Here is a 121,896-nt window from a genome sequence, read left to right as displayed (position 1 = left end):
CCCTTCCATCTGGGCAACTGGCCCTTGCCCTGGACCTTGCTCTGGGGCTATGTTGGCCCCGCTCCAGCCTCATCACTCCCCATATCCAAGGAGTCTGCAGGGCGAAAGGGACATGCCCATCTGTAACCCACTACCTTCTTTCTAGACCAGGAACCTGGGAACCCGGTATCCTCTGCCTTAGTTTGAGTTCGTGGAATGACAAAGCCTGAGGCAAAGATGTGCTGGTACAGGCATACTTCGTTTTATCATGCTTCACTTTACTGCACTTAGCAGCTATGGCATGTTGTACGAACTGAAGATTTGGGTCGAGCAAGTCAATCAGTGCCATTTTTCCAACAGAATTTGCTCATTTTGTGTCTCTGTGTCACATTCTGGTAATTCTTACAATATTTCAAACTTTTTCATCATTATTATATCTGTTATGGGGATCTGCGATCAGTAATCTTCGATGTTACTATTGCAATTGTTTGGGGGCACCATGAACCATGCCCATGTAAGACAGAAAAGTGAATTGATACGTGTTGTGTGTGTTCTGACTGCTCCACCGACCATCCGGCCATTTCCCTGTCTCTCTACCTCCCCTTGGGGCTCCCTATTCCCTCAGACAAAACAATGTTGACGCTAGGCCAGTTAATAACCCTACAATGGCTTCTAAGTGTTCAAGTGAAAGGAAGAGTCACACATCTCTCACTTTAAATCAAAAGCTAGAAATGATTAAGCTTAGTGAGGAAGGCATGTCGAGAGCAGAGACGGGGTGAAAGCTAAGCTCTTTCACTGAACAGCCAAGTTGTAAATGCAAAGGAAAGTTCTTGAAGGACATTAAAAGTGCTATTCCAGTGAACACATGAATGATAAGAAAGCAAAACAGCCTTATTGCTGATATGGAGGAAGTCTGAGTGGTCTGGATAGAAGATCAAAGCACCCATAACATTCCCCGAAGCCAAAGCCTAATCCAGAGAAGGCCCTCACTCTCTTCAATTCTGTGAAGGCTGAGAGAGGTGAGGAAGCTGCAGAAGAAAAGTTTGAAGCCAGCAGAGGTTGGTTCATGAGGTTTCAGGAAAGAAGTTGTCTCCATAAAAGTGCAAGGTGAAGCAGCAAGTGCTGATGTAGAAGTTTCAGCAAGTTATCCAGAAGGTCTAACTAAGATAATTAATGAAGGTGGTTTCACTAAACAAATAGATATTTAATGTAGACAAAACAGCCTTCTATTGGAAGATGCCATCTAGGACTTACATAGCTAGAGAGAAGTCCATGCCTGGCTTCAAAACGTCAAAGGACAGGCTGACTCTCTTATTGGGGCTAATGCAGCTGGTGACTTTAAGTCGAAGCCAACACTCATTTAACATTCTGAAAATCCTAGGGCCCTTTAAAATTATGCTCAATCTACTGTGACTCTGCTGTATAAACGGAACAACAAAGCCTGGATAACAGCACATCTGTTTGCTACATGGTTTACTGAATATTTTAAAGCCACTGTTGAGACCTACTCTCTCCCGCTGCGGAGCACAGGCTCCGGACGCGCAGGCTCAGCGACCATGGCTCACGGGCCCAGCTGCTCCGCGGCATGTTGGATCTTCCTGGACCGGGGCATGAACCCATGTCCCCTGCATCGGCAGGCGGACTCTCAACCACTGTGCCACCAGGGAAGCCTAGAAAATAGATTCTTTTCAAGATATTACTGCTCATTGATAATGCACCTGGTCACCCAAGAACTCTGATGGAGATGTAAAATGAGATTAATGTTTTTATGCCTGCTAACACAACATCCATTCTGCAGCCCATGGATCACGAAGTAATTTCTACTTTCAAGTCTTATTAAGAAATGTATTTTGTAAGGCTCTAGTTGCCATAGGTAGTGATTTCTCTGATGTATCTGGGCAAAGTCAATTGAAAACCTTCTGGAAAGGATTTGTCATTCTAGATGCCACTAAGAGCATTTGTGGTTTATGGGAAGAGGTCAAAATATCAACATTAACAGGAGTTTGAGAGAGGTTGATTCCAACTCTCTTGTATGACTTTGAGGGGTTCAAGACTTCAACAGAGGAAGTAACTACAGATGTGGTGGAAATAGCAAGAGAACTAGAGTTTGATGTGGAACCTGAAGATGTGACCAAATTGCTGCAATCTCATGATAAAACTTGAACAAATGAGTAGTTCCTTCTTATGGATGAGCAAAGAAAGTGGTTTCTTGAGATGGAGTCTACTCCTGGTGAAGATGCTGTGAAGACTGTTCAAATGACAACAAAGGATTTGGAATATTACATAAACTCAGTTGATAAAGCAGCAGCAGGGTGTGAGAGGACTGACTCCAATTTTGAAAGAAGTTATATGTGCGTAAAATGCTATCAAACAGCACCACATGCTGCAGAGAAATCGTCCATGAAAGAAAGAGTCAATCGATGCGGCGGACTTCGCTCTTATTTTAAGAACTGGCCACAGCAGCCCCAGCCTTCAGTGACCACCACCCTGATCAGTCAGCAGCCACCAACATGGAGGCAAGACCCTCTGCCTTGCAACAAGATTACAACTTGCTGAAGGCTCAGATGACGGTTAGCATTTTTTAGCAATAAAGTACTTTTAAATTATGTACATTTTTTAGACATAATTCTATTGTACACTTAATAGGCTACAGTATAGGGTAAACATAACTTTTATAGGCACTGGGAAACCAAAAAATTCGTGTGACTTTATTGCAATATCATACTTTATTGCAATATCTCTGATGAGTGCCTATAGTTTATGTGGGAGTGAGGAAACAACAAGGATGAGACAGGAGGGAGGAAAAGCCACTAAAGATGTGTGCCCTTCTCTGTTTGGGCATTTCGACATCTTTACAAACCCATCTTTTTTTGCCCAAGAGAATGGAAGTTTGTGGAAATCTCGAGAGAACACAGGAGAGACAAGACCTGATGACAGAACTTCACTGGAGAGGATGTTCTGAAGCTCCAGGTGCCTCCCAGGCCCTTGGCTGCTTTCTGAGTTTCTAAACCCCCAGAATTCTTTCTGCTTAGATCTGTGGTTCTTGCCACATCCATCCAATGAACTCTCTGCCAGCTGGGCCATGCCTGTCTAGACCAGGGCTAGGTGATCAAGCCAAAGGCTACATGTGTAGGATGAACATAAGGCAGGCCATTTGCCTCTGAGGTGTCCAAAATGGCGCTGGTCAGTGATACATTGACCCCACTGGATCTTCTCTTGGGAATGATGGGTACTAACCGCACATAGAGAGGGTTGGTCAGTGCGGTTGCAACTGTATCCCAAATGTCACTGAGCCAATTTTACCATTCTCTGAGATTTCTGGTGTGCACCCCAGTCTTGGAATATCAAACTCAGAATGACCACCAGAAAGGAAAAGAGACATGCTCTACGGCCTGTGTTTCCCATGAATTTTCAGGAATGCACCCCTAACTGAAGACAATCTTCTCATGCCCCTTCCTTGAAATTCTGAAAAGCAGGACCTATAGGAGAACCTTCTTTATTAAGGAAGTAGGAAAAGAAAGTAACATCATTTGAAAGAGACAGAGAAAAGTCTACAGGGTAGAAAAAAGTAGGAGAATGAAAAAACAAGAGGAGAAAATTTCAAGGAAGAAATAGTAAACATTATTGACCTCTCAGTCACATCTCCTAAGTTAGAAATGACACTACTACTACATCATTGTGCAGAGCATCAGTCTCAAAGGGGGTAATATCAAAACTGGTTCCTGGGGGATGAAAAAATCTTGGATGGTTTGTGGTACAATGGTTTATGGGCCTCCAAAGGGCTGTAGCACATAAACAGATATAAAGTATACCTCCGGCATTAAAGCGTCATGGGCTGGGGGCAAGGGGCAAGGGGTGATTAGGGAAAAGATGTCTAAAAAGCTCCTTAGGGGGATGATAATGGGGAAAAAGGCTGAGAAACACCGGTGTAGCGTGAGAATATAATTTCTCATCCAAACTGGGACGCTCCTGAGAAAGAAAGAAAGACTGCTCTTTACAATTATGCTGGAACGATACGCATAAAGCAGGTTGTCCCCATCAATTATGTGATAACTTGGATTTTCCATCATGCTTTATTGACACTTCTTCTATGGCTCTTCTCTTAAATTGCTCTGTATTATAGGTACTGATGCTTTTTAAATCTTTCCATCTGGGATGTAAACTCCTTGAGAACAGGCACAGTAATAACTCTTCTGTGTAACCCTGCCTCATCTCTCATCATTTCTTCTTGAGTGTCGTCTGGCCTCGCGATATTGAACTATTTGTTCTTTCCTGGACGACTCATGCTCTCTTGCCCTCTTTTAGCAAGCCTTGGCGATCCCCCTTAACACCACCTCTTTGCCTTCTCCCAGGGTGAGTTAACAGCTGCCAGAATCCCTGGTGCCACTCAGCAACCCTTTCCACCCTCCACTCCTGGTGGGAGGCTGGGCACAGGCATGGGGCAAGTCTGAGTCATGGTGCGGGGCCTCAGGTATATGTGAGGGTCTGCACTCACCGGTCAAACATCCCTATGCCCAAGGGACTGTGACATTAAGTAGCAAATAAACACCATCACAGGTTGAGAGAGAGACCACAGAAGGAAGGAAAAAGCCTTTTTCATTCTTTTTATCACGAATTATGTAGCCAGCCCTGTATATATTCATTTAAGTCTCATCCCACTAGAATAAAGCTTCATGAGAACAGGGACTTTTTTGGGGGGGAGGAGGGTGTTTACTGCTATTCCCTAGTAGCTAGAGCAGGACGCTAGATTCAGTAAATATTTGCAAATGAAGGTATATAAAAGCAGCTCATGGTGTAATCACCTGGTCCGGTTCATCAACCATACTGTAAGCTCTTAGAGGTTACAGGCTTTATTATTCGTTCTAACAGCCCTTACACATAGCCCAAAGCCTGGTATATACCACAGGTGCTCAGATATTTGTTCAAAGACTATGGCAGCAAAAAAAAGAGGCAGCAAGGTGGGGCTGAGGATAGAATGTCACCTGCCCTTCCTGCCTCTTAACATAGGCAATAACAAACTGCAGCTTTAATTAAACCCTTTGTCTGCTCTGGAAAGGGGTGCCTTCGGCTTTACATGAACCGAGCTCCTAAAAACAATCTGAGATATGCTATAACCTGGCACAAGTGCCTCCCTCTCAATCTGACTCTAAAAACCTCCAAAGAGCCCACGATGGCAATGGTGCCTGCTTGGTTAAAAGAAAAAAATAAGTGAGGAATGGAATCAGGTGTCAATACTACTAATGTTCGCATTAACTAGTCAGCAGTGTCATGTTTGGTCTTTTTCTCATTTTTGTTTCAACTCTCCTTCCCAGACTTTCACCTCTTTCAGACTTTCAATCTGTTATAGAATTTTAATCCTCCAAAAAACAAAACAAAGAAATTTCTGTAGTGCCCCTCCACTTTTAACAAAGGCTATTCTAATTATGATAACTTTTAGTGTTCATTTCATCACACAAAATATAGATCACAGACTTAATGAAAAACCCAAAAGTGTTATAAATACATCAGGAAAAATGTTGTATGCCTATGTGTAAGCCAATGACTTGTTTACAATCAACTAAGGAGGACAAGAGTCCTTTACAAGAAAACAAACAAATAATCATCAAGTCCATACACCACTCAAGACTGAGAGCTTACTTATCCTCAAGACCTGTGGGGTACCATCAGATGGGAGAGCGTTCCCAACGAGGAGTAGAAAGACCCTGAGTTCACCTCTTCTCAAGGGCACACCCAAATCATAACTCTGTAAGTATTAATCACTATCGATGAAAAGACTGAAACCTACTAGAAAAGCTCTTCTACAACTAAAGATATAAAGAACGAACTGTGAGACAGGTAGAAGGGCCAGAGTTGCGATACAGTCAAGACCCTTACCCTTGGGTGGGTGACCTACACACGAGAGAATAGGTACAGTTGCAGAGGTTCTCCCAAAGGAGTGAGAGGTTCAAGCCCCAGGTTGGGCTTACCAGCCCAGAGGTCCTGCAAAAACCCCCAGAGTATTTGGTCTTGAAGGCCAGCAGGCTTTACTTCTGAGGGACCCAGAGGGCTGAGGGAAATAGAAACTCCACTCTCAAAGGGGGCACACAAAATCTCACACACTCCAGGACCCATGGAAGAAGCAGTAATTTGAAAGGAGCCTGGGTCAGATCCACCTGCTGATCTTGGAGAGCCTCCTGGAGAGGCAGGAGGCAGCTGGAGCTCAGCCTGGAGACACAGACACTGGGGTCAGCCATTTTGGGGAACCTGTTCTACCAAAAAGACAATGGTGCTGGCAAGTGCCATTTTGGAATCCTCCCTCTAGCTTATTAGTCTCAACACCCAGCCCCGCCACCACCCACCAGCCACCCAGCCCCGCCATCACCCACCAGCCACCCAGCCCCGCCACCAGCCACCAGCCACCCAGCCCCGCCACCACCCACCAGCTTGGAGGCACCAGTACTGGGACAACAAAGGCCAAGCAACTAACTGGCAGGGACACAGCCCCACAGACCAGCAGATAGGCAATCTTAAGAATCCCTGAGTGGGACTTCCCTGGTGGCACAGTGGTTAAGAATCCACCGGCCAACACAGGGGACATGTGTTCGAGCCCTGGTCCAGGAAGATCCCACATGCCACGGAGCAACTAAGCCCGTGTGCCACAACTACTGAGCCTGCGCTCTAGAGCCCGTGCGCCACAAATACTGAGCCACGTGCCACAACTACTGAAGCCCGCATGCCTAGAGCCCATGCTCCACAAGAGAAGCCACCGCAATGAGAAGCCTGTGCACCACAAGAAAGAGTAGCCCCCCGCTAGGCGCAACTAGAGAAAGCCAGCACACAGCAACAAAGACCCAACACAGCCAAAAATAAATAAATAAATAAATAAATAAATAAATAAATAAAATAACATTAAAAAAAATAAGTCAATGTATTTCCCAAAGGCAATAGTAAATACTGAGTATCTTAAAAAAAGAATCTCTGAGCCATCCCTGGCCATGGCCTTGCCCACCAGAAGGCCCAGGACCCAGCACCACACACCAGTATACAGGCATTAGACCTGGGATCCCCAGGGCCCTGCAGCCAGAGAACCCTAGGACCAAGCCTGCCCACCCGTAGGCAGACACCAGCCTCAGAATCTGCTGGGCTCTGGGTCCACCCACCAGTAAGCCTCCTCTAGCCTTCAGACCAGCAACACACACCAGAGGAGGGACACCAGCCCTAGGACAACTACAGCCACGCAGCCTGCCATGACAGAACCCAGCCCTGACCACCAGCAGGCCAACACAAGCTTTGGAATACCCCAGACCCCACAGCCAGTTGTGTCAAGAACTGGTCCCACCCACCAGTGGTCCAACACCAGCTCCAGGACCCCTGGATCCTACAGCCAGACCCCAGGACCTGGCTCACCCACCAGTGCTCAGGCACCAGCCCCAGAGTCTTTTGGGTCACAACTCTGTCCAACAGTGAGCCAGTGCTATCCCCAGGGCCCCCCAAGATTCCAAAGCCAGCCACCTCATGACCCAGCCCCATCAACCAGTGGCTGGCAGCCTCCACACAAGGCAGGGCCTGGCAACCAACTGACCCAGGGCCAGCTACACCTACCAGACCACCCACAATAGTCAGCCCACCACAACAGAAGGACCCACGCAGCCCATGTAGGGGGCACCCCTAGAGCTTATAGCTCTGGTGACCAGAGGGGAGTGCGCTGCTGGGATGCATAGGACTTCTTGAAAAGGCCACTTCTCCAAGGTGTGGAAACATAACCAACCTACCAGATAGATAGAAATAAAAAAGGAAGTGAGGCAAAATGAGGCAACAGAAGATCATGTTCCAAATGAAGGAACAAGATAAAACCCTGGAAATAGGCAATCTACCCTAGAAAGAGTTCAAGCTAATGATAGCTAATGATCAAAGAACTGGAGGGAAGAATGGATGCACAGAATGAGAAGTTAGAAGTGTTTAACAAAGAGTTAGAAAATATACAGAACAACCAAACAGAGATGAAGAATACAATAACTGAAATTTTAAAATGCATTAGAAGGAATTAACAATAGACCAAATGATACAGAAGAATGGATCAGTGAGATGGAAGACAGAGTAGTGGATATCAATAAAGATGAATAGAAAAAAAGAATGGAAAGAAATGAGGACAGTTTAAGAGACTTCTGGGACAACATCAAGGTACTAACATTCACATTACAGGAGTCCCAGAAGAAGAGAGGAAGGGGCAGAGAACATATTTGAAGACATAATAGCTGAAAAATGCCCTAACTTGGGACAAGAAACAGACATCCAAGTCCAGGAAGCACAGAAAGTCCCAAAGAGGATCACACTAAGACACTTTGTAATTAAAATGAAAAGATAAAGAGAGAATATTAAAAGCAACAAGGGAAAAGCAACAAGCTACACACAAGGGAACTCCCATAAGGCTATCAGCTGACTTTTCAGCAGAAACTCTGCAGGCCAGGAGCGGCACAATATATTTAAAGTGATGAAATGGAAAAACCTACTACCAAGAGTAACTGCCAAGGTTCTCAATTCAGATTTGATGGAGAAATCAAAAGTTTTACCCACAAGCAAAAGCTAAAAGAGTTCAGCACCAGCAAACGAGCTTTACAAGAAATGTGAAAGAGACTTCTCTAAGCAAAAAAGGCCACAACTAGAAATATGACGATTATGAAAGGAAAAAGCTCATTGGTAAAGACAAACATACAGTAAAGGTAGTAAATCAACCATGTACAAAGCTGGCAGGGTTCAAAGACAAAAGCAGTAAAATCATCTATATCCAAATTACGCAGTTAAGGGATACACGAAACAAACAGATGTAAAATATGATGTCAAAAACAGTAATCATGAGGGGAGGAGAGTAAAAGCGTAGAGTTGTAAAATGTGTTTGAAATTAAGAGAGCAGCAACTTAAAATAATCATCTATCTATTTGTAGATTGCTATATATAAACCTCATGGTAACCACAAACCAAAAATCTATTACACATACACACACAAAAGAGAAAGAAATCCAAACTCTAAGTATAGTCATCAAATCTTAAGGGAAGAGAACAAAAGAAGAAGAAAGGAACAAAAAAGAACTACAAAAACATCCCCAAACCAATTAAGGAAATGGCAATAAGGATTTACATACATGTCAACAATTACTTAAAGTGTAAATGGACTAAATGCTCTAATCAAAAGACATAGAGTGGGGACTTCCCTGGTGGCACAGTGGTTAAGAATCTGCCTTCCAATGCAGGGGTCACGGGTTCAATCCCTGGTCAGAGAACTAGATCCCACATTCGTGCCGCAACTAAGAGTTCATATGCCACAACTAAGGAGCCCGTGAGCCGCAACTAAGGAGCACGTGTGCCGCAACTAAGGAGCCTGCGAGCCACAACTAAGACCCGGTGCAACCAAAATAAATAAATTTTTTAAAAAAGATATAGAGTGGTTGAATGGATACAAAAACAAGACCTGTATATATGCTGCACACAAGAGACTCACTTCAAATCTAAAGACACACACAGATTGAAAGTGAGGGCATGGAAAAAGGTATTCCATGCAAATGTAGATCAAAAGCAAGCCAGAGTTGCCTTACTAGTACCAGATAAAATAGACTTTAAAACAAAGACTGTTACAAGAGACAAAGAAGGATTACATAATGATCAAAAGATCAATCCAAGAAGAAGATATAACAATTGTAAATATATATGCACCCAACATAGGACCACCTAAATACATAAAGCATACAGACATTAGGGAGAAACCGACAGTAAATAATAGTAGGGGACTTTTCATATCTCACTTACATCAATGGGCAGATCATCCAGACAGAAAATAAATAAGGAAATACTGGCCTTAAATAACACATTAGACCAGATGGACTTACTAGATAAACATAGAACATTCCATCCAAAAGCAACAGAATACATCTCCTTTTCAAATACACATGGAATATTCTCCAGGACCGATGACATTCTGGCCAAAAAACAAGCCTCTGTAAATTGAAGAACACTGATATCATATCAAGCATCTTTTCTGACCACAATGCTATGAGACTAGAAACTGCAAGAAAAAAACTGCAAAAACACAAAAGGTGGAGGCTAAATATGCTACTAAATGACCAACGGATCACTGAAGAAATCAAAGAAGAAATTTAAAAATACCTAGAGACAAATGAAAATGAAAACACAACAATCCAAAATCTATGGGATGCAACAAAAGCAGTTCTAAGAGGGAAGTTTATAGCATTACAAGCCCAGGACCAGATGGCTTCACAGGAGACTTCCACCAGACATTTAGAGAAGAGTTAACATCTATTCTTCTTAAACTATTCCAAAAAATTGCAGAGGGAGGAACACTTCTGAACTCATTTTACAAGGCCAGCAGCACCCTGATACCAAAAGCAGACAAAGGTATCACAAAAAAAGAAAATTACAGGCCAATATCACTGATGAACATAGATGCAAAAAACCTCAACAAAATATTCAATTCAAACTGAATTGAACAGTACATTAAGGGGATCATATACCATGATCAAGTGGGATTTATCCCAGGGATGCAAGGATGCTTCAATGACAAAATTCAGCGTCCACTTATGATAAAAACTCCCAACAAAGTGGGTATAGGGGGATATACCTCAACATATTAAAGACTCTATATAATAAGCCCACAGCTAACAGTATACTCAACATACTCCACGATGAAAAGCTGAAAGCGTTTCTTCTAAGATCAGGAATAAGACAAGGATGCCCAGGCTGATCACTTTTATTCAACATAGTATTGGAAGCCCTAGCCACAGCAATCAGAGGAGAAAAAGGAATAAAAGGAACCCAAATTGGAAAGAAGTAATTAAAACTGTCCCTGTTTGCAGATGACATGATACTATACATAGAAAATCCTCAAGATGCCACCAAAATCTATTAGAACTAATTAATATTAGAATAAATTAACTCAGTAAATTTGCAGGGTACAAAATTAATATATAGAAATCTGTTGCATTTCTGTATATCAACAACAAATTATCAGAAAGAGAAATTATGAGAACAATCCCATTAACTAAACTTTTTCTCCCTAGTATAAACAGTTTGGTTGAGGTATTGATATCTTCCACATATTCTAGAACATACCTTCATTTATTCCTTCACTAAGAAAGAGGACAATAAATAGCTTAAATGTTTAAATAAATAAACATTCACCCTGGAAATGGAGAAAACAAACTTTATTATGATGATTTGAGATTTTGTGCATGGTAAAGGTATACACATGAATCTTGTTTCTCCTATGTTTCAAGACAGAATTAATTTAAAGATTTATTGTAGACTAAAGCATCCAAAATACTGTGGTACATAGGTAGCTATGAACGTACAAACACTTTGATGCACAGCATTCATTCTTTTCTTCAAATAGGCAGTCAGCATTTTGATTCATAAAGGAACAAATGATGAGAATATATCAGTATCAATGTCAGAGAGCGCAAGACTTAAGTGTTCTATACACAAAACATATGAAACAGACCTATAAAGGTGGAATGTACAAAATTTAAAAAGAAAACAAAGCAAGTGAAAGCCCCTCATACTCATACCTAGGATTGAAAGGCTATAGAATTGAGAATAATATAAAGAATTCTAAGAATACACTCTGTTCATGACAGAACATTCCCATGTCATAAAGCAAAAACATTGAGTTTAAGGCTGTGTTGCTTTCAAAAGTTACTGGAAGTGCTGTACATTCACTGGAACAACATAGCCAATTTATTCATGTTTTAGAATATTAATAGTTTTCATACATTCTCCACAAACAGACCACACAATCACTGCCACACAATTCATCTTCAGAAAGTTTAAGATTAACATCATGATTTGTGGCTTACTGTCATTTAAAACAAAAAAAATTATTTATTTATACCAAATTTTTGATGGGCACTTCGTTTCCTTTATGGCAATGCTAGATTCCTAGTTATCAAAAATATTAAAATAATTTTAAAGTTTAAAACCCTGCAACATTTACAGAATGCAACAGTATTACGACTTTTGATTTTAAGCAAAATTAGACAATGTTTGCAGCAAATAACTTCAATTTTATCCTACCTTGAAATGTCTTGTTTTTAAATTATACTAAAAATATTCCTCCTTTTTCAGAAGCTGGTGAATAGGGAGGATAAGATAGAGTCCAAATGTACATAAAGATTTTTCCCATCTGAAGTAATCTGCAGATTACCTGATGCTTATTTGCTATTTTCTCCAATTAACTCAATAGGTATTACCAAAGCATTTATGTGAACCCTTCAGTGTTAAGGATCCATAGACACTTGCTAGCGTACTGCTTTCCCAGTTAACTCTGTTAGGACATACCTTGTATATTTAGTAGTAGAATCAAGTGTGCTCTAGTTGCATGGATCTCTTAGTATTTATTTGCTTCAAATCTAGTCAAAGAGTAAATTAAAAGAAGGAAACTTGGGGACTTTAGTTACTAGAGATTAAAATTTGATCAAGATACTAAGAACCATTTTTTTAAAAATGGCTAACAGTCATAAAGGCTTTTTATTCATGCGTTTCTAGGTGGTGAAGTGACTCTCCACTCACCTCCCTGTGTCCAGCAGGGGAGGTCTGTGTCAGAGATACAGTTACTAATATCTATAAGCGGGGAGGGAAGGCATTGTCACCTACCTTTACATTCTAACTGGCAACATTTTGCCATAAGTGCCCAGGGGAAATCTGAATGGGTAATTTTTCAGCGCTACTTATCGTGAATGTATGACAGGTTCTGTACACTTGACAAAGAGAAATCAAACAATAATGGTAGCCCAGAAAAAAAGTCACTTCTTTTACTATCCTTCTCAGTTTACTAGAAACCATTTTTCAAAGAATGTGACAAAGTTTCACTTAAATCTTGTCTATTCGTATCTTATCAGCAGCACTTTTCCCCCTAAAATATGCTTACTAATACAGTAAATGCACATATGTATCCAAATTTGAAATGTTATCTATCCTTTAACATATATGATTACACATATTTGGGGGATATATAGTGTTTCCTGGAGTGCCCATAGCATGTGTTTTAGTAACAGACCGTGGAACAGGTCTGAATCAAAGTATCTCTTCTTTCATTCCAGTTTCATTCCAATATTGACATGTAAAAAAATTAGCTTTGTATTCAATCTACTATCGAGATATCCAGTCTCATATGGTATGATGGTTGGTTAATTTCTAAATTCACAAGTATAATTTAAATGTGCAAAAAAACCTCTTTAAGTAAACTAGTCTTAAGATCAATGGCCTATGACAGAATCTACATAGAAAGCCATTTTTACTTGTGAAAAGAAACTGAAATTCATTTAACCAATTTAAAAAGTTTCCTTTTAAACATTCCAGAAGTTATCAAGGGTCTAGCTTATCTTTTATGCAGAATGTTAATAAACGGTAAAATGAAATTCCCTCACTAGAGTGTAAGCTCCAAGGGGGCAGGGATTTTTGTCTGTTTTATCCATTACTTTATCCCCAGTGCCCAGAATAGCCTCTGGCACCCAGTAAGCGCTCATTAAATATGAATGTTTAAATTCAAAGACTTATTTCACTGACATTAGGAAACAGTGTCTTAGTTTAACATTCTAAAAATGTCATTGATTTATTTAACTTTATCATGGAGAGTCTCAAATATTTTGAAAATTCTACCTAACTAAAAAAATACTAAACCTAAATGTAAATCTTCCTGAAAAAAATTTTTTTCAGAGGTTGATTTGGGCATAATAAATTTGATAGATAATTGGAAGATTTCCCTTCTAAATTTAAAAAAGTCCTATATAAGAGAATGGCTGAATTATAAATTAATAAGCAAGAAACATCACATTCATATAGTTATATGTGTGGGAAATGTTTTCTTATAGTACAGTTCTAAGGTGCTTTCAGTGAAAAAGGTCCCAAAGTCCTTACTGGAAATGCCAAACATGACATCCTGTTTGGTAGAACTGAGTAGAAAATTAAACAGTGGAAATAGACCACATCTTATTTTACAGTATTAGATTGACTAAATTATTCTTAACATTTTTCAAAATGCATTTATACTTAAAGTCAAATGTAACTCAAGTTGAACTTTTTTTTCTTTTGACCTGTTTTTTGTTTTGTTTTTGAAAGCACAGAAGGCCATTTTCTGACTAAAAGTCAGCCAATACAAGCATTCCTGGAAAATGGCAAAAATTACATCTGCTTTAGGGCTTGCTCTACTAGGACGGCTTTAAACTGCACAGTTAAGGAATGTGCTGAAGATGCTTCTGTCTTTCAGAGTGCTGCCTATTTCAATACACCAAAGATTCAGCTATATATATCTATATATGATACATTCTACCCTACCCTAATCATGTATATATAGTCCTTTAATGCCTCTACTAGTCATTAGACAATGATAAATAACCATAACATGCCCTTACCTGTAATGCTTTTGAGATAACACAACTTTGGTAACACTTGTTTCTAAAAGGAAACCATTGATCAATCACATGCCTTTGGTTGACACCATCAGTCCTCCAAAGGGCTGCTTATGGCTCTCTGTCCTAGGATACTGGTGTCCTACTACATGTGCTGACATTTTGCAGGAGGTAAAGCTTTCGCATTCGTGAAGTGGAAAAGGAGAGACACATGTGAGAACGTGGCACAGAAAATGTGACTGACTTTTTCTTGATTACATTCCAGTGCATTAATCTGGAGTTAATGGGGCTGGTGTAATATGCTTTTCAAAGTATTAGGAATTTCAGGATTCCCTGAAAATGAACTTTGTTTTTTGATACAGGGTGAGCAGGAGAGATGAAAAGAACACATGAAGAAGATCTTTGCTCTAACTCAGAAAGGATAGGAAATTTGCATTGATTTTTTTAAGTGCTAAACTCAAGACGCTCGCTAATCCCAGCTGGGAGGATTTTGCAAGACAGTTTCCATTTTTCCCGAAGTAATTTATATGTAGCTACTAATAACCAAACAAATGTCACAAGGGTAATACCTACTGTAAAAGTGAGGTTAGAAGATCCCCTGGGTCTTGTGACCGAGGTTAAATAAAGTATATAACTATAACAGATTTCGTTTTTGTTTTGTTTTTGGAAGCTCTGCGCAAAAGCTACCACTCACAGGATTAACAAATACCTTTACATATTCTAGTTGCTTTTTAATGCTTATTTGATTTGCAAAATTAGTTTAGCTACATAAATCCCTGTCCTATAAGCCATAGTTCACAGGTGTAAAACTCTGCAGTTTTTATAGATTCAGTAGAAGAGATTTTTTTTTCAACCCTAAATGTGGATTATGGAAATCAGATATGCAGTTTTTAAGGAAATCGTTACATTCAGAAATAACCTTGGAAAGTTCACCGATGATTCCTTCTAGCATGAAAAGTCTAGTATAATCTGGTCCTGCGTTGAGAAATCCATTCCAGTTTATGTGTAAGATCTTTGTAAGGGGTTGTCCAGTTGCCCACTGTTACTGTAAGTACCGATACACCTTGAAACAGTGGTTTCCAGAGTCTGCAACCACCACGTGGCCGTTTGAAGTTAGGGCCAGGCCTTGGGGGCCATAGAGTGGGTCAGCAGATGTGTTAATGTAGGACAAAAACGATCCACTTCCATCAAAAACCTGTAAATATAAAGTCAGAGTGTAACAGGAAAAGTTACAGTAATACGATGAAATAGGGGTTAGAAAACCCTTAATGCTAATGTTTTCAGTATAGAAGCATGTGTGCAACCCCCCAGGTTTGTTCAGGTCACTATCACAGAAAACCCCTCCCTCCACTTACCTTGCTCTCCCTCCCCTCACTCTCTATGCCCCACAGTCACTGACAAGGAATGTGCCACTGGCCATAGGGTCTCACGTATACTCTTACAGTGGTCACATGTGAGGGGAATGGCCCTGGATGCTGCCTGAAAAATAAAAGATCCTTATTTCTCACTCTAAGCTTATTCCCAATCATAAGAGAGAAAAATCAGCAACTAGGCCACAGAAGAATGTCCTGAGTCACAATGTGCAACGAGAAAACAGAAATTACTTTTTTCCTTTTCAGAAAAGAGTAAGTTATACGAAGTCAATGGTTCGACAAGTACATTTAGATAGAAAGTGGTCTTTTTTGGTCTGTAAGCTTCTGCTATGAGGAAATAAGAGGAACACTCCTCCTTCCCAGGCCCAGGCTGGTTTCTTTCAACCATTCTGGTTGGCCCGTAGGGTGTTTCAAAAGGCAGGTGTGATGAGGGCCACAATATAAACAGCTTAGCATCTGTGGTCCGATACAGAACTGCTTTGTGAACTTCGTTTCCTGTCTGCTTCTGGCTTCCCATCAGATATAGACGCCTCTTCCAAATGTAGAGGTCCACTGGGATAATTAAGCGAGATAAATATACTAGAGAAATTAAAGCATACAGTGTTACATTTAAAGTCTCAACCCTTTTCCTGAGAAGTGGATACATATATCAGATTCAACTGCTCAGCTGCTGTCCTCACAGTAACATCAGAATGCTCCTAGATTTACCCAGAGCACCCTGTGGTCTCAGGTGCACTGCACAGACCCACACAGGTGAGGATGAATTGCCCTGTCTGTAAATGCATGTTTAGATACATGCAGGTGACTACACAAGAGTCATGGGAGAAAAGAAAAGTCTTTCTTCAGTGAGGACTGAAAAGCTTTGCTCTTAATTTAGAGGAAAATCAAAATTTTGTGTCACAGTCCCCTCTGGTAGTTTGACAAAGACTATAGAGCCCATCTCAAAATAGTGTTTTAATAGTTTTTTTTTCCAGAATGTAGCCACTTTTATTATTATTTATATCCAATCAAAATGCCAAATGCCATTCAAGATACATTATTCCTAAACCATGGAAACATATTTGAATTAATTATTGTTACTCTCTTTTTTGGTTCACTTTTTATTTTGAAATAGTTATAGATTCATAAGAAAGTTGCAAAGATAGTACAGAGAGATTCTGTGTACTCTCCATCCAGTTTCTCCCAATGGTTACATCTTCTATACCTGTAGTACAATATTAAACCCAGCAAACTGACATTGGAATGTGTGTGTATAGTTGTACCTTTTATCACAAGTATAGATTAACGTAGCCACTGCAACCAACATGCAGAACTATTCCATCATCACGAAGATCTGCCTCATGCTGCCTCTTTATAGTCACACCCACTCCCCTTCTCCCAACATCTCTGACTCTTGCCAGCCACTATCTGTTTTCCTTCTCTATAATTCTGTCATTTTGAGAATGTTACCTAAATGCAATCATACAGCATGTGATCTTTTGAAAGTGGCTTTTTTTCACTCAACATGATGCCCTTGACATGCATCTAAGTTGTTGAGGGTGTCATCACTCTGTTCCTTTTAACTGCTGAGTATTATTCCACAGTGTGGATATACCAGTTTGTTTGGCCATTAACCTACTGAAAGACATCTTGGTTATTTTCAGTTTTTGGCTATAACAAATAAAGTTTCTATGAACAACAATGCAGAGGTTTTTCTGTGGACATAAGTTCTCATTTCTCTGGGATAAATACCCAGGAGTACAATTACTGAGTTGTATGGTAAGTGTACACTTAATTTTTTAAGAACCTGCCAAACTGTTTTCAAGGCTGACTGTCATTTTACATTCACACTAGCAATGTATGAGAAATCTAATTTTTCTGCATGCTCACCAGCATTTGGTATCATCAGTATTTTTAATTTAAGCTATTCTAATAAGTGTGTAGTAGTATCCCATCATGGTCTTAATTTGCACTTCCCTAATGTCTTTTCATGTTTATAACCTCTTCAGTGAAACTTCTCTTCATGTCTTTTGCCCATTTTCTAATTGGACTGTTTGGTTCTTTTATGTCGAATTCTGAAAATCATTATATATTCCAGGTATAAGTCCTCTGTCGGATAGTGTGGTTTATAAATATTTTCTCCCCGTTTGTTGCTTATCTTTTTGTCCTCTTAACAGAGTCTTTCACTGAACAAAAGTTTTTAATTTTGATGAAGTCCAGTTTATTGATTTTGTTTTTTTATGGATCATACTCTCAGTATCATGTCTAAAAATTCTTTAGCAAGCCATATGTCCCAAAGATTTTCTCTTAGAACCTTCTAAAAGTTTTATAGTTTTACACTTTTCATTTAAATCTATATTCTTTTTTGAGTTAACTTTTACATAACATGAGGTTCATTTTCTTTCCTTTATGGAGATCTTAATTGTTCTAGCACCTTTTGTTGAAAAGGTTACCATTCCTCCATTAAATTGCAAAATTTTGTACCTTTGTCAAAAAGTCAGTTGGCTGCACACGTGTGGGTCTATTTCTGGATTCTCTATGCTGTTCCCTTGACCTATGTGCCTATCCCTCCATTAATACCACACAGTCTTGATTACTGCAGCTATAGAATAGCTATATAACAAGTCATGAACTCAGGTAGAGGGATTCCTCTCTCTTCTTTTTCAAAATTGTTTTAGCTATTCTAGTCCCTTTACTTTTCCACATACATTTTAAAATAATCTTGTCTATATCTACAAGAATTCCTGCTGGGATTCTGTGTTAAACCTGTATGTCAGTTTGAGGAGAACAGACTTTTTTCTTGAGCCTTGCAATCCATGAATACAGTATGTCTCTCCACTTATTTAGATCTTCTTTTCTTTTTTACACTAGCATGTAAGCTTTCAGATACACATACTAGACATGCTTTGTTATTATATCTAGATATTTCCATTTTTTCAGCAATTTTAAGTGGTATTGTATTTAAAATTTTGGTGTCCACGTGTTCGTTGCTACTATATAGAAATACAATTGAGTTTTATATGCTGATCTTGTATCCTGTGACCTTGCTGAACTCTCTTATTAGTTCTAAGAACTGTTTTGTAGATTCCTTGATATGTTTTTATGTAAACAGTCATGCTCTCTCCAAATAGGGATAGTTTCTTTCTTTCTTTCTAATTTGTAATCTTCTTATTTCCCTTTCTTTCCTTATTGTATTGGTTGGAACTTCCAGCACTAATGTTGAATAAGAATGGTGAGAGCAAACATCCTTGCCTTGTTTCTGATCTTAGAGGAAAAGTTTTCATTCTTTCACCATTAAGTATGGTCTTAGCAGTAGGTTTTCACAGACATTCTTTATCAAATTGAGAAAGTTCCTGTATATTCCTAGTTTTCTGAGATTTAAAAATCATGAATAGGTATTGAATCTTACCAAATGCTTTTTTCTGCATGAATTGATATGATCATATTATTTTTATTCCTTGGCCTTTTAATGGGGTGGATTACATTGATTTTTTAAAAATTCTCCCTTTATTACATTGATTTTTAAATACTGAATCAGCCTTGCGTTCTTGGGAAAAAACCCACTTGGCCGTGGAAAGATTTTCACATATTGTTGAATTCTATTTCCTAACATTTTAAGGAATATTAAAATATTCCTCATCTATAATCATGAGGAATATGGTCTGTACTTTTCTTTTTTGTACTGTCTTAGTCTGATTTTGGTATCATGGTATCAGAAGCTGAGTTGGAAAGTGAACTGTAAAGTGTTCCCCTGTCTTCTATTTTCTAGAAGAAACTGAACTGGTGCTAACTCTTCTTTAAATATTTGGTAGAATTCTCCAGTGAAACTTTCTGAGTCTGGAGATTTCATTTGGGGGAGTTTTTAAATTATGAACTAAATTTCCTTAATAGCTGTAGAGCTATTCAATTTATTTACTTTATATTGGGTGAGTTGAGGTGTTTGTACTTTTTGAGAAATCGGTCCATTTCATCTAAGTTGCCAAACTGATGCGTGTAGAGTTGTTCGCAGAATTCCTTACTATTCTTTTGATGTCTGCAGGGTCTGTAGTGATACTAGCATTTTCTGTCTTTCTTTCTTTGTCGGTCTTGCTAGAGGTTTGTCAGCTTTACTAATCTTTTCAAAGAATAACTGTTTCATTGATCTCCTCTTGAATGTAAATGATTTCTGATACTATCTTCACTATTTCCTCCCTTCAGCTTGCTTTCAGTTTTTGTTCTTCTCCTAGCTTCTTGAGGTGGGAAATTGGGTTCTTGATTAAAGACATATTCTCTTTTCTAATGTAAGCATTTAGTGTTATTAGTTTCCCTTGCAGGTAGAATGGTGGTTACCAGATGGTAGGGAGTGGGGAGAAATTGGTCAAAGTGTACAAACTTCCAGTTAGAAGATGAATACGTCCCAGGCATCTAATGCGCAGGGTGCTGATTATAGTTATAATACTGTGTTATGTACTGGAAAGTTGCTAAGAGAGTACATGTGTTCTTACCACAAAAAAAGAAATGGTAATTATGTGATGTGATTTTGAAATATATAAGTGTATCAAATCAACATGCTGTATACCTTAAACTTATACAGTGTTCTATGTCAATTACATCTCAATAGAGCTGGGGGAAAAGAATTCCCTCTCGGCAATGTTTTAGCTGCATTCCACAAACTCGGATATGCAATATTTGCATTTTCATTCACTCCAATATATTTTTAAATTTTCCTTGAGACGTCCTCTTTGACTCATGGGTTATTTAGCAAAATAATGTTTTTAAGTGCATAGGACAAAATACATGGGATTATACAGGAAAACAATTATATTAAAATAGAGTCATCAAAGTGCTACAGAACTGTGATATAGTAATATGGGTGCTTTTTAAATTAACACATTAAATAACAAGGAACAACGATAGGTGTAATGATGACTGTAATTTTTAAGTAGTGATCAGTATAAATGATAATTCGAGACGTCTACGATGGTAATACGAAAATTTCTGTAATTTCTCTTGGTGACAAAGTTATAGGTATCACTATAAGTACTGTGATTATTGCCTATATTCATAATTAAAGGAAATTATAATTTTCAGTTAGAAGTTAGTCAAAATAATGATGTAATATTTTTGTTCAGTGGATCTCTTAAATTCTAGCTACAAATGCTTTTGGGGTGTGTGGGATACACGCTAAGAATCCCTGATTTAGAGGGTTTCACTCTGGTAATATGTTGACTTTTTTCTACTCCACCTTCTTTAGCTTGATTATTTACAGTCTAATTACCTAATCAATGAACAAATGGAAAACATTCCAGTCTGGGGTACAGACGATTCTCCACTTTCAACAAACACCAATCATTCTAAACAAATAAATCCGTATTTTAATCTACCTGGATCCTGCTGTTTCCCCAGTCTGCTACAATGATGTTTCCATTTGAATCCACTGCTACACCCGTTGGAGCATTAAACTGCCCATTTCCTTCTCCATTTGAGCCAAACTTCAACATGAATTCTCCTTCCTGATTAAACACCTGTATGAAATATTTTAAGATTATTTTATTTTAAATTAAAATAGTTAAGCAAACATTATGGCTTTTAAAAATATCTGAGCAGGTTATTTAAGACATTCTTTAAAAAGAGGGGGGAAGTCTATAAGCTAGACTTCCATTCACTTGTGGTTCCCCAATTTACTGTCTAAATCTGATTTAGCATTTGTTAACCACTTCTTTTTCTAGCTTATATCTGGTTATATTACTATGTGAAAAGACTTTTGTTATAAATTATAAAATATATAAAAACATAAGCTAATACGAGTAAGTAGAGCTGTAATTTCCAACATTATTCTTTCTGCATTTAAATAAACAGCTAATTTCAAGAACAGGCATTGTATTTCTAACAAGATGGATGATCACTCAAAGTTGAATCAGAAAGTAAGAGCTTTTTGTTAAGCCAGATACTCAGAATTTACTACCATTTTACTAAGTCAACATAACAAGAAAGGGTGGTAGGCTGGACCACACATTTATAATAAGGAAAATTCATCGAATGAGTGAGTGCGTGTGTGCGTGTATGTGTGTGTGATGGCAGCAGGTGAGGAATAAGAAAAGGACTTTTTAAAATAGATTTTCTCAGAATATATTTTAGTTAGAATAGAGAGTTTACACAACCCTAAGGCTTTGATGAATAGAGCCCATGAGAGAGGGAGGCTGACAGAAGTCGGGGCTAAACAGAACTCTTAAGAACTCTCAAATTCTCTAATATCTGATATGGTCAAGCACTGGGCTGTTGTGCTTAATTAAATATTCTTATTAATAGAGTGTTACTGTATATGTATCAACTGCAGATTACTCAGATTACTAATCTTGAGAAAATTAAAATTTTAATATGTGTTTAATGATAACACTATAGTAAGCATGATTTTATCTTGATGATTCTGGTGGTACTTTGAAACGTCTTCGGGAATTATTTTAAGCTTCCATTATCATGCAACACGTGTAGAAGTACTCATTAACGAATCAGAAAGTGTTACACACCAGGCACCCATGAGGGTAAGGTTCCTAAAATATGGACCTGAGAGAGGTCTCTATGTCTGAGCACAGATCTAATCTGAAGATGATCTCAGGACCTTTTAGAGATTCTCCTATTGCCATCTCTGTGGTTATAAAAGATTAAAATGATGCTATTTGTTTTAGTTTCTTTTTTTGTCTTTTTGTTTTTGGTTTTTGGGTTTTTTTCTGCCACACCACACAGCACGCGGGAGCTTAGTTCCCTGACCAGGGATCGAACCCACATGCCCTGCAGCAGAAGCATGGAGTCTTAACCACTGGACCACCAGGGAAGTTCCTCTTTTAGTTTCTTATGATGGGAAAGTGAGACATTTCCATCTTTAAAGCCTAAACATTCTTTAAGGTAAAAAAATGTCATGACCACTTCCTGAATTAATTACATACTTGCCAAGTAAGTAAGCTACCTCTTTGGTTCTTTGGAAAGGACAGAGATAGGAACCAGCTTTTCCTAAAATATCATTTAAAATCTTTCCTGACTCTTTTTATCTCCTTCACATAAACATTCTACTTTTAAAGACCAAAAGGAGTGTTTGTATGCTGGCGAGGACATGACTGATTATTCTCTGATCTTTCCCTTATTAAGTTGTACAGGGGAGCGATAAATTAGGAGTTTGGAATTAATATATACACACTATTATAAATAAAATAGACAATCGGCAAGGACCTACTCAATTGCACAGGGAACTCTACTCAATATTCTGTAATAACCTACGTGGGAAAAGAATCTGAGAAAGAATAGATATAGATATATAGATACATACATGTATAACAAAATCAGTTTGTTGTATACCTGAAAACTAACACAACGTTGTAAATCAAACTGTACTCCAATACAAAAATGAAAAAAGAAGTTGTACAAATAATTTTTTTGTTTGTTTGTGTTTATCTTTCTGAGTTAGTATGTTTTCCTTGGCATAATTCAAACAGCTTACGTGCTTCTGCTCCATTTTGAAATAATGGAGAAAGCCAAATTTAGTCTTAACTGTTTTGCAATGAGAAAAAGGTATAAAGTGAAGGTAGCTGAAGAACTAACTAGCCCACTCCTTAGCCCTGACCTATAGGTCTGGTTTTTACATTTACCAACATAGAAGTAACTTGAATACTAGAAATCTTGTTAACTGCCCTGTGTTATATAGGAAACAAAAGCCCAACTAGTCCATAAGAGCTATATGGCAACAACTGTCAAAGAGAAGAGAAAAAACAAAATGACTGGGTTTTTTTCCCTCTAAATAAGAGGAAAATTGAGTTTAAATAACTAAACTGCCTCTACAGTACTGAAAACTTGAAGTGTTTTTCATAATCTTAATCATGATGTCACATATTTTCTATTTTTCCCATCTAAAAATGGCATTCCATTATTTATAAATTATTCAGATGAAAACATATTAAGAGGCAGAAGTATGAGATGAAATCTTTTTTATAGCTTTGCTTTTTGATAACAAATTTTTATAGCAAGTTTTTATAAGTTGGACGATAATCCTTTTCTGATTTCAAAATTCTGCTCACCTCAATACCACCTCCACTTGGAAGTCTTCCCTGACGATCTTAGCAAGGACATGTACTTTCTTCTGGATACCTATAGAACTTTATATGTACCTATTTTTTAAAAGTCATTCATTGCTCCTGCCTTGCATTCTGGTCACTCACATGTTTTATTTCCTCCTCCAGCACCCGTCAGGGCTGGTAAACAGGAGCCCTCCCACATACCAACACTAGGTGGTTCAGAGAGCTGCCTGGGGCACTGGGACGGGGAAGGCTCTGAGCCCACAGGTGTGCTTAGTAGAAAAGAGCAACCTGATTAACATCACTGTCTTCTGGTGGGGGTAGGCAGCACCTATGCCAGGCTTTGCTGGCCTTTGACACTGTTAAGATCTATATGCATTTTCTTCTCATTGAATGCGCTACAGTTAAACGAAGGATTCCTCTATAAAGAGAGTGAAGGGCAGGAAGCGTAATAATAGCCAAGTTATCCTTCTATAGTTATGTTCATCACACAGGACTGTTACAGCCCCCTGGGAGGACCGTCACAAGCACAGGCCCTGCTGCCTCTTTGCTCTCTGTTTCTCTCCTCCTCCAAAGATTTTCCCACTGTCCTCTTCCTTTTACCAAGGCTGGGCATTGAGAGAGGCGGGGAGATGAGAATGGAGCCCCACCACTATGGTAGCAACTCTGGAGAGACTACATGGCAGGAAGCAGCCTTACAAGTAAGCAGCAGCGGGCACCATTTCCCCTCATCCTGCCCCGTCACCATGGCCCACTGTGCTCTCCTCTTTGCACAGGGACTTGACACCCATCTCAAAAGCTCAAGGCCTTCCCATTTACTCAGGTTAAAAGTACCTTCTTCCAGGAAGAGATGGGGAAATGAAGCAGTGAAGAGAGAGTACCTTAGGGTGTTAAAATCCTATCCCCATCTAGCTATTCTAGCTGTCAACAATGGCAAATTGTTTTTAAAGTTTTGTTGCTCAATGGTTGTCTCTAAGTGCAAACTTCAGTCATTGGCCTACCACCTGTGCTGTTTTCTTATCCTCCCTCACATTTGAAATGCCTCACTTTAAAAAATTTAAATGAATTTCCTTACAAGGAAAACTTTATATCACTTCTATAAGTGCAAACCAGTATGACTTGATGTAAACAGAAGGTAACTCTAAAAATATATACACAACACTTAAAAGAAAAATGTCTGCCAGTGCACTGCCCAGGACCACCTGGCCTCCCCTTCAATGGAACACACATCACACTTTGAGAAGCTTGGTCTAGAATGTCATTAAACATTTTCTCTTTTCGGTAAGTGAGACATTGGTTTTCAATCACTTTAGTATTTCCTGGTTTGCTTATAATAAAGGTCAAATCTCTCTTCTCTCCTCTACCTAGTAAGAAAGATGTACTACACTATTTGGGAGAGGGGGGTGGGCGTTGTTTTCTCAGGAACACCAAGTGTGTGAAAGGATTCTAAGATGTATGAAATACACTACATGAATGCATGCCAGGGCTATTTCCCTCCCCAAATCTGTTGCTGTAGCAGAGTCCTGATATCTAATTTTGTTTGAAAGGTCTTATAATGCAGAAAATTGAAGAAAGTGATCCATTTTAATTTACTGAATAGCCACGAAACGTTAAGCTTCAGAAAGTTCTGCCTCTCTAAGTTCAAGCAATTGCTTTTTTTTTTTTTTTTTTTTGTGGTACGCGGGCCTCTCACTGCTGTGGCCTCTCCCATTGCGGAGCACAAGCTCCGGACGCACAAGTTCAGCGGCCATGGCTCACAGGCCTAGCTGCTCCGCGGCATGTGGGATCTTCCCGGACCGGGGCATGAACACGTGTCCCCTGCATCGGCAGGCGAACTCTCAACCACTGCGCCACCAGGGAAGCCCCCAAGCAACTGCTTTTTTGAATTTCATTTTCAAGTTATCTCCATTTACACCAGTTTCAAATTAAAAAACTTATTGCCACCATATTTTGTTCACTTTTCTGACTCTCCAAAGTCTGTATGTCCAAATTAAAACCCGCATCTTTAAGGAGAAACAAAAATCTTCTCTTTTCGGCTACCTCCCCTAGGTCCTGTGTGTATATATGAGTGTTATGTTTTCTCCCAGACTGAGTCCTCAATAAAAACAGTTAAAAGTTAACAACAATCGATGTGTTTATGGTACCTTGACAGAATGATTATGGAAATCTGTAACAATAATCTCATTATTGCTATTTACAGCTGCGAAATGGGGACCTGAAATAAAGATAGGAAAAAATATGTGATGACCATAATAACTAAAATGATTACAACAACACAGTAGTTACGAAACTTCATATATTAACTTAGTTATTTAAGAAAGAACAAAGAATCGTAAACTCAGTCCTTGAAGGTCATTCAGCCTGACCTCTGGCTCCAGATAACATGAATTCGATAGCATTCTACACTTGTGGCTGTCTACTCTGCCTTCTTCCAGATCAAGCTAAGAGTTCCAGCAGCCCTCATGAAGTGGAATGAGCAATAAGCATCAGGAATCATTCTCCGCACCACCATCTGAAAGTCACATCTGCCAGCTTCCCTGATAGTCATATAGGACCCTCAGCTCTCACCGAGGAGAGACATGGTAACTCTTAGCACCAATATGTAACATTTTTTTCAAGTAGAGCAGAAACCCACACTTTGTAATTTTGGGTGACATTCAGAACCTGGCAGAACTGGAGACAAAGCATAAAGAAAGGTTATGCAAATTAACACGAATTGCCAAAAGCATCCTTTCCAAAAGAAAATTAATCAACTGTTTTCAGCCTCTTCTTGCAGATGTAAAAAACGAAGTGATTGCAAAGTGGCACACCAGAAAAAGAAGGAAAAGAGACCGCCCTTCCTGTGCTTAGCAAATATTCTCAACTCCTGCGCTCGTATAATCACCTAGACAGGTGAAAAGTATTCTCATTCAGAAGCTCTTTAAATAAAGCTACAGCCAGGTGGAACCAGGAGGTTCTCCATGGTTCGTCAAACATTTTTATTTAAAAAACATTTTCTTAAAGCTTATATTTTATTTAATGTTAATATTCGAAGGTTAGACTTCTGAGTTGTAAACTGCCACCAATAAAAGCCACACACGCGCTGCAGTTGAACTTACTGTGGGCGGAGTCATTGAGCAGCATCTAACCATGCTTCCGCTTAGATTCCATCCCCAGTATCTTTCCCAAAGCCAGCAAAAACACTGGGGAGGAGGCGTCTTCAGCATGCTCCAACATCATGCAAATGTGAGCAGAAGAGGCATAAAAAAGGGGGTTTACATATTACCATCGAGTGTACCTGCAAACTGCCTGTCCCCATTTCCTCGGCTACCAAACCTGGTGACTATTTTCCCGTTTGGCTGGAAGATAAATACGCAGCACGCCTTGTTATCCACCACGATGATGTGCCCATTGCGGTCCACAGAAACTCCTTTGGGCCCCATCAGCTTTCCTGATCCGATTTTTGTCTGTTAGAAACAAGTGCAGAAATGAAGTTGAAAGCACTCCAGAACATGAAGACAGACACTGGTGTCAGCAAACATTTACTTGACTGTTCAAACAGAGGTGCACAGGGCCACAATGAGCGTCTGTCTTGGAAAACTGTCTTTGTCACCTCCATTATCTGTTACCGATATTTATAGGAAATCATTTTTTTAAGGAATCACTACCAAAATTGTTCTAGAATCTCCTTAACTAGGGCCACAGTTCCCTTGTAAAGAGGCAGTGTGGTATAGCAAGAGATCACCGAGTGAGGAGTAGGAAGACCGTCCCACACCTGTCACTTGCTTCGGACACACCTGATATAGCACAAATGGATTTAATTTTCTTAAGATTCAGATTCCTTATATATTAAAAACGTCAAAAAATGACATCAGTCACTTCCATTGATATTTCTGGAATATGTATTAAGTAAAATAAAGTAGGTAAAGTGTTTAGTGTAGAGCATAGCACATGTTAGGGAAGCAGTCATTAAAGGGAAGCAGTCACTGTCATTATTATATGTTGTAATTAATATCGAAATTCCGAGGCATCTGCCATTGAACTTTACTACAATTAAGTTCCACATGGGTGGGAATCATGTCTGTTTTATCCAGCACTGTGTACTCAGAGCCTAGCACACTTCTTGGTGCCTAACAGGTACTCAACAAATATTTGTTCAATATATTAACTTCCAAAGTCTAGCATTGTTACAGGTAATAATGATGATTGGTTCCAGTTTTCACAGTATTTTAAAATGACAAAAAAGCATTAGATTTCTATTAAACAATATGCATTTAAAATCTTACTCATTTTTCTGAATAGACTATAGTATGCATATAAATGTCTGTTTGTTGCAAAATACATGTCTTATACCTTTACTTTTCTACCTCCATCTTCTAGAGTATTTATAAAGTAGTACTTTACTCATTCACCCATTTGTTCACTAATTCTACAAACACTGATAGAGCACCCACTACATGGCACCTGGTAGACAAAGATGAGTTAGACACAGCGCCTACCCTCTTTTTTGAAGGACCTTTTTATGAAGGTCCTTTTATGGAGGTCCTTATGAAGGACCTTCAGATATATTACTGAACAAAGCAAGGTACAGAACAGTGAGTAGTCTGAGCCCATCTGTATTAAATATGTGCTTGTATGTATACATGTTCCTGGAAGAGAAAGTAAGAAACCAAATAGTGTTTATATCTTCCGAAGTGATATTAGTGAAGGTAGGAAAAACTCTTATTTTATACTTCTCTGTAGGCTTATTTGAAAAATCTATTTGCATGTGTTACTTTTTAACTTAAAAATTTAAACTTAAAAAAAATTACCTTCTCAAAGGTTCTGTTTTAGTCCCCTTACTTTCCCTCTCTCTGTTAATGCTGTCTGATAGGAATGTAATGTAAGCTACATATGTAACTTAAAGTTTGCTAGTAGCCACATCAAAAAACAGAAGAAGAAACAGGGAAAATTCATTTTAGTTATGTATTTATTTAACCCAATATAACAAAAAGGTACCATTTCAATATGTAGTCAATATAAAAATTATTAATGTACTATTTTACATTCTTTTCAGGGGACTAAGTCTTTGAAATCCAGTGTGTATTTTATACTCACGGCACATCTCAATTCAGACCAGCCCCCTTTCAAGAAATCAGTATCCACATGTGGCTTGTGGCTACCATATTGGACAGCACAACTCTACACACTTCTAAAATCTCATTTATGCTATGGCATCAACTTTCACTTCCATGTGTAAGATTCTCAAATCCATATCTTTAGTCATGGCCTATTTTACAGGTTATCACCTCAAACTCAACCAATGACAAACCAAAAAACCAAAAAAAAGATAAAAAAGAAACCCCAAACTAGCACCTCCTGATTTCCTAATTATTTTTATGACACCACAGTTAGTCCAGTCGACCAGGATCAAACTTTCAAAGCAAAATTCATCCTTTCTTTCACCAGTCTGAACCTCAGTTTCCTCATCTATAAACTGGCAGCTATGTTATTTACCTCCTGGGTCGTGCAGATTCTGAAGGATAAAGGAGACTGTCAAGCACGACCTCCTTCTCTCCCACCCTATCCAGCTGACATTATACTTGACTCGCAGGATTATCTTCTTTCCCCCAAACACAGGAAGATACGTGCAGAGAGAGTATGGAGAGAGGGATGGGGACCTTTCCACAGTGGAGGTTCAGACTTTGTAGGATCTTGTAAGTTTATAAATGACTGAGATTCAGATTTGATCTCTTTAGAATAAAGAGGTACATTTACTTAGGAAGGAAACACTGGCATTCTTGCAAGGGAATCTGTTGGTTAATTTAATTCTGATTTTGCAATCTAGCCCAAAGATCAGAGACTATAACATAATAGCTTGCAAAAAAATATATATACTCTCTTTCATGTCAGAATGGAAGATATGTCCGTAGAAATCAAAAGGAAGAGAGGAAACTCTTGAGTATTAACAAGAATATTATCACTACCTAATATTATGAACAATGTTTGTTACTTAGAATGACTCAGCCATATAATACCAAGTGGATGATAACTATGTAGCATAAAAACAGAAAATAAGGGACAAGTGCCATTCTATTATATAATGAGAACTAGTGCACTTCTAAAAGAAAAAACTTAAATGTTGAACCAAAACCTCTTTTCCTTCCATTTCCTTTCATCACTCTCCGTTTAGCTGCACTAGATTCTACCAAGTGAAATAAGACAATGTGTCCTGACAATGTGTCCGCCATCTTAAACAGAACAATAAGCAAGGATATTTTACACCCTGGCTTTGGAAAAGTTAAATGAAATATTTAACTCAACAAATAGGTCCTTAAATTGAAGAGGGAAGAGATGAGATATTTTAGAATACGTGGTGGCCAGGGGTCTCTGCATCTGTTCTGGGGTCACAAAAGTTTCCTAGATGGAGGGAAGATGGAAAGCAAAAAATTCGAGGCAGAGAGGAATGAAAATCAGGGCTAAGAAATTGGTGAGTAAAAGAAAGAAAAGGAGATAAGAAATTGTATCCCTAGAACTACTAGGAATAAATATAGAGAATCCACATTTGTGTTAAAAGTTTGTCTTTCTGAGCACCTGTTTAATTTTACTGAATTCCACCAAAGAAGAAAATAAGTCTCTCTCTGTTTATGCTCATGGCCATCAGACTTGGAGGAAATCCCATTAAACTACAAAAGTGTTTTCACTTGCTATCCTTTTACCCTTTGGGTTTTGATCAGTATCTATTAAAAAAAGGGAATATGATGAAACTACACCATATCCATTCCCCCAATCCTCTAGGGGGCATGAGTGTTCTTTCGTGTTTATTCCAATTGTTACCAACAGTATTCCAACTATCAGAATCCAGTTCTTCCAAGAAGAAAGGCTATTACATTTAGAACACTGAATCACTGAGTGAAAAATACTTAATTTAGGAAACGCTTCTCTCTTAAATATCAAACCTTTGTTTCAATTTAATATATTAGAGATAAAGTGTTTCAATAAAGTAGATATAAAACTGTTTCAGTAACTATTTTAGTGTTAGTTTCTAAATTTGAAAAAGACAGGTCATTGTTTTGCTAAGGTAGGAAACCAGAACAAATGGGTTGTCTCCAAACTAAAAGGGTATTTTCAAGAGGTCGTTAAACAGTGTTCATTCTATTGATGTTAAAGCTGTCATATTTGGGTATGTCTTACCACAAATACAATTATGAAAACAGAAAAGAAGGGGAGGAAGTTAGAGATGCAGAAAGGCAAAAGAACTTCCTGTGTATATGGCCATCATACAGAGTCATCAAATCTCTAGTGGAACAAAACAAATCAATGACAGTTGAAGATTCTTGTGCAATACGGTGGAATTAGAGATGACAGTTTTTATTCTCCTAGATTGAAAACATGCTGCCCCATGCAAAACAGAGGCTCCAACTTGAGGGTGAATAATTACATAAGTAACTTCTTTTAATGAAAATGATGAGGTGACTGTGGTGATCCAATGACTTTAAAAAGGAAAATATAAATTCCTCCAATAAGAGACTAATGAGTGAACTTCGTGTATCTTCTGAATTCCAGAATCGATTATGAAGAGCATCATCTCTGTAAGTTTGGACAAAGAAGGAGTGACCACCAGGAGGTGGTATGAGGTCATGAAGCCAAAATCACAGCTGATCAAACAGACGTCATGTTTTGGGCAGGGTCATTAGAGGCACTGGAAAGGAACTCTTCTTCGATGCCTATTTCATACAAGGCACATATACAATCCAGAAATAAAATCTCATGTTACCCTTGCCCAAATCTTGTAAGACAGATTTTTTAAATCCAGATTTGAAATATGAGGCTATTGAGGCTCAAGGAAGTCATATAATTTGCCAAAGGCCAAACAGTTAATAAACCGTAGAGCTGGGATTCCAGTGGTTTGATCTGACTTAAAGCTCATGTTGTCAACAGAAAGAGAAGCCTGGACGGGGGAATGTGGAAGGCATAGTGAACACGGCCTTCAAAACACCTGTGACAAAGTGTTTCATAATCTTCTTGTGAACAAATGTAGAAAATGGGCTGGATGACAATATTCTTTGATGACACCTTAGAAGAGAGATTTCTGTTGTCATCAAAGGGCTCTCTACTCTTCAGTGACTGACTGGATGAAGAAACAGAGGATGATGCTGGGAGTAACAGCAAGTGCATCAAATGATGGGATCCCTCCAAGTGTAGCTCACTCACATTTTCTCCATGAAGCTGGCCCCAGTTTTCTTTTCCCTCCAATTCCTGTATCATATGCTATAACACTATGGTTCTAGATTGTACCAAACAATTTATGATTGCTTAAAGGCTGACATGAATTGTTTTCTGTTATCTCTTGTGTATTTGTCTTTTTTCCTCAAAAGGCTTCTACATTTTTAAAAGGTAGGGACCATGTCATATTAATTCTGTTTCTCCCATATCATCTATCACAGAAAGTACTGATAGATAGGAACTGAGAAAGTAGAAGGAACTTCATAAATGACAACTTGTAGGCTAATTTGGGAAATATAAATTGCCTCTTAATAACCTTTTCTAAAGGTTGTTGTTTTTCATTGAATTGAGGTAAACCTGATAGTATTTAAAAAAAAAAAAAGCATTATCCATGACATTTACCACAGAACTAAAACAAATAATCCAAAACTTTATATGGAACCATAAAAGACCCAGAATTGCCAAAGCAATCCTGAGGAAAAAAACAAAGCAGGATGCATAACTCTCCCAGACTTCAGACAATACTACAAAGCTACAGTAATCAAGACAGTGTGGTATTGGTACAAAAGCAGACATACGGATCAATGGAACAGAATAGAGAGCCCAGAAATAAACCCATACACCTACAGTCAATTAATCTTCAACAAAGGAGGCAAGAGTATAAAATGGGAAAAAGTCTCTTCAGCAAGTGGTGCTGGGAAAGTTGGACAGTCACATGTAAGTCAATGAAGTTAGAACACACCCTCACACCATACACAAAAATAAACTCAAAATGGCTTAAAGACTTAAATGTAAGACATGACACCATAAAACTCCTAGAAGAGAGCACAGGCAAAACATTCTCTGACATAAATCGTACCAATGTTTTCTTAGGTCAGTCTCCCAAGGCAATAGAAATAAAAACAGAAATAAACAAATGGGACCTAATCAAACTTAGAAGCTGTTTGCAGAGCAAAGGAAACTATAAAAACAAAAACAAAAAAAAAAAAAACAAAAAAAAACCCCAAAAAGACAACCTACAGAATGGGAGAAAATATCAGTATTTGCAAATGATGTGACTGACAAGGGCTTAATCTCCAAAATATACAAACAACTCACACAACTCAACAACAAAAAAACAAACAACCCAATTGAAAAATGCACAGAAGAACTTAATAGACATTTCTCCAAAGAAGACATACACATGGCCAGTAGGCACATGAAAAGATGCTCAACATCACTAATTATTAGAGAAATGCAAATCAAAACTGCAATGAGGTACCACCTCACACTGGTCAGAACGGCCATCATTTAAAAGTCTACAAATAACAAATGCTGGAGAGGGTGTGGAGAAAATGGAACCCTCCTACACTGTTGGTGGGAATGTAAATTGGTGCAGCCACTATGGAAAACAGTATGGAGGTTCCTCAGAAAACTAAAAATAGAACTACCATATGATCCTGCAATCCCACTCCTGGGCATATACCCGGACAAAACTATAATTCAAAAAGATACATGCACCCCTATGTTCATAGCAGCACTACTCACAATAGCCAAGACATGGAAACAAACTAAGTGTCCATCGACAGATGAATGGATAAAGAAGATGTGGTACATGTATACAATAAAATACTGCTCATCCATTAAAAAGAACAAAATAATGCCATCTGCAGCAACGTGGATGTAACTAGAGATTATCATACCAAGTGAAGTCATTCAGAAAGAGAAAGACAAATACCATATGATATCACTTATATATGGAATCTGAAATATGGCACAAATGAACCTATCTATGAAACAGAAACAGACTCACAGACATAGAGAATAGACTTCCGGTTGCCAAGAAGGAGCAGGGGAGGGAGAGGGATGTACTGGGAGTTTGGAGTTAGCAGATGCAAACAATTACATTTAGAATGGATAAACAACAAGGTCTTACTGTATAGCACAAGGAACTATATCTAATCCCCTGGGATAAACTATAATGGAAAAGAGTATTTTTTAAAATGTATAAAAGAAAGCAACTGAGCAAACTAATTGCTTTATAAAATGAAGCCACATTTAGGTTATACATGAGTAGATTTATGACAATGTCATTGTGACTCTCACTTCATTAATCTTGGATGTAACGAAGTCAAGACGTCTTTACATATGAAAAACTGAATATTTTATTGGATCTAGATCCAAAGAAAAAGACAATTTCATCTTGTATTTCCTGTCCCTTCTCTCGACTGGCCAGTTGTAGTTAATCTTACCTTAAACTTCCCATCTGATGAGAAGATGCTAACCCATTTATTATCATAATCTGCAATGATTATGTCCCCACTGGGATGCACAGCTACTCCTGTGGGCCGCTGCAGCTGCCCGGGAGAGCGTCCTCGTATGCCAAAACGACTTTTGAACTGTCCATCATTGGAAAATATCTGGAAAACAAATTACATTCATTGGAATGTGAACTAGCATAGAAATGAGTGGGAAAGACAGGCAAGAACATCTGTCATAAGTACTACAGGTCAGAACATGCAAACTCTATTTGAAAAATAGCTTATATATACATCATAAGCTTCCCTTTCTTTCCTTGCATCTTAAGTCTTAAGTAGGAAACTATGCAGGTCTATCTGTTTATCAGTGTAAGTGGTTAAAGGTAGACAATTAGGGGCCATACCTGCACGCACTGGTTGTTACTGTCTGCAATTAATATCTTCCCATTTGTAGATGCTGCTACCCCTTGAAGATTTGTAAATTCCCCTTTATTTCTTCCTTTGGTTCCTGAAAATAAATGATAAAAGCACAGAAAATTAAACAATAGAGAGTTAGATTTCTCAGTTTCAGCAAGAGAACATTCAGTCTTCTATAGGTAGCCTGAGAATGCAATGTTTTTTTAAATTACACTTAAAAAAAAAGGGGAACCCCTCCCCTGACTTAATCCATATTCTACTAAACTTCTCTTCCAGACCAATTCTGTAAAGTCTTTGCAAAATCACCTTTCGAGGGGCAAATACCAATCTTCTCTTATTAAACTATAGCTGCATATTAACATGATTAAAATATATTTAGATTTCACAAAGACACAATTATAAAAACTAATGTTACAATTAAGGACACTTTATAGGAGCGGGCCTTATTTGGGAGCTCTGCCAAAATCCCACCCTCTCACTCAGCAGCTCTTAGACACCTGGACACTTGACTTTCAGCACTTTTAACAAACTGTAAGGTCAGAGATGTTATAAAACTAGCGGGCTGATTTTCATACACTGCAGTGATTTATTTTCAAAGACTCGGTATCTCATAAGTTGTGTATCTTTCCTGTAAAAGATATCCTGACCATGTTTTCTAGATTAAATAAATAAGAAAGGCAAAAGAAAATTAATTAATCCAAGTCATACTCTCATCCTTCTAGAGTTTCTTATGGAAGAGATGAAGCAGGTGAAAAAATAAAGCTAAGGTGACTACAGTTAACAGATGTTTGTTTTTGTTTCAAATGAAGTGTTTATAAGTTATTTTAATAAGACCATGCAAATATTAACAGAAGGAACTTTGCTCAGAAATGACCAGGAAGTGGGCTTCCCTGGTGGCGCAGTGGTTGAGAGTCCGCCTGCCGATGCAGGGGACATGGGTTTGTGCCCCTATCCGGGAAGATCCCACATGCCGCAGAGTGGCTGGGCCCGTGAGCCATGGCCGCTGAGCCTGTGCGTCCAGAGCCTGTGCTCCTCAACGGGAGAGGCCACAACAGCGAGAGGCCCGCATACCGCACAATAAAAAAAAAAAAGAAATGATCAGGAAGGAGGTTTAAATTTTCATAGTTGGAGAGAGAGCGCTATGCCTCAGTTTTATCATTTCATTCATATTCAAAATAGCAACTTGATATTTGTTTTTAGACGTCAATGCAGGGCCTCAGGAAAGAGTAGAAAAGATATGCTGCCGATGGCCAATGTCAAGCCCCTGCTTAGCCTGCTTAGGAAACTGGTTTTTGCATTTAGGAAGTAAAACTGAGATATAATTAAACTCAGAACAAAATCAACAACAGAACTGCTGGGTGAACCATCTTATCACCTGGTTCTCACCAGACCCACAGGGTAGTTGCTTTATTGAGATCCTAGACCCTAACAAGATGACTCACCGCCTCTCTATCTCTTCCTAACATGAAACAAAACTCTGAGATCCAGATCCTCAAAAGAATGTCTTCTAGGTTGTAGGACAAACGATTCTACTTTATTTCAGATGTTTCAGCAGAGATGATCTTTGTACCTGATCTGCACAGAATCCCTATAGCATTCAAGTCCATGGGATCAGCTAACACTCTAAAAATGGTGCGTTGGCATCTGTTGGTGGGTGGCAGGGTAAGGGGTGGTTGGCCCCTGAAGGAGGTATGTGCCCACTTTGTATTAGCTTTTGGTCATTCCTTCTGATGTCTGAGTAACACCTGGTTAACAGGTACAGCAAAACCGAAGGACCGGGAAAAGAAACAATTCTTCTAAAATACTCAGTTTATAAATACTTTTTAAAAGGTAGTGGGGGCAAGGCCAGGGTCTCTCAAGAATAAAAACTTAACTCATCAAAAACGATAAAGGGCTTCCCTGGTGGCGCAGTGGTTAAGAATCCACCTGCCAATGCAGGGGACATGGGTTCGAGCCCTGGTCCAGGAAGATCCCACATGTCGCGGAGTAACTAAGCCCGTGTGTCACAGCTGCTGAGCCTGTGCTCTAGAGCACGTGAGCCACAACTACTGAAGCCCGCGTGCCTAGAGCCCGTGCTCAGCAACAAGAGAAGCCACCACAGTGAGAAGCCCACATACCACAACGAAGAGCAGCCCCTGCTCACCGCAAATGGAAAAAGCCTGCACGCAGCAACAAAGACCCAACGCAGCCAAAACAAAACAAAAAAAGGTTGATAAATAGAAGCATGGAAATTATTAGTGGGATGAAGAACTGAGGACCAAATAAAGAAACATAATAAAAAAGAGTCCTACCAGTGAGACTGGAGAAGAATTGACTGTAAAGAAAAACCCAGGCTGTTCTAGATCCTGCTTTTGTAAAATTGGAAGTGCACCCATGGCTCAGAGGACATACAGGCAGGGGAAAGAAATGCTGAAAACGGGGAGGGGAGTAAGAAGCACCTGCACAGAGTACATGAGCATTGGTCTGCTGTCCTTAAACCTGCCTGCTGCCCTCTTCTGTTTAAACTTTGGTCCATCCTGCTAAGGACAAAGCCTATTCTATTCAGAGAAGGCTCTGCAGGCAGCAGCAGTTGAGTTTTGAAATGAAAGGAAAAATGGAGACACGTGCTTTAGTAGAAGTTCAGGGGTGCCTTAGCCAAAAAGATTTAATTGTCCTTTGGAAAAAATAGAGGTGATGCTGAAGGAAAATATATGAGCAAAAAATACTAGCACTTTTTTTTTCTCTGCAGAAATAAACACACATTTTTGAGTGTCAGTATAAATGGGAAAGAATTGTACTTGGGGGTATAATTTTAAAACTTGGGAAGACATTTAGTTGGACTCTATCAGCACCATTTGGACCAAGGAGAAGGAAGATTCTGCCCAGTCTGAAATGAATGTGAGGATGCTCAGTACCTGCCATGAGAGCAACACATCTACATTGCAGAGGACCACACTGCTGGCAGGAGGTTCTCCAACCCCCTCCAAGCTCCAGGCTGATGCGTTGCCCCCCCTGTTATTCTTGGTCTCAAGTTAACTAGAGCTTGAGTCTGCTGCCCCACGTGTAAATAAAAAATCACAGGGTTGGAGGCACATCTGTTAGTCCCAGATTGCTTACATACTTTTGAAAGAGCTAGATGCAACAGGCAGTGCCACTTAAATTTTATATTTGTTTTAAAAAATCTTTCTCTTTTAGCCACAGGGCCCGGTTTCCAAATAGCTGGGGTTGGCATTTTCGTAACAACACTTGATTCTTATGAGCATCTTTTGTCCTGTCAGAGCTATTGATCATCATTTTTCTTTTTTTTTTACAAAAAACTCTATTTGTGTTTTTTTAAGTACAGCAGGAACATAGTGTTACTCCTAAGGATTAAAGGAAATCCACCAGCATACTCTTGAGGGACAATTAATGCTGACTATTTTTACTAGCAATTAAACTAGAAAAATCTTAATGTTGAGTAATGATGCAGAACTACAGCATAGTATCATTACACTGAAATGCCCGAAGTCCAAGTGTTTGTAAAGTGTCTTGGGAGCAAAATAAAAGTGTCTTGCGACCAAAATAAAATAACAGAAATTGCAGAAGTTAGAAATAATTTGGGGTCATGCATCCCTCTTCAAAATATTTAGTAAATACTATTTAGTCTATAGAAAATTTCCCCACCCTCCACAAAGTATTCTAAATAATAAAAACTAGTTCTTTCGTAACAAATATAAGTGTAACATAAAACATATACAGTAGTTATAAAATCTTTTCCTGTCTACTCTGATGTAAAAGATTTCACTTGATGGTTAGATTTTGGCTAGTAAAATGAGTAATGTGAGTTTTAAAAGTAATTATAAACAATTTGACAACAATTCCATAAGATAATTACACTTGTTTTCCCCAGACTTCCCAGATTTTAAACTAGCCTATGAAGCACAGAATGAATTTTCAAACCAACAGCTTCTTATCTGTGCTCCTGCCCTTGCCTCCAGGAAGATGACAGAGGTAAGGTAATAAGTCCCTGGATTGAAATAGGGGAGCAATAACTGTAAATTTCCTCTCACCCCCACTCCAACTTAGTAAGAAAATTAATGCTAAATGAAACTAGATACTTAGAATGGGATAATGCAAGAGGATGAAATTGAGCCAAACATAGGGTCTAACACGGGATCTTTAACCAAGTACGTGTTAACGTATGTTTGCTGAATGAATGGGTCCCTAAATGAATTATTAATGACTGAGTAAATTACAACCCACATTACATCATGGGAAAAGGAAGTGTTCAGTAATATTTACAGCACTTTCATATACATTCTCTTGTGCACTCCCTATAACAATCCCAAGAGTTAGCAGGATAAATATTATCATTCCATTTTATAGATGAGAAATTGCAGCTAGGTATATCACAAAGGTAGGGAAGAGACAGAGCAAAGAATAAAACCTGGTTCTCCCGACCCTTTATATATTTTTTAAATACACACATTGCTTCTAATTGGACCTTAGGATATCAGGCTTCTGAGGTGAGGATAATTACCCTTTGGGTTCACATGGATCATGCTCTCTCCATTAAATCTTTCAGAAAACTCCATTTTAACTGGTTCACTGTCTCCCTCACTAAACTATGAGCTCCCTGGGGGACGAGGCAACATCTGTCCCGTTCTCTGTTGCATCCTACAACACAGCGGAGTGCCTGACACTCATAACAGTGGCATCATTTTACATTTGAAATCCAAGAGGAGTTTCCAAGGATGAGATTCTCAAGGGGTGGGGACAGGGTTCCTATAATGACCTCAGATGCCAAATTAGCATGCTCTCCCTTCCTTTTAGGCAGGGAAGGTGATGGTTTGCAGAGATGAGGCAGGGAAGAGGGGTGTAAAATATCACATCTTCCTGTAAAGCCTCTGAACTCATGCCAAGTGATTTTACACATCCATTTGATATGACAAGAGAGCACACTGATCTAGAGTACAAATGAGCGGTTCATTCAACACATCCCAAGAATTCATTAAGGTACGGTGGATGAATTGCATAATTTGAAACAATTCATCTGTAATTCTTTCACTCCCTCCCACCTCTTCAGGCTTCCCCGTTGTTCAATGATTTTTTTAGTAGCTGACAAAACCAGCTCATGGCTTCTAGTCAGCAAACTCTGACAGTGCAGGGAAAAATAATCCCCGCGTTTCAAGGAATCAACACATGCCCTAAGCCACTTCCCTACACTCCTTCAGGACTGTTTCGCAATTCAATATTAGAGTAAGACAATAGCTCATTCACAGTGGGCATGCATTATGTTTTCAGGTGTGGGAGATGTCATATATCTTAACTTTGGAAAACCACAGTAGTTAAAGGACATTTTAGATGAAGAGGAATCGTCGTGCAATTAAAAAGGCAGGGGCATCAGAGTTACAGGTGGCTTGGGTTCCTTCCTGGGCTCTCCTGAGCCTCCATTCCTTCAAAGCTAAGGATGATTATATGTTGTCCTGGTAATTTGGCTCTTGAGGGGCAGGGGCTGTAGGGCTGGGGGAGGAGTTCTGATTTGTAGCATTGGTCCGTTTCTATTGTGTAAATACTACCATCACAGCTGATTTCAATGAATTCAGTAAAGATGCAGATACAAAATTAACATACAAAGTTCAGTAGCGTTTCTATACACTAACAATGAATTTTCTGAAAAAGAAACAAAGATGTTGATCTTCCTGATAATAGCATCAAAAACAATAAAATACTTAAGAATAAATTTAACCAAGGAGTTTGTGAAAGATCTCTACTCTGAAAACTACAAGATATTGAAAGAAATTGAAAAAGACACAAATAAGTGGAAAGGTATTCTGTGTTCATGGACTGGAAGAATTAATATTGTTAAAATGTTAATACTACCAAAAGCCATCTATAGATTCAATGAAATTCCTATCAAGATTCCAATGGCAATCTTTACAGAAGTAGAAATAACATTCCTAAAATTTATATGGAACTACAAAAGACTCTGAACAGCCAAAGAAATTCTGAGAAAGAACAAAGCAGGGAGGCATCACACTCCCCGATTTCAAGCTATAATATAAGGCTATAGTAATCAAAACAGTATGGTACTGGTATAAAAACAAACAGACCCATGGAACAGAATCAAGAGCCAAGAAAATTACCCAAATATATACAGTCAACTAATATTTTGACAAGGGAGCCAAGAATACTCAAGAGAGAAAAAACTTCGTGCTAGAATAGAATATTCATATAAAAGAACGAAACTGGGGGCTTCCCTGGTGGCGCAGTGGTTGAGAGTCCGCCTGCCAATGCAGGGGACATGGATTCGTGTCCCAGTCCGGGAAGATCCCACATGCCTCAGAGCAGCTAGGCCCGTGAGCCATGGCCGCTGAGCTTGTGTGTCCGGAGCTTGTGCTCTGCAATGGGAGAGGCCACAACAGTGAGAGGCCCACGTACTACAAAAAAAAAAAAAAAAAAAGAACGAAACTGGACCCCTGTCTTACACTATTGACAAAAATTAACTTGAAATGGATTAAATATAAGACCTGAAACCAGGTCTAATTTCTTCCTGGAAGAAAACAGGAATAGAGTTCCCTGACTCAAGCTTTGGTAACGATTTTTTGGATATGACACCTAAAGCACAAGCAAGGAAAGCAAAAATAAACAGGTGAAACTATACCAAACTAAAACATTTCTGTCAATGAGCAAAATAAACTATCAATAATGTGAAAAGGACTTCCCTGGTGGCGCAGTGGTTAAGAATCCGCCTGGCAATGCAGGGGACATGGGTTTGATCCCTGGTCCAGGAAGATCCCACATGCCGTGGAGCAACTAAGCCCGTGCACCACAACTACTGAGCCCGCGCACTACAGCCCACGAGCCACAACCACTGAAGCCCATGCGCCCCAGAGCTCACAAGCCACAGCTACTGAAGCCCATGTGCCTAGATCCCGTGCTCCAAACAAGAGACGCTACCGCAACGAGAAGCCTGCACACCGCAACAAAGAGTAGTCCCAGCTCACCGCAACTAGAGAAAGCCCGCGCGCAGCAACGAAGACCCAATGCAGCCAAAAGTAAAATAAAATAAATTTATAAAAATAATGTGAAAAGACAACCTACAGGATGGGCAAAAATATTTGCACACCATATATCTGATAAGGGGTTAATATCTAAAATACATAAAGAACTCATACAATTCAGTAGCAGAAAACTAAATAACCCAATTAAAAAATGGGAAAAGGACCAGAATAGACATTTTTCCAAAGAAGATTCACCAAAGGCCACATGAAAAGATGCTCAACGTCACTAGTCATTAGGGAAATGCAAATTAAAAACACAACAAGATACCACCTCATGCCTGTGAGAATGGTCATCAACAAAAAGACAAGAGATAAAAAATGCTGGCATGGATGTGGACTGTTGGTCCTTGTGCACTGTTGGTGGGATGGTAAATTGGTACAGCTGCTATGGAAAACAGTATAAAGTACCTTTGAAAATTAAAAATAGAGCTACCATATGATCCAGCTATTCCACTTCTGGGTATTTTTGCATAGGAAACAAAAACCCTAACTCGAGAAGATACATGCACCCACATGTTCACAGAAGCACTATGTACAACAGCCAAGACATGGAAGCAACCTAAGTGTCCATCGATGGATGAATGCATAAAGAAGTTGTGGGCCGTGTGTGTGTGTGCGTGTATGAACATTATTCAACCATAACAGGGAGAAAAATCCTACCGTTTGCAACAACATGGGTGGACCTTGAATGTATTATGCTAAGTGAAATAAGTCAGACAGAAAATGACAAATACTGTATGATCTCACTTATATGTGGAGTCTTAAAAAAAACCAAACTCAGAAAAGAGATCAGACTTGGGGTTCAGAGGTGGAGGGTTGGAGAGGGGCAACTGGAGGTGAAGTAACTTCCCCAACTGCATGGGTAGGAAAGTGGCAGTGCTGGGGCTGGAACCCAAGGCTGCGTAGCCTCCGAGGCCACAGCTTTAACCATTCACGCTTCTACCTCACGCCCCTACATCACTCAAGTCAAACAGCTGGAAGTTCAATTTGGTCCTCAAGTCCTGCGCTCTCCCTCCTAAGCGTGTTATCAATCTGCCACGTCCTCTCTACTCCAGCGCATCACTCTTAGTTCTGGCACTTGTAACAGCTCACACGGACTACTGCAACAGGAAGCAGCTCCCTGCTTCCCGGGGCACACTGTCAGTAGATCCCCTATAATGTCCCCAGCCTCTTTAAAAATCAGTGTCTCAGCAAGTCACTACATTACATTACACTGTTCAGTGCCTCCCCATCACCCACATGGTTCTCAAACCTCAGCGTGCAGAAGCATCGTGGAGCTGGTAGAATGCAGATTCCTGGTCCCTCTCCCAGAGATTCTGATTCTGTAAATGCAGTACGGAATTCAGGAATTCTCATTTTTACCAAGTACCCCAAGGAATTCAAGTGCTTTATGGGAAACACAGGTATACAGAACAAAGTCTCAGCTCCTTTGCAAGGAAACAGAACCTCTTCTCTGCTATCTTACTTCGTTTAACACTCCAGGCGATGGAATCATTTACAGTTCCTCGAAACTACTTAGTTTCTCATCTTCTTTCCCTTCATCTAAACCTCCCTTTTCCTCCTTTCATCTGACAGACTCTTTCTCTTTCAAGGCCAGCTTTGGTTTAGATATCATCTCTAGATCCTTCCTTAACTCCCTGCTGCTTGCCAGCCTCATCCCCCACCCCACCCCAGCCTCTGAAGGTACGCGTACTGAAGGTACCACATTTGTCACACGCCTGTCCCCTTCCAGACTATGGCCTCCTCTAGGTCAGGGTCAGAATCTCACCCCTCCCTTTATACCAGGACCCAGCCACGTATGAGGCACATAGTAGGAGCTCAAACAGCAGGGGCCCATCTAACTACAGGGCTGGATAATCAGGGAGGAAGGTGAAAACGTGAGTCAAAATTACCCCTGGAAATCCTTTATATCGCACAGAAAGTGATGGTTCCCTTTCACAAATACACAAAATTAACACACGTTATTTAAGGTTGTTAAATGAATCCTGATACATATTTTATGAAAACTATGTAGCTTACGACATGAAATCAGGGCCTCAAGAAGCTCAGTATGTGGGACCAGTTGAGGGAACAGCAGAACCCCAGTTGCCAGCTTATGTGTGTAGCTGGATTTGAATGAATTCTGACTTCAGTACATGCAGAGGGGGAACTGTTCTAATCATGAATGTTCCAGTATCATGGAACAATCACCTAACAACCTGACTGTACAGTACAGACAAGCTTAGAGTCCTAAAACAAAGCTATAACTGTAAAAGAAAGTTGAACTCTTCTAATTATTTATATAAACTCTCCCCATATGTAGCCAACAGTATAGATTTTGAAAAGACAGGTTCTTAGAAGGCCAGTACTGTTTGTCTAATACTGCCTAGCACAGTCCTGTGCATGGGAATACATGTGATGATTGCCCTTGAGCTTGGTGCTTTGTTGCCTGGTCTGTGTGTCCCTGGGCTTCAAAACTGGAATCTGACAGTGGTGAGCAGGAAGTTAAATCATGCAGTAAGTCATGACTTGATTCGATTCAAATAGGCAAAGTACTTAGGCAAAGTGCTCTTGTGGGTTGGGGATTATAAATGATTAAAGATGTCATCTTTGACCTCAAGTAATGCGTAATATCATCAGGAAATAAGACGTCAGCAGAAATAATAATCCACCACAGTGGATTCTAAAATACAAGGTGAGACTTGAGGGAAGGATAGAATTGGGGAAAGAATTCATGGATGGAGGTACCCAGGTGTGAAAGCATAGAGGGTGTTCAAGGAGCTGTGGACTCCAACACTCACCTGTCCAGCTCCTCTCCCCAGTGCCCCCGCCACTTTCCACCCCTCCGATCTTTGTTCCCCCTGCATCTTCTCATGAATGTGTCCCCCCTAAAACATTAATCACGTTCACTCCTCTTCCCCTTGCCTTTGTCCTCCACACTGGTAGCTTGCCCAGGATGCCATTTCAACTTGGATAAGTTGTATTGGTCCTTCACGTCTGGTTTAAATTCCTTCTCCTAATCCATGCTATTAGTATTGTGGCTTCTCCCATTGCGGAGCACAGGCTCCGGACGTGCAGGCACAGCGGCCATGGCTCACGGGCCCAGCCGCTCCACGGCATGTGGGATCTTCCCACAATGGGGCACGAACCCGTGTCCCCTGCATCAGCAGGCAGGCTCTCAACCTCTGCGCCACCAGGGAAGCCCTGGAGTTAAGATCTTTAAAGGTGATTGACTTAAAATGAGGCCATTAGGGTGAGGTCCTAACCCAATATGACTGGTGTCTTTCTAAGAAGAGGAAGAAACACCAGGGGTGTGCGTGCACAGAGGGACAACCATGAGAGGACAAAGCAGCCAGGAGGCGGCCGTCTCCTAGCCAAGAAGAGAGGCCTCCCAAGAAACCAACCTTGCCGCCACCTTGAGCTTGGACTTCCAGCCTCCAGAACTGTGAGAAAATAAATTTCTGTTGTTTAAATCAGCCAGTCTGTGGTATTTTGTTATGGCAGCTCCAGCATTAATAAACCTGGACCTAGTGCTGTATGCCAGGTACTGTTCTAAGCATTTTACAAATGCTTCAACATTTAAACACCTTCCCACCAGTGCCAGTGAATCACTACAGCTGCATTTCTCAATGGGTAGGAGGGGAGAAGAGTGTATCCCCTTCCCTGTAGGGTGGGAGCTGGGCATTCAGAATAAATATAGTTGGGGGAAAAACACCCTAAGAGATATATCTCTTTTCTCAGGTGAGAATCACAGGTGGAAGGGTGATGATTGATAATTATAACAATAGTAAAATGATTGCTGCCATTAACTGAGCAGTTACTGTACATAGGCAAGTACCAGCCGTATTATAAGAATTCCTTCTCATTCCACCCCCCCAGCAACCTTAAGAGTTAGGTAATATTTCATTCCCTTTATTTTACAGAGGAAGAAACCAGGTTAAGAAGGGGCAAGCCAGTTGTCAGCCGGCAAGGAGAATCAGAATCAGATCCAGATCTGGGCCTTTGCAGACTGCCTGCACACTGCCTGGGAAGTGGACTGGGGTCCCGTGGCTGGGGGAGAGGAGACTCTAAATGCGAGACAGAATTTGTTCTTAATGGAGATCAATGGGGAGCAGCAAGGTCAATTGTTTTAGAAGAAAAGGCAGCAAGGAACACCTAACAGCCCTAATAGCATGTGCAAAAACAATCATTCTCTTTATTTAGCTCCTCCTACATGCCAGGCATGAAGCTTGGAACTGAGTCCTGAGATGCTGATATTTTTATCTTTTCTTTTTATGGACATGGAAACTGAAGGCCAGGGAAACTGAGAGACCTGGCCAAGGTTGAAATAAGTGGTAGAACCGGAGTGGCAGGCCTGGGAGGCTCCAATCCTGCGCCTGTCCTGGCCCACCCACTCTGCTTTGGCAGGTATCTCAATGGCTTCTGTACCCACACTGCGTAAATAGGCAGTGAATGCACGAGGGCCTCCATGCCCTGAGTGAAGAGTTTCCTTACCATATCATGGTCTTTACCAAGATTCATCCTAAAGAATAATAAATAATATAGAATACTAAATAATAAAGAGAAATGAATAATAATGGAGTAGCTTTTGCCCAAGAATGCTCCAAGGAGCCTTATTTTCCCAAGATGTTCCATGGAAAAAATTCTATGGTCAGACAAGTTTGGAAGTGCTGCCTGTTATCCCTCCACTGCCTTTGAGACTGCCAGTGTGGCAGTAAAAAAACAAACAAAAAACTGTGCACATCAACAGATTCTAAAGGTACTACAGTAAAAAAAAAAAAAATCTGATTCCTTCACTTAAGCTAAGCTTTCCCCAATCTTTCTGAACCACAGAATTGTTTTTCTACATGTGTCAGTGAACATACCTCACAGCCTCCTTTTAGGTATACCGCATTGTAGGACTGAAGAAGCAGAAAGAGAAGCAGGCTGGAGCCACTTTTGGATATGGTAGCTAACATGCAGACTTTTTTCTTAAGAATGATCAAATTGTGGGGACCTCCCTGGCGGTCCAGTGGTTAAGACTCCATGCTTCCACTGCAGGGGGCATGAGTTCGATCCCTGATCAGGGAACTAAGATCCCACATGCCGTGTGGGACAGCCAAAAAATAAATAAGTTTTAAAAAAGAATTATCAAATTGTTGGCTGTTTACGTTTAGTTTGCTTTCTATTGAGAAAATAAACAGCTTCAAAACATCTGACACAATAAATCTGACAAGGGAAGGGCTATTTGCATCCCCAAATCTCGTGGCTCATCCTAAACCTTCTTGCTTCCGTTCCGCCCCAACCCCATTCCATTCTCCAGGTTTCCACCCACCCCTTCCTCTTCGGGGCTGCTCTCCAGCTACAGGCAGGCGACTGGACATGACAACTTGCAATGCACCATGTCCCTCACCCCCCATCCTTACAATGAGGAAGCAGTGACAGGAAGGCATCAGACCCTCTGCCCACAGTTATAGCCCACGCTGGCAGATTCCAGAGACATGCGTGAACTTATGTGGTAGAAGTATCTCTCTGCCTTGGGGTTAGGCAGGAGTACTCTAGACATTCCCACAGGGGGGCGGAGGGGAAGGTTGCCAACAGTTCCTTTAAAATGTCCAGATTATGTACACAGTGCTATATTTAAAATAGCACAGGGAACTCTACTCAGTATTAGGTAACAACCTAAATGGGAAAAGAAATTGAAAAACAATATATACATGTATATGTATAACTTTGCTGTACACTTGAAACTAACACAACATTGTTAATCACCTATGCTCCAATATAAAATAAAAAGTAAAAAAAATAAAACCTGCTACCCAAAAAAAAGTCCAGATTATGAGTGCTGTGATTTTTCTAATTCTCTTTTTGCTTATTTTCAGTTTCTAATTTTCCATAATGAATGTGCAGCACTTGTGTGTTAAGGAGGAGGAGGCAGAGGGGGGAAGAACGGGAGAGAGGCGGGGGTGGGGGGGAGGGAGAAGGAAGGAGGGAGGGATGAGGGAGGAGGAGGGGAAAATAAATCATAAAATCTCCGGAGAAGGAGACTGCATGAGCTCACCTAATAAAATACACGCGTATCTCGTCAGCCTTAGTTGTGACCTGCAAAGCTGCAATTTGCAACACTTTCCCAGTCACCCCTTAACCAAAGCAAAGCTCAGAATTCAGGTGCAGCGCCGCCTCCCCCTTACCCACGCGGAAGATCAGATCGTCTTCGATGGGATTCTCTTTTCGTTTCCCGGTGCTGTACATGCTAGCGGGTCTCTTCACAGCCTTCTGCTTCACATGGCCGCTCCCCGGGGACTTTACGCGCCTCTTCACGCCCTCGGTGGTGGGGGACACGTCCGCCGACCGGATCACCTTCAGCTTAAACGGGCTGCCGCGGATGTGCTGGTCGTAGAGCCGCAGGGACAGGGTGAAGTCGCCCTCTTTCTGTACTGTGTACAGGAACTCGTACGTGCCGTTCTTGTTGTCCAGGATCTCCCCGTCCGCCACGCTGCCGTCGGGCGTGCTCAGCTCCGCCGTGATGTAGGCGTTGCCCGTTTTGCACAGCTCGCCGTCTTTGTCCTTGGTTGTTATGGTAACGGACATGGGCTGCCCGATAATGGTCTGCCGCAGCCCCTCGCCCGTGGCCACCGTCTCGGAGGCGACGGCGTTGGTGGTTAAAATCGTCCCGAGGTTGTGGATGGACTTCTTGAGCCCCTCGGTCTCCACGATGAAGTCCAGCTGGTCGTTTTCTCGCGGGTGCAGCGGAAAATCCTGGTCCGCCAGTTCGTTCAGCTTCTCGCTCATCTGCTTCTTCACAAGCAGCACCTCCGTCTCCGTGCCATGGTTGAGGGCCTGCGCCGTGAAGCTGCTGCAGCTCTTGATACTCTCCTGCCCCTCAAGCAGAGTATCCAGCTGCGACTGGAGGACCTGCGGGGAAACCAAGCCGGGTGAGCTCTTCCCAGGGCGCCCGGGCCCGCACCTGCCCGCGCTCTTGGCCCCCGGCAGGGGGTGTTCGGTTTAACCCAGGGAACCTCGTTCTCACGCTGAATCCTAAATCGCCTTACCAGTCCCTTCGCTTTCCCTTCCTCCTCGCCTGTCTCTCCCACACACATATTTATGGGGTCATGTGTCTTGGATAGGCGCAAGCAGAAACGTCACCGACAGCTTGGCAACCAGATTGCTACGCCTGACATCTGAAATTTTATTCATTATTCAGTATCTTTGTCTAATGTCCAAAGCTTCCCTGTCACCACCTAAAGGAACAGAAACCAGACAAACGAAAACTCCACACCTGAATATCGGAAGCTTTCATCCCTGGTTTTGTGGTGGGATGTGCAGAGTTAAACAAAGGCTGAAAGGATTCACTCTGAAGTTGACTAACAGGTTGGTGTGGGTGAGAGAGCAATTAAGAGACGATTAGACATTATAATTAAGGAAGGAAAACAATCCAGTTTAACCCTAAATCCTGAAAGCATTACTTTATATTCAACTTTGCCTTGTGTCAAGTTATCAAGTGGTACTTAAGGCCACAGAATCATAGTTCTGCTGAAAACAGGAAGGAAGAAATAGCTGGATAAGCCACTAGATAAAAACTACTGTTTACTGAACAACAGTGACACTTAACCCATTTGAGTCCCCTTTACCGCTGGTAGAACACAGTAAGCTAGCGCCAGGGAGGCCCCCGATAGTGCACCTCTCACGGGATGTCTGTAGGAAAGGGTGGAGTCTTACTTTGTGTTTGAGACCATAGTTGACTTCCAGCTCCATAAGCAGCACGCTCTTGCGCACATTTAAAGTCTTCTGGAGTTCATCAAAGGTAGAATGGATGTCATCCACAATGCTGGCCTTTTGGTCTGTTAACTGATGGATGATTTCTGAGATGAACTGAAGAGCAGAATCTATTTCTGGGAGCCTGGAAGACAGTTATCAGAGGTCGTTATTATAATAAGATCCACACGGAAATGGTAAAAAAAAAAAAAAAAAAAACTATCCAAACACTATATTTTGTCAAGAAACATCTTCTGTGCCTTTCATCATCTTTAAAAAGTAATAACTGAAGAACAGAGTGAATAAGACATGACATAATTACTGCCTTTGAGAGAAGAGATTTTGAGGGTCCACATCTATTTCAATCTACCTCAATCATTTAATTTTAAAAATTGATGGTACAAAGCCTCGAAGCTCTCAGAACCCCATGGCTTTTTCTCACACTCTAAATCAGCTGTTCTCTACAATGGATAAACAACAAGGTCCTACTGTAGAGCACAGAGAACTATATTCAATATCCTGTGATAAACCACAATGGAAAGGAATTTTTTTTTAAAATGTATATATATATATGTATGTATAACTGAATCACTTCGCTGTACAGCAGTAATTAACACAATATTGTAAATTAACTATACTTCAATAAAAATATAAGAAGAAAAAGAAAAAACATAAATCAGGCGTTCTCTAACTTGACATATTGATATTTTGGGCCAGATAATTCTTTGTTGCAGGCGGCTGTCCTGTGAATTGTAGGATGTTTAACAGCATCCTTTCCTCTACCCCTCCCCCCCACACAGCTGTGACACCAGATTGTCTCCAGGCATTGCCAAATGTCCCTTGGGGGGTATCATCGCCCTTGGTTGAGGACCACTGGTCTAAATATATAGCTGTATCTTTTTACCCAATCACATGAAAAACTTATCCAAACTCAGAGTTTCCTGGGAATTTCTTGCAAGTTTCCAAGTTCTTTTAATTAGTATAGAATAGCCACACTTTTCTCACTTCAACTTTTGGTAAAGATATTTATTTTCATTTTGCTGTTTATTTCCTCTCTTTGGTCTTTCTCATGCACCACACAGCTACTCTGTTTCTTCATTTCCATGCCAAATAAAGAGCCTGGAAGCAGGGAAGGAGAAGGAAAATTGAGCACTTGCTGCTCAGGACCATTTTGCTGGGCTCAGATAGAGATGAGCCAGTCACAGTCGGCACAGTGGCTTCTAAGTGTGTCAAGAACAGTAGCTAAGAAAGGCTCTTCAGACAGCCTGGTTTCAGGCACAAATTTCAGAGATCTCCTGAGAGTGTATTTTCCTCGAGTATATTTTGTTCATTTAATCATACTAAGGTACTAAAAGGAAAACCACCACTCATAACAAAAGGGGGTTGGAATTTTACCAAGGGGCAGGGGATGGCCCTCATCACTCACTAGTTTATGACTACAGCCCTATGATCAAAGGACAGTTTATTTAGGTGACACGAATCTTCTATCCCCCTGGGACACGAGACCCTGAGGCCACAGGCGGCCCGTCAGGAGCCAGGCAGAGGTATGCACACCTTTTGTTGACAGCGTCCAGCTGGACCTGGAGTGAGGCCTTGTGCTGCTCCACCACGTCCTTGAGGGGGACTGTGGGGTGTTCCGCATGCTCCCCCTCCGTGCACTCCCGACACATGGCAGTCTCGCAGGACTGGCAGTAAAAGTCCATCACCTGCGGGTGACACAAGAGCAATTCCAGGTTTGGTGCCATGACTGAGTGCTGACCACGCACTAAGCCTTCACTTGCACTCTCTCAGTTAATTCTCATAGCCTCCCCAGGATGTGGGCAGTATTATATCCAGTTTCACAGGAGAAAAGGAAAGATAAACGTTTATGTTCCAGGTCTCGAACAGAGGTGGATCGGACTCCAAAGCTGTTGCTATGGCCACAGAACCAGCTTTTCTTGGCCACTCCCCTAAGACAGAACAGTATAGGGCTTTGGTACTCAAACTTTTTGGTCTCAGGACCCCTTTCCACTCTTTATACATGACTGAGGATTCCAAATGCTTTGTGTTTATATGAGTTATATCTATAGCTATTTATTAGGTTAAAAATGGAAACTGAGAAACATTCAAAATATTGATTAATTTATCAAAAGCAAAAATAAATGTTAACATTAATAATATATGAAAAGTATATTTTGCAAAACAAAAATTTTGTGAGGAGAATGGCATTGCTTTTCATATTTGTAAATCTCTTCAGTGTCTGGCTTCATAGAAGACAGCTGGATTCTCATATCTGCTGCTGCATTCAATCTGTTTTGCTAGCACATATAGTAGAGTCTCTGGAAAATGCCACTGAATACTCTTGAGAGGTTGAGAGTGAAAAAGGTAAATAGGGCTTCCCTGGTGGCGCAGTCGTTGAGAGTCCGCCTGCCGATGTAGGGGACGTGGGTTCGTGCCCCGGTCCAGGAAGATCCCACATGCCGCGGAGCGGCTGGGTCCATGAGCCATGGCTACTGAGCCTGTGCGTCCAGAGCCTGTGTGTCCGGAGCCTGTGCTCCACAACGGGAGAGGCCACAACAGTAAGAGGCCCGTGCAAAAAAAAAAAAAAAAAAAGGTAAATAATGTTTTAGTATTATCATAAATATAGTTTTGACCTTGTGGGTCCCCTGAAAGGGTCTGGAGACCCATGAGAGTTCCTGGATTGCACCTTGAGAACGGCTACTCTTTGGATAAGAGATGAGCTGGATGCAACAGTTTGCATCCTGGCTCCACCACTTACGTGACCTCACCGTGTCTCAATTTTCGCTTTGGCAAATGGAGACAGTCATGTAACGTACTAATCTACTTCACAGGGCTGCTATGAGGATTTGGTAGATTAATATGCACAAAGAACTCAGATGATGCCTGGCATTGGCACGTAGTAAGTTCTTAATAAGTAGTAGCAGTGATGATGGCGCTGATGATATCATTTGCTTACCTGAAAATAAAACCACCTTACCCTGACTGTGGTGAACTCTCGGTATCAATATAACATAAAGCCTGAAGGTTAGTTTCCTTGTGAAGGCATTCCCCTTATTCTCTCATCTGGAAATAACTTCTTCCAATATTGAATTCCCAAAGCACTTGGGGCGGGGGGAATCTTTTTCTTGAAGTATAACACACATACAGAAAATGGCATAAATCCTAACACAGATTGATGGATTTTCATAAAGTGAATGCACCCACTAAAGCAATTTTATTCATACCCCTTTTATGAAATATTTATAAGATTTTAAGTTACTGAGTACTGAAACTCTCTCACCCAGAGCCTAGATAATTCCCTGCACATAGTACATCTATAATAACATTGCTGAATGTGTGAACTCTATGCTGTTTATAAGAGACTCACATTAGGTTGAAAGTAAAAAGATGGAAAAAGATATTCCATGCAAAGAGTAACCAAAAGAGAGCTGGAGTAGCTATTCTAATATTAGACAAAACAGGCTTTAAGACAGAAGTTGTTATAACAGACAGACAAGGACATTATCAACTATACTTCAATTAAAAAAAGGACATTATATAATAATAAAATGGTAAAGCCATCATTTATTAATACATATGCAACCAACAACAGAGTCCCACTATATATGAAGCAAAAATTGACAGAATTGAAGGGAGAAATGGAGAGTTCAATAATAATAGTTGGAGATTTCAATATTCCACTTTCAATAATGATATAACGATTAGACAGAAGATCAGTAAAGAAATAGAGAACTTGAACAACATTATAAACCAACCAGGCCTAACACACACATGTGGAACACTCTGTTCAATAACAGAAGACACATTTTTGTCAAGTACACACGCAACATCTTCCAGAAGAAACCATACATTAGGTCACAAAAGTCTCAATAAATTTAAAAAGACTGAAGTCATATAAAGTATCTTCTCTGGCTACAGTAGAATGAAATTAGAAATCAATAACATAAGGAAATCTGGAAAATTAACAAATATGTGGAAATTAAATAACACAAACATAATGAGTCAAAGAAGAAATTACAAGAGAAAGTACAAAATGTTTTGTTTTGTTTTGTTTTGTTTTTGCGTTACGTGGGCCTCTCACTGTTGTGGCCTCTCCCGCTGCGGAGCACAGGCTCCGGACGCAAGGCTCTGCACGCACAGGCTCAGCGGCCATGGCTCACGGGCCCAGCCGCTCTGCGGCATGTGGGATCTTCCCGGACCGGGGCACGAACCCGTGTGCCCTGCATCAGCAGGCAGACTCTCAACCACTGCGCCACCAGGGAATCCCCAAAATATTTTGAGATGAATAGAAACACAACATATCAAAACTTATGACAGTGCTCAGAGCAAAATTTATAGCTGTAAATGTCTACATTAAAAAGAAGATCTCAAATCAATAACCTAGGCTTCCACCTTAGAGAACTAGAAAAAGAGGAACAAATTAAACACAAAGCAAGCGGAAGAAAGGAAATAAAGATTAGTGTGGAGATCAATAAAATGGAGAATAGAAAAACAATAGAGAGAATCAATGAGCCAAAAGTTGGTTCTTTGTAAGAATCAACAAAATTGACAAACAGAATACTATGGACTGTTGTATGTCAATAAATCAAATAACCTAGATAAAATGGATAAATTCCTAGAAACACACAAACTACCAAAACTAACTCAGAGAAGAAATAGAACATATGAATAGACCTACAATAAGTAAAGAGATCAATCAATATTCAAAATACCTCCAACAAAGAAAAGTCCAGGGCGAGATGGCTTCACTGGTGAATTCTACCAAACATTTCAAGAAGAATTAACACCAATCCCCAAACTCTTCAAAATTAGAAGAGAAGGGAACATTTCCTAATTCATTAGGCCAGTAATATACTGACACCAAAGTCAAAGTCATCACACAAGAAAAGAAAATTAAAGACTAATAATCCCTATGAATATAGGTGCAAAAATCCTTAACAAAATACTAGTAAACTGAACCCACCTGCACATTAAAAAGATTAAACACCATGACCACGTGGGATTTGTTCCAGGAATGCAAGGGTAGTCCACATACAATAATCAATATATGTAATACACCACGCTAATAAGATGAAGGGGAAGAATCCCACATGATCAGATCAGTAAATACAGAAATAGGATTTGACAATACCCAACACCCTTTCATGATAAAAAACAAAACAAAAAACACATCAAATTAGAAATAGAAGGAAAATTCCTCTACTTGAAAAACGGCATCTGCAAAAACCCCACAGCTTATTTAATGGTGACTCCCTCCTAAGATCAGGAATATGACAAGGATGTCCACTTTTGCCACTTCTATTCGACAATGTTCTGGAAGTTTTAGCCAGAGCATATAGGCAAGAAAAATAAAATGCATCCAAACTGGAAAAGAAGAAGTAAGAATTTCTCTATTCAGAGATGACTTATATATGGAAAATCCCAAAGAATGTACACATGTGCACGTGCACACACACACACACACACACACTATCAGAACTAACAAATGAATTCAACAAAGCTTTAGGATACAATATCAACAAACAAAAATCAGTTGTATTTCTATACACTAGCAATGAACAATCCAAAAATGAAATTAAGAAAATTCCATTTATAATAGCATCCAAAAGAATATAAAATACTTAAAGAATAAATTTAACAGAGAAGGTACAAGACTCGTACACTGAAAGCTACAAAATATTGTTGAAAGAAATTAAAGAATACCTAAATAATGGAAATACATGGAAAGATATCCCATGCTCATGAACTGGAAGACTTAATATTGTTAAGAGGGCAATATTCCCAAATTGATCTACAGATTCAATGAAATATCTATCAAAACTCCAACTTCTTTTTTCACAGAAGTGAACAAGCTGTTCCTAAAATTTATATAAAATTACACTGGTACCCTGAATAGCCAAAACAACTTTCAAAAGAAGAACAAAATTGGAAGCCTCACACTTCCCTATTTCAAAACTTACTACCAAGCTAGAGTAATAAAAATTGTGCGTTACCAGCATAAGGATAGGCTTATAGATCAATAGAATAGAATTGAGAGTCCAGAAATAAAACCATACATTTATGGTCAACTGATTCTTGAAAAGTGTGCCAGGACCACTCAATGGGGGAAAAGAGTCTTTTCCACAAGGGACGTCAAGACCACTGGATATCTATGTGTAAAAGAATGAAGTTGAAACCTTACCTCACTCCATATACAAATATTAACTGAAAATAGATTAACAACCTAAATGTAAGAGCTAAAACTATAAAAATCCTAGAAAAAAACAAAGGGTTAAATTTTCATGACCTTGGACTTGGCAATAGATTCCTAGATATGATGCCAAAAACACAAGCAAAAAAAGAAAAAGTAGATAAATTGGACTTCATCAAATTAAAAACTTGTCTATCAAAGGGCAGTACCAGGAAAGTAAAAAGAATGGGAAAAATATTTCCTAGTTATATATCCGACAACGATGTAGTATCCAGAACATACAAAGAACCCCTGCAACTCAAGAACCCAATTCAAAAATTGTCAAAGGAATTAAATAGACATTTCTTCAAAAAGGGTAAACAAATGGCCAATTTTCACAGGAAAATAACATCATTAGTCACTAGGAAAATGCAAATCAAAACGGCAGTGAGACACCACTTCACACCAGCTTGGAGGGCTAGACTCAAAAAATCAGATAACAAGTGTTGGTGAGAATGTGAAAAAATCAGAACTCTCATACTTTGCTGGTGGGAATGTAAAATGGTGTAATTCTATGAAAACAGTTGGCGGTTCCTCAAAGGTTAAACATTACCATATGACCCAGCAATTCAACTCTCCTAGGTATCTACCCAAGAGAACTGAAAACGTATGTCCACACAAAAACTGTACATGAATGTTCATAGCAGCATTATTTATAATAGCCCAAAAGTGGAAACAACCCAAATATCCATCAACTCATGAATGGATAAACAAATTATGGTATAATATTTAGCCATACAAGAGGAATGAAGTTCTGATATACACTGCAATATAGATGAACCTTGAAAATATTATGCTACGTGATAGAAGCCAGACTCAAAAGGCCACATATTGTAGAATTCCATTTATATCAAATGTCCACAATGGACAAATCCTCAGAAACAGAAAGCAGGCTGGTGGGTGCCAGGGGTTGGGGTGTCGGGGAGGGGATGAGGAATGGCTGCTTAACAGGTATGGAGTTTCTTTGGGGGATAATGAAAAACTTCTGGAATTAGGTAGTGGTGATGTTTGGACAACCTTTTAAATATGCTAAAAGCCATTGAATTGTACACTTTAAAGGGGTTAAAATGTTGAGTTTTACGTTAAGTGATTTTAACCTCCATTTTAAGAAACTGATTGCATCTTTGAAGAGATAGCAACAGACCTGGGTAGTTGTCCCTGGTTCTGTATCTTGCATGTTTCTTGGGAAGTAAAGGCCCTGAAATCATTTTGAAGCGTCTACAACTAGTCATTCTCTAATGCTTGTGCTCAGGTTCTGACAGCTTTGACTCAAGCTGAGACTTCATTGTGGGAGGTGAGCAACTCAGTTGAATTCATCCATCTTGGGTGAGAGGACACTGGTGCTCCCAAGGGTGGGTGGGCCAGAGCCCAGGATGAGCTTGTTGTTGTTGACAGGTAGTCACCATTTGTGTTCATTAGAAGAGGAGATGGCAGGACCATATGCATAATAACGTGCTGAAAAGGATGGTCAGGGCCTTGCAGCCACCACCACCACCACCCACCCACCCCTGGCCAGGATTCTGGAAGTGGGGGCTGATTAGTGGCAGGGCATTCTTAATGAGGATCTCTCCTTTGCACCTCTTAACATGCTTGTTAGAAAGGCACCTAAGCCAGCAACAACAGGGCTTAAGGATCATTTGTGTTCTGGGACTTTGAGGCATGAGCTCAAATGTCTGCTTAAGTGCAAAGAACCTCTTAAATCACTAACCATTATTCCCATTTTTCTTTGTATTTGAACAATGCATCCATGGCAGTTTAATTAGAAGACAGATAGTGTCACAGCACTTAAAGTAAATGACAGGCGTTCATCCACATGTGCTAATCAGCACCAGGCAGTTTATGAGGGCAACATCCTGCTTCATTGTTAATTACCCGATTTTATTGAATCATTTGAATTGTTTTTAAAGATTTACCCATGGCAATTAACTGCAGCCATTTATCTGTAATATTGCATGCATATGCCTTGAATATGCAGAACTCCTACAATCTATGGTGGAACAATAGAATGATTCAAGACACGCAGTAAATTTCCCAAGGCCTCTTGCTAGTTTATACGTTTTATGATTCCAAAGACTCATAATGACCCAGCATAGAAAAAGTGCTCAAAACACACTTTAAATAGCTTCATTCACCTCCAGGAGGATCCAATTCTTTAGAGTTAACTTTTAATGTGATTTGATGTGATATGTTTGGTAGAGAAACAGGGAACGTTTCAACCTAAAGGCTTCTTTACCTTTGCTGGAATTAGCATCTCTGTGACTGTTTCTCCTTAGCAGCCTATGGCATCCAAGGGTCTCTATTCCTCAGGCATTCTCAGGAAATACATCTTTAGGAATCCTTTGTGAAGCTTAACATTTATTTTCTCCTATGATTATTAACTGTTTATAGATCTCCTGTGAATTTTTCAAGTTCTAGGCTCATTTTCTTTTGTGATATCCAGTATTTTTCTTAGTAAGTAAGTGCTCTTACACGGTAAAATTTTGCTGGGGTATTTTATTTTATTTATTTATTTATTTAAAAAAATATTTATTTATTTTGGCTGCGCCGTGTCTTCCTTGAAGCACGCGGGATCTTCTTTGCGGAATGCAGACTCTTAGTTTCGGTATTCACAGGGGATCTAGTTTCCCGATCAGGGATCGAACCCGGGTCCCCTACATTGGGAGAGCGAAGTCCCACCCACTGGACCACCAAGGAAGTCCCCGCTCAGGTATTTTAAATAAGAATTTTACAGCTACTTTCATAAACTGAATGATTCATAGTTTTCTTCTTGTTCTGTCTTCACTAGATTTTGGTGTCAGAGTTAATGAGTATATCATAGGTGAATTTGGTAGCTTCCTATCTTTTCTTATGATCCAGAAGTATAAATACTATGAATCATATCTGTTTTATACAGGTTTGAAGGCATTCAGTTTTAAATGAACTTTCACCAGTTTTCTTCAAGATTATAGGTCTATTTGGGTTTTCTTGATCATTTGTAGTTTCCTAGATAATCATCCACTTCATTCAAATTTTCACTATATTAGCCTTTAGCACAGAGAATTGATCTACTAATTTTAAAATCTTCTTTTTATCTATACAGATATCTCTTTATTCGTCCCAATTTGATTTATTTATATTTACCCTTTGGTGCTTTATCAGATGTCAGATTATTTCATTAATTAAAAAAAATTAAGCTCTTGGATTTATTCATCAACACAATTGTTTCATTATGTTCAAACTCTCCAAGGTTATCTTTACTATTTTCTTTTTTTCGTGTGCCATATATTTATTTTAATGATCTTTTCCTAACTTCTTGAAATGAACTCTTTTTGAATAAAATACTTAAACATATGAAATTTCCTGAGTATAGATAATGACTTTATGTTATACATTTAATAGATAAAGCTTACACTTTCAACATTTTGTAAATAGTCCAATTTTGCTATTTTTTCTTTGATTAAATAATTATAAACTTTTAAAAAAGATTTGGGGTTTCTTCTGTAACATATGTTACTAGTGTAATTTTATTGCATTGTGGTGCAGGAACTTGGTCTACACAATGGAAAAATACAGTGATTTTTTAAAAATTACCTATTATATGATCAATTTGAATGGCTCAAATTCTCACAATCTTAATAGCTTAGTTGAACTGATTTTAGTATATGCCTTTTTATTAGTGGGAGGCAGATTCTCAAGTGAAAGAATACTCTTTTCTCTGAAATTCATCCTTCCTTCTCCAAGTCCATTGATGCTTTTCTTGTTCTACCCCTTATCATCTCGCATTTGGACAACTCAATACTAAACTCAATTGGTGGTGCAGCCTCCAGTCTCTGCTACGCTATTCCTCCACAATGCCATTAACATACCCACCTCCTGTTTAAAAGGTTTTAATGCTCCTCCACTGCTTATGGAATTTAGGTCAAACCTTTCCTCGATGACATTCTTAGCTCGTCACAATTTCTCCCCTCTATCTTTCTAGACTCATCCTGTATTCTCCAGCCCACCTATGCTCCCATCACCACTGGGGCATCTCCATGCTCTAGCTGTGCTGAGCTGCAAGCTCATTCCTGAATTCCACGACACTCTTGCCTTTACTTATTGATGTAATCTTTTCAGTTGCCATTATTTCTCATTCCACACGATTGTCCTTTACACCCCAAATTTGGACCAGTGTCTATAGTAGATCTCCTAAAGTTTCTAAAACTTTACTCCCCTATCAAGTCAGATGTCCAGAGAGCCCTACCTGGACTACTCTTGAAGGGGACTCAGGTACCTGATGGAAATGCCTTCCCAGACTAGTATTTAGAATGTGAGCCCCAGAGGGAGACAGCCTTAGCATTCACTAAGAGCCAGTGTGAGAAGCGGTCATAAGAGGGCACGCTTTAAAGTTCCTTTTGCAAAACTTACATGGTAACTCTCCCTTGGAGTACAGTGTGCAGAAAATCTACAGTTATCAATAGCCTGGTGTGCTTTCGATTAAATAATTAAGGATATGTAATCCACGATGTCTCTCTTGTTTTGGCTAGCAAAACGCTCAGGATGCTATTTCCTCCTGGTCTAGCTTTCATGATGTGTCAACTAGCTGTGTTACTTAAACCGTTCAAGTCTCAGTTTCTTTATCTATAAAATGAAGGTAACCAGTACCAATTTACACAGAGTGGTGTGTGAGAAGCCTAGCATGGTGTCTGGCCATTTGTTTAAAAATATGTACTACTGACTTCTGAGAGACTGAATATAAAAATGCACACGGACCATACAAAAATAAAACTCTGACCCACAACTTGCCCAAGAAACCAACCCCCTTATCCACAATGAAACAAACCAGGAAGCCGGCCTGCTATAAGTCAGGCTGCAATCTCTGTTAACAATCCAAAAAGCTAAACAATAACTTCTGTACCAATTGACCCCAAATGGCTAGGACTTGATAATTAACAGCTTCTATAATTTTTGTCCCTCTTCCGACTTAGGACCAACCAGAGAAAGCCAAATCTGCACCCCTAAGGAGTCACGTAGGATGTCCCCCTTCTAATTAGTTGGCCCCCAGCTTCCCCATGCCAACCACTCCCAATCAGGGCACAGCTGAAGCCTCCCCTTTTTTCCACTACAGAGCTTTCCCAGCTCCTCTGCCTGACTTTGAGTCTCTGACAAAACACAAGTGATGGTCTGACTCCTTGTTACAGCAAGTGCTGAGTAAATAGCCTTTGCTATTCCTCATTTGGTTGGTCTCTGTTTATATGTACACTTCCATGTGTAAGATGCTGTGCTGAGTGCTAGGGGTATAATGATGGAACATGGTCCCTCCCTCTTGGAGCTCACTTTCTACAAGGAAATCCAGCAGATACACAGCTGGAGGCAGGCAGAACACGGCAAATGTCATGAAGGGAATGAAGACATGGTATGATGGTGGGAAACCGGGTGTCAGAGGCGTTCTGCCCTAGAGAGTGAGCTAGAGAGGACTGCCTGGTGTAGAAATTTGAGCTGAGACATGGAGAATGAGAATGAGCTGGCCACATAAATAGGGAACGAAGAGCGTTCCAGGCATGAGGAACAGACAGCAGCCAGGGCGCAAGGTGGGAAACCACTTGGCAAGTTCGAGGAGGCCAGTGAGGCTGCAGCACAGTGGGTCTATGAGAGGTAGACCGACAGTTATTAGTTACGGCTAATAATTATTGCTTTGCCCTAGGAACCTCATGTTACTTCAGTGGTTTGATTATAGCAGTTTCAAACACTTTTGAAGTGGCCACTACATAAAGAAAAAAATGAAATAAGCCATTAATTAGAAATCATGTTAATAGCTAATATTTATAGAGAGCTTACAGTATGCTTTCTATGACTAAAATATTTAATTCTCAAAAAAATCCTGTAGGGGAGACTGTTATTACTTTCTTTCTGCAGATGAGGAAGTGAGACAGAGAATGTAGTACATTTCCCAAAGCTGACACAGGAAATGAGTTTGAGGAGCAGGATTTGAATCAGGCAGTCTGACTCCAAAGCTGGCAGTGAGCTGCTATGCAATGCTGCCTCTTCAGGCTACAGAGCTGCTGTGAATCCATCGTTTGATGGTACACACCGGTCCTCCCGAGTGTATGATGGTTACTGTGTTTGCTGGCAGCAGGAAGTATGTTTGGGATCTACAGGCTATATAATCTCTGATCAGGGATTCACATAACTTCAGAGTATTTATGATTAAGGAATAGGGTCTAATGGAGCATGAGGAAAATTTCCCTCACAAGAAAAATAAAACACTGTAAATAACATTTTAATAATCATTCTCACTTTGCAGAACTTATCTACTATTAAATCTTTCTCCATAATTTATTACACAGATGTTTGTGGGTCAAAGTATGCCCAGCTTACAAACAGTTGTCGGTTTGCTCTCCTGGGGAAACCAATTTGTGCTAAGTCGGCACAATGAAGACTGATCTTATTATTTAAATAAATTGAGTCAGAGAAAGGAAGCAGGCAAAATAGTCTGAGGACAGGTAAAAAGTGTTTTCAATCACTCATTTTCCAGGTGGAGTTCTGTTTCAGTGTATATACCCTCTGATTGACCAAAGCCTCCCCAAATCAAGCAGCCCCTCGGCCCAGGCAGTGCCTGCAATCCGCTCACTTACATTCCCATCATGGTTTGGGCAAGAGAGAGGCTTCCCCGCAGCCACAGCGGTGACTGTCTCCAGGATGGAGGACTCCTCAGCATTGCTGCCTGGAGTTCGCTGCAGCACGTCCATCAGGTTTGTGATGAAGAAGTTGTTCTGGAGCGCGGCCACCCCCTTCTCGGGCAGGATGGAGGTCTGGCGGCACACGGGGCAGGAGAGGGTTAGACTGTGGGCGGGAATGTAGTTCTGCAGGCACCTGTCGCAGAAACAGAAGCGGGGCGGTCAGCACAGTGGGGCTCCTGCAGGGGCTACCAGACAGGTTCTCGGTGACTACAGGGCTACTTTGCATAACTTCCGTTGTGGTCTCCTTCACTAGGAAAAGATTAGTTCTGAAGTCAACAGGTCACCTCACATTGCACCAGTCAACTGATCAGATAATCTCATTGACTTTGGTACTGTTTCCTCGAGCTTTGCCACACAGGCAAAGTGTGGTCCACAGGTGCGCATCACTGGCCTCAACGGGGAGCTTGGAAGAAACGCAGACTCGCAGGACCCACTCCAGGCCTGATGAATCAGATTCCCAGGCGATGTGTATGCACATTTAAGATTGAGAAGCACTGATACCTAGTAGGGCGTTCACGAATTTGTGGACTTTTACACAAATTGGAAGAAACATGTCACAACTTTTCTGTTAGCGCTGAAACTCTTTTTACATACAAAATCATAAGCAGATTTCAGATGTTAAAAACACACCGAAGTGGAAATGTTTGTTTGAAACAGGGACGGGACACCCAGAGTCCCACCAACACCATCTCTTCTTAAGAGCCTCTCCTTAAGAGCCGTCAACTTAATTCATTTAATTAGCGAAATGTATGGCTGATACAGTTGACCCTTGCACAACGTGCGAGTTAGGGGCGCCGACCCTTGGTGCAGTGGAAAATCCGAAGATCCCCGTGTAACTCAGAGCCAGCCCTCCAATTACCCAGTTCCTCCACATCCGGGGTTCTACACCTGCAGATTCAACCAACCGCAGATCTTGTCATCCTGTAAAACTGACTAATGAAAAGAATCCGCATATGCGTAAACCCATGCAGTTCAAACCTGTGTTGTTCGGGGGTCAACTTTACTTCCAGTAATCCTGTGATCACTTTTAAATGTATGAGGAAAGACAGGCAGAGAGAGGGTAAGTTACTTGCCCAAGGGACTTAGGCCGTCAGAGGCAGAGTGGTTGCTCAAACGCAGGCAATTTGGCACCAGAATCTAAGCTCGACATCACTACAACGTTTCCCAGTTTCTCCAACGAATTTGAAAACCTCTGATTTCGCCCCATTTCTCTTATTTTGCAGATGGGGAAACTGACATCAAGGAGGTTAAATGACCTTCCCTATGTCACACAGTAGATCGCACTGAATCAATACCAGAGAGGAAACAGCTTTTGCTAAGGTCACTCACTAGCAACATCTAAATCTAATACACATTTTTTGATTCTGTCATTCGTCAAGCTTGAGCACTGCCTCCCCACCCCTCCTTTTTATGAAACTTTATCTTTCCTTGGTTTCCGATACCACACTCACCTCGTTCTCCTTCTGCCTGCTCTCTTTTCTACTGAGTCAATATAGTTTGGAGTTAATCAAGGCTTATCGTAAGCCCTCTTCTTTCCCTGGGGTATTATAATGCACGATAAGCATAACACTCTCATATTTATGTTTCTTCCCACGGATGCCTCCTCTGAGCCCCATAACTGTACACCAACTGCTCTCTTGACATCTCCTCTTAGAGGTCTCACAGGTCCTAAAACTCAACATGTTCAAAACCAAACCCACGATATTCCCGCACGCTGTGTCCACCCATCAGTGAACTGTACCTCCATCCCTTCATCTAAGCAAACCAGAAGTATGAGTCATTCTAAAAACAGTAATTCCCATACTGGTCTTCACTGTCCACATGCAACCCATCACCAAAGCCTGGAAATTCCTCAGTATGGTTCCAGCCTCCCCAGGTCTCTTCATCTGTATGAAGACACCCTTGCTTAGATGTCTGCGGTCGCCCTGCCCCTGGTATAATGCCATCCACCTTGTAGCCCCCTCACCCTTCTCCATACTGCAACCAGAGTGACCTTTCCCAAATGCAAAGCCGACCACTTAAATCTCCTCCCCCTCACATCTAAGATGAAACCCTTCCATGGCTTCCACTGTTCTTACAATGAAGACAAGAATCCACGTGTGGTAATACGGATTACCCACCTATATGATCTGGACCTATTTATTTTCTGTCTTTTCCCCTCATCTGCTGCACATTTGGGCCTATCTATGTTCTTCCAAAGTGTTATATTCCCTTTCACTCTATACTTTTGCACATACCTGAAATTCTTTTCTTCTGCTCACTCCCCTTTGCTAAATTAATTTTTCCTCCTCCTTGGGATTTCTGCCTATTCATCACTTCTGCAGGGAAGCCTTCCCCGATTAGAGCAAATTCCCCTATTACATGGTTGCCTGTGTACTTCTGGTATATGGCCCTTGTCACTGGTTTAATCTCATTAATCTGAGTGAGCAGGTGTTTAATAACTGGCTCCTGCACTTGGCTGGAAGCTTCATAAGGCCAGGGACTGTGTCTGTGTCCTCCAAGCCCCACTGATGGCATTTTAGAACAAATGAGAGTAAGAAAGCGGCCGTCCACTGAGCAGCCGGTGTTTGTGCCCAGCAGGAGATGGAGGTAAGGGGTCCTGGGTCTCTCTCCGTGACAAGCTGTGAAGTTTTGTCTCCACATAAACCAAATTTTCCCATCTTAGGGAAAGTTGCCAGCACCTTCCAAAGGAAATCAGTTCAATGTGCACGATGCTAAAACAATTTCAACACATAGCATTCCCTAGGGACTGGCCATGGTGGGATCCGGAAAATCTCCAGCAGTAGCTACTGGATGGGGAGTAGAAGTGGCGTGGGCTAGACCTAATTGAGAGGGCAGGAGGCCAACCCCAGGCAGCCCGGAAGGGCTGCTTCTCACCTGCAAGAGCAAGGAAACGGGAGCCAAAAACAGCCTGACGAGACACTGAACACTGGGGAATGGGGCCGCCCTGCTAAGCTCAAGCTTAGCTCTCAGCGTCATGTATAAAGAGTGCCCAGCTATGTCGACTGCTTCCTCTCAAGTAATACCCTTACCACGTGAGCCCAGGGACCCATGGACAGTTAAAGCTGGTGGTCATGCTTTAGCTACATCCATTGAGTGAGGGGGAAAAAAATCACTCTCCATTTCGCCATTTTGGAATATGAATTTTAAAGTACTTAAGCCAAGGTATAAAATTATGAATAAAGTACAAAGTATCAGTGCCCTATATACCACCACTTAAAACAAACAAAAAACTGTACACACACGCACACACACACAACCCCACAACAACCCAAAACAAAGAAAGGAAAACAAACAAAACACCACAACCACCAGTAACAAATCCACCTTCTCCATCCATCCATCACCACCAAAGATGTAGTTATTCTGCTGCAGTTGAGACCTTCCAAGGTAAATCAACTCAAAGAACGTTCAATGAGATAACAAATGTACCTTAAACTGGATGGTAAATATAATTACCATTGATTTGAAGTCATCGGAAATACCAATTTCCTGTTCTATGATAGGAGGTAAAAAGTTTTAACTATGTATTAATTAATAAATGAAAATGTACTTAATAAACTGCTATAAAACATAATTAACGTATTTGTCTTTAAGAAAAATATGTAAACTTACTAGGGAAACACTAAAATTAGACCACAGATAAACTAATTACCAACAACATTTTTTTTTTTTTTTTTTTTTTTTTGCAGTATGCGGGCCTCTCACTCTTGTGGCCTCTCCCGTTGCAGAGCACAGGCTCTGGACGCGCAGGCTCAGAGGCCATGGCTCACGGGCCCAGCCGCTCCGCGGCATGTGGGATCTTCCCGGACCGGGGCACGAACCCGTGTCCCCTGCATCAGCAAGGCGGACTCTCAACCATTGCGCCACCAGGGAAGCCCCCAATAACATTTTTTAATGCTTAATTGCTGATGGGGTAAGTTGAACGAGAAGGTAAAAATATGTTTTGAAGACTGATTAATGTAAAAAACTATTCAAGAAATTTTTTAAAAAGAAGTGTTTTCAAAAATAAATAAATTTTTAAAAATAATAATAAAAATAATTTTAGTTTACAAAAAAAAAAGAAGTGTGTTTTCATATGTAGCAAACTGTATATTCAGGTAATTTATAATCATTTAATGTATATAGTTTTTTTTCTTTATCTGAAACATCATAATGTTCAAATATGCCATTAGTGTGTGTCTTCTGAAATACCTGTGGAAGAAAGCCCCCTCTTTTCAACTAAGCCCTCATATATGTAGGTATTTTACCTGATTTGTTATATGGGAGAAAATGATAGGGTTTTTTTTTTTAAGATTTTTTTGATGTGGACCATTTTTTAAAGTCTTTATTGAATTTGTTACGATATTGCTTCTGTTTTATGTTTGGTTTTTTGGCCACAAGGCATGTGGGATCTTAGCTCCCCAACCAGGGATCGAACCGGCACCCCCTGCATTGGAAGACCAAGTCTTAACCAATGGACAGCCAGGAAAGTCCTGAAAATGATAGCTTTTTAATTGGCCATCACCAAAAATCCACCATGAGGGATCTATGGTTGGCAAAAACTGTTTCACAAAGAACAATGGGAAAATTTTAAAATTTTTTGAATCTTAAAATATTTAATGTTCCATCTCCTGTGGAAATAAATCAGTAGCTATTGGATTGCTTTCTCCCGCTTATAATAGTTCTTTGAAATAAAGTACATTCTTGGCAACTCATGATTGCGTTTCTAGATGTCTATCAGAAGGACAAAAGATTTATTGTCTCCCATAGGTAACTGTAGAATTCTGGAAAGAACCCCTTGGCAGGTTGTAGGAGGTCAGTCTGTGAAACCCCCTTCTCTGAGCACAGAGGAGGCTTACCTCTCGCAGAAAGTGTGCAGACAGGGGAGAACCTTGGGATTCTTGTACCTTTCCAGGCATATACTGCAAATCAGAAACTGCTTGTCAATCTGGCGCACCACAGGACTTGGGATGTTGGTGGCTTCACTTGCCATCCTAGACCACTGACATGGGGGGCCGGCTGTCTTTGACCCTGCACGCTGCCGCTGTCAGACAGAAAAACCAAAACGGAAAAACATATAATAATCTGCAAATGCAAATCAATCATTGGTTTATTCGCTAGAGGCATTGTGTTATGAATACAGGTAGAATTCCATGTTGTGACCTTGACATGGCTATAACCAATCCTCATCGCTATAGAGGGTGTACAGTGAGGGGCCTATTTGTAGATCAATAAAGTAATCACAGGTTCAGCATGCAAAGAAAACAAATTAGAAGGTATGTTGTACAGAGAGGTAGCTTGCTGGGAGACTCACAGATATAGAGAACAAACTAGTGGTTACCAGTTGGGGCAGGAGGGCTATAGAGGTGGGGGAGTGAGAGGTACAAACTACCGGGGTTGAGACAGGCTCAAGGATGTGTTGTACAACATGGGGAATAGCGCCAATATTTTGAAATAACTAAATGGAAAGTAACCTTTAAAAATTGTATTAAAAATTAAATTACTGCAAGAAACAAAGGAGAGGTAGCTTGCTGGGTTTCAAAGTGGGGGCAGCTGAAGGGATAAATACTTACATAGTCCTGCCTGTTCATGCCTCCAGCCATGACTGTATCTGAATATATATATATATATATATAGTCTTATTATAGTCTATATTAAATAGAATAGTCTTACTAGGATAGAATGTGTTTTCCCAACTATTATACTTGAAGGGGGTCAAAATATGCCACTCCCAAATAAGCCACTTTGATATAAGGATTATTTTGAGCTGAAGGTGATTGAGAAGCAGCAGATGAGGAAGAGCCCTCTCCCTCTGCCATCTGCCTAAAAGCAGGACACACATTTCCCATTTGTAAAGGTGCCCCACTCTCCCATACCAGGAAGAGAAGAAGACTCTTAATCACCAGAGAGGAGTATGCATAACAAACCTTACTAAACCACCCTTATCTACCATACATATCCTGGTCCCCTTCCCACAATTTACTGCCCCTTGGAGTCCAAACTCCCTTTTCCTTTGTCTAGTCAATTCTCCATAATCTGTGGTCTTGGGTCTAATGGCCTCTTCTTTTCCGTGAAGTCCCTATGCATGTAAAATTTAAAATAGTAAATCAATGAAGTTTAATAAAATATATATTTTATTTTGCAAAAATGAAATATCAATAAAATGTGTATACCTTTTTCTCCTGATATCTGTCTTTTGCCAGTTTAATTCACAGGCTTCAGTTACAGAACTTAAGTGTATAGAAGAAAAGTGTTTCCTTCCCTACATACTGTTAATATCCAGGAATGAAATAATTAGAATTTTTCATTAACAACTTTGTATGGGGTTCAGAGTATTTTCTTCAGAACTAAAATGTGTTTGCCATGGAATGGGGACAAAAGCTAGAGGTAGTCTCTATTATTTTAAGAAATGTCTGTTGGTATTCGTGTGTGGGTGTCTGAGGGCCTGGTGAGTGACTTAATTCAGAGGAGGTTTCAAAATGTGAAACGTCAGGCCAGAAAATGAGAATTGGAAGAGGGTAACAGAGAAAGCAGAGGGCTTATGAAAGAATAAGGGAGGGAAAAACTACAACATAAAACATAGCTCCATTTATCACCTTAAAGAATTTCTGGCTTGTATCCCAAAGGGGTGAACCAAAGCTGAGCTAAAACTCACTACCTAATTTTCTAAATATTTTGCAAGGTGTCCACAGCCTCTTAATTCCCAATGGAAATGCTCTTTCCAAAAAAACAGTAGTTAAGGTTCAATATGACCCTAGGCAGGAAGTAGTATTATTCCCATTCTATAGATTTTTTAAAACCGAGGCTCAGTTAGGAAGTTTGCCAGAATGCAAAACCCATGACATTTTCACCCCTTAAACAACCACAATCCTTGACCTTGGGTTTTCAGAAAGCTGTGCTATGGAAGCTTGGTTTACATATAACATTTTAACTTGGCCTGGGACCTGTGTTTACAGAAACAACAATTCCACATTTTCTAAAGAAAACACTCTTTTCCAAATATAAATGATGGTCTTCTTTCTCCCCCACCAAATCACCAACTTCTAAAAAAGCATGTCAACTTTTCTCCAGAAAATTCTGCTATTTACACATATTGGAGTATAGTTACAAACATGACACACCCCTTTTTCCAACTCTGTGCCTTCTAGGTAAGTTCTCTAAAGAGCACGATTAATAAACAGATCAAGCTTGCAAAAGCACCTGCTGTACAAGAGTGTCACGTTCAATCAGAACTCCATGCATTAGTTAAACAGCGTAGGTGTGACATACCTAATTAGCCAGCATTATCTGCTGACTCTCATAGACTGTCTTCCTAAAGAACCAGAGTAGAGAATGATACCCACTGATTGGATTAAATGCAGCTCTTCTCTCAGGAGCTCAAAATGTTGGCACATTGTCTGCTTTTCTTTAACTGCATCCCTAAGACATCAGCATAGGGAAGGAATGGATTTGTCTGGCTTTAAGATAAGGGAAACCTAAGCTGAGGGTTTAAATGACTTGCCCAAGGTCATCCAGTAAAATCTGTGAATCAGAAAGCTCGGATTTCAAGATTTCTGCCTTATCTGATAAACTCATGTTACCTAATCTTAAGCAAGTTTAACACTTTCCTGGCGCGTGCGTGCGTGTGTGTGTGTATGTGTGTGTGTGTGTGTGTGTGTGTGTGTGTGTGTGTGTGTGTGTGTGTGTGTGAAAGACATAAAAATTGTGAAGTGCTTACTTCAGCAGCACTAATACTGGAACGATACAGAGGATTGGTTTGGTCCCTGAGCAAGGATGACACATCAATTTGTGAAGCGTTCCATATTTTTTAAAAAAAAATCATATTAAACTTTTCAGTTAAAATCAGTTAAAAAGAATTTTATTTTGAATAGCTTTTGAAAATGTTCCTTTAACCCTTCAAAATAATCAGTCATGTGGAGTATTGAAACAAGCAGGGAGAAAACATCATATTGGATTTTACTTTTTTTTTTAACCTTGAATTTTGGATTTTTGGCAAGGAAAAAACATTTGTTTTAATCAAATGATATATGTTGACTAAATGAAATTTCCTGAGCTGACATTTTTATTCTCCAAAGTGGAAATAAAAGACATTTCATTCTAATTTTCACTCTAATTTCATGATAATTATTGTAGTGGGTGAGAGTAAGTCTTTGTTAGTATTGTTAATTTATATGGTAAATTAAATTTACTCATTAGCAGTCATTTAAAATTATGACAATATTACAACCTTTCACAAGTGACCTGTTGAAGACATCTGGATTTCAGGACTCCCAGAATCAACACAAAAGGTTTCCAACCCCCAAAGAGCCCCAAACCAAGATTTTGCCAGGATAAGGATGGTTCCCTGAATATAACTGGACACCCACAGTAGAAAGGAATTTGACTACTCCTGAAGGGAAAATAGAGGCACGGCGCATGCTCAGAAGCACTGTGGGAAGCCTTCTATCCAACGGAATATGCCACAAGGAATGTACACGAAATATCCGACAGCTTTTCATCGAAGTGTTTGGGCACACCACAGTTTCTGGTCTCCTTTGATTAGAAAAGCTGTAAATACTTATCTATACTCTTGGCTGTTCTCCTTTCCCCATCTTGGTTTCTGAACTGTCAAAGACCTTTCTTATTCACATAACCAGCAGAAATAAGTGTATGATGATAGAGATCAGAATATAGAACTGCTCTTCTGGAGATCTGCAAAACTAATTCCTAGAGAGAAACACATGAAAACACACCTGGCCGGACTTTGTCTCTGAAGGAGCCAAAATGCTTTCAGATGCAGGAACTAGTACCAGACACGTTGACAAAAGGCCAATAGAAAGGAAATGATACAGAAGCGAAGGCAGGAAGAGCCATTTTAAAACTACACAAATAGCCAACATGAGTGTAATATTGACATGAACCAGCTATGAGAGCTCTTGTGTGGGGAGACCAGCTGAGGTTCCTTGTCGGCGGAAAACCAACAATGCTGCTTACAGAGGGGTTCACTCTCCTCTCCAGCTCTTTGCTTAACATCACCTGACCATTCTCATCTGACCATTCTGTTTCTAACTGAAACTTGCCCCTATCTCCTAGCACTTGCTACCACCCCCATCACCGCTCTGTTTCTCTCCATAGCACTGGTCTCTCTCCAATTCAGTGTGCAACGTATTTATTTTGCATAGTGTCTCCCCTCCGCCCACCAGGATGTAAAATTCATGAGGGCAGGGATTTTTATCTGATTGCTCTGCAGAAATCTCAGCACCTAGAACTATGCCTGGTACATAGTAGACACATTTTGTTTTTCAAATGGACTGAACAAATGAGGTATAACATGGGAACAGACTCGGTCCCAGTAGCAGAAAAGAGCAGCACTTGCTGATCTCATGTGAACATTTTCACTTGACGTCAGACATTACCTGCCTTCCTAAGCGATAGTCTAATGCTTAGCAACATAATCCGTGATCCAGAGGGTAAATATTTAGTGACGTATTTCAACACACTCACAAATGCAGGAAAAGAAATTGAGAACTATTGAAGACACATATGCATGGAAATAAAAAAGTCTAAGGAGGTTGACATATAAGTTCTTTATTAGTGGAGATTTGCCAACTAAACACAGCTTGTGTGGGTAAAAACAATGCAACCATCACAAAACAAAATCCTTGGGCATAGAAAAACCCTGTCCCAGCATTTTTTTTCCTCACGTCATCTCTTGGTATTTTGCCCGGCTCGCTTTCTCAAATCTACAACTTGGTGGAAATTACAACCAAATGGAAAAGAAGAATTTGATAGGAGGAGATGAAATGACAGAAAAATGCCCGCGTCCACATTCCAAAGTTGAAACCGTATTTCCCATTCCAAATTACACCACTGAGATCAGAAGACTTTCCAAACCCTTTATTTCTGACACTAAAGTGAGGAAGAGGAGGAAAAGAGGATGGAAGAGAAAAGACAGACTGAAGCATCTTCTGGAGAAGGAGAGGGAGTTTGTGAAAGCTTGTCTGGCTGGGCTAGAAAACATGTTTGGGAAACAGGTCAAGAATCCTTAGGAAAATCAATTTTTAACATGTGATTTGTGGGCAAGAAGGAGCATATTTGATTATAAATCATCTTAAAGGCACTAGATTCCATTTCTATTGTTTAATTTTATGGCATTCCTGGATTATGGCTTCTCTTTGTTGCCACTTAGCTGAATTTATTTATGAATATATTTACCTTTTTTATTGTGGTTGGGTCAACGACAGTGGTGCGGCCATGCTAAAATCAGTTTCCCAAGAAGTTAAAAATCTTCTTTTACATTTATAGAAAGTAGATCTTCAACCACTAGGATTATCTATAACTCCCAGTATGCTACCTTTTCCCTGCCAGAGCAGGTGGTACCTAGAGCTCAAGGCACAGATTAAAACATAATTTTAAAAACAAAGTATTTTGAATTTTTCAACTTTATGAGCATACTATTATTCACCTTCAATGGGATCGGCAGCGTTACTGAGGACTCAACCAGAGGAAAGAAAAGAGGACGATCTTCAGTGAAATTAAAACAGGGTGACCTATTTGCAGTTAAGTCAAGCCTCTATCCCAAATGGGCCATTTTGTAAATTAGAAAAGCCAGATGCAATATCTTTCTTGACAGTAGGTGTGTGAGTGTGTGGGGGGGTGAAGAGGGGGACCTGAGGAGGCCGTCCACTTTAACTTCTGTCTCCAGGGAAGGATGTGCCCAAGCTCTCCAAGGGCTCTCCTTCTCTCCAGGGTCAGATGTATGACAGCTTCCCTAGATTGCTGGGATTTACCATATGCAAGTTGATTTTTAAGCCATGCCCCAACTTGTCTTTATAATATTTATGCCTGTTTCCCCTACCTCTTTCCTTAGTAGAGATAACTGTTTGTAATTACCTTCTTCATAAAAGTCCTCACCTTTTGTAGTCAGTTCTTAAGATTTGCTTTGGGTTTTCAGGACTTTCCTGGTGGGGCAGTTGTTAAGAATCCACCTGCCAATGCAGGGGACATGGGTTCGAGCCCTGGTCTGCGAAGATTCCCACATGCCACGGAGCAACTAAGCCCGTGAGCCACAACTACTGAGCCTGCGCTCTAGAGCCCGTGAGCCACAACTACTGAGCCCACGTGCCACAACTACTGAAGCCCATGCACCTAGAGCCTGTGCTGCACAACAAGAGAAGCCACCACAGTGAGAAGCCCGCGCACCACAACGAAGAGTGGCCCCCGCTCTCTGCAACTAGAGAAAGCCACAAGCAGCGATGAAGACCCAGCGTAGCCAAAGATAAAAATAAAATTAAAAAAAAAAGAAAGATCTACTTTGGGTTTTCTAAGTTCCAGAAGGCTGGCCCTGTGTGATGAAGTGTTAAGTGGTCAGGCTAATTGACCTTCACTTTACAGTGCCCTGGGGCAGTCAGGGTGAGTGGGGTCTCCTCTCCCCACATTCATCACCTTGCCAAGTCTCTTCCCTTGCTTTCCTTGGGGACTACACAAAGAGGCTGAATATTCTGGGAAAGGCAGAGGGCAGCCAGGGCCCTAAGCTCTGGGAGTTGGGTGAGGTTAGTAAGAAGGGGGAAGAGAAATGCGTTCTACATCAGAACTTCAAAAGACACAGTCCTACAAAAACAGCAACCCCCTCTTTTTGCCCTGGTGGATGGAAGCGTATTATTTAAATCTGTTGTTTATTAAAATAAATGTTTACTTAAACTATTAAGTTTTCAAGAATAATAATAAAAAGCACTTAACAGAGGAACGGAAGCTACTGAGAATAAGAAGGCAGAAGAGGGCAAATTAGGAAAAGGTTGACAGACTAACATGCAAAAGGCAGGAATGAATGGCTCCTCCAATGATGCTATTTGAATAATTATATTGGGCTTCTTTTTCTTCAGTATTTGGTCTAATCTAAATCTTCAAATTCTAGAAGGAAACCTGATCAGTTAAATTCAAACAATCTGCATAATAATAATATTCAAAGAACCCTAAGAGCCAAGCTCATTATAGAGCATATTCTATAAAATCTACACTAAAATTCTTACATAAGTAATGAAGGGGCACAGATGGCATCAGAGATTTTTTTCAAAAAAAAGCAATTACAGGTGTGTGCAAATGAGAATTTTGCCACAATTAGAAGTAATTCAGTCACTTTTTTTAAAAGAAAAAACCTGACAGTAAATAATTTGGTAGCAGTTTTTTTTAAAGTTTGAAAGTACTTCTCTTCTATACATATCAATAATACACACAAATGTTTGGTTAAAAATCTTAGTTTTATCTGAGAGATAATGAAAAAAGGCACCTGGGAGTCAAAAATTAAGCTCGGTTAAATTTTTTAAAATTGCCACATATTTAGGATTTTTTTTCTACTTAAGGATAGATAAAAGAAAGTCATGAGTTTGGAGAAATTAATGTCTAATGGCATCCAAGTGAAGGACATTTTTATTTCTGAGTAAGACAAAGAATGAGTATTTTTTACTTCATTTCACAAGCAACAAAATCCACTCAGCTTTCGTTATCATATAAATAAAACAATTAAGTCATCTCAGGATTATAATATTAACTATGGTGAAAATATGTATAGATTTTATTCTCCATTTTTAAAATGTGTGGGTTATATATACGCTACATTCCTATTTCTTGAAACAGCACATTCTATCAGAGAACATTTTTACTCAGCCGTGTTTTAACCTTTCCGACGCCGATCCCTTGTGTCTTTCTAGGAGAAAATTGGAAAGAAATACTTAGAGGTTTAGGAAAGGCCACTGTTCTCATCTCTGCAACAGAAAGCTGCTTTCTTGAACCACAGCACACAGGAAACTTCTCATTGTATGCTCGCTCGGGTGGGGCGTGCATTATTTAACACTACAGTGGCTTGGGAAAGATGCTGCTGAAGCATCTGCCCGAAAATACTGAAAGACACCAGAAAATAGGTTCACAGTAGGCAGGAGTGAATCCTAATACCTAAGAGATCAATTCAAGCAACTGGGCAAACAAATGGCTCTCCTTACATATTCGAATTAAAATAAAAGCAAGAACAAAAAACCTCTAACAATTTATTCACGAGGAGTAAAACTACTGTAAAATGATCTAAGCCAAAGAACCGAACTAATAATTTTTAAAATGCCTCATTCTGAATTGAGATCTGTTCCTTAAAGCTGTGACACTGAAACCATCGTTTAAGGCAGAAATATCATTTTACCTTGATGTTCAGAAATCTACTGATTAACATTCAATTTTTAGTTTAAAATAAATAGCCTTCCTACTTGCTCTCCTATCCCGCCCCCCGCCCCCACCAAATAAGGAATAACGACAGGGTGGGGCATCATTGTTTCTGCAAAGATGATACAAAATGAGACCCACTGTTTCAGGAAGCAAACCTAAGGTCCAACCCAAGTTTTTTTTTTTTCTTTTTTATCTCCCTTCTGTGTAATGCTACCATTGAACTCCACCCAGATTTGAGCCTATTTCAAAGGCAGGGAAAAAAATGTCAGAAAAGACCCCAAATGATCTCCTGCATATTTTCTGATTATCAATGGCATTCAGGATTCAGAGGGTCGAGGCATGCATTATGAATGAATGGGTTTCCAATGGTAACTGGGAACTGTGGCACTCAACCCCAGGGTTCTCTAACAGAGGACACAGTGGGGGAAGGGTCGAATCACAGCCTCCTCCACCCTGGGGTACCAAGGAAGGAATCCTGCAAATTAAACACTTCATCCCCATCTTTGTACCCAGCAGAGAGATGCACGGGGAAAACAAATCTTATATTTAAAATAGGCCGACATACACATTAAAATAAAGACTAGTGAAAATAAAGATCTAGTCAGATCACATTAGAAAAGTGATAAGAAAAATCCTGCATGACTTTCTCCCTATTCTTGTTAATTTGATGCTTTTGTTTAAGCAGAGTGGGGGTCTCCCTCTATCTTATAGTTACAGAGCATACAGCATCACCATGAGAGAGAAGGGGTGGGGGTCTCGTGGAGCCAGAACGGAGACAGCAGAAGAAATTAGTTATTCACCTGGCGTAAGACTAAGCAATCCGAACATTAAGGACCTACCCATTTCTGCAGACAGACTAATTAACGAGGCAAAGAATTCAATCCTCCCCGGCCTGGCGCTGCAGCCCGCGACAATCCACAAGATCAATGCACATTTCTGCTAACATCTCAAGTTTGGAAACACCATGCAAAGAGACTGGTTAAAATTCCCTACCATGCAGTGCAGCCATCATCAGAAGCCCAGCATATCTTCTGCTCTATGGAGTGATGTGCCAGCTCATGAACAGAAGAGAGGAAGAGAAAAATGGAGGAAATAAGAGGAGGCTCAGGAAAGTCGACAGGAATGTTTCTGGGTCATTAACAAGTAGGAGACCCCTTTCGGTATTCAAACCAATCAATCTTTATCTTACAGGACATCTTTTTCTCACTCAGCGTCTGTTGAAAAGACTGCAGCAGACCAAGCAAGGGATTATGGGATAGGGATGCAGCAGCTAGCTGCAATGAGATTCGTGGGTGGCTTGCTTTCCCCTCTGAGTCAGCAGTCAGCTGTTTCCACGTTCTGGTGCTGGGCCGCTGGGGTCCATCACCAGCATGTGGCTGCACGGTTACCAGGGGGAGGGCTGCCCGTGCACATCTCCCGCGCCACGCAGCCGGAACAGGCGCTGGGTTACAAATCGTAAAGAGGGTGTGCTGTTAAGTAAGCAAAAGGGGATGCAGTGGGATCCCGGATCCCAGAAAGAAAACTAGGCACACGGGACCTCAGTACGAAAATTTCAAATTTAGAGGAGTGTTTTGGGTGAGTGTGAGCACACACTCACTTTCTTTAGTAAGAAAAAAAAAGGGGGGGGGGGGCTATTTCCTTAGACTTTTAAAGGAGCTTGAAACACCAATGCAAATTTTAAAAACGCAAAACAGCCCAGTTCAACAAGCCTCTACTACTCTTGATATTTACCCAGAAAAGGGTCTATAAAATACAGTTCCTCAAAGTCAGATAATGCAAATGACATTTCTCTGCTTTTTGTGGTTCTAGTCATTTACAGAAAAATCATATAAATCAACATTTACTTGATTCAGGGGGTGAAGAGAACCTTTTGTTTTTCTGATGATGCAAAAGTTTTCAGTTTAAAGGTTGAGAACCTGTCAAACTTGACATATTGACATAACCCCTATAAGGTCATTCAACTGATTTTGAAAAGCTTTGAATAACATAAAAATGACCAGAAAGAATATTACAAATAAAACTTTAGAATTAAAAAATCTTACATATCAGAATGGAAGTCATAGTCATTCCCTTTTCTACAGCAATGGAGGTAGGGAAACCTATTGCATTCTCTTCCTTGGTTAGTTACTAGCTTAAAAGTAGACACGAATCATTTTCTTTAAATAATTAAGACCGAATTTGCATATTTGATGACATTAATATTCATCACGTTCTTTCCATGTAGTCAGGCATTGCAGTGAGCCCTGTGAAGGGGCACTCGGCTCTGCAGAGGGGAGGGGGGGTCACAGAGAATTCAGTCAACTTGACAAACTCGGGAAAATGCAGACGTGCCAATTCTGGCACGCTATTCCGGGTGGTACATAGTTCTCAAAAGCCCAGGTTAACACCCTGCTTTAGAAGTTTGTTTTGTTCTTAACAGCTTTATTAAATATAAGTCACATGCTGTACAATTCATCCACTTAAAGTGTACAATTTCCATCATTAAAAAGTCACAAATAATAAATGCTGGAGACGGAGCAGAGAAAAAGGAACCCTCCTACACTGCTGGTGGGAATGTAAATTGGTGTAAGTCACTATGGAGAACAGTATGGAGGTTCCTTAAAAAACTAAAAATAGAGCTACCATATGATCCAGGAATTCCTCTCCTGAGCATATATCTGGAGAAAACTCTAATTCGAAAAGATACGTGCACCCCAATGTTCATTTCGGCACTATTCACAATAGCCAAGACATAGAAGCAACCTAAATGTCCATCGACAGAGGAATGGATAAAGAAGATGTGGTACATATATATATAATGGAATATTACTCAGCCATAAAAAAGAATGAAATAATGCCATTTGCAGCAACATGGATGGACCTAGAGATTATCATATTAAGTGAAGTGAGAAAGACAAATATCATATATCACTTTTATGTGGAATCTAAAAAAAAATGATACAAATGAACTTATCTACAAAACAGAAAGAGACTCACAAACATAGAAAACAAACTTATGGTTATCAAAGGGAAAAGGCAGGGGGAGGGATGAATTAGGAGTTTGAGATTAGCAGATACAAACTTCCATATATAAAATACGTAAACAACAAGGTCCTACTGTATAGTACAGGAACTATATTCATTATCTTGTAATAAATACAATGGAAAAAAACTGAAAAAGAATATAATTGAATCACTTTGCTGTACACCAGAAACTAACACATTGTTAATCAACTATACTTCAATTAAAAAAAAGCTCTACCCTTTAGCTATCACTCCCTACCTCCCATACCCCACAGTCCTAAACAACCACTAATCTACTTTCTATTTCTATAGATTTCCCTATTCTGGCCTGTAACATGAATGGGATCATAGAATATGTGGTCCTAGGCATCTGGCCTATTCCACTTAGTGTGACATTTTCAAGGTGCATCCACATTGTAGCATGTGTCAGTTCTTCATTCCTTTATTTGATTGAGAAATATTCCATTGTATAGATATAGCACATTTTGTTTATCCATCTGTCAATTGATGGACATTTGAGTTGTTTCCACTTTTTGGCTATTATTAATAATGCTGCTATTGTGTTTGTGTGGACATGTGTTCTGTCCTAGAAAGTTACAATTTAATTAGAACCAACTTTGGAAACTACAGGCAGGCAAACCCCACTGCATGTTACAATGTCCTCTTCCTAAGACAGGCCATCACAATGGTCCCTGACTTGCCAAGACAGGAGCCCCCTCTTCTTATGTGTGTTTTCTGATGAAATTTACTGACCACGATGAATCCAGTAGCCAAATTCTTCAAAAGTGGATCCTCCCCTGTGACGTTCCTCTCCCCGATCTCTCTTCTTCTCTTCTTCCACTCAACCCAAACTCTGGGGCATACAACTGGACTGAGTCTCTGTTCTCACAAGATGGTAGAGAAGTGGGAGAAATCCTTGGTCTTGTTGCTGGGCTTGTAGTCAGAGAAGGTTCACTTACACTCTCAGTCATTCATTCCAATGAACACTTACTGAACGTCCAGCATGTGCCAGGCACTGAGTAGGCACTAAGGATACAGAGAATAGACTGGTTTCTCAGCCCTCAGGAAGGTCATAGTCTAGTGTGGGAGATGGATTAGTAATCAGGCAATTGCAACTGCGAGTGGTAGATGCCTTGACTGATGGCCATGGCTGTTGGTATAGAAGGGCTCAGTTGCTTTCTGAGTTGTAGTCTGCTTGTATTGGGACCTTATGCAGCCACAGTGCGAGGCCATAAGAGCAGAGAAGAGCCCAAGACCCTTAGGATTGAGTCTGCTGCACACCTTACTGACTTCTTGGAGCCGTCTTGCCCCTCCCCAGGGTTTCCCTTCAGTTGAATGGGCATTAGAGAGCTAACCGTCATCAGCCAGTTTGACTGAGATGTACACTCGGGAAGTGTACAGACACTGCATATGCATAAGAACAGGACAGGTGCTAACTGAAGTGGGTTTGGCAGGATCCTGAGAGATATAGAGCTCTGAAATTTATTGACCATGTATTATGTGCCAGGTTCAATCCAAAGCCCTTTAATATACCATCTATCTATCCCTAATCAAGGACGTTTCCCCTAGAAAGTAAACTCCTTCGGATGGCATGTAAGGCCACTTATGATCTGGCCTCTGCTTTCCTCATTTTTTTCTTCCCCAATCATCCTCTGGTTCCTAAGTCATGCCACTGTTCATTTTATAGCAGTGGTTCTCAACCAGGGAAGCGCACCAGTCTCCCTGATGGAGTGGTGAGGTATGTATTTGTAAATGGGAAGGAGCATTTTTGACTGTCATATTGATTGTGTGTTTGGGGATGGGAGGGTGAGGAGGTACTGTGACATTTCGTGCCTGAGGGCAGGGATGCCTGCCATCCTCCAATGCATGGGAGGGTCTCATACAAGTACCTTTGTCCCCTCAAATTGCTGATAGCACCCCCTTTGAGAAACACTATTCTCTAGGTTCACACGCCACTTGTTCTGAGAGGAATGCTCATCCTCTCCTGACTCCTTCACCTGGTTAACTCCTTCAAATCCTCCAGAACTCAGCAAAGACACCGGCACTCTAGGGAGGATTCTCTGCGACTCCTCCAATCCCAGACCCTCCCACCCCCGTCTGGACTGGGTATCAACCCCATGTGCTCCATAGCATTCTTTGCTGAAAATTACTGACAGCTCCATCTTTTACCTCTAACTCCCCAGCCCCTATGCAGTGCCTGTCACATAATAGGTGCCCAATAAGTAGATGCAGAATGATGGACGTCCTTCTATTGATACAAATGGATGAGTGACATAACATGATGTAAAGGTAAACACTCATCTCAGAATTAGAAAATAGTTGGATCAGAGACCATTAGGGAAAGGCAATTCTTCATATCTGATCGCTGGTTTAGAATTTAGAAAGCACCTTCATAATATAAGGCAAAGCAAGCCCAGAGACCGAGTGTGACAGGGAAGAACAAATCTGACTCCACATTAGCTCTTTTTTCTTTTACTTTAACCTCTGTATTCTACTGATTTTGCTACAAGTTAAGAATGTTGCCTATAGCCTGAAGTATGCCGGATAGTGTATTCTCAAGGCTCTGACCTCTAAAGGTATAACACTTTTCATATAGAGACAAAAAGTTGCAGAACAGAGCATAATACCTTGTTGGAGGTTTATAGGAACATTGTGACTGGATCTATGTGGACAGCTGCAAGAACAAAGGATTCTGGCATCAAGAGGTTTGCTGCAACCAAGCACACCCCGTCCCCTTTTAGTATAAAAGAAGACTGAATTCTAACTCGGGGAAGATGGTTCTTTGGCACACTAGTCCACCACCTTCTTGGTCTGCTGTCTTTCCAAACAAAGTCACTATTTCTTGCCTCAACAACTCGTCTCTATTTACTGGCCTGTCATGCAGCCAGCAGAACAAGCTTGGACTTGGTAACAAGAGCAGACTTATTATTGTTTTAGTGGAAACTGAAGTTCAGAAAGTTTACAGGACCAGCCCAGAGTGGAGTAGCCATGAAGCAGTAGAGGTGAATTAGAGTTCAGACTTTGTGACTGGCATAGTTCCGCTTTCAGTGTGCACAATGCCCCTGAAGGATGGGCAAAAACTGAGACAGTTATCAGGCAATTCCGCAGTGGAACAAAGCCAGCTGATTAGAGAGGTGATGTGTTTCAGTGAGAGAGAAATACAGTCAACTAGGAGGAGGCAGCCTGAAATCAGGAGCCTATAAAGTCTGCCCAATGCAATTATCATTTAGTTTTTTTCTTTTTTTTTAATCTTTGCTTACAAAAGCTTTTATGAAAATTGTTGCCAAATGGTCTTCTGAAAGAAGATGGTAAGGAAAACTTATTTCCTGCCTTCAGTTCAGGCTTGAGTGAGTGGAGAAGAGATATTGTTAGGATGGATTTCACAGGTCAGCACCCCACGTGGGACCCCTCAGAACCAGGCTCTTCCAGCCAGTCCAGACTCTTTGCAACCAGTTTGAGAGAGTGGTTTGGCTTGGACCCCAAGAGGCTCCTTCCTCTCTATTGGTAGAGGCTGCAGAGACCCTCCCCCAACATTGGGGGTTAGGGGCCATTCTTTAGTGGCCATGGGGAGGTCCTAGACCAAACAGGACTGTTTGAAAATAATGGTGATGAAGCAGAATGGATCTTCCCTTTAAAAATGTCCTTAAGAAGAGACATGGTCCAAGTTGGCCTTAACCTAGAGGGATCCTGCAGATAGAAATAGAGTCAGCTCACCCAGTTACAGCCCAGGAACTCACACGAGAACTGGTCTTGGGATTACCATGCAATTTGGGGGAGGGGGTGGGGATTACCATTTAATGTTATATATTTCACAAATAATTATGTTCCAGGTGGTATACTAGGCACCGATGACACAAAAATAAATAAGACATGAGCAGAACCTCTCAAAATCACTCCTGGGGACAGAGTTTTCTGCATCCAAGCCACAGGCAAGTTGACTGGGCCTCAGGTGTCAGGACAGGCCTTCCCAGACAGGCAGAGTGTTTGCAGTAATGTTGACCCAGATCAAGCACCCTGATTCCCTGCCCAGTACCTTAGCATCCCCTCCAGATGCCTGTGCATTTCTAGGGGGTGCTGCTTAATACTGATGACATAATCCAGGCAGGGTCTGCCCAGCACAGAAGAGAGGGAGACCCATCATTTTCCTTGATCTAGGCCGTATCCTTTTATTATGACCTCTGAGTTCATTTTACCTTTCTTGGCACTTTTGTCATGTTGAATCATATTGAACAGATAATTAAAATTCATGCCTAGGGGCTTCCCTGGTGGCGTAGTGGTTGAGAATCTGCCTGCCAATGCAGGGGACACAGGTTCGAGCCCTGGTCTGGGAGGATCCCACATGCCGCGGAGCAACTAGGCCCGTGAGCCACAACTACTGAGCCTGCGTGTCTGGAGCCTGCGCTTCGCAACGGGAGAGACCGCGACAGTGAGAGGCCCGCGCACCGCGATGAAGAGTGGCTCCCGCTCTCCGCAACTGGAGAAAGCCCTCACACAGAAACGAAGACCCAACACAGCCAAAAGTAAATATAAAAAATAAATTAATTAATTTAAAAAAAAGGACTCCAAATTGGTCTGGTATAATTTGTTCATATGGAACATAGGATGCTTTCTTTTCTACATGCTTGTAAACCATCCCATTAACACTCCCCTATAAAATTACACTTGATAGAGCTCCTTAGCTTACAATTTGTGGGTTTGATCTTTGTAAATAAAAAGTATATTTGCCCACCTCCAGTCTTTAAGAAACTCACCTTTTCCCTAAGATCTCATAAAACTCAGGATCTGTGATTGGGCAATCGTGGCTATGTATTATTTAAAAAAATGTCATTTACTGAAGCCAGGGGATTTAACATTTATTTAGGGCAACTGAATTTTCTATTTTTACCTACTGTATTTGTTTCCTAGGCCTGCTGTAACAAAATACCACAGACTGGCATGACTTATAACAGCAGAAATTTATGTTCTCACACTTCTGGAGGCTAGAAGTATAAAAATCAAGGTATCAGCAGGGTTAAGTTCCCTCCAAAGACTCTAGGTGAGGATCCTTCCTGTCTCTTTCAGTATCTGATGGCCCCAGGCACTCCTTGGCTTGCAGGCACATCACTCCAATCTACTTTTGCTGTTACATGGCTATCTTCTCCCTGTACATATCTATGTCTTCACATGGAGCTCCCGTCCCTGTATCTCTGTTTTTTCTTCTTATAAGGACGCCTGTCATATTGGATTACGGCCCACCCTTATAGAGTGTGACCTCATCTTGATTATATCTGCAAAGACCCTATTTCCAAAAAAGGTCACATTCATAGGTACTGGGGTTTGGGACTTTAACATATCTTTTTGAGGGACGTAATTCAACCCATAACGCCTACTGTGGGTAAAAGGCTAACATGAGGCCTGGGCTGACAACGGCCCACCTGAAAATGACCTGGCTTTCCCACAGCACTGTTCTCTCAAAAATAGAGTTGAGATAAATGGAGAATGTTCTATCTGCCTTGTTTCTGGTGTGCATTAGTGGAGCTGTGAGGTGGCTGCAAAACTAGGATGGCATAAAAGGTTAGTGGGATAAAGGGACTATGACTTGTGTGTGTCAAGGTGAGTGCTACACACCCTGGCTCTCATCCCTGGTACATACCCCAAGTGGGTGAGGGGCAAAGAAGCTTCTGGGCCTCCCGATGAGATGAAGGTGCTGGATCTCCTGCTTTGCCTCCTTTGCCAGTGCTTACTAACCATATTCTTAAATTAAAGCCTCTTTGTGTCTTGTGAGTCTGATTGGCAGCTTGAACCCACAGCTGTGCTGCTGGCCTCTCCTGGTCCGAGTTCCTTCTTATTAGCCCCCCGAAGCCCCTTCTCAGCTTCAAGATGTCCTATGCACAGAAGACTCAAGCAAAACACAAGGCTCTACCATTCGACATACATCAGACACCCCAGCAGCATGCTTCCTCTCCCTTATTCTTTGTCTTGGTCTGACTATGACAAAAATAACAAGTAAAAGCAAGCAAACTTAGTGCTCTTTTGTTTTGCCTTCTTTTGGCCTGGCTTTTTTTTTTTTTTTTTTTTTGCGGTACGCGGGCCTCTCACTGTTGTGGCCTCTCCCGTTGCGGAGCACAGGCTCTGGACGCGCAGGCTCCGGACGCGCAGGCTCAGCGGCCATGGCTCACGGGCCCAGCCGCTCCGCAGCATGCGGGATCTTCCCGGACCAGGGCATGAACCCGTGTCCCCTGCATCGGCAGGCGGACTCTCAACCACTGCGCCACCAGGGAAGCCCTGCCCTGTCTAATTTTAAGCTGACTGCCGTGAGTATTCCTGGAAGATAACCTCCCAGTCCTAACTCTGGATCCCTAGTTATACCGATGCCCACACTGATGAGCACAACAGGACCCAGTGTTGTTTTTCTCTTCATCAGTTTCGTGATTACACTTTCCATTTGGACAATTAAATTCAAGTCAGTGCCAAGTTCCTGCTTGCCTCAGCGGTTTACCTTGTTTAACTAATCACTGCAGGGGCTCTGACTACCAGGTTGAGATTTAGAGTCAGGGATCCTAGGTAGCAAATTTCCCTCGGTGACTGCCCTGCCAAGGCCGCAGAGGCCGAGCCCAGACCTGGGCTGGGCGGGGCCAGCAGAGCCCAGACCTGAGCTGGGCGGGGCCGGCAGAGCCCCGACCCGCAGGCGCCTGGAGCCGGGAGCCGGGGGTGGCTGATGTGGGTGCGCCGCTGATGATGCCTTACTAGACGCTGACTTCCTCTTCCCCGTGTTCCTTCCTCTCTGTCCCATAAAAGGGATTATTTTTTAACCAACATGTAGTTCAGACAGAACCTTACAAAAGTTCATGTCTGTTGACCCAGTAATTCCGCTTCTAGAACTCTATTCTAAAGGAATAATCACAGATACGGGCCAGTCTCCCACAGCCCGGGCTTCCCAGGCCAGGCGGAGCCCGGAGAACATTCACCGGTCCCCACACCACCTCGTGGTGGTTTTTATGGCAACAGGCTCCTCCCCAAGAGGCCTTCTGCATAGAGGCGTCCGCGCCTCAGCTTATATTTTAAATCTCCTTCCGCCCCCCGGAGGTTTCCTTTCCTAACCTTATTTCTCACCGGGAGAAAGGACGACTCTATAAAATAACTGATTCAAGTGGTGGCGATGGCAGCAGCGCCGGTGGGGGTGGGGGGAGGAGTCAGCCTTTTACTGCGGCGACAGAGTTCCAGGGATCGCCCAGGCCTGCCCCCTCCCGAAATGTGGTTGCGCCAACTGCGGCCCTTTGCCATCCCCAGGACTGCGGCTCTCCTGCCTTTCTCCCGGCTGGGTTCCGCATCTGAGCTAACGTGACCAAGATGCCACGCAGTCAGGGGGGACTTTCGCCCGTTAACAGGCCTGAGTTTCCTGAGGGCTTCTAGAGCTCTGTGCTCTAACGCGAAGGGTGGTACTACCGGAGGAGGCTGGGCACCTGGGCAGGGGGAATAATCTGAGGATGGTGGAACTTGGCATCACCCGCAGGCGGCTGCCTCCCCCATACCTTTAATGAGGAGAGAGTATTTTCCTAAGCAGCGAATGCGGCACACGCCACACTGGTCACCTATATTAGAATCATGCTGCAAATGTCAGCATGAAGCTGTAATTAAGGCACAGGCTCTGGAGACACATCTGTATTGGCTCTGCGATCAGGCTGCTCCTTGCCTCTGTAAGCTCATTTGTGAACTAACACCTCACAAGGCTGTCGTGATGATTAAATGGTATAGCGTGTAAGTGTCTTAGCACCTTGCTCAATGCACAGCGAGTCTCAGGTAACTATGACCAGGACAGTGGTGGAGAGTATGGGCCTAGGGCCAGGGTGGGTTTGAGTCCTGGCTCTAACAAATATGACTTTGAGCAAGTAATTTAACCTCTCTGTGCCTCAATTTCCTCCTCCGTATAATGGGGATAATAACCTAGTTCATTGGGTTATTGTGAGAATTAAATGGTTTAGTCTATGAAGAGAACCTACCCCAGTGCCTGACACAGCAGTCAGTTCATGTATTAGTAGGGCAGTGGTACTAGCAGTATCACCTCTATTAGATTTGAGTTCCTTTAGGAATGACTAATGAGCCCCTTTTGTATTCCTAGAGGCTGGCTTGTGTAGGGATTCAAAAAACATTTATTTGAATGAATGGACTAATAATATACTACTCCCCATTAAATTCTTTTCTTATGGCAACTAAAATAAATCAAGAAATGAGAGTGGGCAGAATCATGCAAAATCAGAAACAATGTATCTATCTACTTTTATCATCCGGGAAGGACAGGCCTCCCTTGGCCTCGGCCACTTAGCATTGCTGTCTCCCAGCTGGCTTTGACACAGTTGAGGAGGAGGCTGCGGCGCTACTTTGTTGCTCTGGGTGAGTTCTCACACTAACTCCCAATCTCAGGTCAGCCCCAGGAAGGAAGAGGTCTCTGCTCCAGCTCCCTTGCCCCTCGTTCTTGTGACAAACAGCCCTGGTACCTTCTGCTGGTCAGCAGCCAGTGGAAATGAGTCCTCATCAACCAGTTTCTCGCTTTAAGAGTCAGCAGCCTTCTTGGAAAGATAAGAAGAGAAAGGATTCCTTTTGGCACCTTTCCAAAGTTTTTCCCTTTGATGAAAGTCATCCTCTCTAAATGTAAGAACGGGAGGCCTCGCTTTCATGTCCTCCTCTGAATGGACTTGCTCTAAATACCGACGGGCCCAGCTCTCTTCTCTCCCTCAGCGGTTGGCAGTGTGTCTGGGCTGGATGCCAGGAAGCCACGGTGCCACTAGGGGCGAGGGGATCGGGGCAGGAGAATGGGAGTAGTTAGGCCGCAGCAAAGGGGTGTGCACACCAGTCCCGTCAGGCCTGCCCAGCCCAGGGCGTCCTGTGAGATCCGTACCGGGTGAGCCACCTTGGTGCCAGGCGGAGCCATCCATGGCCTGAGGGCCAGTGCCGGAGGCATCCCGACTCTTCCTTGATAATGTCTTTCCTCCTCCTGTGACTCTTCTTCCCCTCTTCTCCTGCCCTCTCCCTCCTCCCCACCCACTTCCTTCATTCAACCAGCTTTTAATGTCCCTCTACTATGTGCTGGGCACTGCGTGGAGGTCCACATTCAGTCACCAACCTTAAGGGACTTGTGCACTCTCATGAGAGACAAATATAAAGTCTCAAACATAAATTAAACGAATAAAAATAAAAATAAATTTGATCTCGAACAATTTTTATCTGTGGCCTCCACCTCAGACCCAGCGGGGATGCTCACAGGTGTTGCTCCAGCTGACTGGGACGGCGTTCTCTGGCGGATGATACTCCATACTCTGGAATCAGAAAGACGTGCATGCAAACCCAGCCCTGACGCTGACCAGAAGTGTGATCTGGGGGAAATTACACAACCTCTCTGACCCTCCGTTTCCTCCTCTGTAAAATGGCAATAAAAGGGTTATTATGAGGCTAAAATACGCTAATGCCTGAAAGACACTGAGCACAGTGCCTGGCACACAGTAAGACTCAAAAGACATCAACTATGGTGGTGGTTTTAATTACTCAAGCCTGGGGGTCAGCAAGCTTTATCGGTAAACATTTTAGACTTTGTGGGCCTGTTAACACAGTACCTGTTAGAACTACTCAACCCTATTGTCATACAGTGAAAGCAGCCATAGACAGTATGTTAAGGAGTGTAGCTGTGCACCAATAAAAGTCCATTTACAAACAGTGATTGGGAAATTTTATATAAATTTCACATGCACAGAAAATTATTTTTCTTTTGACTTTTTCCCCACGCACTTAAAAATGTAAAAACCATTCTTAATTCACAGGCTGTACAAAAACAGGCAGTGGGCTGGATTTGGTCCACAGGCTATAGTTTGCCTACCCCTGATCAAGCCTCATGAAAGGGCTGACACTTCCTTTCATGGATTTTGCCTCAAAGGGAAATCCAGTTGGCGGGTCCATAATACCCTAATTCAGTGTCTACTTCAAGCCTGACGACCTTTAACAAGTGTCCAGACCAACCCAAGGACGGCAAAAATCTCATAAAAGAAAACCAATACCTACAATTTACATGTGTCCAAGATAAGAAACAGAAAAGAAAATCCGTTCCTTAAATGTACGATCGCCCTGCGTTTTGTAGACAAAGGCAAGCTGTTTCCACAGGTGCAAGAATTAGCAATGTGTGTACTTCACTTCTCAGGGCTGTATACAGAGACACCCGGCTGTAGGAAACGTCACAGAGGGTCACAACACCCCTAAGTTTTATACATAGGGGGTGAGAGAAAACAGAATGCATGGCAAGTGAAGTAGGCTGGGGAAAATGAGGGTGGGCAGGAGACACCTGCAAGAAAACAGGCCAAGTCCCACCCCCCGTGGAAATCAAATTGCAGATGATTGTTTATACAACAGTTAGGGACCCCAAGTAATGCCACATAATTTCTAATTCCCCCCTCTCCTTGCCTCCTCCCAAACTTCCTCAGTATCTGCAGATGGAAATAGGACTTTGTGCTTTACTTTCCACTGTAATCTAGGAAGGTTTTCATTCTCTAGTGCATATCAAATTCCTCTCAGGCCAGACATTCTTTCTCTAATGCTATAAAAAGGCCATAATCTAGATACACTGCAATTAATAATTAAACTTGTTTCCCTTGACGCAGAGGAAATGCAAAGACTTTCTTATAAAGCCATTCCAAGAAACAAATCTGTTCTTGTACATCTTTTTAAAACTATACACACTACTATATATATAAAATAGAACCAACAAGGACCTAGTGTATAGCACAGGGAACTATACTCAATATTTTGTAATAACCTGTGAGGGAAAAGAATCTGAAAAAAAAATAGATATGTATGTATAACTGAATCACTTTGCTGTACACCTGAAACTAACACAACATTGTAAATCAACTATACTTCAATAAAAAAATAAATTTAAACAAAACTGTGTTATCCATGTCCTGCTCTCATTATTGGATGAAGAACCTGCTAATCCTGCCTGACTGAACTGTTGAGTGGCCCTCAAGGTCGGACGTCATAATAATGTCCTCTAGCTTGGCGGGGACTCTCCCCAGGAGAAGCACAGCTCAGTCACGGACGTATATATAGTTCAAGTCATCAATAACCTGCTGGCTCCCTGCTGAACTGCCTCTCTGTTTTAACTGCTACCCAATGTGAAAAGAAAGCAAGGCTTCTTTGGAAAGGAAAAAGTGAGGAGCTGGGATCTAGGAAGGAACCTTGGCCAGGATTTACCTTGGCAGGGAGGGAGCGCCCAATCCTCCCTCCCTGCCCATCCGGAAGCACAAGTCCAAGGTCAAAGAACCTGGCATTTTCTTTTGTCTTTCCCCTACCACGTGGCGTGGCACTGGTACTCTCCAAAGGGATACAAGCCACCGCTCTGTCATATGGATCTTCAGTCTCAGACCTTGTCATATGGATCAAGGGCATAAACTCCATCACTTTCTAGTCCCACTGGGGGCCCAGTTCACCACCCCAGCTCCTGGCCTGAATCCCGATCCACATCCCATCTTGCCCCAGCAGAGCCTCTCCACCCGTGACTGGAAGCAGGAAGGCACAAGACTCTCATCCTCTCAAAGACTCAGTAGTATTTAAAGTTGGAAAGGACTGAGAGATGATACAGTCCCATGGTTTTAGAGCCACAAAATACTTTCTCTAAAGACCTGGTCCTGATCCTGGGGGCCCTGCCAACTTGCCTGCCTCTCACTTTGCTGGACCTGACGCAACTCTTCAGAATACCTGGAGCTCTTGTGGCCTCTGTGGCCATATCTAGTCCAGATCACCAGTGTATAGACAATGAAACAGGGCTGGTGAGGTGACGCGTAACTCCCCTGATGCCGTACAACTAGCTAGTGGCAAAGCCTGACCCTGAGTGCACTCCTCTCTCCGTTTGGCCCCTGCCCTCTGTGCACAGGCAGACCTGGGGAGCTGTCTTTGCAGGCTGCCTGGGTTTCATTATGATTGCATTAGTTCTCTGGAGACTGTTCCCCAACAGAAACGACTGAAAATACAAACACAGGTGTAGGTCTTGTCAAGTGAAAACAGAAAACTATATTGAGGAATAACAAACAGCTCTCATACTACAGCTGGTCTGCTTGAAGAGTTAAAGGTTCAGAGTTTATGAATATGCAAACCTTGCAGTCAAACAGCAGGAATTCCCAAGATAGCAGAAAAACAGGAACCCGCCACAAAGGATGAGAGTACTAAAAGGTTAAAATGCCAGGCCATCCACTCGGCAAAGGGCAGGGAAAAAATAAACCATGACATCCTGTTAGAGCGGGATTCATAGAGAAGGCAGGCACCTGGGAATAGAAAGGAAAAAAAAGAAAAGAAAAGATACAAGAGGTAATAGAGGATATTTACCAACTTTGCACAGTTAAGAAGCTGCATATCTTCAGAATGACCTTGACAATAAAAACCTGACACTAAAACAAACACAGAAGAGTGGAAGTTAAATCATTAGCTGTTGTATAGACTGCATATGAAGCCTTTTCAGCTAGTCAAATTTGAGAGTAGGGTAAAGTGATAAAAGCACACAGGTTTACTCAAAAGAGCGTGAGCGTACTGTTGACATCAGATGGCCAGTGTGTTCTGGCCCTTCTCTTTTCTGTTCCCTGATGGGCCCCGGTAGAATTTCCATTCTATTTTTAAAAAGGTATTAACACATGTTTGTTTGTCCTCGGAAATGGAAATAGAAGAACCCAGTCTTAATTTAGACTTGCCCATAAAGCTGATTCATGATAAAAACAGGTTTTATTTCTATTTTTCTTTTTATTCTAACAGTCAGGGCTCTCCTAGCAGCATCCTGGGACCTTTCTTCAGCCTTCCTGTGCCCTCAGGCTCCTGCTCTTCCCTCCACTATTTCTGGCTTTTCAATAACCAGTCAACCGCGGGCTTCCCTGGTGGCGCAGTGGTTGAGAGTCCGCCTGCCAATGCAGGGGACACGGGTTCGTGCCCCGGTCCGGGAAGATCCCACATGCCGCGGAGCGGCTGGGCCCGTGAGCCATAGCCACTGAGCCTGCGTGTCCAGAGCCTGTGCTCCGCAACGGGAGAGACCACAACAGTGAGAGACCCGCGTACCGAAAAAAAAAAAAAAAAAAAAAAAGAACCAGTCAACCGGGAATTCCCTGGCCATCCAGTCATTAGGACTCTGTGCTTCCACTGCCCGGGTTCAATCCCCAGTCAGGGAACTAAGATTCTGCAAGCCGCGTGGTATAGCCAAAAAACAAAACAAACAAAAGGACCAGTCAACCCATTACTTCAAGTCCACTGAGATCTCAAGTCCAGAGAAAGAGGCTGCCTCTCGTTAGTAAGTGGCAAAATGACTGTGTCTTCACGAGGGACGACTCTCTGTGCCTACCGTCCCACTGCTCCCAGCCCCCCACCCCAGGTGCAAGGCTGGTTCTCTGCCCAAATGATGCCTCCTCCCTGAGGCCTCCCCTGACCCTCTCATTGTAAGTGGGTGTCCGCCCCTTTGTTTTTTAGCACTTTACCCTGTTGGAATCCTGTATGACAATTGGGACCGCTTGTAATGACATATCTTTTTGCACGCTTGGTTAGAGCTGTCTTCCCCACCAACCTGTAAACCCCATGGGGACAGGGTCCTACCCCAAGGATGCCACAAGTGCACATGCAGTCCTGGCACGTGGCTTCCAATAGCGCACGAGGCAGACCCACCAAGAGTCGGCCAGCCTGCATGTTCCCTGGGCTGGACCAGTGCGCCTAGGAGAACACAGTCTCACTTGGCCAGGTTCTCCTGTAAAACACCTCCAGAAATACTTGTTATGATTGAACCTCCACTAAAGATAACTTTGAGCTTTATTTGTAGAAGGGATCTGCTAGGAAAATGGTGTAAGCAAGACGATCAGGGCAGTGTAACCTGCTTAAGAGTTACATTCCAGGAAAAGGTGTTCGTACCACTTACTGAAAATGTTTTCATCCGGCAAAGGTATGCTTTATAACACACTTACATGGGTGCTGGATAAGTGAATCTTGGAAGTCAGAAAAATAAACAGGGTTTTCAATATTCTGTAACTCACTCTTGCTTTTTCATGTATTCTGAATTAGTAAGCCCTCACAATACGTAGAGTCCTAGAAGCGACAGAGAAAAGGATACCTTTTACTCCCAGACTAAGTCCTTTCACAGTGGGTGAAGGTAGCCTATTAAAAGTTATTTGATATTCTTTTTTTTTTAAGTAAGAGAAAAATACTGCTTATGCAAATACGTCGTTTTGAAAGAGTAGCTCAAACTACAATGTAAAACCTCTTCCTTCAAATAGGGAGCCTAAAACCATATTGGAAAGAAAACACTACCAAATAAGATGTGTCTCTTTATTTTTGTTGCTTGGCCTTAAGTATCTGCCATCTTATTAAAGGGAAACCTTTCCAAAAATAGCTTCGCAATCCTTATGCACAGTTTGGCAGTAATAATCTTTTATATTTAATTCAAATAAGGAATTATGGATGTGATTTTCAGCTTTTTTTAGTGATCCTATCTGTCACTGCAGGAAGTTCAGATGCTCTCATGCACGGACATTTTATGTTTCTCTAAAATTCTGCTTCTGATTAAGCCAAAGATGAACAAGGGAGATATTACCTGATTAACAGTCATGCTATTTGTTGAAGAGGAAAGTGGAGAGAAGAGAAAAGGAGAGAGGACCAGGAGAAGGCCACTGATTCCTGACATGCATTTATCCCTTCCAACCCTCCACTTTCACTCAACAATGTTACTGCTTTACCAGGCAGCACTTCTGCACAGAAGGGGAAGTCAAAGCAGTATGATGGTGATTCTTTGACGATTACAAATAAGGAGATAACTTTTTCTCTAGATCAGAAGGGACTAGAAAGAGAATACGAAAACAGAAAGGCAAAAGAAAAAGAGAGCTGCCCATAGGATAAAAATCTCTAGAACAATTAATCAAAGCCAGAGTTACTTTCTGGGACTTCCCTGGTGCTCCACTGGGTAAGACTCCGCACTCCCAATGCAGGGGGCTTGGGTTCGATCCCTGGTCGGGGAACTCGATCCCACATGCATACTGCAAGTAAGGAGTCTGCACACCACAACTAAAAGATCCCACAACTAAGACCTGGTGCAGCCAAAATAAATAAATAAATAAATAAAAATATATATATATATATATATATATAAGCCACTGCTATTTTCTAACTGGGAGATTGAGCACTAATCTCACTATGAGGACCCCACCTTCATGACCTCATCTACCCTAATTACCTCCCAAAGGCCCCATCTACAAATGAATACCATCATATTGGAAGGTCACAGCTTCAACATCTGAACTTTGGGGCAATCAAACATTCAGTCCATTACAGGAGCCTTTAGGTTTTGGTACAAGAGGGTCTGGACCTCTTTGGCCTCTGTGACCTCATATCCTGGTCCCCCCTGCGGTGACTAGAGCATTGAAACCACTCCAGGTCACTGTACACACTAAGATCCCACGACTAACCTTGGGACACTTAAGGCCAGCTGCTGCAATGCACGTAATTGGGGCTGGAATTGCTGTACTTATTGGCTCCAGGCTTGCCCTCCAACAAGTCTTCTATGAAGGATTTTAACTGCACTCATTTTAGGCCTCCAGAGAGTCCTGAGTTATTCCTCTCCCTGTGTCTTTTAAACCTTTGTGCTTTTATACATGCTTTCCCTCTGCCTGGAATCCAATCCTTTTCTTCTCTTGCTAGAGATTCAATTGATACATCACCTCTATTCTGAAAACTGTCCCAATAGCCCTTTCACTCAGGCAAGGTATTCATCCCTCCTTGTATGTACTACTATTGCTGTACTTATCACCCTCTGCAGCAATTATTAGTTTAAATGTCTGCCCCTCCTACTAGAGAGTGAGCTCCGGGACCGGGCCTTACCTGTCTTTTTTTTTGCGCTACCCGGGCCTCTCACTGTTGTGGCCTCTCCAGTTGTGGAGCACAGGCTCCGCACGCGCAGCCTCAGCGGCCATGGCTCACGGGCCTAGCCGCTCCGCGGCATGTGGGATCTTCCCGGACCGGGGCATGAACCCACGTCCCCTGCATCGGCAAGCGGACTCTCAACCACTGCGCCACCAGGGAAGCCCCCTCACCTGTCTTTTTATCCCTGGATATAGCAGGGTCTAGATGTAAGTAAGTGCTCAGTAAATAACACTCACTTATTCTATGTATATTACTTTTCCCTTACACACATTTTGGTTCATGGTATGTGAATGGCAAGGGAACTCACATTTATTTAGCACCTACTATGTACCAGGTTCTATGTTAAATACCCCATTTTATTCTCAAGACAAATTTGTAAGATAGGAATCATTGGTTTGAATAAAATGGAGACCAAAGAACCATCTTATTAGAAATAAGAGAAGAGTATTTATTCAAAATGTCTAGGGACCTACCTAATCTATTTTGGATTAATAATATTTCTGGAGCTTAGTTATCTTAACTCTAAAAGAGCAGTGATTGGGGCTTCCCTGGTGGCTCAGTGGTTGGGAATCCGCCTGCCGACGCAGGGGACATGGGTTCGTGCCCTGGTCTGGGAGGATCCCGCATGCCGCGGAGTGGCTGGGCCCGTGAGCCATGGCCACTGGGCCGGTGCGTCCCGAGCCTGTGCTCTGCAACGGGAGAGGCCACAACAGTGAGAGGCCCGCGTACTGCCAAAAAAAAAAAAAAAAAAAGCAGTGATTGAAAATGGGGCTTTACAATCCCACTCCTAGGCATGTATCCAGACAAAACTATAATTCGAAAATATACATGCACCCCTATGTTCACTGCAGCACTATCTACAATAGCCAAGACACAGAAACAACCTAAATGTCCACTGACATAAAGAAGATATGGTATATATACATAATGGAATATTACTCAGCCATTAAAAAGAATGAAATAATGCCATCTGCAGCAACATGGATGAACCTAGAGATTATCATACTAAGTGAAGTACGTCAGAAAGAGAAAGACAAATACTATATGATATCACTTACATGTGAAATCTAAAATATGACACAAATAGCATATCTATGAGACAGAAACAGACTCACAGATAAAGAGAACAGACTTGTGGTTGTGAAGGGGTGGGGTGGGAGAGGGAAGGATTGGAAATTCGGGATTAGCAGATACAAACTATTATATACAGGATGGATAAATGACAAGGTCCTAGTATATAGCACAGGGAACGAACTATATTGAATATCCTGTGATAAATCATAAAAGAAAAGAATATGAACAAGAATGTATACATATGTATAACTGAATCACTTTGCTGTACAGCAGAAGTTAACACAATATTGTAAGTCAACTATACTTCCATAAAATTTTTTAAATGGTGCTTTAACAAGTACCATGTGTTATATGAATGATTGAAATTTAACATTGAGCATAGCCTGGACCTACCAAAACATGTAAATGACCAAGAACCACCCAACTTGGCATTGACAGCAAGAACACCCTGATGTTAGTGGAGCGGTCCACCATGGTCCAGTTTACCCTGTATTCAGTGGATTGTGCTGTTGCAACACCACCCACTAGTCCTTTGAAGCTGGTGGATCACAGCATCCCCACTCACATTGTTCCTCAGCGCAAATGTTCTTCAATGATCACACTGGCATGATTTTTAAAACTGGATGAAAAAAATTCTTTAAAAATAATGCCACTGTTTGGATACTTCTGGTGTTCAGATGCCAAGAGAAATGACCTTTTATTGTTCTGATTTTGTGGTTTTCTAGGACTAACGTCAAAAGCGCACGGAAGTCATGTTTTGGTTATCATCAATATACTCCACATGTCTCTCCTGTCAGTAAGGGCAGATGTGATATTTCACAACAGCGAACTCATTATCTTTACCTCCAGGAAATCTGCTTAGGTGTAAATTGTGAAATGTGTTATGCCACATAGCATGCCTTAATAATTTCGGAAGTTAGGAGCCGTCAAAACACATACACAACTGAGAACTGGCAAACTTTCCCTAAAAACTGTTGTGTTAATTTGGTTTGTCAACTTGTTCCTGAGTACTGTTTGGACTCAGACACACAAAACCTACAGCCACCACCACCTTAAGGCTCACAGTTACTCAGGGGTTAGATGGAAAGAGGGACAGAAGCACAAATAAAGGTCAGAAGGTCCAACTGCCTGGCCCTTTTGCTTAGAGTAAGGAAGTTCAGTTTCATGTGTAAAGAAACTGAGCTTTAGACTGTCTGGACCCAGGACCAGCTCTGAAGGTCATTCCACGGCCCCCCGCACCACCATGGCAGATGGCCCATCACACACCTCAAACTTCGCACAACCAGGGAAGCTGCAGAGCACAGAGGGATGGCGTTGGAGAACAAACTACCAATGGACCTTCTCGTCTTTGAAAAAAGAAATAAAATTAGGTTTCAATGTTTGTAAGCCCATTCATAGACTGTCCTGATCCTCCAGTTTTTTGCTTGATAATGTAGAGTACATACGTATATATATAGATATACAACTACCACCCACCAATGTGTATGTGTATTTACATCGTCACATTTCATATACTTTGACTCTTCGTTTTATTAGTATGTACACTCCTAAGTCACTAAGAACCATAAACACTGGACTTGAAGGTATATTAATTCTAAAAGAAACCAAACCACTAATTAATCATTAATTCCTCAAACATGCTTACTGATACCTGGTACAATGTGGTTATAACACAGTGCCAATGTACAGTTAAATGAATTATATTTAAGAATCAAAGGGCAAGGAAGGGTTAAACTCTAATCTCTCCTACCCCAACCCCCCAGAGTTAAAGCAGCAAGCAGAAAGGAGAGCCAGATCTGGTTGATTTTCAGTTCTGTTCGTTTCCTTACTTATGAGAAACGACAAGTAACGTGATGTTCCAGACGCTGGAAAGTTCACATAGACGTTTAAGACACAATTCTAGGACTCAAAACACTTTCCGTCAAAACCAAATATGTAAATAAGTTGCTGGATAGAGGACCATCTTCTCCAGGAGAGAAGACCGTAGCAGATTGCAGAGGGTGCAGAGGGGGATGGAGGAAAGTTACTTTGGGTCATTAAAAACTGGATCAGAAAGGTTCTGGAATTGTCATATAACTAGCATTGAAGAGGGCTTCACAGGGTTTGTGGGGCCCACTCCACAGGGAGGGAAAACAGCCTGTTTTTCCATGGTTAAGGCAGAGAAAGATAGAGAGGTCTGGAACACTAAATAGAGGCCATCTTGTGGGCAGTCCTAACTGCCAGCGTTAACTGCCAGAGTGCAGTGACCAGAGCAGTTTGAGAAGCACAGGGGAATGACAGAACTCTAAGAGAACTAATCTGGTTGCAATTAACATAATGAATTTCCTGAAAGAGAGAAGGCAGGAACACCAGTCAGGAAGTAATTACAGCAGTTTGCTCATGCATCCATTCATTGATCGAGGATACATTTATTGATCATGTAATATATTTTCGGGCATCTGCACTCGCTGAGGGAGACTGGGATACGGCGGTGAACAAGACACAGAGCCCTCAGGACTTAGAATCCAGGGAGAAAAAAGGCATCACAGTTCAGGAGGCAAGAACTCTGATGGAGCTGAGCACAGGGTGCCCTGGAAGGTGACCCTTGGGTTGAATCTTAAGGGTTAGGTAGGGGTTGGTCAAGGGAAGAAGAGTGGGAAGGGTAACTGGTCAGAAGGGACAGCTGGTACAAAAACACTGATCTAGGACAACCTGACACATTCCGGTCTGCGAGAGGCTCTGGTCCAGAAGGATGTGAACTGAACCTTTTATTATTTATTAAAAATAATTATATTAAATAAACTAACAATCACAGCCATTTATTCATTAAGTACTTACTATGCACCAGGCACTATTCTTTACACTGTTAATTTAATCCTCACAACTCTATGAGGCAGACATTGCTATTCCCATTTTACAGATGCACAAACTGACTTCAAGGGCCTCAGAAATTTGCTTCTCAGAATCACACAGCTATTGGGATTAACATATACACACTACTATATGTAAAACATATAATCAACAAGGACCTACTGTATAGCACAGGGAACTCTACTCAACACTCTGTAATGGCCTATATGGGAAAAGAATCTGAAAAGAGATAGATATATGTGTATGTATAACTGAATCACTTTGCTGTACACCTGAAACTAACACAACGTTGTAACTCAATTATACTCCAATATAAAATAGAAATTTTAAAAAACCATAAAGCAACCAGGACTAAAATAAAAATTCTTTTTAGTACTTAAAAAAAAGAATCACACAGCTATTAACTATTGATCAGGCGATTCAAACCTAAAACTTTCTCTCTTGAAAATTAACCTTGAGCTCTGAAAAGACAAGTAAGAGCTATACAACAGAAAGATGGAGCAAGCATTCCAGGCAGAGGAAACCTCAAGGCATGCGTGTGTGGGCCACCAAGCAGTTTGGAATGATCAGAGAGGGAGGCACAAGGCTTGGGTGGGAGAGATGAGGGTGCAGAGGCAGTCAGAGGCCAGGCCACGGTGGACCTCGCTTTGTAGGCTGAAGGGTGTTAACTTTAACTTGGAACCCGCGAAGAGCCATCGAAGACTTACATGAAAGGCTGGAGGAGACAGACACATGCGCGCCGAGGTGTGGTGAGCGGGGAAAGACTGCTGGCAGAATCTCACTAATCCAGCGAGTCTCGGTGGTGACCACGCTCGGAATTCTTTTCCTAGAAGAATTAGTAAGACGATGCTCAGACAGCCTAGGTGAGAGGGCAGTGAGGGCATCTCTCATAGAAAAGTGGACTCCATAGCAGAGGGCTCTGTGTGCTTGGGGGGGGGGATGGGTCGGTGGGAGGGGGTGGATTGGAGAGAGAAGGTGCTGATGAGTTGTGTTCAAGTTTGGACTGTTGGGTTCACAGTTCTAGTCTCAGAAGAAAGGTCTGGGTAGGAAACAGAGGTTTGGGCTATTGATCTGGGCAGGAAAAGAAATCATCATCATAAGCATGGACTATTAATCAGGTACAGTCCACAATGCTTTCCATGTATTTTCTCTGTAATCCTTTCAACAACCATATGAAATAGATATTGTTATTTCCCCCATTTTACAGACTATGGCTCCAACTAAGCCACGAGGACATTAAATGACCTGCCTAGGGCCACACTATTAGTAAAGGACCCATACACCACACCTCAATTTCTCACACATTTGTGAATGTGATCCACAATAGAAACACGTTTTACATTGCCGTCCAGTCCAGAAATGTGTATTTCACTGAATCAAAAGTTGCCTGAGACCACACTTAGCCCCCTGCTGCCTTCTATTCTATTCCATATTTTAAATAGGCTGCTGGCAACCCACAACTTGATTCACAACCTGCTTGTGGAACCCACAGTTTGAGAACGGCTGTCCAACTCCTCCTACCTCCCTTGCCTGAACTCGGTGACAGTGGTGGGACCTCAAAGGTGAGGAGAGATGTGAGCGACATCATAGACCACAGGAGGGAACTTCACTGCAGGGTGATTTAAGCCAAAAGTATAACAGGATGAGAAGTGAATCTCTTTTGCCAAATTTCACCCTGAGGACCTGTCTGTGGAAGCTAGCCCTTCGGCAGTGAGCTGTTCACTGCCTGTCACACGCATTTATGGGGATGGAAGCCTTTTTTGCTGCCAAGTGTTTGCACTGTATGGTTCAGGAAAAGATGCAGATGCACTTTGGAGAATATTGAAGTTGTTAGTTCTAAAATTGCTACAGTTTTCCGTGGCAGCAGAATGTGGGCTCACAGCCCAAAGCAAACCAAATTCCTGCAGACAGTAACTGCAATAGGAAACAATACCTCCAAGGCGGAAGTTATGGAATATGGCAGTGAACATCTTGCTCAGCAGGAAATGATTCTGCTGGCAGGACTTTAGGAATCCACCGCCAAAATATATCATAGACCCTGAACGTATGCACTCTCCCTGCTGCCTCATAGGAAGAGGAGAGATGTTCCTTTTCACTAGAATTGACCTGTTCTTAGTGGCCTCCAGGGTCTCACTCCCTCAGTTAACCCTTCCTTCCTCTTTAGCGCCACCTATTTCTCCTATAACATAACTTCCCTCCCTTCTGACTTCAAATACACGCTAGTTTCCTCTCCAAAAGCCCCTCGGCACGTAGGAATGTTGGGGGAGCTGCAACTGCTCACCATGTTGGTAGTGGTGGTGGTTACACGACTGTGTGTACGGTCAAAACTCAGAGAACTGAACACCAGGAAGGGTGAATTTTACGATTTGTAAACGGTATCTTTAAGAAAACATGACTTCAGAATAACTCCCCCGTTTCTGAATCTTGCCACCCTATGGGTACGTCCTCTTTTTTCCTTCCTCCCTTTCCCCACACTTGCTCTCCCCGTGGTCTTCATTTGAGCTAAAACCCAAGTCTTCCCCCAGGTCACCACCCCAACTGCTTCCGCCCCCAGTTCTCTTCCTATTCCCTTCCCACCCTCTATAGCTCCTGAAACTGCCACTAGAAACTCTTTTAATTCAGAACTTCGCTATCCCTCCTCTACCTCTTTAAACGCTGCTGCTCTGACGTCCTAGCAATCCTGACTCTGGGAATTTGCCAAAATTCCAAGCCCACTGCCTTCCCCTTCTGTATTCTCTCCCTCGGAGATCTCGCCCACTCTTGTGGATTACAGGACAGCTTGAGTGCCTCTGACTCCCAAACCTATGTCTACAGAGAGGACAGCTGGCTCGGGCTCCCAGTGACCCAGTGGCCATCTCCACTCTGTCACCGCCTCAAATTCAGCACGTGCAGCTGCCTTTGCCAGCTGCCCTCACTGGTGTGGATGACTTCACCGTTGGTCTTTCTCCCAGGCCAGAAACCCTGGGATTCCAGACACAGTCATCGAGATCAAAGCAGGTAGCACAGCGGAAATGCTGTTGTGAACTGCCGTGTTCTAGACTGATTATCATTTCTACTCCTGAAATCTTTTCAACCACTCCTTTGAAATGTCTGTAGATTTCACCTGTTTTTTTCTCCATCCTCTGCTGCCAGCCTACAGCTCCCTCCCTTCCCTCCAGTGTACTCTGTATTCTGTTGTTTGTCTATCTTTACTGAAACAACCTTTCCCCCTCTTACTCTGCAGCTCAGGACTCTTTAAAAGCTCCTGTCATGGGCTGAATTATGTCCCCCCGCCCCGCCACGGAAAAACAAAGATGTGCTGAAGTCCCCCAGTGCCTCAGAAAGAGCCTTAGTTAGAAACAGGTCTTCACAGAGGTGATCAAGTGAAAATGAGGTCATTAGGGTGAACCCTAATGCAATATGACTGGTGTCCTTATAAAAAAAAAAAAAGGAAATTTGGATACAGAGAAGGAAGACGACATGAAGAAACAGGGAAAAGACCATCTACAAGCCAAGGAATGCCTGAAGCCACCGGAAGCTAGGAGAGAGGCATAGAACAACTTCCTCCCAGCCCTCAAAAGGAGCCAACTCTGCCCACACATGTTACGGACGAAAACATCAGTCCATGTTTCTCCGTTTGGCCCTCAAGATCTCTGATCTGGTCCCATCTTCCCCATTCAACCGTAATTCCCAGGACTTCCCTACTTAGACCTTCTGGTCAGTCCCTCCTCCAATCAGATGTGTCTCCCTCTAATCTACATCTGGCAATGGCTCTCCGCCTTTACTTGGGATGTCCCCAACAGCCTATTATACCCCACCCACTTCTTTCTCCCATCTAAACCTCGCACATTCTTTAAGCTCAAACTTCAGTCCCTCTTCCTCCATTACACTGTCACTATTGTTTTCTCTCCCTTCTCTGAACTGTCAATGTACTAATCGTCTGTATCCTATGAATTGACAACTGATCGTGTCTCGTTCACATAGTTCCTTAATGGTTTCTTGTGTAATAGTCTCGGGTCTTGAGTTAAATTTTAAGTCCCCATTGGAAACCACTTTTCCGAACACCTTTGGAAAAGTGGTTTCCGATTTGTTTTGTCAGTAAAACATCCTTTCGTCCAGAGCTTCCCACAATTCTTGTATTATTTTATCACATAACATCCGATCAAATATTACTGAGCATCATTTGGGTTAGCGAGAAGGACATCCAAGCTGTGATTCCTAACTCTTCCTTTCCTGGAAAAGTCACTGGACTTCCCGGAGCCTTACTTTCCTCACCTCTAAAATGTTACTTCTCAGAGTCATTGTAAAGATAAGTGGAACCATTTATGTGAAAGTGATTTTTAAAAGGTAAAGATTTGCTCAAATGTGAGATTAAATCATTATTATCACCTCAGTGGCAAGTTAGCTGACCTAGTTAGCTGCCTTGCTGAAGAAATTATGGGTTTGAGTCAAGTGAGCTGGTTCTTCTAGATTCGTGCCACCTGGGCCAATAAATTTCACGACTAATAGAGTGGGAAGAAGGATGGAGAAAACCGCAAAGCACATCCAGTGGGTCGGCAGGGTTACCTTCATAAATAAAAGATAGATAGCGTGCAGTCACCTCAATCTACCTGAAGGCATGCAGTACCCCAGGCTCTCGGAAGACATAACTGACGGTCCCTGATACCATCAGCTCTGGTGCAATAAATCTGCACATAATATATTATGCTGAAGTCAACAGGTTTAATGTTTTGTTCTGGTTTTATTTGGTGATTTAATTCTACTGGTTTTATGACTGAAAACTAAACAAGAACTGCTAAATATGCCTGAAATACAAAAAGCAAGTCAACCTCTGTCAATTTTGAATCTCAATTTGGTTCATCCCATGAGCATACCGAATCAAAGAAGAGCCAAGCTCTCTCCAATTTCCAAAGAAGACAAGCTTTAGTGGTATATGGAGTTGATGTGTTTGGTAAGTATTCACATCCCCAAACCACCAAACTTTCCCCAGCCATATGAATTTAGACTTGTTGTTTCTCTCAATTTAAATGTTGCTTTTTTTAAAGGGGTTAAATTAACTTTTTTTCTTTTACTTCACTTTGGTACTTGTTCCAAAAACTTTAAAGCCTGGCCAATAATTTTGAGTGAATTAACTGATCCGTCTTAAGTTGTGGATGCCAAATACAGCCTGCATGTTAAGAATGTACGTGTTGTAGCAGTTTTTATGTGTAGAATTCAGAAAGCTGAGCCTTGGGTCTCTATGTCCTGGAAGATACATCTAGGAGACAAGCAGGAGGTCTGAGTGTCTCCACTGGGATTGACTCCCTCCCTCTGGTCTGCTGGTGACCTCCTGTCCCCACGGACCACCTATGGACAGATTCTAGCTCAACAGCTGAATAATGCAGACTGAAGACTAAAGGACTCGTAGAGAGACCTGGCAGCACTTCGGTGAATGTCTTTACCCAAGGGACCTGATGAAGAGGAAATGGTTTGGGAAAAATATCTAAGAAAGGAAATCTATTCAGTTCTATTTAGATTTAGTTCTAGCATGGAGCATCCTGTGTGGAATAAGCCCCGAACATGCTAAGAATATCTTGCCCTGCATTACAAATTGAAAACCAGCTCCCATGCAGATGGAATTCAGAATTTTATAACTCAACAAATCTAGCCCCCTCCCATTACAGAAACTGCTTTTAACTATTCAAAGCAAATTCTTAATTATTCTTGACATGTAAAGGCTTTTTTAGAAAGTAGTATGAATTTGATCTGTGATAGATGCTTATTAAAAATTCAGAAGCTTTGTTTAAGCATTTCCTCAAGTAAAAGCCTTATAGAGGAAATCCCAGACAGATCCTATTGTTTTTTTTTTCTTTTAATGACATTGTGTTAAAAATGAATAAAACATATCTTCTTCTGTGGGGTCTGTAGCTGAAGCAGAGACATTAGAATAAATGTCACAGGAAAAAGGAACGCTTGCACAGACACCCCCCTCACACTCCCGCCTCTTCCCATTTCAGGCTCCTAGAACTTTCCATGTTGTTTTGATGGGTGGCTTGCAGCTTCAAGTGGGTTTTTGAGCCTTCGGGCATCAATTACTTTGTACTTCAGGTTTCTGGATTGAGACGTTTGGGGAGGGAGGGGATGAAAGACAGTCAAAAGGTAATTGCTACTTGATGGCTGAAAGCAGACAAAAACAGCACGAAGACCCCAGTTAGCCTCTGCTCATCCTTCCTCTAAGCAAATGGCACCCCGTCACATTACTTCCTTGTACAACATGACTGTGTGACTTCCAGGTGACCTGGGGCAAAAGACAGCATGTGTCATCTAAGGCTCTTTTGTTGTAGAGTAGGTGGCACAACAGATTTACGGGCGTTGCTTCCCTAAAATGGAAATAGCTTTGTAAAACAAGACTTCTTTTCCGTGGCACCAGGTATCTGGAGACCAGGTTCTGTAGCTATTTGTTAAGTTTGGCTCTGATTAGTGTCCTCATTATTGGCTAAGATTTAGAAGAGAAAGGCACCTAAGTTTTGCCATTTCTGCTCTGTAGCCATCAAGACGCAAACACTCAGCCCTTTCGAGTACCTTTCTATCGTCCTCCCTTGGGTGACTTCTGATTGGTCACACTAAAAGAAGAAAGGTATCCAGGATACGTGCTCATGTTTCATAAGAGGTTCACTTTTACAGTCTCCTTCCTCGACTAATCTGGCAATTATTTTGCCTTTCATAAGCAGAATCCAATGCAGGAAGATCCAAATAAACATTTCTCCAAAGAAGACGTACAGATGGCCGAGAGGCACATGAAAAGCTGCTCAACATCACTAATTATTAGTGAAATGCAAGTCAAAACTACAATGAGGGATCACCTCACACCAGTTAGAATGGCCGTCATCAAAAAAGTCTACAAACAATAAATGCTGGAGAGGGTGTGGAGAAAAGGGAACCCTCCTACAATGCTGGTGGGAATGTAAATTAGTACAACTACTATGGAGAATAGTAGGGAGGTTCCTTAAAAAACTAAAGATAGAGCTACCATATGATCCAGCAATCCCACTCCTGGGCATATATCCAGATAAAACTATAACATGAAAAGATACATTCACCCCAATGTTCATTTCAGCACTATTCACAATAGCCAAGACATGGAAGCAACCTAAATGTCCATCAACATAGGAATGGATAAAGAAGGTGTGGTGCATATATAAAATGGAATATTACTCAGCCATAAAAAAGAATGAAATAATGCCATTTGCAGCAACATGGATGGACCTAGAGATTATCATACTAAGTGAAGTCAGACAGAGAAAGACAAGTATCATATGATATCACTTATTTGTGGAATCTGAAAAAAAATGATACAAATGAATTTATTTACAAAGCACAAACAGACTCACAGACTTAGAAAACAAACTTATGATTACCAAAGGGAAAAAGTGGGGGGAGGGATAAATTAGGAGTTTGGGATTAACATATACATACTACTATATAGATAAACAACAAGGACCTACCATATAGCACAGGGAACTCTACTCAGTATTCTGTAATAACCTATAAGGGAAAATAATCTGAAAAAGAATGGATATATATGTATGTATAACCAAATCACTTTGCTGTACACCTGAAACTGACAAAATATTGTAAAAGAACTATACTCCAATATAAAAATTTAAAAAAAAAAATAAAAAAACAATGCAGGAGGTAAGCAGAGGGAGCCCTGGACATATGCTGAGCAATACTGGAGAGCCAGCTGCCCCAAATCTGCAAGGAGGTGATTCACTCACCAATACCGAGGAGATGACTGTGCACCTGCGCTGCCGCTAAAGCAAACTGTGCCACGTGAAAAGATGCTCAACATTATTAATTATTAGAAAAATGCAAATCAAAACTACAATGAGGTACCACCTCACACCAGTCAGAATGGCCATCATTAAAAAGTCCACAGGGAATTCCCTGGCAGCCCAGTGGTTAAGACGCCACGCTTTCACTGTCGAGGGGCCAGGTTTGATCCCTGGTCAGGGAACTAAGATCCCATAAGCCGTGTGGCATGGCCAAAAAAAAATTTTTAATTAAAAAATAAATTTAAAAAAGTCTACAAATAACAAATGCTGGAAAAGGTGTGGAGAAAAGGAACCCTCCTACACTGTTGGTGGGAATGTAAGTTGGTACAGCCGCTATGGAAAACAGCGTGGCAGTTCCTCAGAAAACAAAAACTAGAATTACCATATGATCCAGCAATCCCACTCCTGGGCATATATACAGACAAAACTATAATTCAAAAAGATACATGCAGGGCTTCCCTGGTGGCACAGTGGTTAAGAATCCACCTGCCAATACAGGGGACACGGGTTCGAACCCTGGTCTGGGAAGATCCCACATGCCGCGGAGCAACTAAGCCCACGTGCCACAACTACTGAAGCCCACGTGCCACAACTACTGAAGCCCACGCACCTATAGCCCATGCTCTGCAACAGTACAAGCCACCGCAATGAGAAGCCTGTGCACTGCAACAAAGAGTAGCCCCCGCTCGTCACACTAGAGGAGTCCCATGTGCAGCAACGAAGACCCAATGCAGCCAAAAATAAAATAAATAAAATAAATTTATTTTAAAAAAGATACATGCACCCCCATGTTCATGGCAGCACCCCCATGTTCATGGCAGCACTATTCACAATAGCCAAGACATGGAAACAACCTAAATGCCCATCAATAGATAAATGGATAAAGAAGATGTGGTACATATATACAATGGAATACGGCACAGCCATAAAAAAGAATGAAATAATGCCATGTGCAGCAACATAGATGCAACTAGAAATTACCATACTAAGTGAAGTAAGTCAGAAAGACAAATTTCATATGATATTACTTATATGTGGAATCTAAAATATGACACAAATGAACCTATCTATGAAACAGAAATGGAATCTGGACATAGAGAACAGACTGGTAGTTGCCAAAGGGGAGGGGGTTGGAGGAGGGATGGAGTGGGAGGGTGAGGTTAGCAGAAGTAAGCTTTTATATATAGGATGGATAAACAACAAGGTCGTACTGTATAGCACAGGAAACTATATTCAATATCCTATGATAAACCATAATGAAAAGAATATTAAAAAAAGAATGTATATATATATATGTATGTATAACTGAATCACTTTGCTATACAACAGAAATTAACACAACATTGTAAATCAACTATACTTCAATTAAAAAAATATTAAAACTAAAGCAAAGCGTGCTGTTAACCTTGAACTACACAAAAAGGGGAGGGGTCAGAACTGACCCCAAGCTTCCCTTCTTTTGAGTCCTGCAAGTTCCTGCCCTTTCTCTTCCCCATCCTGCGCCTCCAGTTCACTATCTTCATTCCCAGCAGAATTATAACTAAGGCAGCCTGCCCAGCTACAAAGACAGCTGCGCACCCTCCCATTGTGTCCAATAGTGAGGATATCCAGACAAGCTAACAAGATGCAAATCCCCTGCAATGTGGCTAATGCCTTTTTTATCCCTAAGCAAAGGCCCAGAAAATTCATTCTTTTAGGTGGTTTTATAATATAGCTTTGACACCATTGTCGAATGTGCAACACTAATTTAAATAACTTGCATGTGTTCAGCAAAAGAGACAGTTCTGTCTTTGTTTAATCTGAGAGGTTATTTTCATGATTAAGGAGACCTGATCTCGTCCTCTTAATTAAGGCAAATCTCAAGGATAGCTATGCCCCCATTATGGGTAATTTTGATGCTAGCCTGGTCACTGTCAAACTGCTTGATGGCTGGAGAAGGAATATTATAGGAATAGAGCCTGTACCGAATAGGAGTCTCCGGGATAGGTAGAAAGTGTCACTTTGTCTGCGTCGTGGTGAAGAGCCAGGAACACACTTTCTGCTGCCAAAGGAATCAACTCTCAGGTCAAGGGGACATCATGATTCCCTCAGGAATCTGAGCTGAACTACAGAGGGGGCTCCTACCACAGCCCTAGACCTGGTTTCCTAGGTAAGGAAATCAGAGAACAGGTGGGAGAAAGATGCTCGCTAATGTCTAAAGGTACCACCAAGGCTTGAAAATCCCTTCAAGGTTTATGCTCTGCCTTTTACACTATTGTACTTTTCAGATCATAAAGCAGGGGGTTTGAAACATAATATTTGTTCAATAAATTGTCTTGATGGCAGACTGGGCTGGAAACACAGCTTTCCTTTCTTCTACCTGATTGGACAGAACACTCTAAAACAAAACTGGGTCTAATCTTTCACATTTTTGGTCTTCAGTCGGATCTCTCTTTTCAAGAGTCTTAATCTGAGAACCTTTCCATGTTGTTTGCTTCCTGGTCCTCACAATCGGCATCCCTGAAGGTCAGCGATGAGAGTCCTAAAATGCTAGCTCTGATCCTAATAGGAAAGAAGCAGGTCAGCCAGACTTTATGCCTCTCTCCATACTTTGGTTTAAATCAATTACTATATGTAAACTAAAAAAGACATCCCTCCGGGCTTCCCTGGTGGCACAGTGGTTGAGAGTCCGCCTGCTGATGCAGGGGACATGGGTTCGTGCCCCGGTCCGGGAAGATCCCACGTGCCACGGAGCGGCTGGTCTGGTGAGCCATGGTCGCTGAGCCAGCACGTCCGGAGCCTGTGCTCCGCAGCGGGAGAGGCCACAACAGTGAGAGGCCCGTGTACCGCAAAAAAAAAAAAAAAAAAAAAAGACATCCCTCCAACAGCAGACATTCTGAAACCTGAAAAACATTTCTAATAAGGAAACGGTGATTTAGAAAGCTAAGCAACTCCCAGAACTCCAATTGCCTCCAGCATATTTGTACAAACTGCTCTGGTTCCAGAAGTCTGCATGTTGATTCATTTTACTGCAGTCGGGTTGGAAGAGAACCAATTTCACAACTTCTATTTGGGACCTTCTAAACTGTCATAAATTAATAAAGATGCTGACCTATACGGTGTTTTTGTCTGACTCAAGGACACGTCCTAAGCTTCCTGGCCAGCCCTTCTGCCTAAATAAATTTCATCTAGACATCCAGTATGTTATGAAAAAGAAGAAGGTATTGTAAATTCTAGGGAGAGGACATTTCTGTTCAAGGATTAAGATGAGATTCAAAGGCAGGATATGCAAAAATAATAGTTTTACATAGGAAGGAATCAGTATTCATTAAGGCAAAATATTTGCCAACAAGAGCTCAAATTCTGAGGTTGAATTTCCACTAAACTCTTTCTTTTCTATAAGTTTATTTCTTTTATTTATTTTTGGCTGCACCGTGTCTTCGTTGCTGCGCGCAGGCTTTCTCTAGTTGCGGAGAGCAGGGGCTACTCTTCGTTGCGGTGCACCTGTTTCTCACTGCGGTGGCCTCTCTTGTTGCAGAGCATGGGCTCTAGGCACACAGGCTTCAGTAGCTGTAGCACTGGGCTCAGTAGTTGTGGCTCTCGGGCTCTAGAGCGCAGGCTCAGTAGTTGTGGCGCACAGGCTTAGTTGCTCCACAACACAGGGGATCTTCCCAGACCAGGGCTCGAACCCATGTCCCCTGCATTGGCAGGTGAATTCTTAACCACTGCACCATCAGGGAAGCCCTCCACTAAACTCTTAAAAAATACATAAGAGCTGAGTGGCTGGTAAACAGTTGGTTTAGTCTCACTAGGTTTATTCCTCTTCATTTCCCCTCCAGCTACTTATCTCAAAGGTTGCATTTACCAGTTCTTCTAAGAACAAATACTAACCATATCAAAGACCTACCATTCTCTTCCAGAGAAAATAAACTAAACTCTCAGATAAGTTGCAGTGACTTTTTCAGACCTGCCAACTGGCAGGTCAGTCTTAAGGTCTGATATCTAAGAGCATAAGAAATAATGCTGGAGACGGAGTATGCCAGTGACTCAGCCTTGACTCAGGGTTTGTAAGATAACAGTCTCAGAGAAGCCACTCAAACAGATATTCGGGAAAGTATTATATTTTTCTTATGAAACCCCCAAGGAAAACCGTCACCGTTCCTAGCTGCATCATTAGCAGCAGAAGCATACTGCCAACACCTGCCAGCATAAACCTTTAGAGCCTGTATAAATCAAGCTAAGATTGTCTCCTGCGAATTTATAATCCAAGATGGATTTTGGTATAAACCAAGCAGTGTCATTTTTAGTGGAGTAATGAGAGAAGAAGAACATGTTATCTTCCCAGATTTTAGAATTTCAGTATGGCGCTTTGAAAGGTTTTTCCAGCATTGCTGTATTACCAGATTGGGTTATCTCTGTTGAGCAGGCCAAATTCTCACCAAGCAGTGGCTGGAGAGGTGGTGAGTTACTGCTGCTCAGAAAAGGCCAAATAAACAGATCCCGTCCGAGCCCCAAGGTAAATATCCAGCCTCTTTCTAGAGGAAGCAGTGGACAGAAACTCCAGTGGCAGAATTCAACCCTAGGACAGACCAAAGAAAAGGCCAGAGTGTGTGCTCTTAATTCTCAGGGAGACTCCTTAACCCACTTATATTCAGTGTCTTATATGCGAAGTTCTTTCTTTTTTTTTTCTCTTTTTTAATTAATTAATTTATTTAATTTGGCCACACTGTGTCTTCATTGCTGCGCGCGGACTTTCTCTAGTTGCGGCGAGTGTGGGCTACTCTTCTTTGCGGTGCGCAGGCTTCTCATTGTGGTGGCTTCTCTTGTTGCGGAGCATGGGCTCTAGGCAGGTGGGCTTCAGTAGTTGTGGCGAACGGGCTCTAGAGCACAGGCTCAGTAGTTGTGGCGAATGGGCTTAGCTGCTCCATGGCATGTGGGATCTTCCCAGCCCAGGGCTGGAACCCGTGTCCCCTGCACTTGCAGACGGATTATTAACGACTGCGCCACCAGGGAAGCCCGCGAAGTTCTTTCCATTTGTGTTTCCATATGAAGCAGAAGTAAGCTGACCAGACAATCAGGAAACCATGCAAGTCAACATTAAAATGATGATGCAAGAAAAAGAATTCAAGATGTAGGTGCCATATTTGCTTTTGAAAGATACAACGGAATTTCCAATGGAGGATTTAATAGACAAAGAGTTTTCCAGGGAAATAAAGGCAGGATTTGGAAAAATGTTCTGAGACTACTGATAAGGGGACACTGTCATCTAAACAAAGTTGACTCTAAAAGGTAATTATATCCTAGATTCCATGATCCAAAAGAGTGGCATGGTATGTACCTAAATAAGAGTATAGAAAATGGTAGGGAAAAAAAGGAAGGGTCCAGGGAAAAGAATGTGCAAATATGGGGGTGATCTGGTGCTATCCTCTTGTACCCAGTCCAGAATATGAATTATCTCACCATGAAGACATTTCATTAGTGTTGGTGGCCATGCCCGACTCAACCAAATCTGTGTTTATCCTAAGGGTGGAGGGAGGTAGAGTTTTTGCTTGTTTTTTTATAATTGATCCTTAATTGCTAGATATACTTAGGTTTGAAGAGGAAGGAACAAAGTAATGTGCATAATAAAGAATTCAATCAAATCCCTTGCATCTTTGGTTAAGGTTGTGGTAACCCAAGGATTCTGAGTCATTCCTGCTCTTTTGTTTCTTTCCACCGAAAGGCAGGTACTAGGTCTGCAGGGTTGAAATCACGTGGCAAACTGAGACTGGAGGTCAAGAGAGCAGGGTGGTAGTGAAACAAGCACATTACCTCTTCCACCACCACCACCACCACCCCCACCCCCCGTAAAGGACTCGGAAATACAAGGAGCCGCGCAACAAGCCCATAACTGTATTCTAAAATGACTGATGGAAAAGTTACACTCCATTTTTAGAAGAAAATAGGCTAAAAACTGTCTCGTCGGGGAAAAAAGGCATTGGTGAGCATACCTACCACCCTAGGGGCTCAGCCACTCTTTGGATGGCTGGAACTCTAGGTGCTTTAAAATCAACCATTTCAAAAGCGGTTGAATCTAAAGCTGTCTCTGTTCATAAATTAAGGTTCCTGAATTCTGAGGGGAGGGGAGGGGTGAAGACCCAGTTGCCTGTGGGGTTGGATTACAGGTGGGAACCAATTTAGAGTTCATAGAAAGCTTGGGATCTGAGAGGCACTTCACGCGACAAATGTTCCTCTCCACTCCCAGCCTCTTACCTAATTTGTACGCAGCATGCAGTTTTCAACATGGGGCATGCCTTTTCATAATATATCAAACCAACAAAGCCCTGAAAACCCTCAAAAATCAACATCTCTCTCCTCTAAGAACTTGGGCAGAGGATCTGAGTAGAGGCTGATTAGGAAGGAAATCGGTTTCAGTAGTTGGTTGTAGGGAAACGACCGAAATGTAAAGAGACAGAGAGAAGGAAACCCGTCTTTTCAACAATTATTACACCTACTGCTTTAAGGTTGAAGAATATCTTTTCTTTTCTATTCCCCTCAGTTGCAAAATGACGAGAAAAGCGTTTCTTCCGAAGCTCGGCGCACACTTTTCGGGACTGGCGGAGAGTCCCCGCCCCAGGAGAGCGAGGCAGGCGCCCGGCTAGCGGCCGGTCCCTGGCTCCCCCCCATGCACACCCCCGCCTTACCGACTAGGACCCGGAAGCGGAGCCTCCGGTGGCTCCGCACACCTCGGTCCACGCAAACCTTGCCCAGAGGAGAGGCTCCAGGGGGCCGGGTCGGGCCCACCTGCGCAGCCGCGCACGCACAGCCCGGGCCGCGGCCCAGCAACAACCGACTTACTAAGCGACGGCGACTCGCTCGGCGACAGAAGAGGCGCGCACTGCCCGCGGCGGGTGAAGCCGCGGCACCGCCCGGCGCTCTCGGGCTCTATGCTGAAGCCGCGAAAACCCACGAGCCGAGGGAGAGCCGCCTCCCGGCTGGATCCCGAAGAGCCTCAACTCGGTGTCCTCGCTTCCAAGAGGCGCTCGGATCGGTCACTTCCATCCTGTGCTCAGGCCCAGGGCTGAGACATCTGTTTTCCATCAACCGCGCGACCGCTGCAAATCCTGGATTACGCACTGCCCAGCGCCCGCCGCGTTTCCGGCCCCCGGCGCGGCCGCTAATCTCCGCACACGCAGCAGGCAGAGCACACGCAACGCGGCGCCCGGTTCCTGACTGCTTTTCGCGCGCGCTGACTGCGGGCTCCCGCGGCCCGCCGCGGCGGAGGACCAATCGCGGTCCCCGGGCAGAAGGGTGGGCGCGGTTCTCAGAGCTACTCCAGAACACGCGTCCTCCCCCCAGCCCTGTAAACACGCTGCAAAGTCTGTGCCTTCGGGGGAATGACTTCAGTTTGCCCTGGCTGCAAAGGGCCAGTCTCCAGGACAGAATGGCTCATTACTCAGAGCAATCACAACTCCTGAAAGTGAGACAGGAAAAAAATCTCTGCGTTTACTTTCAGTAAATTCTGACAATGAGTCAACGAGGACACAATCGTCACCGAAAATGAGGAGAAATTACTGCGTCTCAAGGTCTTATATTTTACACCGTAAAACAGGTTAGGGTAGAGAGTCTCCCCCCCTCTCTCCCCTCCCCTTCCTTCCACCTGGAAACATTTGCGTGTACCAGGCACTAGGCTGTGAAAAGAAAGTTGGAAAAAGCCTGAAGTCTCTACTCTCAAGTGCCTTACTAGTAGCGGGGCGGGGGGCGGGGAGAGAGAAAGGGGGTGGAAACCAACAATTGCAGTGCATTGTGAAATTGCTGTAATAGTCTACGCTCAGAGGGTTACTGGCACCCAGAAGCAGGTTTTGAATCATGCTGGAAATCAAGGAAGGCTTCCCAGAAGAGGCTGCGTTTGAGTTTTGAAGACTGAGCAGGCATCAGGTAGAATGAAGACAGGTAGGAGGAGATCTGAACGTCTGTATGTCAGCAGAAAGCAGGCGAAAGGTGCAAAGGTGAGAGATGGGGTTACCCAGGGTGGCAAGCAGTCAGACCATAAAGATCTTATCAGCTAAACTCCAGGATTTGACCTTTGTTTGGAAGCTATAAGGCCCCTCTGAAGAATTTTTAAAGCAGATAAGTGAGTTGATTAGATTTGTGTTTCAGAAAGATCGCTGTGGAAGGCATCTGGAAGGGAGTGGAGGTGGGTCTGGGGTGGACAGAAAAGACTCCAGAGATGGGTGAGAGGTGTAACCTTTAGTATTTGATGGCCCGTCACAAGGGGGGGAGCAGAGTTGTAGGCTGTCACTCAGGTTTCTGACAGTGGGCAATGGGGTAGATTCAGCAAGAGACAAATGAAAAAGGGGGAACAAGTGGCATCTGAGAAATGACGAGTGTGGTTTAAGAGTTTCTAGTTTCTGTGGGCTATCCACATGCAAATGTCCTAGCAGACAACACTGCCACATGGATCTATAAGGTATTTGGGGGTGTTACGGGCTAAAAACATAAATTAAGCAGTTGCCCACCTATAATAGAAGAAGATAAATACGGGGCTAAAGGATATTCACACTTGCTAGGACTGCCATAACAAAGTACCACAAACTGGGTGACTCCAACAGCAGAAATTTATTGTCCCACAGTTCTAGAGGCTGGATATCCAAGATCAGTGTGTCAATGGGGCCATGCTCCCCCGAGGGCGCCAGGGAAGGATCTGTGCCAGGACTCTCTCCTGGCTTCTAGTAGTTTCTTGGCTCGTGGCAGCAGTACTTCAATCACATGGCTTTCTCCCTGTGTGAGCGTCTGGGTCCAAATGTCCCCTTTCTATGAGAACACCAGTGATAACTCGATTAGAGGCCACCCCACTCCAGTATGATCTCATTTTAACTAATTACATCTGCCCTTATCTCTATTTCCTGTTCGGAAATTACCCTATTTGCATATAAAGTCACATTCTGAGGTACTGGCTGTTAGGATTTCAACATACGGATTTTAGGGGGACACAATTTAACCCCTAACATTCACACTGTGAATTCACAGCAGGATTGAAGGGACTTCCCCAGGGGTCCAGTGGTTAAGACTTCACCTTCCGATGCAGGGGGTGCAGGTTTGATCCCTGATCGGGGAGCTAAGATCCCACATGCCTCCTGGCCAAAAAACCAAAACATAAAACAGAAGCAATATTGTAACAAATTCAATAAAGACTAAAAAAAGAGCAGGATTGAGTTTGGAGATGTGGAGAAACACTAGTTTTAAGTGGACAAAGAGAGCAGCTCTGGGTGGAAAGTGAGAGAAAAATGATTAGAAAGGTACAAGAGGGGTGACCTACAAACCGTGAAGAGAAATGTTTAAGAGAGGAATGATTAATATTGCCAGATGCTTACAAAGTCAGGCAAGACAGCGCTAGAAATTGCCATTGCCTTTGGCAGTGTGGTAGTCATTGGAGAACTGTCAGAACACATGAACTTCAAAGGGCTTGTTTAGCTCCAATATTTTGTGACTTTAATATCGCTGTCCAGGGACTTCCCTGGCGGTCCAGTGGTTAAGACTCCGCCCTTCCAACGCAGGGGGCATGGGTTCAATCCCTGGTCGGGGAACTAAGATCCTGCATGCCTCTCGGCATGGCCAAAAAAAATAAACATTAAAATAAAACAATAAAATAAAGTCATTGTCCAGCAAACTCCCTGAGGGAAGTGGAGGGGGTGGGTGGACATTTGTTTGACTCGTCTGCTACAACCAACCTGCTTTCTCAGCCTCCTTTGCAGTTAGGGCTCGAAACTGCGGCCTAGGCTCTGGCAGTCAGGAGGATAGATGCTAGGCTTCGGTCTGGAGGAAAGCAATATGGGAAATCAGACTCTAAGGAAGCTGCTTTCTGTGAGGTGATGGAGTCTGGTAGAAGGGGATGGAGGCCCAGAGGCAGCAGAGGTGAAGGTCCTAGATGCCTGTGCCCGGAGGAGCAGTACTGGGGCTCATCCTGGAACCATCCTGTGATACCATTCAGGCATTGTTCTCAGTGGGGTAGCCTCCAAGCCTTCAAGAAATGCAAGTCTCTGGATTTCTTGAAGATTCTCTGAGTCATGTAATATTCTTTTAAAAAAAAAACCCAAGCCCACAACTGCTTTTATTGAGATATAATTCACATAGTATAAAATTCATCCATTTAAAGTGGACAACCCATATATATAAAATAGATAACCAACAAGGACCTACTGTATAGCAAAGGCAACTATACGCAGTATCTTGTAATAACCTATAAGACAAACAAATCTTTAAAAAAAAGAGATATATATATGTATAACTGAACCTCTCTGTTGTACACCTGAAATTAACACATTATAAATCATACTTCAATAAAAAAAAATCTTCAAAAAAAACCAAAGTGTACAATCCAGTGGCTTTTAGTATGTTCACAAGGTAGTGCAACCATCACCACTATCTAATTCCAGAACATTCTCTTCACCCTGAAGAGAAACTTCACACACTGCTCACTCCCCATTTCCCCCTCCTCCCAGCCCCTGGCAACCACTAATCTACTTTGTGTCTCTGTGAATTTGCCTATTCTGGACTTTTCATATAAATGGAATCATACACCACGTGGCCTTCTGTGTCTGGCTTCTTTCACTGAGCAAAATTTTTTAAGATTTATCCATGTTGTAGCACATATCCGTACAGCATTCCTTGTTTTGCCAAATAGTATTTCATTGTCTGGACATACTACCTTTTGTTTACCCGTTCATCAGTGGATTGCTTTCACCTTTTGGCTAGTATGAATAATGCTGCTATGAACATTTGTGTACAAGCTTTTGTCCGAAATATATTTTCATTTCTCTTGGGTATATATCTAGGAGGAGAATTACTGGGTCATGTGGTAGTTCTATGTTTAAAAATGTGAGGAACTGCCAGACTGTTTTCCAAAGCAGTTACATCATTTTACATTACCACTAGCAATATTATATTAGGGTTCCAATTTCCCACTGGGTATAAAGTGGTATCTCATTGTGGTTTTTATTGGCATTTCCCAAAGGCTAATAATGTTGAATATCTTTTCATGTGCTTTTTGACCATTTGTGTATCTTCTTTGAAAAAATGTCTATTAAAATCCTTTAACCATTAAAAAATTTTTTTTAATTGTGGTTAAAAATACATAAAATTTACCACTTTAACCATTTCGAAGTGTACAGTTCAGTGACATTAAGTACATTCATTCACATTGTTGTGCAATCATCATTTTTTTGCGGTACGCGGGCCTCTCACTGTTGTGGCCTCTCCTCTCCGGTTGCGGAGCACAGGCTCCGGACGCGCAGGCTCAGTGGCCATGGCTCACGGGCCCAGCCGCTCCGCGGCATGTGGGATCTTCCCAGACCGGGGCACGAACCCGTGTCCCCTGCATCTGCAGGCGGACTCTCAACCACTGCGCCACCAGGGAAGCCCTCTTTGCCCATTTTTGTCTTGTTATTGATTTATTTATTTTTGGCTGCGTTGGGTCTTCATTGCTGCACGCGGGCTTTCTCTAGTTGCGGCGAGCGGGGGGCTACTCTCTGTTGCGGTGCACAGGCTTCTCATTGCGGTGGCTTCTCTTGTTGCAGAGCACAGGCTCTAGGCGTGCGGGCTTCGGTAGTGTGGCACGCGGGCTCTAGAGTGCAGGCTCACTAGTTGTGGTGCATGGGCTTAGTTGCTCCGCGGCATGTGGGATCTTCACAGACCAGAGTTCAAACCCATGTCCCCTGCATTGGCAGGCGGATTCTTAACCACTGCGCCACCAGGGAAGTCCCTTTAATTGTCTTTTTAAATTTATTTTTTAATTTTTATATTCTGGAAACAAGTCCCTTATTGGAATATGACTTGAGAATATTTTCTTAAATTCTGTAAGTTGTTCTTTCACTTTCTTGATGGTGTTTTAATATTCTTTAACAACTTCCTTTTATGCTCAAACTAACTAGTGTTGACAGTAGCTAAGAACATTGACAGATGCGCTGGGTTCTGTTAAATACCATCTTTTTCTGTCTTTTTTTTTTTTTTTTTCTATAACAACCTGTCTCACATCACACATTCTATCCAATATTGCCTTAGAATTTTGTTTTTTGTTTTTTTTCCTAAAGCCTTTCCTATTCTATCTGAATCCCACCCCATGATATTGTGATTTACAATAAATACATATTTGGTCTTCGTTCCATTTCTGGCACAGAGCTCCTAAAATTCTTGGAATTTCCTAAGTGTTGAGACCCTTAAGAATGTCTTTTTTTACGTTAATGAGGTGACTTTTGGACCACACCTAAGGATGGGGGCTGGTTGCCAGGAGAACCAACATTGTCATTTGAAGGTTGGAATGTTCAGTCCACACCTTGACCTCTGGGGAGGGGGAGGGACTGGAGGCTGAATCAATCGCCAATGGCTAATGATTTAATCAGTCGTGCCTACGTAATAAAGCCTCCATAAGAACTCAGAAGGACACAGTTCTGAGAGCCAGGTTGGGGAACACATGGAGATCTGGGGAGAGTGGTGCGCCTGGAGACAGCATAGAAACTCCTCACCCTTTCCCCACACCTTGCCCTGTGCATCTCTTCCATCTGTCTGTTCCTGAGTTATAGCCTTTCGTAATAAACTGGTGATCGAGCAAGAAAAATGTTTCTCTGAGTTCTGTGGGCTGCTGCTCTAGCCAATTAATCGAGCCCAAGGAGGGGGTCGTTGAAACCTCTTGTCTGTAGCTGGTGGACCAGAAGCATAGCTGACAACCTGGACTTGTGACTGGCCTCAGAAGGGGATGGAAGGGGGGGGGGGATGTGTGGGGGGGTGTAGTCTTGTGCGACCAAACCTTTAACCTGTGGAGTCTGATGCTCTCTCTAGGTAGCAGTGTCAGTATTGAGCTGAATTGTAGGACACCCTGCTGGTGTTGCAGAGAATTGCTTGGTGGTGTCGGGGGACCCAGCCCCCATACAAACATTGAAAATTGTGCTCAGAACTCTTTTACACCCACATCTTACATTTCCTGGGCACAGACCCAAAGTATCAATGTCCACAATTATGAGCATAACTTCCAGCAGCTCTTCCATTTATTTTCCACCTCTATCCAGACCCCTGCAGACCCCTGCAGCCCTGTGCAGTGACCCCCCCCCCCCACCCCTCCCCTCCACTCCCCCCTTTCCTGTTACAGTGCCGTATATTCATGCGGGATCTAATGAATGAGATCAATGTCCTATTTAATCTTTGGATTCTTTTCAGTGCCCAGGACAAGGCTCTGCAAAAATTTGGAGCACAATAAACGCAAGTTCCATGGAACCAAATCTTGTGCCTTATTTCCTTATGTTTTTTTATTCTAAAATTATATTTATGCAGTCCTTGATTTTAAACTTTTCTCTTAATGACCACCTTTGGGGGATTAGGGCCTGAAATGGGCAGCAGGGCAAATCTATGATGTTCAATTTATGACTGGAGGAGTGGAATTCTTTGGGGAATTCACCTCTGAGTTTGTGAAATGGTGAAAGAAGGCAAAGCTTTACAGATGAAGTTCTCAGGACCCAGAGAGGAGCTAAAGAGTAGTATTGAGGGCATTGCAGGTCTAAGGTGAAGTTATTTCCTGGCAGATTCTTCTGGGGGGTTGGGCTTCATGACTACCACTGCTCAGTGCTTTGGGGCTACTTAGTCTTTGTAGCCATCTCTGATCTCACCTTCTGCTCCTGGGCCTGTACAGCAGTCTGCAACTCTTCTGAGCAGGTGCTAACTGCAGGGCACCTGTTGGAAATAGCTGGAAAGAGCCCATGTTCATTCAGTCATAGGTCCATACACAGAAATCTGTCGCATTTCTATACACCAACAATGAAAGATCAGAAAGAGAAATTAAGGAAACCATCCCATTTACCATCACATCAAAAAGAATAAAATAGCTAGGAATAAACCTACCTAAGGAGGCAAAAGATCTGTACTCTGAACATTTAGGATGTTGATGAAAGACACTGACGGTTACACAAAGAGATGGAAAGATACATCACGTTCTTGGGTTGGAAGAATCAATATTGTCAAAATGACTATACTACCCAAGACAATCTACAGATTCAATGCAATCCTTATCAAATTACCAATGGCATTTTTCACAGAACTAAAACAAAAAATTTCAAAATTTGTATGGAGACACAAAAGACCCCAAACAGCCAAAGCAATCTTGCGAAAGAAAATCAGAGCTGGAGGAATAAGTCTTCCTGACTTCAGACTATAATATAAAGCTACAGTAATCAAAACAGTATGGTATTGACACAAAAACAGACTTATAGATCAATGGAGCAGGATAGAAAGCCCAGAAATAAATCCACGCACCTGTGGTCAATTAATCTATGACAAAGAGGGCAAGAATATACAATGGAGAAAAGACAGTCTCTTCATTAAGTGGGTGCTGGGAAAACTGGACAGCTACATGTAAAAGAATGAAATTAGAACACTCTCTAACACAATACACATTCAGTTATAGGTTCAACTGTCTATTAAGCACACACCTTATACAAGGCACTGCTCTGGGCACAGAGAGGAACAAGATACATTTCCTATAATCAGGAGTTGGGTGACGAATAGGGGGTCAAGACAAGCACAATTAACTATCATCCAAAGCAGAATGGACCTCCAATAAAAGAGGCATAAAAGCTGTTTTGAGAATTCAAGGGAAGAAAAAAATCACCCACTTTTTCAAGTAGAAGGAAAGGCTTTATGGAAGGTGGGGAAGGAGAGCTAGGCTTTTGCTTAGATACTCAGGACCTCTAAATCATAATCCCTGTTCTCCAGTAGTTCCCAAACCAGTTGGGATGAACATCATACATACAGCAGCTCCAATTCAAGACCATATATGTTAAGGTCAGTATGAAAGAGTCATAGAAAAGCTAGAGGTTATTTCCTATTAGTGTAACCACGAAATACTTTATGGAAGGGTGGACTTGGGCCCTAAAAGATAGAAAGGTTTTATTAAGAAAGGTTTTATTAAAATGCATATTTCGGACAAAAAGCAATTAAATGCTCTAGAAAATTTGGAAAACCCAGCAAAGTATAAAGAATAAAATAGATCATCTATAGACCCACTACCTACAGACGAATACATTGCCAGACATATGCTTAATAAATATTTGCAATATGAATAAATATCATTACAATTTATTATCTCTATTTTTTCTCATGCATATTTTTATTACATACATAATTTTGGAAAATGCTTTTTTAAAACATATTTATAATATGAAAATTTATATCAGTAAAATTATTTGAAAACACAATTTTAAACAGCTGAAGAATATTCCATTAATTAATACGTCATTTATGCAGCCAATTTTCCAAGAGTTCACATTTAGATTGTTTCTAAATTTCCAATTATTATAAATTAAACTTCAGTGAAATTGTTAAACACACACCTTTGTCCACACCTCTGTATTCTCAGCATAGATTCCTGTAAGTGGAATTATCCCATCAAGGTGTATTAATATTTCTGGGGCTCTCAAGAGAGTAAAACATTGCGCAATTACTTTCTAGAAAGGTTGTAACACTTTACATTCCCATTAGCAATGTGTGCCATGAGACACACACCCTCACCAGCAGTATCATTTTAAAATATTTGCTAATCTGATGAGGAGAAAACAGTAACTCATTGTTTTTAAATTTTGTATTTATTTGATCACTAGTGATGTGGAACATTTTGAATATGCTCCCTTCCATGAATATTTTCTTCATGTTGCCAGTTCATATGTTTACATCAAGTGTTGTAAGTGAAATATTTTGGTGGGGGGGAGCTTGGAAAGACTCTGCTGTTCTCTCAGCTAGTCTTGGTGTTCTCATGGCTTTCTTTGTGTGAGCATCCTGCCACGGCAGGTAAGTGTGATCTTATTTTTTGAAGATACAGTCTCATTCCTTCATTTTCCTCTGTCT

At 41.7% G+C, this 121,896-nt stretch overlaps 1 protein-coding gene, 1 long non-coding RNA gene and 1 pseudogene across 2 annotated transcripts in view; 1 reads left to right on the top strand and 2 right to left on the bottom strand.

Annotated features, from left to right (window-relative positions):
- Window positions 1-11,150: 11,150 nt before the first annotated feature.
- On the bottom strand, window positions 11,151-76,559 carry TRIM2 (tripartite motif containing 2). The gene is made up of 12 exons (XM_060012169.1): window positions 76,430-76,559; window positions 67,108-67,292; window positions 62,162-62,399; window positions 50,894-51,045; window positions 49,304-49,484; window positions 47,776-48,499; window positions 34,592-34,695; window positions 34,182-34,349; window positions 27,044-27,212; window positions 25,911-25,981; window positions 21,088-21,228; window positions 11,151-15,567 (listed from the first exon to the last, which is right to left on the bottom strand). Exons 1-12 carry the CDS (start codon window positions 76,430-76,432, stop codon window positions 15,415-15,417), a joined length of 2,289 nt encoding a protein of 762 aa, XP_059868152.1. The 5' UTR covers window positions 76,433-76,559; the 3' UTR covers window positions 11,151-15,414.
- On the top strand, window positions 69,958-70,056 carry LOC132426406 (U6 spliceosomal RNA; annotated as a pseudogene).
- Window positions 76,560-114,620: 38,061 nt separating the features above from the next.
- LOC132425335 (uncharacterized) overlaps window positions 114,621-121,896 on the bottom strand; it is a 16,120-nt gene continuing 8,844 nt past the window's right edge. The window contains exons 2-3 of the long non-coding RNA XR_009519423.1: window positions 119,667-119,801; window positions 114,621-114,825 (exon numbers count right to left, since the gene is read on the bottom strand). This is a non-coding gene — a long non-coding RNA (uncharacterized lncRNA). The remainder of the gene's footprint in view (window positions 114,826-119,666; window positions 119,802-121,896) is intronic.

Source organism: Delphinus delphis, chromosome 5 (genome assembly GCF_949987515.2).
Source record: "Delphinus delphis chromosome 5, mDelDel1.2, whole genome shotgun sequence".
Taxonomy (NCBI): domain Eukaryota; kingdom Metazoa; phylum Chordata; class Mammalia; order Artiodactyla; family Delphinidae; genus Delphinus; species Delphinus delphis.
The sequence above is the reverse complement of the archived record's forward strand: the minus strand, read 5'-3'. Positions and strand labels throughout refer to the sequence as shown.

Excerpts from the sequence above, each read along its gene's own strand:
- TRIM2 (XM_060012169.1), bottom strand. Across the intron at positions 34,350-34,591 it reads GTAACAACCAGTGCGTGCAG|ATATTTTCCAATGATGGACA; the intron begins GTATGGCCCCTA and ends TTTGTTTTCCAG. Across the intron at positions 25,982-27,043 it reads TGGGGACAGGCAGTTTGCAG|GTCCCCATTTCGCAGCTGTA; the intron begins GTACACTCGATG and ends TCTTTATTTCAG.